Source organism: Hoplias malabaricus, chromosome 13, assembly GCF_029633855.1.
Source record: "Hoplias malabaricus isolate fHopMal1 chromosome 13, fHopMal1.hap1, whole genome shotgun sequence".
In the NCBI taxonomy this organism is placed as follows: domain Eukaryota; kingdom Metazoa; phylum Chordata; class Actinopteri; order Characiformes; family Erythrinidae; genus Hoplias; species Hoplias malabaricus.
Window position 1 is genome coordinate 21,614,200 of NC_089812.1, and position 112,447 is coordinate 21,726,646.

General features: G+C 42.9%; 1 protein-coding gene across 1 annotated transcript; it reads left to right on the plus strand.

The window, feature by feature from the left end:
- The first annotated feature begins 9,556 nt into the window (after positions 1-9,556).
- Positions 9,557-73,824, plus strand: lrrc4ba (leucine rich repeat containing 4Ba). The gene is made up of 4 exons (XM_066642493.1): positions 9,557-9,678; positions 39,184-39,283; positions 66,726-67,265; positions 71,346-73,824. Exons 3-4 carry the CDS (start codon positions 67,020-67,022, stop codon positions 73,293-73,295), a joined length of 2,196 nt encoding a protein of 731 aa, XP_066498590.1. The 5' UTR covers positions 9,557-9,678; positions 39,184-39,283; positions 66,726-67,019; the 3' UTR covers positions 73,296-73,824.
- Positions 73,825-112,447: the final 38,623 nt, after the last annotated feature.

Here is a 112,447-nt window from a genome sequence, read left to right on the forward strand (position 1 = left end):
TAGAACTATATAATGCACTGTTAAGACCTAGATTCAGTGATTTCATGACTTGCACACTCATAATATAGGGAGTATGGAGTGATTTGGGATTAAATCCCTGCTTCTTTCATGTGTCGTGGTGTTTTGAAGCCTCTCTTTAAGCGGTACTAAGGCCCCTACTGACTGGCATGATAATAATTTAAATTGTATAAATTCTCTGTTTCTAAAAATGAAAGGATCTGTGTGGACGAGGCCTAAGCACAAGTGTGAACATGGTGCATCCCACCCTCAAAACAGGGAGCTTGTCCAAGACTCATCAGGCCAACTGTAATGTGTCCTGATGCGTCCTCAACACCAACAAATTACCACAACAGATTTCTTACAGCTACTACAGGGATGTCAGCCATTTTTTTCACTTGGAGTTTAAATAGAAATCACAAGTGTTCATTCTGGAGTGTTCATTCAAACTGCCTGATATTGTGATCGCATCACAGGCAAAAAACTTTGTTTAGAATTTATTTACAATTCAATATTAAGCAAACTAGAGATGTCATTACTTTTTCAGAAAGCTAGCTTAGCACATTTATCCACTGGTTTGTATCCACATTTACCACAGCTGGGTTTGTGGTAGTAATTAATATCTATCTGCTGGAGACACAGTTGGAATTGTCCAAAAAGCCTGCCTTTTTTGATTTCATTGGCTTTTTGGTCATTTTATGCTTCTATTAAATGCTAACTCCTTTGCTAGTTAGCTTACTTGCTGCAGAGGCTAGCATAGAGGCTAATACATTTTTCCTGAGTGAACTCTTTTCAAAGTAATAATTATAAAAATATAAATCTTACAAAGATATACTTCTATGTATGTATATTAGCAATAGATTTGTGCCAAATCCTCACTTGAAAGTTATAAACCTGTTCTGAGTTTGGTTTGTTTTTTGGGCTTTAGCTGTAAGTGTTAGCAAATGCTGAGAAATAAATGTTCAAATAGCAATAAAACACAGTTGAGCAAACTATAAAACGTGTGTTATTCAGAAATTATTTCAGTCATAGATTAAACCGGAAAACTAGAAAAGTTAATGTGTATATATTTGTTCAATTTTCATTCTAACACAGAACACAAAAAGTAGACGTTCATGACTGTAATCAAAGCCAGTCTCAGCTTGGTATGCTAAAACTATGTACCTCAAAAGGTAACTCTCTCTCTCTGTCGCTCTCTCTGTCTCTCTCTCTGTTTCTCTCTCTCTCTCTCTCTCTCTCTCTGCTTATGGCAGAAGCATCTGGAGTTTCTTAGACAATGGAGAGACTCCAAACATTGAAAAACATGAACCAAGATGAGGATGTTGCTCTATTCTTGCTCCTTAGGACTTTTTTTTTTTTCTGTTTCAGATCACTTAAGGTGGAAATGTCCCCAAACTCAGGAGACGGCTAACTGTATTAGCGACAGTGCTACCAAACTTAACACCTCGAGTTACAAATGAGTTTCTGTGGGAATTTAAACAGTGAATAAAAACTTACAGCCAAGTTACAAACAAGAGCCACGTACAAACAAGTCCTTTTTTCCCTCAAACATACCACTCCACCTTAAAAGATACATAGCTTCTAAATATAAGTAACCAGAGAGAACTGTGTTTACCCACAAGGGAGAAGGAAACTGTTCTTTCTTTACCCCACACCCAGTTTTCCTGCTGATGTCAGAGATCAAACCTGCACCCTTTCAGTGCCAGGCCCACCTCTCTTACCTTTTGGCCGAGCTGCCCCACAGGTTACGAACACTTCAAATGTGCTGCCACTGGTTCTGGGGGTTTCTGTTACTGTGCTCCTCTTGGCTTTCAGACCCAGGGTCAAGAGCAGGGGGTATTTCTTGAATATGTACAAAAATCAACAGGACCCAGCGTGGAGATACAAGGTTTTGTTCCAGCATTGACCATATGTAAGAGACAGTGTCCTGTGGTTTCAGCCGGACACTGACCACTTGGCCTTCATCACAGAGCTGCGTTAATCCTGCCTCACTGTTCATTTAATCACCTGCAGTGCTCCAACCATCATTCACACACACACACACACACTCACACAGAGGGGAGAGAGGGGTCAACACATGAACATGAACCACACACATGAATTAAACAATGGCAAAATACACACACACGGACACATGCACACAGAAACAGAGTAACAGAGCTTGTTGAGAGGGGACTGGGAGTTTAATTGGCTTTAAATGGGCAATAACAATAAAAAATAAGACATTTGAGCACCGAGATGGAGACATTCCCCTGTAGAGAGAGAGAGAGATCCAGGCCTGTTACAACATATATGTGGGAGAATAGACGAGGGTTGGATGGAGGAGAGGGGTAAAGAGAGGGAGAGAGAGGAGTGAGGAGGAGGGAGGGAGGGATATCCACTGCACTGTTGTGTGACTGGAAATTTAATAGAGGGAGAGAGGGGGGAGTAGAGAGAGAGAGAAAGAGAGAGAGAGGGAGAGGGAGAGAGAGAGAGAGGAAGGAGGCGGGCAGTGAAAGGACCAGGATGTAAACGCTGAGAGACTGAGTGCATCCACTTCTATAGAACTCAATTCCAATGGAGCGAACAATACAGCTATTGCTACTGCATAGAGGACAGGAGGGGGACGGAGGGATGGAGGGATAGAGGGATGGAGGGAAGGGGGACAGGGGGAAGAGTGAAGACATTCTTGTTAGTTACATTACCATAGACTACATATCCTGCTCTCTTGACCCCTTAGCTCTTATTCTGTCTACTCATTTTCTGTCTGTCCTCTCTTCCTCCTTGTTCTCTCTCTCTCTCTCTCTCTCTCTCTCTCTCTCTCTCTCTTTCTCAAATACTCCTTTTCTGGGCCTTTCCCATCTCATTTAACTTTCACTGCCTGTCTTTCTCTCTGTCTAGTCCTTTCTTTCACTCATTCTCTCTATCTCTCTCTCTCTCTCTCTCTCTCTCTCTCTCTCTCTCTCTAATGTTATAGAAGTGAAGAGAGTGGAGTGAGGGCTCTATTGTGTTCTGTGGAGGAAGCTGGAGGAGGAGAGTAAAAGGTGGAAGCGGGGAGGAGGTTGAGAGACTGATTTGCAGGGGACGAGTGGAGCTTGGCCCCCTGAGGACGCACCAGTCCAACATGAATATCATTTCGGACACAGAAGCACGTCTTCCTCTCCTTTACCTTCAGCACATCCCTGAGTAAACACACAGAGCAGGACAGACAGAACACACTCTCTTTACTGGCATCTATCCCTCACCAGTCTCTCGATCACCTGCCAGTCATCTGGTCATTAATCCTATAGCCACTGTATTTAATATTTTCATAATTGATCAGAACAGATTATAGTGTTTTAAAATGCAGGTTTATCATGAAGTTGTATTACTACCTTTCGTAAAAAGAATTACAAAGCATTTCTGCAACTCCACTAGCAACTCTGTGGTAAAACATTTACCACAGTTCAGTAGAATTGACCAGTTCAATAGAAGCCACATCGCCCCCTAAACTTCCTGTAGTGTATTACAGTTTGTCACCTCTTCTGTTTGAGTTCCAGAGCTTTAAAAGGTGATATATTATTTAAAAAACACACTTGAGAAATAAAACAACACAGTCCAAGTGCAGAGACTTTAGAATCACTCCGCCCCCTCGTCTGAGTCTGTCCAATCACAGGGCTAGACCTATGTTTATGTGAGAGAGCAAACACAAGGTTAAATGCGGCTAAACAGACACAACGAGCGCAGAGAAGTAAGGGCACTGAGTAAAAACGGTCCTGAGGTTTTGGGTTTTAATGAATAGTCTGTGACTTGCTTCGGCTAAAACACAGAATGGGTCAAGCCCCACAGCCACATTCTCCTACTGACTAAAAAGCCCAGCATGCCCACTTTCAGCGCCTGTTCCTTTAAATGATAATGAGCCGCTCGCTGTTCACCCCGATCCCGAGCGCACAGCAGTTTTCAGTTGGTTCTCTGTCTTTCTCCGTTTTTCCGTCTTCTCGTTTTCTCCGTTTTTACTCAGTGCTCTTATTTCTCCGCGCTCTTGTATGTGTTTAACCTCATCTTTGTGCTCCCACATAAATGTGGGTCCAGTGCTGTGATTGGACAGACTCAGACGAGGGGGCGGGCGATTCTAAACAGTCGGCACTCTTCGTGAGTAGCAGCACAGTATTAGAATTACTCGTTTAATCCATTAGTTTCTGCATTAGGCAGCCAACAACAAACAGACTGGGTGGTCTTGTTTCACAGTGTGTGGGTTGGTGGGCTCCAGATTCCCAAATTGATGTACACATACACTGAACAAGTGATATTATTTTTCATTATATGCACTATAGGTTGCTTCCACTTGCATTGAAGCAAAGCATCGACATTCTGCCAGATTCAACGTCGTCGATGACTATTCGTCTTTTTGCGACTAAATGTTGTGGCCTTAACTGATATTAACGGAGCAGATGTCTCATTTCCATGAAGCTCGGTGCCTCCTGAATAGTGTAGAAGTGAGAGAGAATGATCTGGGCTCGGATATGAGGGGTTATCAACTGGGTGATTAGTGCTGAATTGATAACGTTCTATATTCAGACTCTGAGAAAATCAGTCACTTTCTACATCTTTCTCTGTCTCTCTCTCTCTCTCGCTCTCTCTCTGTGTCCCACAGACACACACACACACACACACACATACACACACATGGTCTCTGTATGTTGCTGCTCTGACCCTCATTTGCCCCTCAGTCATGTTCTAGCCTCATCATCCCTCCCAAGAAACTGGGCTCTATCTGCTCGGATGATGCTATGAAACAGCTTTTAACTGCATTTCAATGAAGCTATAGATAATGCGTGTGTGTGTGTGAGTGTGTGAGATGTGTGTGTGGGGGGGGGGGGCAGGCTCTGCGCATTGTGGTTACCAAGGTAACCATACAAGAGAGAGGACAGCCTGCCCCCCTCCATCTCTCTCTCTCTCTCTCTCTCTCGTATACACATACACAACAAGTATGAACCCATAACATCTCCAGAGTGACTGATCTCTCTCGCTCTCTCTCTGGAACCATCGAAGGAAGGATCATCAAAGCCTTGAAGGTGGTATCCATTCTCTCTCTTTTACAGACGTCCATCTTCATCGTGTGTGTGTAAGACGGCCTTCAACAGCACAAGCTCACCTGCGCCATCTCCTACAGACCAGCAGCCCCGAGCGAGCCATGTTTGGGTTGGGGTGGGGGGTGGGTGGGTAGTTGAGTCGTCTTCACTCCTGACATCTCACAAACTGCAGTAAGTTCTCCCCGAGGAGATGCTCTCTCAGTTCTGGGGGGAAGCAGATATGTTCTCAGTGCACTGAGAATGTTTTCCTCTCACTTGCTGCACAGTATCTGTAAGGAAATACTTCACAGCAGAGTTAAAGGGCCCATGTCCGCATTTTTTTAATTCGTAATTTTTTGTGTGTCGTGTTTTTCAAAAGCAATTATGGCATTTTGCGATGTCACAAAATCCAGCTCAGGCTGACAGCCAAATAAGTTGCTTGCACAGTGATATGAGGTCACTGTGAGAACTGTGAGAGAATGGAGGGATAAACATCACTTCCAAGGTCTGTTGTGTTTTTCCTGTAACTTTCTCTTTCTTAAAATCATCTAAACTGACACAATAAAGGCTCCTCGCCTCAGTCTCCTCCACTCTGTTTTTCACTCCCTCCCCTCCATCTTTATTTCGTGAATAATCAGAGCCATGTGACTGAAAACAACAGAACAGAAGTCAAGGTGTTCACACACAGAGAAAACAACTTCTATTTTCTTTACCATTTCCAGGCTCAATACCGTTTCTCGAGCTACTGTGCCTTTAAAACTACATTAAAACTAACTCATGTAAATTAGCTGTTTTCTGATTGGCTGGTAGTTTGAGCTGAATCACCTCTCATATCTCTCTATCTCAGCATGAATGGGCGGAGCTATTATGAGACAGTATGTGTGTTCGTTTTTGTGCCCTCACAAATAAAGTGAAACCAGAACGGAAGCTTTAACCTAGACTGACCAATTAAATATTTACAGAGAAGGTTATCGATCAATAACGGTAGCTCTACAGTCAGACCGTCCAATCAGAAGATTTTAGGCTACTTCACCACGCCCCCTTCTCACTCAAGCGAACCAAACTGAGTAAGGGAGGGCGGGACTAGTTTGTGAATGAAACGCTTCTCGAAGTTCTATGTAAACTGTAGAAAAACAAAATGCCGGATGTTTGTGAAATTGTTTTTTTTAAAAAAACATGTCCCGACATGTTCGGGAAAAAGAGGACGTCTGGTCACCCTATTTAAAAATGTTTATGTAATGTCAAAAAAAAATAAAATAAAATAAGTAGAGTGTTGTCTATCTGAATAAATGCGATTTAAAGGAATAGTTTTATCAAACAACATGATACTGGCAACATTAAATGAAAACTAACCTGTTGTTTTATTTATCTTAATGATAAAGTCCTGCTTGAAGGAACACTATAGCCAAGATGCTAACAATTAGCTTGGTGTCCACATCTAGCTATTTGAGGCATTTTAAGTTAAATTTCTTGTGTTTGCCTGTTTAGTCTTGGACATTGTATGCATGTTACTCTCCAGTTTTAGTCCCGTTCCTCCCCATAAGGACGCCCAGGTATCAATGCTAGCATTAGCTTCCTGGGACATGTGAAGCCGGCCACCATATCTTTTCAAAATAAACACCTGCTTCCTTCTAGTACATATTGTTGTGTATCTATTACATATATAGACTATGTAAGTACATTTCCAAATGATCAGATGGGTCCAAACCAATCCCAGTTTTTGTTCCAAGATTCTATCGCAGTGATCAGTTTTAATCTGAATTTTATCTGAACCAAATTTCTATGAGTATGAGTTTCTATGAAAATCTACACACTTAAAAATGGTTCTACAATGGTTCTTTAGTAAAGATAATAGTTCTATATAGAACCATTTTCTTTAATACAGAACCATTGCAGAACCATACTTTTTAAGTGTGTATGAGAAAGTCCCACAAATGTGAGTGTGTGAAACAGTTTACAGGTGTGTGAGTGATAGGGTGAGTGTGTGAAACAGTTTACAGATGTGAGAGTGTTTGAGTGACTGAGTGAGTGTGTGAAACAGTTAACAGGTGTGAGTGACAGGGTGAGAGTGTGAAACAGTTTACAGGTGTGAGTGACAGGGTGAGTGTGTGAAACAGTTTACAGATGTGAGAGTGTGTGAGTGACTGAGTGAGTGTGTGAAACTGTTAACAGGTGTGAGAGTGTGTGAGTGACAGGGTGAGTGTGTGAAACAGTTTACAGATGTGAGAGTGTGTGAGTGACAGGGTGAGTGTGTGAAACAGTTTACAGATGTGAGAGTGTGTGAGTGACTGAGTGAGTGTGTGAAACAGTTAACAGGTGTGAGTGACAGGGTGAGAGTGTGAAACAGTTTACAGATGTGAGAGTGTGTGAGTGACAGGGTGAGTGTGTGAAACAGTTTACAGATGTGAGAGTGTGTGAGTGACTGAGTGAGTGTGTGAAACAGTTAACAGGTGTGAGTGACAGGGTGAGAGTGTGAAACAGTTTACAGATGTGAGAGTGTGTGAGTGACAGGGTGAGTGTGTGAAACAGTTTACAGATGTGAGAGTGTGTGAGTGACTGAGTGAGTGTGTGAAACAGTTAACAGGTGTGAGTGACAGGGTGAGAGTGTGAAACAGTTTACAGGTGTGAGTGACAGGGTGAGTGTGTGAAACAGTTTACAGATGTGAGAGTGTGTGAGTGACTGAGTGAGTGTGTGAAACTGTTAACAGGTGTGAGAGTGTGTGAGTGACAGGGTGAGTGTGTGAAACAGTTTACAGATGTGAGAGTGTGTGAGTGACAGGGTGAGTGTGTGAAACAGTTTACAGATGTGAGAGTGTGTGAGTGACTGAGTGAGTGTGTGAAACAGTTAACAGGTGTGAGTGACAGGGTGAGAGTGTGAAACAGTTTACAGATGTGAGAGTGTGTGAGTGACAGGGTGAGTGTGTGAAACAGTTTACAGATGTGAGAGTGTGTGAGTGACTGAGTGAGTGTGTGAAACAGTTAACAGGTGTGAGTGACAGGGTGAGAGTGTGAAACAGTTTACAGATGTGAGAGTGTGTGAGTGACAGGGTGAGTGTGTGAAACAGTTTACAGATGTGAGAGTGTGTGAGTGACTGAGTGAGTGTGTGAAACAGTTAACAGGTGTGAGTGACAGGGTGAGAGTGTGAAACAGTTTACAGGTGTGAGTGACAGGGTGAGTGTGTGAAACAGTTTACAGATGTGAGAGTGTGTGAGTGACTGAGTGAGTGTGTGAAACTGTTAACAGGTGTGAGAGTGTGTGAGTGACAGGGTGAGTGTGTGAAACAGTTTACAGATGTGAGAGTGTGTGAGTGACTGAGTGAGTGTGTGAAACAGTTAACAGGTGAGAGTGTGAAACAGTTTACAGATGTGAGAGTGTGTGAGTGACAGGGTGAGTGTGTGAAACAGTTTACAGATGTGAGAGTGTGTGAGTGACTGAGTGAGTGTGTGAAACAGTTAACAGGTGTGAGTGACAGGGTGAGAGTGTGAAACAGTTTACAGATGTGAGAGTGTGTGAGTGACAGGATGAGTGTGTGAAACAGTTTACAGATGTGAGAGTGTGTGAGTGACTGAGTGAGTGTGTGAAACAGTTAACAGGTGTGAGTGACAGGGTGAGAGTGTGAAACAGTTTACAGGTGTGAGTGACAGGGTGAGTGTGTGAAACTTTCCACAGGTGTGTGTGTGTGTTTGAGTGACCGGGTGAGTGTGTGAAACTGTCCACATGTCTGTGTGTGTGTGTGTGTGCGAGAGAGAGAGAAACTGTCCACAGGTGTGAGTGTGTGAGTGACTGGGTGAAACAGTTTACAGGTGTGAGTGTGTGTGAGACTGGGTGAGTGTGTGAAGCTGTCCACAGGTGTGTGTGAGTGAATGACCAGGTGAGTGTGTGAAACTGTCCACAGGTGTGTGTGTGTGCGTGTGTGTGAAACTGTCCACAGGTTTGAGTGTGAGTGAGTGACTGAGTGAATGTGCAGTGCACTGTAATGCACAGTTCCTGCTTCGTGGTCCTGATCAGGATGAGGTGGTTACAGACAATGAATTAATAATTTTTTCCTGTGTCCATCCAAGTGAATCGTCTTCTGTATCTGTGATTTTTATTCCCATTCCATATCATAGCTTTAGACTTCAGATGTATTTCTTCAGATGAGAGTGAAGAAGGTGTCCATATGTGTCCTGGACAGGTTTTGGGCACAGTGTTTATGGGACACCTCTACGCTTCCTTAACCAGTCTCACAGTGCATCTGCTCTCTGACTTTGTGCATATGGTACTGAATGGAAGAGTGAGTCTCATAAAGCTGTAGATTATCAGGATCTCTCTCTCTCTCTCTCTCTCTCTCTGTACCTTCTCTCCATCTCTCTTCAATCCGATCAGATTTGAGTGACAGAGAGGTTTAAAGAGAGTGTGTGAGACTATAGTGTGTGAGGGGGGCTACAGAGATGGAGAGAGTGAAAGATAAAGGGCTATAGAAAGGGAGATTGAGAAAAAAGAGAGAGAGAGCTAAAGAAAGGGAGGGAGAGAGAAGGGGAGGGAAAGAGGGAGGCGAGAGAGAGACAGAGAGAGAGAGGGAGGGAGGGATTGTGAGGCAGCAGTGCAGCGCTGTGAGTGTGAGGAACAGAGACAGTGAGAGTGCGCGGTGGATTTTACTGCTGTGTGAAGGTAAGAGTGACATATTTGTCTCATCTCTGATTCGTTTCTGTTTAATGATTGGAAGAAAAAGAAAAGGAAACATAACAGCATCCTTATCAATGTCATTGATCATATTCATTAATTAATGCAGCATGCTTGAGTGTGTGTCTGTGTGTGGTGTGACACCCACTGCAATGTGCACAGCAAGAGATAAAATTGGCTTCTAATTCGAATTTTTCCGTTCCACCTTAAATGGCGCAGCACCTGAATTGGGCTTCTTATTCGTGTCTTTCATTCCATCTTAAATGATCTGAAACCTCTCAGGCACCTGAACTAAAACAGCCTTCGAATGTAGGGCTGCACCGTTTAAGGTGGAACGGAAAATCCGAACAAGAAGCCCAACTTCAGACGCCAGAACCTTAACTGCTGCGCCATTTAAGGTGGAACGGAAAATTCCAGTAAAAGCCAACTTGTGTAGCTGCGCGAGGATGGCACGTGCACGGGATGTGCATATGTAATACAAACGCTGCTGCACTGCAAATCCCACATGTACCGAATGGAAACCACCTTAATTTGTTTTCCCCGAGGTCTGGAAAAGGCTGGGAGTGATTTGATTGGATTTGATTGTCGTGCTTATGGCGCCTCGTGATGTTCAATGTCAGCTCAGAGCGTTGCAATAGGTTGCACGAGCTTTTTTTTTATTATTATTATTATTATTTTACCTCGGCTATTAGCAAATGTTTTGGTGCGTAATAACCGTGCACGTGCGCGGAGATGGTTTGGCATGAGAACGGCTGGTTGTTGGCGCAGTGCACGCGCTGTTGTGTCCTTGTAGTTTTCTGAACTTAAGTCGAGACACTACAGGTGAACAGGGTGCGCTTTGTTTTTCGACCAGCAGGTCACCACGCACTAGTGTTTATTTTTATTGGCATGGATTGCTTCAGATTTGCAAAGCTTTACTAATCTACATAAATAGGCACATATTTGCATATTTTGTTACATCAAAAAAGCGAGCCTTTGCATGATTTTAGAAGTAGCGTCTGTTTTACACTTCAAATACGAGATTTTTAATCATTCGTTGTTGATTTCAGAAAGCCCCCTTGCACTACCATCGTGTGACATTTATCTAAATCGTGGTACTTGCACAATATTATTTATTCCGTTTTAATGTCTTTTCCAACAGGTTTAGGAATTTTTAGAATTTTATCAAAGGAAATTGATTGTTTGATCTGGAAATCACCATGTCATGTCAAACCTTGGTCAGGCCATTTTGTGGTCTACCACTAATTTAAAACCTGTCATTTGAAATTCCCTTTTGCGGTATCTTTCACGGTAAGGTTGGGGGCAAGCATGTGAAATGTCATGAATGCAAATATTCAAAAAGCTAGGTTACTTTTGATTTTGAGAAAATGTTTGTTAAGAATTGGCCTCAGATCATAGGGAGATTTCATGAAATGTGCGAATGTCGTTTGTAGAGGGACGAGGGGATATTTTATGTTTCTACGGAAACAAGCTTTTCAGTGATGTACGACAAGACATAGTTGTGCCTATTTTAGGGGGAGCCTTCTTAAAAACCTCTCCAGTGTAAATGAAGTGTTTAACCTTGTTAGCATGTGCGTGTGGTGTTATGTGCTAGAAGACGTGTCCTGAGTGAATAAGCAATCAGCGCCATGGCTGAGAAATTCCGCTTTGAAACCTCAGTGTCCTAAAAACATGGATTCAGATAACCAAGGTTGTTTACATCACAAATCTAAGGAACCAATCCTGTCAACTTCCAGCAGTGGCGCTTGACATGGGGACTGATTTTATGTTCATGAAATTTGTGCATACAGACATGCAGAGTCACATCTAAGTCATTTATAATGCATTAGGGGACCTTTATTTCTTGAAAGTAATTTCTATGTCTGTAATTCTGAATAAAGAGGAGGATTTATTGGTTTAATCTGTGGCAGCAGGGGGTCTTAAATAGTTTTTGTAGCATTTGGTAAATTCAGTTAGAGCCAGCAAATCAATCTGGAGCACGATGCACAGGCCCAGTGTTTATCGCCATTCTTGTATGTAGTGATTTGCCTTTAATATTTGAGTGATTGGAAATTATTTTTGGTGGGATCATTTTGGTTGCTTTGCTTCATTGGGCTCCAGTCAGAAAGATGATGCTGAAGAAACAGTGGCTCCATCCAGTGCAGACTGGCTGTGGCAATGGGATTGCATTGCTAATGTGCTGCAGGAGTTCAAAGCTTTGGGCTACGTACCTGTTAACATAAGCGTGGAGGAGCTTAAATCACACTAAAGGAAATGTGTTTTTCCTGCAATTAAGTAATGACTCGTGTAGAAGTAAAATAAGCTGCTGAAAACCAATGTGAATTCAAGAAAAAGCCGCCTCCTGTGCTGAGTTTCCTTAAAGATCCTTGGTGGAATGCCTTACTAGGGGTGAGCAATATGGAAAAACATAGTGTTTTGATACAAGGCCAAACATTTTTGGACACCTGCACATCCAGCATTTCTCCTGAATTAAAGGGTATTGATTGGGAATTTGTTCCTCTTTGCTGCAGTAACAGCGTCTAATCTTGTGGAAAGACTTCAGATTAGACATCAGAACATTGCTGTGAGGATTTAATTGCGTTCTCTGACATAAACATCGGTGAGGTCATGTACCGATATTGGGTGATTAGTTCCGGATCACAAACACAACTCCAGCCCATCCCAGTGATAATGGACTGGACCCTGCCACTTCACTGAACACAGTTCCACTGCTGCACAGCATAGGAACTTAGCCAAAGGTCTGTGTGGCTCTATTCTCCATTTTTTGACCATTTTATTTTAGAATAAAATGCTGAATGTTTAAAGTGAGGGAACTAAATCAGTATCTGAAATTAAATCCTCAAAGAGGAACTTAATGTGATTAATTAATACAGAGGTAGATCAGTTTTATCTCAAATAGACCCTAGTAGGGGATCATTAAAAGGACAGTTCTATTAAATTGTGCTTAAGTACACACAGCTGAGGAGAAATGAGCATTAGCTTAGCTTTAGCCTATGTTAGCTAATAAACAGGGTCCTAAATCATGAAGCTGTGATGCAAGAGAATCTTAAACGATGTCTCATAGGTCACTGTTAGCCAGTGGCTCTGTTTTGGTGGCTAGCATAATGTACAGACAAATGAGCGTAAATCCAATGGTTCTTTCTGTAGTCAGATGTAAACATGTGAGATTATTGGTAATCATGTTTCTGTCTTCACTCTGGAGCCGGTTGAGGGGTTCATGGGTGCAATTTTGCATAGTTAGCTAAAGGCTGCTAACAGGACAGTGGAGCCTATAAACCCAGAGGACCCCAGTTTTCCTCGGCAACTACTAACAGGCTAATGCGGTTGTCCCTTAAAAAAAAAAAAAGGATCAAGAAGGATTTTTTTGTTCTAGAAAATTCAGACAACGTCAAGATTAAAAGGGCTCACTCTAAAGAACGTGTTTGGAAAAGGCTTGATAAAAAGGTCCTTTAGGGACACAAAAATGGTGTTCCAGAATTTGTTTGTGCTCAGAGGGCATGGTTTAAATTAGATTCCTCAGGAAATGGTTCAGTGCTATATGAATTCTGAATTCATTATGTTTATACTGGAAGTGTTATTAATTTTTTAATGTATTGAATGTTGACCTGAAGTAAAATTTTTAATTATTTATTAATTAATTTGGCTAGCTAGCTAGCTGTATATCCGTGTAGCTTGAGAAAAACCAGAGATTAATTTATGATGACCAAATATAAGCACATTAAGTGTTTCCTGGACGTGGTTTAAACATAGGACTGGAAATTTTATTCTAGGAAGCTGGCCCCATGCCTGCAAATACTGAATTTGAATAAACAACCTTCTTAACTTGTTCTTTCCAATGCATTATGTGAACAATATTTGTCAAAATATAATTCTTAACATCAAATGGGGGGGGTAACTTCTTAATAACTTAGTAATACACCACAGCTGCTATCTTGTTAGCATGTTGCAAACAATACACAGTTTTGGAATGTCTCTTACCTTTCCTTGTTCTGGTTTTATTTAACTCTAGGCTAAAGTTATCTGGTTACGTGAGAAATCTTGCTGGAGGGTTGTAGCTAGTTTTTACACACACATGTATATATATATATATGCAGAGAACCTAAATTAGTGTATTCTTAAAAGTAAGTTATCTACATGCCCTTTTATAATAATAATATTCATGAGCTTTATTTGTGTTGCATCTTTTAGAAATATAATGCAGTTCAGAGTGCTTCAAAGAAGGATGAAAGGCTTAAACAACATAAAAGGAGTAAGAATAACAAGAAAAAACATGAAACAATAAAATAATCTGCAATAATTATAGATAAAATGTGCTGCACATAAAAAGCAATAAAGATAGTAGCAATTACAGCAAAAATACATTTAAGTAGTAAGGATTTTGTGAAAAACTATACTTGAAAATGTATATTCAGCTGCTTCTTCAGGTGAGGGATTGATGTCTCCTGCCCAATATCAGATGGTGGATTGCTTCATGGATGAGTAATGTTTGGTTCCCTAAAGAACTCATTTGTTTGAAAGGATTATTAGAAATTCAGAAGGTCTCAAATTTGTCTCATTTGTTTTTAACAGTGAAAAGTTAAGCCTAACCTTGCTGCATTTAATTCATTGTTTGTCCAGGGAAATGGACATCTTTGACCTCAAAACGATTCAATTGATTCTTTAGTAACCGTTTCAATGCATCATGAATTCTTAATGCAGTGCAATTCAGCTGGATTATTTTGGCAGAATTTCAGAATTATATTTAGACTGGAAAATGCTTTGATACATGAATAAAACAGAACATAGACCATAAAATAAGGCACAGAGTCTTGTTTTTTCTTTTTCTTTTTTAATGTTTGCACAGCTTGAGAATAATCAGATTTTGAACTAAACTGCAGTGCCAACAGTGAATCATTGCTGGATTATCATCTTATTCTAGGCTTTGACTAAATCTGGTTCTGGGGAAGTGGCTGTAAATGTTACAAATACATTGTTACAGATGTACATCTCTGCCAACAAATTTTCTGAATAATTGTGGAAATTGGGACTAAATCCATCTGGACAGACATTACACACAAATATTTTGGTATTATTGACAGAGCAGGGTTCAATGCCCTGTACATGTTAGTACACAGAGTCCAAGACTTTCCATTATAATTGCATACCTCTGTGACAAAATTAAAACTGTAATTCACTTCAGGGTGTTTGCCAAATGCTGTCAGGTATTAATATATACTCATACTTTAACAGTGTCATACTATTCATATTGTTACAGAAGATATCATTCCTAAATCAATGCAGTTAAATCTCTTCATGCAGATGGATGCATCACAAAACACATGCATTTCAACACCTGTAGAAATCGTCACTCCTTGTTGGATAAAGGCATCCCAGAGGCAGATCTGGAAGGGGTTAGTGTGTCCTGGTCTTTTAACAGTGGGCTGTATGAGCGGAGGGCAGTGAGCGGGTTTTTAATGTCGTGAGCTTGAGCTCAGACCACCACGGCTCTGAGAGAGCAGGAAAACATGCTTCCTCTGTCATACACGTTCCCTTAGCAACTGAACACTGCACATCACTGAAATATATGCTGGCCTGGACACTGCACTGCAGGTAATGACATAATAGCAAGTGAAATCAGCTTGAATCTGTTTAATGATGCTAACAGTTCTTTTTATTATCATATTAATTTAATACATTGAAGGTTTTAAAAGGCATTTCCCTATTTTTTTCTACATATTTTATGTCTACATGTTTATGTTTATCCTTTTGATGGCATAAGCTTGTGTTAAAATTAGCAGAACCATCTGTCAGTGAAACACACTTGAGGTGAAGGATCAAACTGAGTTTCCCAGAAGCGTCTTAGAACAAAGAAGATTTTTAAATGGTAGAGTGACCATCACGATGAATGCTCCCTGTCCCTGTAAAACTTAACACCAAAATGTTTCTGGAAACTTGGCCCTGCCTTTTAGTCCCTGAACTAGTTTATGCTCCATAGAGCGGGTCCCTCACATGAGCGAGACCATGAGTGTTAAATATATATTATTACAGGATCTGACACCCCCAGGCCACTAGGTGTCAATATAATGCAGATTGCCACATTTGTCTTGTTACATCAAAATGTCACATTGCATTGTTGCACGCCTGCTGAGCACGACTTTACCCCCAACACGCAGATCCAAAAAACAGACGGCGCTTTGTTTGTAAACAGAGTGTTTCCCATCTTCCCCTCCGCAGGAACTGCAGCAATTAGAGCTCGATTTGCTGCGAAGCCCCAGCTAAAGCCGAGTCTATAGGAAAACCCACAGAGCTGATAAGAGCCAGGCACAGTCTCCAGCACTCAGTTCACTACAGCCATGTTCTCTTTACAGCGCATAATAAGCTTCTAATGCCTCGTGAAGGGCTTTAAAGCTGTGGGGTTTTCCAGTCTGAGCTGCTGTCTCTGACTGTACCATAGTGCGGAGGTTTAATGAGCAATTTTGTTAAAGATGTTGTTGTGGGAAATGGGCATCTCGATAATTTATTAATTGTCAATAAAAGACATGACTCAGAAAACCAGGACAGACACAGAACAGGTGCAGTTATTGTGTTGTTTTAAGTTGGCCTAGGACACAACATCTCTGAAAAGGTCTTCAGCTTGTAAACCTTCTTGAGCAGGAGGAGGGTAAACACTTGCCTCCCTCCTGCTCCCCCCAATACATCATTTTTGTTTTTCCTTTTACTTTCCTTCCCCTAATGCCATTATTTGCAAATACTTGACCTTACTGGGCCATCATTTTCAATTCTCGCCATCAGAATTACAGTATTTTCTTGTTAGAGATTCTCCCATTATTTCCAAATCAGGAAGGAATATATTTATTTAAAAACATTGCTAATCCAAGGCCACTAATTCTCCTCAGGGTACGTGCTATCACTTTTTCAAAGACTTATCTGACACAAACTAAAGCCTCCTCTTTCTTTCCCACTAGTTACCAACTTTCCGAATGTCACTGACTAGTAAACTCCGGGTTGCATCCTGTTCTCACAGTGCAGTGTGAGTACACAGAGTCTTTTTGAGTCTTAATCTCTGTTTATTTAAATGATATAATGGTAAGTAATTTAATGGTCCACGTGTTATAACATGTATATCAAGTGTATAAGGAAATTAACTAAATATAATTATAAAAATATAACTAAAAAAAACAAAACAAAAGAATTCTCCCACAAGCTCCTCTCCTCTGTCTGCAGAATTGGGTCATGTTTTTGAGATTTATGAGCTTTATTCTACCAAGTTACACGCTGAGATTCAGTTGTCTCCTGCTACAAGTGATAAGGGCTTGACCTCATTGACATTATAAACTCCCGTACACATTAAAGGGATCATATTCTCCTATTCCGTAAGTGAACACAGTTCTGGGTGTAAATGAAACGTGACCTGCTTTGTTCAAAAACAAAGTAGCAGTGTCTTCCCCCTGTCTAAACAGCCCTGTTCAGAACGCCCGCTTTCAGCACCTGTTCCTTTAAATGATAATGAGCTGCTCGCTGTTCACCCCGACTCCAAGCGCACAGCAGTGAGAAGTGAGCAGCAGAAGCCCTGGTTTTTAGCCGTTTTCGCTCTGTTCTTGTTTTCTCCGTTTTTACTCAGGGCTCTTATCTCTCCACGCTCGTTGTGTCTGTTTTGCTGCATTATTCGTCTTTGCGCTCTCACAAACGCAGGTCTGTGATAAATGCTGTTATTGGTGAGATTTAGGTGAGGAGGGCGGGACAAACCAAAAATCTGTGCATTCTATGGAAGAGCATAAAATCAGAACGCCTCATTTTACCTTATGTTTTCTGGTTTTAGGCAGCCCACAGGATTGGTTGGTGGGCTCCTGCTTCACACGTTAATGTGCAAAAGCACTGAACAAGTTATTTTTAATAATATGGTTCCTTTGAATCTCTAGATCACTGAACATTTATACAATGGAAATGCTGTGAAGAGCGGTTGTACTGCATTGTGTGAGGAACAATGACAAGAAAAAAGTCTACGTACGGCACAGACACAACAATCATAGGTCTAAATACACAGCAGTTTTTCGAATGAACAAACTAACTAGAAGTGATGCCAAAAACACTCTGGAGACAGACTGAGGACATGTTAAATGGTGGGATTGTACACCAGGGGGCACTACAGATTGTTTCATTGGCTTGGGTTTGGCGTAGTGCCCGGTGCTCCACAAATTCAAGCATATTCTGGAATGTTTCTAATATTTCTGTGTCATTTTCTGAGGGGGAAAAAAAATTAATTCTTATTTATTTTTACATTTTCTTTTCATTCTTTTTAAAAAAATGTAAAAGGTGTGGCGTATCTTACAACTTCATTATGATTGGTGCAATAGATATTACAGAAAGTAGGCTTTTTACAGAAATACAACATTATATTAATATCCTCAATCAGAATCATTCAAAATCCAGTTTTTATCTTTGTCCCAAAATGTTCTTCCACTTGTTACAATTACACATTTTCACCAGAGGTGTCTCCATATCCTCCACAGTTACTTGGTGCAGCTTTAATTATACAGATATTTTGGACTTCCCCTGTAAAGGGTTCGCAGGACTGGGTCAGAAGGTGAGGGACTTTAGAGAGGAAAGTTTCCACATGAACATTGCGGAGAAATGAAATGCGTACCATGCACCAACTTACAAATGCCATATCCCACAAGCCCCCCTCCTGAGACTGGTGGGTCCTGGTGGGCTCCTGCCCATAGCTAAATGAGCTGTAAATGATGAGATAATGATTAAAAGAGTGACAGAGATGAAAGTGTGTTGATGCTATGGAGCAGCATGGCTCTGTGAATTAGGGGAAAAAAAGAAAAACAAGATGGAGCTTCAGGCTCAAAGAGAATCGGGAACACACACATGTCCTGTGCTGGTTTATAGGGATTCAAGAGTGTGTGTCTACGGAGACTGGCTGTGTGTGTGAGAGAGAGAGAGACTGTAACCTCATCACAGTGGAACTGTGTTCTCATCTGCCTTCGCTCTCAAAATAACCGCATCAAACACAGACGCACTAAAAAAAGATCAGCAGCAGCATCTCAACTGGACTGAACAGTTCCTTTAACCAGTGACCTGATTGGTTGATTGACAGGCCAATGTGTTTTAGTTTGGAAATGATCCCTACCCTCATCTAAAAGTTACATAGTGCAGTTTCTGCAGTGCTGGGCAATGAATATTAATGGAAGAGGCACTGTGATCCCTATTACAATATAGTGGAGCATCATAGTGATTTTGAAGCTGTATTTTGAAGCTAAAAATACTACCTAGTGTTGCTTTAACATTTAATGGAAAGTTAAGAAACAACAGAGGGGAAATACAGTGACTACATACGCCACTGTTGTCCACTAAAAGAGTCGTAATCTTTTCATAAATCTGACAAAGGCCTTATACATACACCAGGGTTATTTATTTAAAAACATGGCTTTGTGTATGTTTTGGCTTTTCATCTTTACTCAAACTGCACTTATGGCTCTGAAGATTCCTTTTTGAAAAAATGATATTCAGAAACTCTTTTCTCAATGTTGAGAAGACAGGACTGAGTTTTTGACTTGTAATGTCTAGTGTGCGTCGTTATCGTTGTTTATTTGAGGCCATTTTGTGCAGTTGTATACACAGCCAGATTTGTGCTGGTTTAAACATCAAGATGTGACCTGTTTACACATGCACTGATCAGCCATAACGTTACCACCACCTCGTTTCTTCGACTGTGATTGCTGCAAAAGCCTCACGTATCCTGCATCTGTGTGGTGCGTCGGTTGTGCACGGTTGTGATGTGTACGGAAATTAACACTACATGTACACTAGGTGCAGTACACACACGAACACTAGGGGGCATTGCAGATTTGCACACAGAGGAATTTGTTCTCCACATTTAACCCAATCTGTGCAGTGAAACACACATTTACACACACTAATGAACACTAGGGGGCAGTGAGCAGTGCCCGGAGCGGTGAGCAGCCGTAGCCACAGCGCCTGGGGAGCAGTTCGGGGTTAGGTGCTTTGCTTAAGGGCACTTCTGTCATCTTGGGATCGAACCGGCAACCTTCCAGTTACACACTCAGTTCCCTACCCACCAGGCCACAGCAGGAATCCCAGTAGCATTGAAATGCATGGCGAAGAAACCAGAATTGCATTAATAAACAAGCATTGTTACTTAATTTTATTCCAGAATTCCTGCTACAGCTGTTGGTTGTGTTATGCATTGCTTTTTCTGTGACTATAATATTACAAATGATAATTTATTATTGACTATTCATAATAGATGAGTGGGTAGACAATATCTAAAAACAATGTGTCTTTAAAATGCGTTTTGAATGAGTCAATATATTCTAATTAGTTTATAATTTATGAGCGTGTGCAGAGTAATTAGCAAAAACTAATCAACAGTAATAAAGATAGTAATTGATTAGTGTGTGTGATTGAGTTGACTAGTCCTGACACTGCTCCAGAGCTCAGGCTGGTCTTCTACAGACAAAAAAGAAAAAAATGTGATAGTTATTCAATTAATTAATCTGTGTAAGGAGCTACTCACTCCGAGGAGGAGTGTGATTAATACACACACATGCACACACACTCATGCATATGGCTGAGCGCATCTGCACACTGGTGCAATAATGTCAGTACGCAAAAACACTTAAAAAAATCTGCTGAATAATCATGACAAATATTAGTTTCATTAAAATACAAACATATTTACAAAGTACCAGTTTCATAGATTTACACGTTCAAATATTTAAAAAAAATGCCATTATGTCCTACTTATTCCCATATTCATAAAAGCTGCAGCATGTGGATATATGTTGTACAAATGGCGAATTAATAGAAGGATATAGAGAAACTAGAGCAGCTCCAACTGTGTTTTACTGGAAAAAAACTGGTTTTCAGCAGGTTGCGGTTAGTGTGGCTGAAAACCAAACACTGGAACGTTAGTTCCCCTCTCATGGACAGTCTCTTCTGTTTCACTCTGTGGTGGAGTGTGTTTCTACTCCAACTTCCCCAGCGTTCTTTTGCCAGGATTAAAAATATCCGTTTGGATCTTCCTGGGTGCTGTTGTGAGTGAGGTGTTTGTGGTTAATGAGTTACTAAAGTTGGGTTTGTGTAGCCTGTGATCAAGTCTTTTCTGCAGTTAAACAAAGGTGGATGATTAGAGAAGTTGAGGTGGAGCATAAAGTAGAATGAATAAAGAATAATGTATACAGCAATCACCATTTTAAAAAATGATCAAGGCTACTGCACACCTCTTACTTACTCACACACACACACTGATATGGCCTCTCTCCATCATAAGAGAAAGAGAGAGGATAGGTGAGGGAGGACAATGTGAATAAAGAGATGGAAAATAAGAAAAGGGGTGTGAGATAGAATGAGTGATAAGAAACAGAGAAGTTGTGAAGCCAAAATGGAGAGAGGGAGGGAGAATGTGACATAGTGAGGGAGGGAGAGAAACTAATGCAAAGATGGAGAGGTAGGGAGAGAGATAAAGAGAGGGGGAAATTAGAAATATGAGAGAGTGAGAGAGAGAGAGAGAGAGAGAGAGAGAGAGAGAGAGAGAAATGCGAAATAATGAGCGAGTGAGAGAAACCATGGCAGACATGGAAAGGTAGGGAGTGAGAGAATTAGAAATGAGAGATTGAGATGTATAGAGAGAGAGGCATTTAAAAAGCCTGGTAGAGGGAGAGAAACAATAGAGAGAGGGGAGAAATAGTAATGAGAAAACAGAGAAATGAGAGACAAAGTTTATTAAATATGAAGACTAAATTCTGAGCTGATTGTTGTTGCCTGGGCGCTGTGTTGCCTAGGCTGATGGTCTGGGGGAGAACATGGTCTGCACCCCTTTACAAATCCCTAGCTTCCTGGTGAGCTAGTGCTAAAGTTTGCTAGCCTACCCGTAGCTGGATTTAACTACAGCTAATTTAATGTTTATTAACAAAAAAATAAATAAAAATTCTTTGTCACACTTGAGAAACATTCAGGTTTACATTTGGTAACTGATCCCAAATCTAAGGAATCTGAAATGTAATATATATTTATTAAGCTAGCTCATTGTTGAATTGTTGTGTGCTAGTTTAGAGTTGTTTAGCTGCTGCGTGCTAGCTATGTGAACGTTTTGCTAATTGTTATTAGATCCAGTATCTTCAGTGTTTTCACACAGAGAGAGAGAGAGAGAGAGAGAGAGAGAGACCCTGGAGGCTCATGTGTGTGGAGGTTTGTATGCTGAAATGCGCTGCTAGTCGGCGGTTAGTGTTTGGAGATGGTTTGAGCTGTGGCTGATGACATCGTGGGTAACATTGCGGGAGATTATTGCTGATTGGCAGCTGTGGAGCCTGCGGCCAGCCAACCGGCCAGCCTTCTGTCTGATTTAGTCTCTCTCTCTCTTTCTCTCTCTATCTCTCTCTCACCCTGAATCCCTATGGGGTCGGTCGCATCCAGCTGCTTCCTGCTCCAGCTCACACCACGTAATTATACGCTAATGACAGAGTGATACAAAGATTGGCTGATATTAGCAACTTTGAGTATTATCAGTATCAATTGTCATAAGTAATGCCCTGGTAATTTAGGGAACAATTTTAAATTATATGTTAAACTAATAATATAGGTTAAACTAAATAAAATTAACTTTGTTAACGTTCTGTTTATGGCTAGCATAGTTCTAATTATAACCATGATATCTCTCTCCTTCTCCCCTTCCTGTAAATATCCATTAACTAATGTAATAAATAAAAAAAATTGGCAATCTCCTCCAAACGTACTGAACTTCAGTAGCATTCTGGTGGAACTACATTTGTGGAGTAAACCTTTGTTCAATTTTAGTTTACCAGGATAAAATAGAACAGAGCCTCCGCCGTTGCTACTCTGGCCTCAGAACAGCAGACACTGCACTATGTAACTTTTAAAGGAGAGTAGTAAACCACAACCTCCAACTCTCTGGATCTCAGAACAGTGCTGCAAAAGTGAATTAGATTCTGCAATTGTAGGGGGAGCTGCTGAATCTTGCCTAGTGTTCTTTTAATTTTTTTATAATTTCAAATCTGTTTCTCCTATAGAAGTTTACTCCAGATCCTTTGGACTAGGGTTGAAAATGTGATTCAGGATTGGCTTCTCAGCTCTTCTGCTGTGTGCTATAGCATGCTTGAGAACATGTAAAGTGCATGAAACATTTATTGTGGAGTGTTGTACGGCCACTATGGCACTTGTAACAGCTTGGGCTGCCGTGTTATGTTTATTTCCACTGACTTCTGCCTTTGAAAAGCAGTTGTGGAAGCAATCAGCCGACCCAGCTTTGATTAAAAGCTCATTTCCAGTCTATGGTTCAGTTCTGGTGTCGAAGACTGTCTGAATTTCAGCTGTGTGAGTTTTGTACTGCTGTGATATAGCACGACATTTGGTTGGGAGTCCAGCAGAGCTCCCGGGATGTTCAGAGATCCCACAGGAGGCAAAAAAGTGAGAAAAATATACCCTCTCCCGTGGGACAGAACAGGCTGAGAGTTGCAGGATACGAGAGCATTCCGGACAGGAGTGACTTTCTAAGCCTGATGGAGAAAAAGACACAAACCAGCGGTGTGTTTCTGTCACAGATGTTTAAAAATTATTCTGAGTGCCCTTTCCCCCCTGGTTAGTTTAGATTCAATTGGGACCAAATCTAGTTACTGAACCTGATGACTCTTCACATTTGGACCTAGTGTATGTACCCATTTTTTTCATACCGTCATACAATCTCAAAATATTAACAGTTTACAGCATTACGAATCAGGTAGGGTTGTGTCTGGGGTTGTGTGTGGAACGGGCGATGGCAAACTTTAAACAGTTCTGAGCAGCGTAGCCACTATTGAACTCGGCGTACACCAGCCCACATGTTGATGTGACGTAGAGTCACTGGCTCTAGACTAAGAGAAAAGTGAACTAAGATGACAATACAGACCGTGTTCCAATGAAACGAGACTCAAATCACTCACGATTAGAGAATAAAGCCTCATATCTGTGAGCATAAAGTTGGCTGAAGGGCCTTCGGAGTGTGAGTGGAGTGAGTACATTTACAAAAACAGTCGGCTACTGGAGCTTGATGTCACCAGTCGGAGAGCTCCCACAGCACCCCCTCGCTCAACCTGATTCTTGCCATGTTCTAACCAAACAGTCCAAAAACATTTTAATTTTCATCCATATTTTTAAATTCGGGCGGCACGGTGGTGCAGCAGTCACACAGCTCCAGGGACCTGGAGGTTGTGGGTTCGATTCCTGCTCCGGGTGACTGTCTGTGAGGAGTTGGTGTGTTCTCCCTGTGTCTACGTGGGTTTCCTCCGGGTGCTCCGGTTTCCTCCCACAGTCCAAAAACACACGTTGGTAGGTGGATTGGTGACTCAAAAGTGTCCGTAGGGGTGTGTGTGAGTGAATGTGTGTGTGTGTCTGTGTTGCCCTGTGAAGGACTGGCGCCCCCTCCAGGGTGTATTCCCGCCTTCCGTTCAATGGACCCACTGCGACCCTGAACTGGATAAGCGGTTACAGATAATGAATGAATGAATGAATGAAGTTTTAAATTCAGAATTTTACAGTATTACTCTTATACTGCCCAAACGTAATCTACAGTAAAAGGCCCTGTACACAGCTGAAATTAATGGAGAATTCCACTAAAATTTCTGCATAATTCAGTCTTTGAGATGAAAATTCCTTCATAAAGGTTTGATGAGAAGTGGCTGATTATAAGAAATTTTACAGGCTTTGACTTGTTTACAGTGGTTGCGATAGGAACCAAATGTTTTGTGGTTGTTAGGAGTCCAACGATCTCTGTATCTTTTTTTTATATTTGTATGTTTTTCAGAAATATCTCCTGAAAAAAGATAAACAGTCATAGCTTATACTTGACGGATGTTAGGAATGAGTAGAAATGATGTAAACGTACAGTACTCTAGATGCGTGAGAGAGAGAGGGCGTGATTGAATTTGTCTTATTCACTCTGGGTTACTGTGATTATTGTTAGAGCACAGGTCTGTGCTGTTTTTGTAGCTTGCTTTTACAGAAAAGGCGAGCTGGTTTCAGCTTTGAGGATCCCACAGTGAAGCGTGAAATGACTGAAGCAAAGCGGCTGAGGAGAGAAGCTGCAGGACAGTGGAAGAAATGCTTCTGACAGGGAGAGAGCCGTGCCGAAGACAAATCAGGTGTTTTACCAGGATTGGGACGAGACTGGAGAAAGGCAGGCAGGAGTCTCTCCCACCGTCTCTCTGCCCGTCGCGTGGGTCTCTTTTGTATGCGTCTGAGTCCAGATTTGAACTGAAATACAGCCGTCCTGAATCTGGAGCTTTGAGATCGCTCTCTTTGAGGTGGGGATTACAGCTTGTACTCAGGATGAGGCTTAAAGTGGCTCTCGGTCCAGAGTTGCGTTACAGCATGAGGAAAAGACTTTGATTTTAATAGAGAGGACTGGCCTTTTCCATTCTTAATGAAGCTTACAATTATGCTCTAAAAGCCGCCCCATGTTTTTCCCTTTGCTTTGGCTAAGGTTACAGACTCGAGCTGGTATAAAAGGCTTCAGAACCGCAGTTTGTGGTGATGTCTAGGCTCTGTAGATGTCTAAGCTCTGTAGAAACTGACCATTTCACCTGATTTACCTCAGTGTATCAGTCTGTGCTGGTAGACTCCAGAGGTTGAAGTTAAAAATTGCTTCATGTGCTAGAGACACAGACTCGGATTTGTTGTCCCAGATTGGGGTTTAGAAGCAGTCGCAGCATGTCAGTGTGGTTTGATTAACTTCAATCCAAACTGGGATGTGATACAGTCGTGTGATCTAGGGGTGTGCCATATTGTATCATTTTAAAAACAATAAGAAATCTGTATTCAGGTTCAGAAAGTCTTTATTGATCCCAGAGGGAAATTGCTGAATAGTATCATGACAATAGTGATATTTGGACATCATGCTCGCTACACTGCCTCTGCATAGCATCTATGTTCTATTAGTTTTGTTTTATTATAATATTTTATTTTATTTTATAAACTTTGTACTAAAATCAGAAGTGTCCGTAGGTGTGAATGTTTGTCGCCCTGTGAAGGACTGGCGCCCCCTCCAGGGTGTGTTCCTGCCTTGCGCCCAGTGATTCAGGGTAGGCTCCGGACCCACTGCCGCCCTGAACTGGATACGGGTTACAGACAACGAATGAATGAAGGTCTCATTGATATGAAAATTTGATCCTGAAACTGATAAAGGTTATATAAGAGGCCAATACTTCGGATACCCGATGATATCAGCTGTTATTACTTGATATGTTAAAGAAGTAGAAATGTCTGACGACTGTATCTCTGTAATATACTGATCTACTGTCAATGAGGAGTATATTTACTCACAAAAACAAATTATTTTCATGTGTAATTCTGAAATAGTGTTTCTGACTCTGACGCTGAACTGTCCTCGAGATGCAGCCCAGCTGCTGTTGACTTATTGCTACGAGGAGAATAGAAGTGATGGAGTGCAGTAGTTGAGGACGGGCTCCTCTCTACGGCCTCCTCTGAATCTGAGGCCGAGCATCACTGTCGTCACGGCGACGGTGGCTCATAAATCAGTGGCTGGGCCGGCAGAGGTGGGTCCGATGCGCTGAACGGTTTTGTGGGTTCTGGCAGGTCTTCAAGCTCAATAATCCGGCCCCAACCAGCACTGATGCGCTGACCCGTCCGTCCTGCTGATGCTGGACTCCCCACTTAATTAGCACTGACTGCTTTGATTGAGCTCCCTCGCGCAGGAGCTTCAGGGAAAAAATGAACACCGCCTCAACACTGGCGCCTCTTTTAATTATTCAATAACTCTTAGTAAACGATGGCAATGGTTAGCGATATTTGAACTGATACTGTGACCCAGGTCAGACTGCCATGAGAGAGAGCGATGGGACGTGTCAATGTGAACGTAACATAGAACTTACAAAAACGTTTATATTTACGCGTATGAGATTGGAGAGTGTGCTGGTGGCCTGATTCAGTGCAGACAATAAGAGTAATGAGTAACATATGGATTTAAATACCTTATTAAGCACATTGATTCATAATATCCTATTTAAAAATATAGAATAATCTCCCAGGTATGAGTAATGCTACAGTAAACCAACAGTGGTGCACTCAGTAGTGTAGTGTGGAAATAGTACACTATTAAACTGTGTACTTTGTAGTATAATATTAATACTATCAGTAATAGAGCACTCTATAATGTGTGTGTGTGTATTACTTCATCAGGGGTAGCATTCTCGGTAGTGTGGTGTGTAAATCAACAAGAGAATTGAGTAGTTTGAGTAGAATGTATTGTAATACAAGTATTGTACAGTATTGTGGTATGTAATTAGTACAACGCTTGTGTACGTCATACTTACTGTAGTATGCCACAAATATTGGAGCACTCAGGAGTGTACTATGTAGAGTGCCAATAGTGTACTTATTAATGTACTATTATATAACACCGAAGTTACTCAATTGTGTAGTGTATATATACTGCACCACCAGTAGTAGTGCCTTTACTGCCAATAGTGGAGCACCAAGTAGCATTGTATGTAAATAACACGACACCAATAATAGTGTTCTTAGTAGTGTGCTATGTATAGTATACCCCAGTAGTAGAGCACTTAGATTTTTAGGATGTAACTAGTTTTAGGGTATAACTAACTCCCTAACCCTAACCCTAGAAAAATCAATCGGGATGAACCGAATATTGGGGAACTGAAATTATTCAGGCAAAATAAAAAGAAAAAAACACTTTCAGTGCGTGGCCAAATAATTCAAAAGACTGAAAAATGTATTCCGAATAATGATGCTTTAAATGACGCTGTTACGTTTTTGTAGTTCTCGGCCGTAGACAGAAACCAGAGTGAAATTTTACTCCTTAGCCTTACCTTCAGGGCTGGTTGCAACAGCTCCAGGGTAATACCCACTTTAACGTGTTATTTTTCGACAGCGAGTCAAACCCAAACAGGTTGAAGTTTCCCAGCTTTTATTCTGTTTTAAGCATTCGAGGCAAATGTAGCTCCAGAAGGAGTAAACATGTTTTACAAGCGTTACAGCGAGGCACATCGCTTCTCGCACACACATACACACACACACATATATATACATTATATTTTTATATATACATAGAGTACCAATCAAACGTTCTCAGGGAGGGTTTCCATTGTTTTGGGCCATTTTCATATGTTGTGAATGTACAGCACCAGTCAAAAGTTTGTGTATCTTCTCATTTTCATAGTTTTTTTTTATTTTCTACAGTGTAAAAGATTGGGGAATACAATAAAACTACAAAGGAACACATGGAATTAAAAAAATATCTGTGTGTGTGTATATATATATATATATATATATATATAGTGTGTTACTTCTTGTGACATTTTTGTTAGTGGTATACAGAGAGGCGTGTTAAATTATGTTTTACTAATGTATTTATGTGACCTTCCTTCATTCATTCATTGTCTGTAACCCTTATCCAGTTCAGGTGGGCAGTGGGTCCAGAGCCTACCTGGAATCACTGGGCGCAAGGAAGGAACACACCCTGGAGGGGGCGCTAGTCCTTTGCAGGCCACACACACACACACACACACACCTATTGAAACTTTGAGCCACCAATACACCTACCAACGTGAGTTTTTTGACCACACTCCTCACAGACAGTCACCCAGAGCCGGAGCTTTGTGACTGTGATTCTACCCGCTGCACCCCCGCGCTGCCCTTTTTTTACTTTTACTGCGGGGCAAATATTATTTTTGCTCATTTATATTAAATCATATTGTGCTACCTTTTTAAATAATAGTTAAGTAATTTGTTTCTTTCAAAACCAAGACAAAATGACGTTTAAGGTGTAAAATACACTGTGAAAAATCATGTTGGGTATTCTGTGTTTGTCCAAATATTCCATTTTGTTCGGTTTGGGCCAAAAACTTTCATGTGGTGCATCCCTAGCAACAATAGGAGTGTGCTTTCCAGTGTACTATATATAGTGCGCCACCAATAGTAGTGTGCTCCAGTGTAGTATGTTTAATTCCCAATAGTATCCCAATTGTAGCACACTCTTTAGTGCAGAACGTATAGCCAGGTAGAGTTTGGGACACAGCCTGAGATTTACCGCCCGTGCCAAAAGTGGAGTTTGTGTGGAGGTTTTCCTGAGAGAGCCAGTGTTCATGGGATTGGTGTCTCCCTCGGCGGTGTATGTGTGTGTAAGCCCACTGGGGCTGGGAGATGAACTCGTGTGTGTGTGTGTGTGTAAGAGGCTTGGGGGAAGGCGGCAGCAGGCTGAGCTCTGGTCATGTGCGAGGGAAGAGTGGAGCGAGGGATGGCCGTGGACTCAATCGTGTGTCAGTAAAGAGGTTATGGAGACGGTTAGCCAGTGTTAAGGGTTAAGTGAATCGCTCTCGGGGGAATTTGACTAAGCCTGGAACTTTAGTTTAGTAACTTTGCTAAGCCTCGTCTTCTCTGCAGCGTGGTCTTTCAGCGGTCCTGCTAAACTCTGACCTGGATTCACATGGACGGCTTGAGATAGACACCCTGCATGGCCGAAAGTTTGTAGACACTTTCTCTTCCATTTCTGCTGAACTAAAGGGAAGTAGTGGATACATTCTCCTCTCCTCTTCTAGAAAGGCTTGGGAACACTGCTGTAAGGGTTTGTCAGCAGCCACAAACCCATTAGTGAGGACATGTGCTGATGTTGGATGATTAGTTCTGGATCACAAACCCCACTCCAGCTCATAGCAGATGTACTGGATGGTGCTCCGTCACTCCAGAAAACACAGTTCCACTGCTCCTTAGCCCAGTGGGAGGGGACTAATTATCCCTCTAGCCCTCGGTTTCACGTTGAGCATGGTGACCTTATGCTTTAACCTAGATATCACCACTAGCTAACCTCCTGCGTGGGGTTTTAACAGCCTCTACTGACCTCAATACATCATACTACATTTTATAATTGCCATAATACCAGCAAATGTATCATATGAGATCACCCAGATACCGCTGAGTGATGAAGATGAAGCTGATGTTGATGGTGTGATTACAAGTGGCAGATGGGACCAGGAAAGTTGGTAATGAAACTTAAAGGGGAATTAGTGTCCAGTAACTGTCTCACTGCTGGAAAAGGATAAGTTAATGAACAGCATGTGTGTGTGATTCATTCAGGAATACACCCTGGAGGGGGCGCCAGTCCTTCACAGGGCTTGATATATATTACAATATACATTGTTTCAATAACAACTATATGATTTTTAAACATATTTTCAATATTTCAATATACATTATTTACATCATCTGTCACTGACTGATGTTAATTACAAGACACTGCCATCAGTTATTTTTAAAACTTACTTTAACATTAATATTGAAAAAGCCAGTATGTTTATGTTTGACGGTGAAGTCATATTTCTTGTTGTTTCTTGGCAGTTTTTCTGTGGCTTTTATACTGTTCATATCGCTGTCGGAATTATATTGTATTGACCGAAATTAAGAAACATATTGTAATATAAATTTTCACCGTATCGTCCGGCCCTACACTCAACCAGTGTCTCACACACTCACGCTGTGACACACACCTGTGGAATTTCACATACCCACCCAGTCACACACACACACCTGTGGCCAGTTTCAAACAGTCTCACACGTGTGTAAATTTTTACCCACTCACCCCATCAGTGTCAAGTTGGACACAACAATGGACGGTTTCACACACTCACCCGATCGGTCACACGTTCACAACAATGGACGGTTTCACACACTCATACTATATAATGTGGACAGTGAATGACCTACTGTTAACAACAAATACAAACAAAATTCAGACTTCTATACAGCTACTGCTGCTTGCAGCTGCGGGACAGTGGTTTGTCCATCATTATAGATATACAGAGTGCGACATACACGGCCAGGAACCACATATTATAATACCCTGTGATGCAGCCTCATTAATTTGACCCTTGGTTTTGTACCTGTTTTTATTTTCACTCATAAGTGTTCTTTTACTACAATACCCAGCATGCATTACAAAACACATCGTACAAGCAATGGGAGACCTCTCCATGGTCAAGGCTAATAAATACAGGTGATTTTCAACTTCCAAGCAGGATCTTTTATTATCTGGCTTTCGCCTCTTCATGTGTTGACCCTAAAGCAGTTCGATTCCTTTAAAACAGCCCACCTTCTAGCTGCATCATCAGAAGGGGGTTTCCTAGTCTTCAAGCTGGAAACTCTCACTCTAGAGATTATAGCAGCTCTGTTGTAGGAGGTGAGTAGGCATGTTTACCGCAGATGTAACCAAGGGTTAAGCTTTTCCTTTTGACCAGGGTGCCTCTCTAACACCCGACAGGGTTTTGAGGCAAGTGTGTGGTGCTGCTGTACAAACTTCACATTAGTGATACCACTTCACTACAGTAGTGATTAAGCTGTTTGACTTATGTATGCAGTGAAAGGTGGGCGGGTCCTGGTGCTTTATGGTGTGTTTTTACTTGTTGTAAGGTTCCCTCGGTCCAGAATAAAGCAGTAAATTTTCTGTTGTTGTATTTTCGTCCTGGTTCACATGGACTACGCTCACACAGTGAGGAAAAGTGACCCAAATCCTACACTTTTATTCGTATGTCACAAATATGGTGTTTTTGGGGTGGTGTGAACAGTAAATGTGATACGTCTGGCCACTCTTTCATGCTGCTGAGGGGAAGACTGGACCACAACATTAAGGAGCGATCCATGTTCGTCATCCAAAGCCTTTCCTTTTTTATTTATTTATATTATTCTTTTATTTGAAAGTGTTTGGGGAAATGTTAAATGCCTGTGAAAGTTTATCTAAACAAATACTGAAAAAAAATACTGGGAGATGAAAAACTTGTAAAACTCTCAATCTATTTTCCTGCCACACATTTATAGTCATTTATAGCAAACCCATTAGCTATTAGGCATTCTAACAAATTTCTAACATTTCTAACAAAAACAGCTCATTTCTCAACATGTCTGTATTAATTTTATATTTGCAGTGTCTGTGTGAAGGCATTCCTACAGTCATTCATTCATTCATTGTCTGTAAGCGCTTTTCCAGATCAGTATATTACAGAGATACAGTTGTCAGACATTTCTACTTCTTTAACCTATCCTGTAATATCAGCTGATATCATCGGGTATCGGAATTATTACCATGTTATTAACCTTTATCAGTTTCAGAATCAAACTTTCATATCGGTGAGACCTTCATTCATTCATTCATTGTCTGTAACTCTTATCAAGTTCAGGGTCGCGGTGGGTCCAGAGTCTACCCAGAATCACTGGTTGCAAGACGGTAACTCACCCTAAAGGGGGCGCCAGTCTTTCGCAGGGCAACACACGCTCCTATTCTGCCCCTATTCCTACAACCAGCCTGGGGATAATAATTCACTTTGGGAATCTGTTTGTTTTAATGTTCAATTAAGTCTTTACAAAGAAAATCATTTGGAAATACAAAGCAGGTGATTGTGGGGCCATGGTGAAACCCAAGTGTGCTTCAGTGCCTTGCATTCAAAACTATTTCAGCTCAGAAAGTGTGAGACATTATTGTTTTGTGCCAGGCCTTTTTAGAAGTGTGGTGTGGACAGATTAATGTCAGAAATGTTTAAAAAGACAGTGTGAACAGAAAAAATGGGTTTTGGTCAATTTTACCTGCCGTGTGAACGTAGCCTTAGTATTGAGACTTTACTCAATACTCAATATTTATGTAACTTTACCTCGAGGTGTTTTGAAGAGGTTTATGTGCTTCTTGGGTCGGTGGCCGGCGAAAATTTCCAATGAAAACCGAACGTGCAACAAGTAAAACTGATCTGTGAGAACAGGATGCGGAGCCGTGTTCAGTCAAAAAAACAACAGCAGCACGCGAATACACGATGAGTAAACAGCACCTAACTTTACAGCCATCGTTGTGGTTTTCAAAGCCCATGATTTCTGTTAGAGGCTAGGTATTGTGACATCACTGGCTCCATTTCTCGGGGGAGCTGTGCTAGTGGAAAAGCAACAAGCTTTAAGCGAGCCGAGCCGTGCCGAGTCGAGCCGATTAGAGCTGGACCCATGTGGTGAAAAAGCACCATAAGTGGAGATATCTATAACCTCACTAATCCTTGCTCTCTCCTTTTATTTCTTGTGTCTCATGTCTCCCTTTTGTCTCATTCCAGGAGAATTTTAGGAGAATCATCATTATGTCTCCTGAGGCATTACAGAGCAACCTATGAGCAATTTAATTTTCCTCTGAGGTGTATTTGCTGGCAGTAACTGGGGAAATTGTCTCAACTTTGGAACCACGCTGTTGTTTGTTCTGAGCTTGTTTTAGCTGAAAAGCAGAATGTCAAAGAACCTGTACGTTTCCACATGACTTCAATAAAAGATGGAGCAACATCACTGTAACACACAGCCTTTGGTGTGTTACTGCCTGTAGAAAAGATGAAAGGTGCCAAACTAATACAGTATATAACTAATATGTGGTCGTACAGAATGTGGGCAAATGCAAAATACAGCACAATGCTAATATAGGCGTCTGTTTGTTAACGTTAACAGAACTATTAAGCTATTAAGTGTTCTCCTCCAAGCGTGTTGAGCTCCTGTTGTACAGTGTCAGCAGCAGTTTGAAAAGAAGCAGTTCATTTCTCTGTGGAAGCAAACTCTAGACTTTACCCTCCACATCACTGAGTGAGACTTGGCTTAAGGTGGATTTGGCAGTGAATAAAATAGAGGTGAAATTCAGGTAAATTAAAAAAAAAAACAACAACAAACCAAAGCTGCAGGGATGTTGTTTCAGTCGGTGTTGGTCTGGTTTGTGTTCATACTTCAAAGGAACCCCACTAGATTTCTTTGAGATGTTCCAGTTGTGTTTTTGTGACTGGGGTTTGAGTAAACCTGAGTCGCAGTGGTTGTTCGTCTGTCTTTTTGTTCTGCGCTGTGTGTGTGTGTGTGTGTGTGTGAGAGAGAGTGTGTGAGGTAAAAGCAGGGAAGATGTCCGGGTCATATAGCAGATGAAGCCGAAGCTGAGGAAGAAGGAGCGGGATTGAGCTCAGCCAGGCGTGAGTAAGCGTGACTCCGGGTGATGAAGCTAAGTTTAGAGCTCCATGTTTCAACTAGGGCTTGAACAAAAGGCCGCTGGAGCCATGATCCTTACACGTATTGGCAAAAGCACACTAACCGCCCCATGGACACATCACGACTGAAGTGTATATGTTGTTGTTAACGTGATGTAATTCATACAATTGTCCACTATGTCTCAGAAGCTCTCGATGAGCCGAGACATGTTTGTTGTCTGACGCCTGCGTCTGAGGTTTTGTACTGGAGCTCGGAGCTAAGGAAAGGAACTCATGAACTCTAACTGCAGGCCTAAGGGCTTCTCTATTCTTTTGCGAATCTGTGCTCAGACTCACAGGAGGGGGATGTGGGTGGGCGTCACTCCCAGAGATTTGTAGAATTTACAACACAATAGATACTGCTATGTTAAATAATTTTATTAAGTTTAGACCTTAGAAACAAATTAGAAACTTATAAATACATTGGGGTGGGGGTTGTTTATTACTGAATATATGTGTTTACTCTGTGCTCGACAATAAATAAAGTTTAAACAATATTTTTAAAATGTTTTAATGGGTGTTATATTTAATACACATTGTTTAGACGTCATGTATGAAGCTTGGAGCTGTGTAGCAACTGGACATTGTAGATCACTGTCCTGTACAGGATAGAACTCATGTTTAATCTCCTCAAACAGATTTTACACTCACAGAGACTTTTATTCTGGAAAACAAACTAATACAAATATTACCAACATCTCTGAGAGATATAATAATGAGTATGAGTCTGATATAAAATGATTATGATAAAAATAAAGACACTGTGCTGGATTAAAATAAAAAAAAAAAAAGTAAATCTATTTATTAAAGAAAAGAACCTAATGAAGGGAAAAAATGTAAATTGGGTTGTGAATGGAAAAGTGCTCAAATGTGGCATTTTGTCTAAAATTCTGTTTAATCACCAGTGGTCCGCCCAGAAAACGCTGTGTAAAACACTAGTGGCCAACAGTGGCCCCTTCACACCACAGTAATTCTGAAACTGTAGTCAAAATAATTAATTGTGTTCTTTTTAAATTGTCTGAAACAAAAGTCACACATATGTTTGTATAACTAATACTTGTAATTAGCAATAACAATAGTTATATCTTTTTACACTGTTGTGATATCTAGTGACATTTACTCAGGCTCTGTAGCATTTTCAGATAAACGTTTTTTGGACATATTGGTTTGTTTGTTCCTCGGGTTCCATTGGATGGGTGCACATTTTCATGAGCTATGATGGGGTTAGGAATCAGTGGTGTGTGTGTGTGTGTGCGTGTGCGTGTGCATGAGCGAGACAGTGAACTGCTAAAGTAAAAGCTATGCTAGTGTATGGCCTAAATTATTTTTTTATGTTAAACTGCGATGAGGGAAAAGTCAAGATTGCACAAGCCTAGTTAGAGGCCGGTGTGATTTAAGGAACACAGTTTGTGTAGTTTCTAGTTGTTATACATAAGCTTCCATTACCTCTTAGCGACATTAGCTGTGTAGCTCCAGGGGAAAGCTTAAGGCTAAGTGAAAAACAGTAAATCTGAGCCACAGTCAGAATTATTTATCCCTAATAATGTAAAAATTACTGACATAATTCAGCCCATGTTTGTAGTCTTGTTATAAACAAATTGAGCAAATCTGTCAGGGATTAATAAACAACTCAATTAATAATTATTAATAATCAACTCAATTAATAATTATTAATAAACAACTCAAGATGAAGACAGTTTTGATGCTAATTGGTGAACATAAACTTTCATTAGGAACTAGCCAAATTAGCTCCAGTGCAAAACTAAAATAGCAAACTTCAGACAGCAGTTACGTCTTGGTGGATTGAGGGCCAGGACTCGCTATAAAAACAGTATCAATTAAAATGCGCCTCGATGTGTTGTGTGGCCTGTGTAACGCTGTGAGATCTGTGGTTAGGCCATGCTAATGAGCTAACACGTCCAGGCTGTGTGTGGTGGTTATATGTGGGGTAATGGACGCGGTCAAGTCGTCGTTGGCCGTGTAAACAGACGCCGGCCTGTACTCGGCGATGTGTGAGTAACGATGACTCGGGGTAATGGAGACGCTCAGCCTTTGGTTTGGACGCTGTGCTAGGGAGAGGCTGCTGTGTAATGAGAGCAGTCAGGCTCCACTGACCTCCGTGAGCTGGAGATATGGCTCTCCTCCTCCTGCACTCAACTCCAGTAGCTCCGAGCGCTTTGATTCAGGTCAGAGAGAGCGAGAGAGACAGAGGTGAGAGGGAGAGAGAGCTTAGTCTGCCTCAGACAGAAATCTGGAAGGAGGAAAAGGGGCTTTTCCTATTTGAACTGCTTTTAGACCATGAGTGTAGTGTGTGTGCGTGTGTATGTCTTAAAGCTTTCATATTGTATCCTGTGATTAATGGGAGCAGCTGTGGAAGGAAGGAGAAAGTGTTTTTGTACCATTTTACAGGCTTGGAATATTTGTTGTTTTTTCAAAAATTTGTTTCTTAATGTTTACTTTCTGCTGCATATAATAATAACTACCTGTCGAGACCAAAGAGTCTGATTGGATTACAGAGGCATTGGCTGTACTATGATGATGACAACGATGATGATGTTGGTGGTGGCACTGATTTTGTGACAGTAATGATGATTTGGGAGGCGTTGATGTTGATGATACTTGTGACAGTGATGATGTAGCTGGTGGTGTGTTGACACTGATGATGATGATGATGGTGATAACGGAGCTGGTGATGGTTATTATGATGTTACTGATGATAGTTATGTGCCTCTGTATGATTTTGGTGATCGTAATGATCCTGGAGGTGATGACAGTATTGATGCTCTGATGGTGATATTATACAATGTTGATGATTGTATGGTGATGGTGGTGATGATGAAGATGAAGTTGATGATGATGGTGTGATGAAGAAGATAGTTGTGATGAAGGTGATGATAGTTGTGGCTGTGAAGATGGTGGTGGTGATGATGATGATAGTGTGATGATGAATATTGTGGTGGTGAAGGTGATGATAGTTGTAATGAAGGTGATGATGATGAAGGTGATGAGGGTGATAATGGCAGTTGTAATGAAGATGATGAAGGTGATGGTGGTGGTGATTGTGATGGTAGTTGTAATGAAGGTGGTGGTGGTGATGATGATTGTAATGGTAGTTGTAATGAAGTTGGTGATGATGATGAAGGTGGTGGTGGTGGTGATTGTGATGGTAGTTGTAATGAAGGTGGTGGTGGTGGTGATGATGATTGTAATGGTAGTTGTAATGAAGTTGGTGATGATGATGAAGGTGGTGGTGGTGATGATTGTGATGGTAGTTGTAATGAAGGTGGTGGTGGTGATGATGGTAGTTGTAATGAAGTTGGTGATGATGACGAAGGTGGTTGTGGTGATGATTGTGGTGGTAGTTGTAATGAAGGTGGTGGTGGTGATGATGATTGTAATGGTAGTTGTAATGAAGTTGGTGATGATGATGAAGGTGGTGGTGGTGGTGATTGTGATGGTAGTTGTAATGAAGGTGGTGGTGGTGGTGATGATGATTGTAATGGTAGTTGTAATGAAGTTGGTGATGATGATGAAGGTGGTGGTGGTGATGATTGTGATGGTAGTTGTAATGAAGGTGGTGGTGGTGATGATGGTAGTTGTAATGAAGTTGGTGATGATGACGAAGGTGGTTGTGGTGATGATTGTGGTGGTAGTTGTAATGAAGGTGGTGGTGGTGATGATGGTAGTTGTAATGAAGTTGGTGATGATGACGAAGGTGATGATGATGATTGTGGTGATAGTTGTAATGAAGGTGGTGATGGTGGTGATGATGAAGGTGATGCTGGTGGTAGTTGTAATGAAGGTGGTGATGATGAGGATGATGACGGTGATGCTGGTGGTAGTTGTAATGAAGGTGATGGTGGTGATGATGAAGGTGATGATGATGATGATGATGATGATGGTGGTGATAAATGATGATGGTCTGGTTAAATATAATCCGGTTTCTCTGTGGCTCTGGCCGTGTGACCACTCTTCTGAAACGTGTTTCTGTGCGTGGGATGTATACGACTGCTGCCAGCGAGAGAACAGATCTCTGCTGAAGTGCAGTGTGTGTGTGTGTGAGGAGTTGGTGACTTGTTTTAATCACGTCCTCTGGGGCAGAAAGTGGAGAGATACAGGGACTGGAGCTCAGAAGCATCAGGGTGGTACACTGTATATAGGTCTGAGTGATGGAGAGAACTGGGGAAGGAGTGGAGGGAGGGAGGAAAAAAGTGATGGAGATAACTGCAGAAGGAGTGGGAGAGAACTGGGAACAAGTGGAGGGAGGGAGGGAGGAGAGTGATGGAGAGAACCAGAGGAGAGTAGAAGGAGAGAGAAAGAGATTGATAGAGAACAACATGGGAATCAGTGGAGTGAGGGAGAGAGATTGAAGATTGGGATTAAAGAGAGGAGAGAGAGGAGGAAAGACCGGAAGATTTAGATAAGAGAAGAGCGAGAGAGTCACAGTAAAAGAGATTGAGAAACAAAGACGGGGATTAATAGTGAGAATTAATGATGAAAAAGCCAAGATGAAAAATGTGAGGAAAAAAGAATGATAAAAAGAAAGAGGGGAAGATGGAGGGAGGAGAAAATTAGAGGACGGAAAGGGAGAGAATGGAAATAAATTGAGGGGTGAAATAGAGAAAGGTGAAGAGATTGGAAGATGGAATGATGGAGAGATGATGAGGGAAAGAAGAAAAAAGAAAATCACTAGAAATAAAGATGAGGCAGAGAGAGAGAGAGACAGAGAGAGAGAGAGAGGTGCAGAGGGAGAGGGAGAGATTAGGAACCCAAAGTAGGAATGTGAATATTAAGGAAGTGTTAGAAAGTGGGAGCAAGAAATAGAGATGGGCACAGAAAGGATAGAAGAGAGAGAGAGGACGAGAGACACTTGGTCTGAGTGTGTGACGTCAGGGTTATTAGTGCGATAAATCAGAGGCTGTGCTCCGTGGTTAGAATGATTATGCTGAGTGCCATCATGAGAACACGCTGGCTTTTATTCACTCACCCACTCATTTATTTATTTATCTCTCTCTCTCTCTCTCTCTCTGTTTTCCCTCTCGCCTTTTCTCTTTCTCAATGTGTCCTCCCCTGTGTTCTCTCCAATTTTCTTTCTCTCACCCATTTCTCTTTTATTATCCCATGTCTTCCACCCTTCATCTGTCACTGCTCTCTCTCTCTCTCAATATGTGTGTTCTATCTCCTCTGTCTCTCCTCTATCTCCCATTTCCCTGTCTTCATCTTGCCATCCCGCACTTTATTCTTTTTCCGCTTCTCGTTCCCTCTCTCTCTCCCCCCACTCCTTTGGGTGCTTCCGGGTGTCTTCTGAGGCTGAGCTTAGTCACGGCAGTTTATTTATTTCATTATCCGCTCTGTTCGTTAATTATTTGATTGACCTTGTCCTCTCTCTCTCTCTCTCTCTCTCTCTCTCTCTCTCTCTCTCTCTCTCTCTCTCACACCCCCGTAGGCCCAGTCCCCAGCCTCTCCCCATGGAGACAGCCTCCCGAAGCCGCTCCTCTGGGTTATGGACTGCACCGAGCCCCTGGTCCCCGACCACAAGCAAGATGGTGAGTGTGAGGCAGTTACTACGGCAACCAGGGTCTCAGAGAGTGCGCTCCCATCTTCCATTTCACACAGCGTGGGAGAGCGAGAGAGAGAGGGGGGGAGGCTAAGGAGATGAACAAAGGTATATAGAGAGAAAACCAAAGAGTTGGAGAACATGAGAGGGAGAGGAGAGAAAGAGGGGGTGGATAATAGAGAAGAGGAACTTGAAGGAGAGATGGAGAGGAGAGAAAAGAGAGCGTGTGAGAGAAAGTAAGAGATTGTGGTGGTTAAAAGTCAGAGGAGACACGTGAGTGTAAGAGAGGAAGAGACAATGGGAAGGAAGGGAGATGGAGCGTGTGAGAATGGGACTAGCCGAGGGAGAGGTAGTGAGAAGTTGAGACAAGGGCAGAGAGGAGGCAACAAGAGAGGGAGAAGTGGAGATGAGATGGAGATGAGAGAGGAAGAGACAATGAGAAAGAGAGAGAGGACACAAATGGAGAGGGGAAAGATGGAGACAAGGAAGACAGAGGAGTGGAGATGAGAAAGAGGGAGAGAGATGGAGGTAGATGAGACAATAGAGGGATAGAGAAGACAAGGAGGATATAAATGGAGATGAATGATGAGACATAAAGAGATACAGAAGAGACTATGAGAGGGAGAGACAGATGAGAGAAGTGAAGATGAGAAAGGTAGAGAAGGAGGTAGAGAGAGAGATGAGAAACACAGGAAGCGATGGTGAGCAGTGGAGATGAACAGAGAAACGGAGGGAGAGACAGAGAGAAAGAAGTGGGCATCTTCCTGAACTGAACTGACCTGCCCTTTGTCTAGGTTTTCTTTCATAGCAACTGTTGCTAGGTTGGACAAGCTTTACACAACATTGCTCAAAGCCCCGTTGTCCAAGTCACAGTGTCCAGTGCCAATTGTGAGCTAGAACGCTATAAAGCATCGGTATCTGACTTCATTCATGTTCTTGAGGGCGAAAGCAATCAAATCCTCACAGCAGTGTTCATAAATGTAGTGTAAAGCGCTCCTAGAGGAGCAGAAGCTGTTACTGCAGCAAAGTGGTGACATCTGGCTCACTCCTGGCAGAGACAGCGAGGTGCTGGCGGTGCACATTTGGAGACATGTGGCTCTTGTGTGAATGAGTGAATGAATGAATGATACACTTCTGCAGTGCTTTTCTAGACCACGGAAGCACTTTCCACTCTTTGGGACCTTAGGGAGTTGCCTCAACCCCCACCAATGTGCAGCCCCCACACGGACGATGCTCCGGGAGCCGATCCACTCCAGTCCCCTCGCCACACGCCAGCTGTTAGGAAGCGAGGAGTCAAGAGGGTGTGGCTGAGTCTGTTTTCTGAAGATGGGGACAATCGGGAGGACAGAAGTGACCACAGGAGCAGATTTAAGCAGACGTCAGGGAAATACCCAGACAGTACACTTTATTCCTCCACTCCCACTGTGTTTCCTTTTTTCTGAGTTTGTTACAAAAAAGTAAGAAATAACTGGTGTAAAATCTGTGTTTTGTGAATTTTTAACGAAAAAATAAGTGAGAAGAGAAACTTCATTCATTCATTGTCTGTAGCCCTTATCTAGTTCAGGGTCGCAGAGGGTCTGGAGCCTACCCTGAATCACTGGGTGGAAGGCGGGGACACATCCTGGAGGGGGTGTCAGTCCTTCACCGAGCGACACACACTCACACATTCACTCACACCTACGGACACTTGAGTCTCCATTCCACCTACCAACGTGTGTTTTTGGAGCGTGGGAGAAAACTGGACACCCGGAGGAAACCCACACGGAAACAGGGAGAACACACCAAATGCGAGAACCACCTTGACCCTGGAGCTGTGTGAGAGCAACACTACATGCCTTAAGGTGGAAATCAAGGTTTGAATACGATAACTGAGAATAAGAAGCCAACATCTGCTTCTTAAAATGACATTTAAGGTGGAAGGGGAAACAAAATCGATAAGGAAGATAACATCAGCCTCGACTAGTAACAGCTAGACATGTTTGTTGTTGTCATGTTGGTTTTGGTGTGAGAGGGAAGTCAGCGCAGTGCCCAGAGTGGTCAGTCACAGTGGTCTCAGTGGGTCAAAGCAGCGCAATACTTTACTGTTAAGGTGGAAATGAAAATTCAAATATGAAGCTGGAAATTAAGCTCACTTTTCAGTTATTTATTCAGTTACTTTGCTATAGTTCCTAAGGCATTGGGATCCATACAGACCACCTGGAGGGCGTCACCTGTTGGTTCATACCATACCACCCTGAGTAGACACTCAGGCTTCCCTAGAGGTCTCCCATCCAGGTTCTGACCTAGACCTGGTTAGATTCTGTGGGTTTGAATATTCTGGATTTCAAACGATGTGTCAGATGCTGCTAATTGTGGAAATGTGTGTGTGAGGGAGAGAGTGATGGAGAGAGAGAGAGAGAAAGAAACAGACAGGTATGTGTGAGAGAGGCTGTCAGATGAACAGTGGCCTCCCTGCAACCCTTCTGTTCCACACACACACACACACCTCGCTCCCCTGCGCAGATATAGATGGCACCACACCGAGAAACACTGCGTCCATCTCCACGGTGACAGGTTTCCTTGGAGACGTCCATCAGTCAGTATGTGCCGCTGTTTCCATAGCGACAGGGATCAGCGCGATTGCGAGTGTGTTGCATTGCTCTTGCTTATCGTGTTTGTCAGAGCGAATGTTTACTGACCTGTGCATTAACCACTGCGTCACTCACAGGCAGAGTCCGGACCAAACACACACAGACAGACAGCCGGACACACGCATATATGCACGGACGCAGTCCCACTGGTCACTTAATGTACAGTCATCCACCCTCTGCTTAGCCCTTCTGCGCTAATGAACCTTACTGCTGCTACTGAAGAAATGCAGCAGACATTTCAAGCCAACTTTTACAAGTCAAACACAAACTCAAAACTGTTGATCAGCTGATGTTCAAAGTTGAAGGCTCCATGGTTCGTATCTGGTCAACACTGGTCATTTGGTCAGAACCTGGGATGGTGTGTAACCATGTCAACGAATGTGTAACCACTGGATGTGTAACCATGTCAACGGAGCTGAAACAAGGAAGTATGTGAAGTATTTCTGTACACAGAGGGAGTATAAATGAGCCTTAACCCAAACATTCTTTGCTATCCAGGGACTGAATAACAAAGGGATTTGGCCAGTGGCAGAAAATGGGGTGTTTCCAATAAAGTGCCAGCACTCTGAGGCAGTTTTTGAGACTTTTCCATGACACACTTTGTTGCACAAATTGTATATTTATAGCACACACAGCAGATGACAAATACACACACCTGCAACACAGCTACAACAGCAAAATACAGAAAATGTTGAGCACACACACACTCACAGTGGTGTAGCAAAACTAGCCTGAGAATATTAGCCTGCAGTGCACACACTAAAGAGAACACAGGAGCTGGAGATCGCGAGGGAGGGAGGGTGGTAGAGGGAGAAAGAATTGCTGAGGTAAGTTCTCTCAAAAATAGCTGGGAGCAGGGTTGCTGAGAGGGTTTGGCAGCCGCCGTGGTGCCTCTGTGCTGCTGTGATAGTTTACATGCCTCAGTAAAAGAGCCACAATGTCCTGATTAAGGCAGTAGTTCAGTGAATAAACCCCAGCATTTCAGCCCTCAATCCAAGGCTTGCTGGGTGTGTGAAGTTTGCATCTGGAGCTACAAACCTAATGTAGCTAACAAGTGCTGGAAGCGTATAGCTCCCCGATTAGCATGCTAACAGCATGGCTACTGAGTGAATGTGTGATATTGTCCACAGGTGTGAGAGTGAATGTGTGATATTCCACAGGTGTGAGAATGACTGAATGAATGTGATATTGTCCACAGGTGTGAGAATGACTAATTGAATATGATATTGTCCACAGGTGTGAGAGTGACTGAATGAATGTGATATTGTCCACAGGTGAGAGAGTGACTGAGTGAATGTGATATTCCACAGGTGTGAGAGTGACTAAATTAATGTGATATTGTCCACGGGTGTGAGAGTGACTGAGTGAATGTGTGATATTGTCCACAAGTGTGAGAGTGACTGAGTGAATGTGATATTCCACAGGTGTGAGAGTAACTGAATGAATGTGTGATATTGTCCACAGGTGTGAGAGTGACTGAGTGAATGTGTGATATTGTCCACAGGTGTGAGTGTGACTGAGTGAATGTGATATTGCCCCCAGGTGTGAGTGTGACTGAGTGAATGTGTGATATTGTCCACAGGTGTGAGAGTGACTGAGTGAATGTGTGATATTGTCCACAGGTGTGAGAGTGACTGAGTGAATGTGTGATATTGTCCACAGGTGTGAGAGTGACTGAGTGAATGTGATATTGCCCACAGGTGTGAGTGTGACTGAGTGAATGTGTGATATTGTCCACAGGTGTGAGAGTGACTGAGTGAATGTGTGATATTGTCTACAGGTGTGAGTGTGACTGAGTGAATGTGTGATATTGTCCACAGGTGTGAGAGTGACTGAATGAATGTGATATTGTCCACAGGTGTGAGAATGACTGAGTGAATGTGATATTGTCCACGGCTGTGAGTGAATGTGTGATATTGTCCACAGGTGTGAGAGTGACTGAGTGAATGTGTGATATTGTCTACAGGTGTGAGAGTGACTGAGTGAATGTGTGATATTGTCTAAAGGTGTGAGTGTGACTGAGTGAATGTGTGATATTGTCCACAGGTGTGAGAGGGACTGTGTGAATGTGATATTGTCCACAGGTGTGAGAATCACTGAGTGAATGTGATATTGTCCACAGGTGTGAGAGTGACTGAGTGAATGTGTGGTATTGTCCACAGGTGTGAGAGTGACTGAATGAATGTGATATTCCACAGGTGTGAGAGTGACTGAGTGAATGGGTGAATGTGTGGTATTGTCCACAGGTGTTTGTGAGTGAATGGGTGAATATGTGATGAAGCAGTTAGAGAAGATGAATGAATGATTCTTTAAATCACTTCCACTCTATCCACCCTCCCACTCCAGCCACAGGAACACAGTTTGTCATCCTGCATAGTTCTCCAAACTGCTGATTAATTGTTTGTCAGAAGAGTGTGTGTGTGTGTGGGGGGGGGGGGTCTCTCTTAAGACCAGGGGGTGTGTTTTCTTTTGCTCGAACGCTCCTCCAGCCAAAAGCTGCATGGTGTTCTGTGCTGAGTGTGTTGTGTACTGTAGAGGAATGAAGTGTAAACGTGCCTTTAGCGGTGAGCATTTTAAATTGATTGTGAATATAAAATCATAAATCATTTTCTTCATTTCTCATATTCACTGCATGTTCAAAACTTAAAGGTGCAGTCAATCATTTGCCATTGTCCTGGCCTGGATGTGTCTCAAAGGCATGTGAGAGACCCACTCTCTGGGGCATAAACTGGTTCATTAAAGGACTACAAAGCAATTTGATGCTTTGTCTCATGAGTTGCACTTTATATAATATTTGTACAAATCATAAAATTAATTTCATAAATATTTTGCTATATATTTTTGGATTGGGCATCAGAGTGGTGCAGCAGGTAGTGTCTCTGTCACAGCTGGAGGTTGTGGGTTCGAGTCCTGCTCCAGGTGACTGTCTGTGAGGAGTTTGATGTGTTCTCCCTGTGTCCGCGTGGTTTTCCTCCGGGTGCTCCGGTTTCTTCCCACACTCCAAAAACACATTGGTAGGTGGATTGGAGCCTCCAAAGTGTCCAAAGGTATAAGTGTGTGTCGCCTTGTGAAAGACTGGCTCCCCCTCCAGGGTGTGTTCCTGCTAAAAAAGACTGATTCCTCCTTTTAATTGAATTAATCTACCATTGAGCGCACCGGATATGTTCCAACACATCAACATTGATCAGTGTCAGTGTGTGCCAGAGAAATAGAGCTGAAGTGGTGTTTGGGATCTAGATTTAATCATCCACCATCTCACTAGTGGTGTGGCTGAATGCCATCTGATCCTCACAGCAATGTTCCAGCATCTGGTGTAAAGCCTTTTTTAGAAGACTGTAACTCCCCTTTGACCCCCTAGCACCTTGCATTTCAAAAGAAGCACAGGTTTGGACGTAGTGTCCTCAGACACGTGACTCTGAATGTCTCTGAAGAAGCACATTTTCGTTTTAAACAGAAGAATGATAATTATTTGGCTTGTGCCTGAAGATGAAACAGTCAGCAGTTTCTTTTTTTTTCTCTCTTATTTAAATTTCCGAGGTTGAAAGTAGATCTTGTAGCTGGAGGTGCTTCTTAGATATTTCAGTTTAATATATATATATTTTATCTGTTTTAAAGTAATATTTAAGCAAAAAGTGATAATGGAGGGGGCCCTGGCTTATAGGTGCTCTAATAGCTGTTTTACACACACACACACACACACACACATATCTGTGTGAGACAGATCCACTCGCATAAGCATGCAGATCCATGACCCTGAACTGGAAAACGGTTACAGACAATGAATGAACAAATATCTGTAGATGATTCTGACCAATCAGAAACAACCAAACGCTCATGAGTTGTGACATCACAACCATGGCTGACTGGCATATCTGTTGCAGCAAACTCCATGTCTCAGGCTTTAAACACCAAGAGAAATTCTGGCCTTGACCAAAACAGCAGGTGTACGTCACACAGCTCCCCCAGCACTGGAGAGTGAGGGGGACATGCACCTTCTGAGATGTGTGAAGTCAAATGCTGCTTCTTTCCAGTCTTCTGCCTACGCAATGCCACTGGAGCTCAGCACACTTGGAGGAGAACACCAACTGCCCAGATCCATTACTCTGGCTCAAACACCCACATAGGGCCTTCCTCCCAACGCAGACCAAAGAGACCAGTTGTGCTCGCTCTCTGACACCAGGGCTTGGATTACACTGATTTGATTTCAGATATGAATCCGACCCTGGACACACACTCAGAACACAGGGAGCAATGTCTACTTTAATCAGATGACTGCAGACAGATGTTAATGTTTAGTGTGAATATGGGCTTCAGATTCTCTGAACTCTCTCTCTCTCTCTCACACACACACACACACACACACACACACACAAGCAGGTGTTGAGGGCCTGGAGCAGTTGGTAGAGTGGAAGTCTGATTTGCTGGCTTCAGCACTGTCTACTGATAAACCAGAGAGAAGGGAGGGAGGGGAGTGTCGGAGAGAGAGAGAAATGGTTGTGTGAGAGAGAGAGACTCATTAGAGAAGAGAAAATGGAAGATCTTAGCGTGGAATTGAAGTGAGAACTATGTGTTGCTTGCTGTTTTACACTGCACTTGTAATTAAACACTCACTGCAGCTCTGGATTTCATGAAGATCTTTTAAAACCGAGGGAGTAAAGCCGTCTCTGATTGGTCAGTACTATTACGGAAACAGATTTTTCATGTATTTAAGGTGACCATATTTTGGTTTACAAAAAATGAAGACACTTGGAGTATGTTGGCAGCATGAGTCTGGGGCGATGAGAGGGTGTTTAAAGCTGACAAATGCATCCATGAAAGTGTGTTTCTGAACTGTAATACATAAACAGATACTCTTTAAGAAGACAACTAACAAATGCCTTTATGACCAGGTTTTCTTCCATTCAGCATTTGGCTCTAAACAGTAAAAACACATGAACTACAAAAACTTGTTGCCAGTTCATGATCAAGCAACGCCTGTGTTTTTCTGTTCACGCCAAACTACAAACCTCAAAAATCACTGGGTTCAAATGATATTTAAGCGACTCAGTTACAGCAGGAAACTCCTGTGGCTGGTTGCACAAGTTCAAACATAGGCTAATTGTAAAATAAGCCTTTACAAAACTCAGGTTTACGCATAACTAAATCAAAATGGCTTGCACCACCCAAACCAGTTTGTATGTAAGGAGCATGTAACTACTAAACATTTACACCTACCTCTAAGCAGATGTAAGCCGTTACATAAACAACGGCGACCAAAGTATGGCTTGTTCGGTGCGCTTTGAGTGGGACGAATCATTTTCACGAATCATGTTAAGAGACAGGCTACATCCTTTAGATAATTATGATGATGTAGATATTTGTGGTCGATTTCGGTAAAAGCGAGATCTGTATCACCCAAAATGCATAATACTATGGCAGAGATAACGTACATCTGTATATTAAGAAAATGACTGGTTTTATTTGCTGTTGTTTTATTTTCAGCCCAATCCTATATTTAACCGTAATGTGCAGATATCACAAAGTAATTCTAACACCTATTTGTCTAAATAACTCTCACAACACACTAATTTATTATTCATTAAGACAAACCTTTAAGGCTGTGGTGAGGTTTTGTCGACACTCGTCTGATGTTGCCATTATTTTTGAAAAGGCATTACGTGTTCAGATGTTCTGAGGGAATGCCAAGACAAATTATGACAAAAATATACGCAAAGGTATTTAACTTTAAATTGGCTCAGTTTTGAAAATATAAACATAGAGTTTGGTTAATATATATATATTCCTATAAAATGTAAGAAATCAGTGCACGTTGCCCATGACTTTGTGAAAAAGTGCCATTGTTTACCTCAGTGCCTGAATATGCATTAGTTGGTAGATGCTAATTAAGGCACAGTGTATGGACTGGTGGTGCATTCAGATTTTAGTAAAAGTGTTTGTTTGGAACTAACATGTTCATTAAGTACTTTACACACAAACTTAATGAACGTACGTGAGACTGGAGCCACACAGTCCTGATCATGACAGAATCTGACAAGATTACATTTGGACAGTGATGTTTTAAACGTTACTAACAGCAAGCACTACATTTTGCCAACCTGAAGAGAGGTGGCTACCTGATAAAGGGACAGGGCATCGCTGGGAACCAGGCATTCGTATTAATATATTTACATACATTTCATATAAAGGTCTGATCTGCGCTTTGTTATTCACAGCTTCATTCCTTGTGTTCTCACTCTCTTCTCTTCTGACTTTAATAATCTGGAGATTTCACCTGATTCATACAAGGTTAAAGTTAAACCCAAGCTGTGCATCTGTAATTTTGTAGTCAGAAAGTCAGTAACGGTCAGGTGTGTCCGTGTATTCGTGCCGTTACTGGGACACATGAGATGACTCAATTTTTGTAAACTATACAGAGCAGAAAACGAAAGGCTTGTGGGTCAGAGAAACCCCTCCAAACATGAAGATGTGACTATGATAAATTACCTTAACCCCTTTCAACACATTTCTATTTGAGGCTCTTTTAAATACACAGTAAAACGGAGCGGAGATCGGCTGGAAACTAGTGAATTGTGCTTAAGCTGTAGCGATGTAAACACACGAAGTTGTCCCAATTCTGCTTTCAGCTCCCTGACCACTGGGACACTTGAACCCTCGTGGCGATTTTGCTCACCTACAACAGTGTCATCAAATGTCATTAAATTGCACACTTCAAGGAAGGGTGTGGGGCACAAATTGGGGCGGGAAATCCTGCAGACAGCAACATTTTTGGCGATTTACATATCCAGGCAGGACGCTTTTTCAGGTCCCACAAAGAGGACGTGTCCAGCAAAAAGATGACGTATTTATTTCTGTTTTTCATTTTTTCCTTGAAATTTTAAGACAGAGCTCATGGGACAGGGGTCCACCTCCCTGATGAGGAAATGTGCACGGCAAGGAGGAAAACTTCAGCGGGGTGGGGTCCAGAGCTGAGATTAAACCAGATAACTCCTCTCACTCCCTGAACACCTGCCGCTATCGTTGTGATGTGAAACACCTGGTGAAGGATGCACTGGCAGGTGTAAATAAGGGGTTATAGAGATGGAGATGTGCTTTTTGGCCTTAGCCGCTCCACTATCCACTGGATTCAGCTCTGAACCCAACCTCCTGAACCCTTTTCTCTTTTCCCTCTAGGGAGATTGGGTGTGGTGTATTGAGACCCCTCAATCTGGACTTCGGAGGCTCAGGCCACATATGTCTTATCAAATGATCAAAAATGGGAATATTAAAATATATAATACATACAGGATATAATAACACCTGTCTCGTGTGACAGACTCGTGTGTGCAGAGAGAGTGAGTGTCTCTTCACCCCCCAGCTCAGCTCTAAAACTTCATGAGACAAGTTGAGTAGATTATTATTATATATATTTTTTTTAAAAACCACTGTCGCCTCATTATACCCAATCACAGCAATCAGAAGCAGCCCACTCTATTACCACACACACACACACACACACCCCACGTCCTTGGCAGACGGCAGCATCTCTGCAGTGTGTAAAAATTAAGTGTGAAGTGAAAATAGGGGTGATATCGGGAGGAGATCAATAAAACACTGTGATATTCATATCTTTAGCTGTCACTGAGATAGACTGAGCTCGCACGAACACACACACACAGGTTTGGTTTTATACTGTGCCAGGATATATGGGCTCATATAAATAGTGTTTATACCGAGATCGCCCTTCATTTATTTAATTTCCAGTCAAAACACCCATTATGTTCAAGTTGTTCGTTTTTATTTCTGAGTAGATTAGATACAAGATCATCCACTCTCCACAGGAAGTAAGGAGTAGGACTCCCCTCCTCCCCTCAGAACCGCACAAGACCTGCTCCCACGCCAGAAGTCTCCCTATCAGGTAGCACTTAAAGGGAACGTCTACGATGGTGGGGAAATGCAACTCTAAGCTCCGTGTCTTTTAAGGTGGAATGGTGTGATTGAGGGAGACTTGTTGTTTGTACGCGGCTGAAGTGTAACTCTTCTGTAAGTCTTTATTCACTGTTTGAATTTCCACAGAAACTCATTTGTAACAAGGTGTTAAGTTTTGTAGCACTGTCGCTAATGCAGTTAGCCGTCTCCTGAGTTTAGAGACATTTCCACTTTAAGTGATCTGAAACAGCAAGAATATGTCAATATTACCCACCTATGGAGCAGAAATAGAGCGACATTCTCATCTCAGTTTGTACTTTTCAACATTTAGAGTTTTCACCGTTGTCTGAGAAACTCCAAATGCCTCTGCCGTGAGCAGAGTGAGAGATTCGCATCACACTTTTTAAACTTATTTACTGACTAGAGAGCAGCAAATGGTGGGGAAACATCATCTGAATTTTATAAAGCTGGTGCTGGTGAGAATAATCCTGCACTGAGAAAAGGAAATTGACACAAAAGAGGACAGTCAAACAAAGAATCTGCTGGTGTTTCTCAGAACAGAACATACCAGATGTACCAGAGCCCAGACCTCAGCATCGCTGGATGTGAGCTGAATACGGAGAAGCCGAACGTGCAGCCAGCTTCTGAGATTGAACTTTAGAGGCGGGGCTGCAGATTTCTTTGAGAAAACAGGTCTCTGTTGAGAAAGGAACCTGGTATAAAGTGAGCCCTGATTTTGTTTTTCCAGTTGCTGGTGAAGGGAACCAGGCATCTCCAGGTCTTCAGTCCACATCCAGCCACTTATTTCCTCTCCAACACTAGCAGTGACCTCTATCGAATAGAAAGATGATGATGGGCAATAGTGGGAAATCATTTCTTTATGCCTTATAAAAACTGGCATGTACCCCTCCAACAGGAATGGTTTCAAAACATTCTGGCAAAAACCTCACTAGTCAAGTGTGTTCAGAAACATTTCATCTTATAACTTTCTGTAAGGAGCTTTTAAAGGCGTTTCATTAACCACCACTGTGAAGAATTCTTTTTTTCAGTGGCGTAATCACATATATTTTGATTTTAGAAACAAAATATGGTAGAAGTATGTTGTAACAGCAGCACTGGCATCTGTTTTTTCGCTTTCCTCTAAAAACTGGAGGAGAAACCTCATTTGTCCTCATGGAAAGCAGCAAAATAAATGTCCCCCGAACGTCAAAATGTTCTGCAGGCGTTTGGTCCGTACAAACAGCTAAACACCCACACACCCACATACTCAGCTCCCGTAGCCATGGGTAGGGTATCGACTGGCGTCATTGATTTACCTGTACAAACATTCAGCCTCGAACCCGTGCAGAATATTTCAATAACCTGGGGGCTCCTCTCCCTGGAGCCCCTCATAAATCACCAATTACACGCAGCGCACAAAGCAGGAGAGTTAGCACACTATTAGTCACGCTTCCTAACAGCCGGCCGGACACGCTGAGCAGTGTGTGGAGGGACTGGACCATCCGGGGGAAATGGCTAGTTGTGATTTTTCTGTGCAGTGTTTTGACTGTGATATTGATATTTTTTATGTTTTATTATTTGGACCATGGAGTAAGACCTATTTTACGTTTGTATTATTTAATTTCGACCCTTGGCTGCATGGGGACGACCCCACAGAAGCTCCTCGTACGGTAAAAGGGTGGGTGATACAGGGAAATAAATTACATCATGGTACTTGATACTCACATATTGTCACTGTCCAATTGCAAACATTCATTCATTCATTATCATTCATATTCATTATTCATTATTCATTCATAACCGCTTATCCATTTCAGGGTCATGGTATGTCCAGGGCCTACCTGGAATCATTGGGCGCAAGGCAGGAATATACCCTGGAGGGGGCGCCAGTCCTTCACAGGGCAACACAGAAACACACACACACACATTCACTCACACCTACGGACACTTTTGAGTCGCCAATCCACCTACCAACGTGTGTTTTTGGACTGTGGGAGGAAACCGGAGCACCCGGAGGAAACCCACACTGACACAGGGAGAACACACCAACTCCTCACAGACAGACATAATCACTCACTCATATACCTATACACTCGTGTACCGTTAACCAAGAATGCCCCAGAAGGTGGTGTCACTCACTCACGCTCAGGAACTGCTCCACAAGGAGGTGCTATTCAGTACTTTTAGTCAAAGACACTGTATCCTTGTTTGACTCTCTGGTGTGTGATCTCCCCAGTTCAGTCTTTCCTGTTTCCCCTTTAGTGAAAACTCCTCCAATTTCACACAGCGCTTATTTTCCATCTGCTCTAGTGAACAGCTCAGCACGCTTGAAGGAGGACATTAACTGTATCTTAGGCAATAGACACCTTCGGGGGCTAGCATCATGCTGAATACTGGGGGGCAGGAAGGCTGTCCATCACACCCAGAAAAAGAGATTGTAAGTAAAAAAAAAGTTTTGTTAAGATGGAGGAATTTATTGGGCGCTGCAGTCGTTATGAGCTCCATCAGGAAAAAGTGCTGCAGAAAACTGATGAATGTGTTCTGTTCTTGGGCATAATATTGTGTCCAAAATTGTGTGAATTTGGGTTCAGAAGATTTACTGATGGGAATCTCAGTGTTAATGACTGTGAACATAGTGTGTTAATACTTCATTTTTAGGTTTTTAATACTGTCCAACAGTTACAATTAGAACGGGAGAATGTATATTTTTAATCAAAATAAAAGTTACAGGAAAAAAGGCTTTTAAACGTATTTGTACACCTAATACACACAGACTGCAACATTTTGATTAAAAAATTGGTCATTGAACATAAAGTGAGCAGAAGTCTGAGATGTCAGTGCTGTTATCTTTAAAGAGTGTGTATTTGAAGCTTGATAAATGCTAGTAGGTCCCGTCCTGGTGCGGGGATCCCTTAGAAGTCCCTGCCCTGAAGAGAAGCGTCTTCCTGTTCTGTGGTTTCAGAAGAAAGAGGCAGTGTTTGGGATTTTGCGCTGCGTTTTTCTATGTTCGTTTAAATGGCCAAGTGTGGTGACGTCGCACAATGGTGCCTTTCACCTCCGTCAAAGCCCCGGCTCTGTGACGAGTCGAGGCCGTTGCTTTTGGCTCAGGCTCAGCTGGTTTAAATGCTGGCTTTTGCCTGGCACTAATACACACTGAGGGTCTGATTATTCCTCCACAAGACGAGGTAATATGAACAAGGTTAAAGCCAATTTCACTTGCCAAGACATCTTTTAGTGCAGGTTATATGTCAAAGGTTGTTCTTTTTGAGAGTAGTAACATTATAAGACGCCATATCCATATCCATCCCTCAGTCCACAGGACCAGGGGTCCAAGAGAAGACATTCAGCCTCGCTGTCTCTGGGTGAGTCCTTCTCTCCCAATTACAACCACAACTGTAGCCAATGCGGGTGTCTATTAGCAGGCGCAACACAGCAATCTCTGCACGTTAACTCCAGTGGCATTTAGTTACCTGCAGTTCAAAAAGTATTAAATTGTTTTCACACAACGCAGGGGAGTACTCACCCCAGCTGCTGCTGTAATAACTTCAGGGTGAATCCCAATTTTTATTTTAGCCCCTAACCCCTTGTTTTTGAGTGTCATACCTGGAACAGGGTGATAGGGCCTACACTATCAAAAGAGGACAACCCTTCAAGAGCCCGATACGTCATCAGAACACGAAACAGCGCTTCATTCACATTCAGAAGTGTTCCACAATCATTTATTACAACCCATTATCAGTCAGCAGCTTTTTGTTCAAACCCTCCAGTTCCACCTTAAATGTAACAGTAATGTCAGGCGCTATAATTGATTGGAAATTAATTAGCTACCTACCGAGACATCACTACTAGTGATATTTTATGTTTGTTACGAAGAAAAGAGTCATAATGCACTGAAACTACTTTACACTAAAATAATATAACGGTTAACATACTGACATTTCTGAGTTTATTGCCCAACAAGGACTGAGACCCCTGGGCAAAACAATGGGATTCACCCTAAATATTGATTAATAACGGTGTGGAGAAACAAATGGACAATTTCCGTTATATTCATTTTATAATGTAGTAAATGTTCAGAGTTTGTGTTGCCTCGGTCACAATACAAATCAATGCACAAAATGTGGGTCACTTGAAAGAAGTTTGAAAAACCCCACATTGAGTTGGAATAAATTTTTTTACAATGGCTTCCATTGAAAATTAAGGTTTTTTCCCCTCTCCTGTAAAAATCACTATTTTGTAGACGCATATTTATTTTTTTCCAGATAGCGACGATGTCCTCGTCACCCTCCCGGTTTGATGTCGTTTTGTGTTATTGGGGGAGTCCTCTCTAACAGCGCAAACTGTTGGTGACTGCATTGGAGGTGGGGAATATAAATAATCCTAGATTGTAGTTGATTTCCCTCGCCAAGACATTATTTCTGGCAGTGAAGAAGATTTTACAGACGAGAGCTGCAGGACCTCCACTGTCTTGTCTGAGAACATCAAATACAGAGATGACGATGATGATGGGAGAAGTGGGAATGCGCAGAAATAAGCCTAATTATGGCACAGCTTGTTTTTGATGTGCGGTAATGAAGGATCTGTTGGTAGTGTGCAGCAAAATGTAGAAGAAAAAAAAAACACCACGCCATCCTCTTTCCCCATGTGACTCACTAAAAATAAAGAGAGATCACTACATGTCAAATTTCATCAGTAAAGTTGAGCTTCCTCCTTCCTGAAGAAGACATGCTTCAAACATGGGGAAGATGATTTATTTACCAACATTATGCAGAGATAGACAGTAAGACTTAACCCAGAGGCTAGGAAGATGGTGATGATGATGATGATCCATGATTATGTGAGGCTTGACATGAGCCTAAATGATCCTTTTTAACATAGTAAACGTATTCATCTTTTAGAAGTCATATTGCACTGTTCGAAACTTAAAAAAATGTATTTAAATTGGAGAAGGTTACAGGAGAAGTCAATTAATGTCTTAAATTTAAATAGAAATGAGTGTAAATAGGTTTTAATTTTTCAGATAACTTGGAAAAAAAAAGAGGTAGAATAAAGCAATAAGTCACGAGAGGCTGTGCGTTACTGCGATTTTATCACAGGGAAGTCTCTAGTAGCTTAGAGACTTTATAAAACGGCAGTCAACATAAAATACAGTGTAATACACAAATGTTCAATTCATAAACGTATTTATACATAAACATTCACAATGAAGTATTCTTCCACCACACAATGTAGTCCATTAACAGCAAGCACTGTTGCTAAGCAACATGAGGGCGATGCATAGCCACTCCGTTAAACAATATATGTTCACGTATATTCAGGGACTTTTAGTTGCATAGAAATACTTACATTTCTGTCCTCTTTCTGAAGTTACTCTTACTCTAGAGGAGAAGCTGCAGGAAGAATAGAGCTAGCTTTGGGCTGTGTTTTTTAGCTTTAGCTCAAGAAACTGGCTGAGTAGCATTAGCTTAACCAAGCACTGTACTGTGTCCTGATATTAAGCTGTTATTGGTAAATTGAATAAAACAGTGACAGTGAATTTCAGTATTCAATTCATAAATCACGTATGTGAGTAGTGTTTGTAATAACCGTCCCTTCACTAATGTCAACTCTGGTAGCTAAGAAGTCTACACATGAAACACCCACTTAATGATTAGGACTGCAATTTATATTAATCTGGAATTTAATGACTATTATATTAATCTGTACGATTTTTTACTCCCAAGGTTTAAGACAGTGGCGTATTAATATGGAATTCAGATGTTGTGAGGTGGTTATAGCGTATATCGAGTATTTTAAAAATGGCTTCAAGCGCAGCTCATCCAATCAGATTTTAGGATCAGAACTAACTGTATAATAAACATTTTGAGATATTAATATTTTATTGCACATAGAGAAGGGACTATATTTACACATGTATTAAGGGCAAGTAATTGTTACTATTGTGCCACCACAAAAACATACCCATGTGAAACAAAGTGTTAAGAAAAGTGTTGAGGTTTTTCTTTTATTCATAAAGTGTTTTTTTTTTCTTTTTTTTCCATTTGTTGCATCAAGCTAATCACTTTGTGACTTGATGGTTTTGAAGAAATCATTTATAAAGCTTCAGTTTTAATAGATTCCATGCATTGAATCGCTGCTTTAAGACCACGTTGGCCATGTACAACCAGGATGTCCAGGATAGACTCTAAATTGAACTTCACTGAAGGACACTGGACACAAACTCTGGAGGTCCATCTGAAAATTCAGTCTCCAGAGACTCCCAGAGCCCTCTCTCTTATAATTTACTCTGGAAATTGACCTGCTGATCAATATCAAAGATATGTGGGATTTACTGGACCTCTGTGTGCTCTCCACTCAGACGTCCAACACAAACCCCTCCTGGCTTTTCAGAGGCCCATCAGAACTTGCTTTTGGTGTATTTTTAACCTTTTGTTTTCCAAAAGCTGCGTTAAAATATTTCCCAATATTTAACATAAAGGAATAGTTTGGCGATAGATTCAACGTTCCTGATTTTACACTTCCCCAGATCAGCCAAGGCTGTTTTCTGAGTCCAAGTTTTGCCTTTTTAGTTTAGCGCTAAAAGCTACGATGGCAGAAAACACCACAACTCAATATCAACCCAAATAACTTCAGTAAATACTTGCCAAAATGATCATATATTTAGTTAAATATGATAGTGTGCCTGGCAAACATGTTATTACCACACTTTTTCCACCTTCTGTGGCAGGCTGGGGTGCAGGGTAGTGAATGACTCTAGACTCAAGCTGATGCATTTTTCCCTGTGTATATTTCAGACATATACAACCAGGGGTGTAGCACTATATTTTGAGCCGCGGGCCCCACACCTGTTATATTCCAGAATCCTCTACAAATATAAATATAAAAACTCATATTAGCTATTAATCCTGGCATTATAGTGTAACATCTAACTTACTCCTTCCAGGTTACACACATCCTGTGACAGAGCTGTTTCTGTTGCAGGATCAAAAATCTGGAACCCTATCTTTTACTGATGTCCTTCTCCTACATGTATTTTAATTCTGGTTTTATTTTCATATTGTTATTGTTTTAGCTTATTTTCAATCATTTTTTTTCTCTGTGATTGTGTCCTTGGGTATTTTGAAAGGCACTTTATAAATAAAATATTCTAAATATATTATGGTTTCTTGGGAAGGGAAACACCTGTTAACCATCTCCTTTGGGGAGCTCTTTTTGCTTCATGTGTCCCGCTGCATCAGAGGTGTCTGCTCTTTCTTCCTCAGGGCATTTTACAAGTTAGTTGCTGAGTTGAGGCTAACTTTGTTGTAGAGATGAGCGCAAATGGAGACTGTTAGCTGCTAGCTTTTTTTTTTTACTACAATATTGTTATAGTTCGGGCCACTTCACGCTCACCTTTTTTCTGAGGGAAATGTGTCAGAAGTTTCTCTCTCTCTCTCTCTCTCTCTCTCTCTCTCTCTTACCATGTCTGAAAACCTAATTTCATTTTAAATTTAGACAGTTTTTTTTACTTCTTTACTTATTTAGATTTACTTACAGGAGGGTCAAACCCCTTTCGTTTTTGAGGCAGGGTGTGAGACACAATGTGGGTGGAGAAATTATAAACAGCATTTTTTCCTATAGTAAAAGAGAGCATAAAAGTTAGAAACAAAAATACATTTATTTCTGAGGGTGATGAAGAGCCGGCGGCACAGTGATGCAACAGGTGGTGTCTCTGTCACAGCTCCAGGGTCCTGGATGTTGTGGGTTCGAGCCCCGCTCCGGGTGACTGTCTGTGAGGGGTGTGGTGTGTTTTCTCCGTGTCTGCGTGGGTTTCCTCCAGTTGCTTCCTCCCACGCTCCAAAAACACACGTTGGTAGGTGGATTGGAGACTTAAAAGTGTCCGTAGGTATGAGTGAATGTGAGTGTGTGTGTCGCCCTGTGAAGGACTGGGTGGAGGCAGGTCCAGTATTACCCACAGCTACTCTGCCGTCTTGAGGCTGGAGGTACTGTGGGGGGTGGGGAGAAAGTCTGGCAAAAACTGGAGTAAATAAATTCATAAATAATTAAATAAAGGTCTAGCTCAGTCATGCTGTTTATTAAAGAAATACATTAATGGCATTGTTGAAGTAATGTATAATTTAAGGGCCTTTTTGGTTTTGTTTTTTATATATATTCACACTCATAGACTAATTTTTCATTAAACATTTGCATTTACACGACCTGGTTGCCGCTGAGTTGAAGTGTTATGTAGTGTCCATTTAACACGCTGTGGCGAATATTAAAAATGTGCTTGTCATAAGGCGTTACACTCGAGTCTCTGCAGCCTCCTGATATCCTCACTCTCTGTCACATTTAATAAAGCCTTTAGTTTATTTACGAGCCATTTCAGGTCCGACATGTCTTCTTAATTAAAATTTCACAGTAAAACTGCCTTCAAATCAGTGTGTTCACAGAGGCGACTTTACACACACTTTATTTCCACACCCTGGAATCAAAATTGTGAGGTTGCTTCTTTAAGTTAATGCCTTTTTTGTGTGATTTTAATATTTCTCTTTATAACATGGATAATGAGTAGGAATGGCACACAAACGTGGTACATTGCAGTGTGATTTATTTGTTCTTTATTCATTATTAAGTTTTGTTGCAATTAGAGCAGAGAAAGAACACAGCCACAAGTGCAGTACACACTGTGTACGATACGGATAATTAAAAGAGGAAAAAATAGGACAAACATACAGAGAAACGACAGCAACATCCAAGATCCTGCGTAAGAATATAAAGAGGTTTCTTCCAAGACAAAGGAATTATACCACCGTGATGTTTTTTTTTTTTTTCATATTTCGTATACACTATACACTGTAGTTCAACAATTGCTCTGCATACTTTGCTAGCCCCCTTGTCACCCTGCTCATCAGCACTCAGGACCCCCACAGAGCAGGTGTGATGTGGTGGTGGATCATTCTCAGCGCTGCAGTGACACTGACGTGGTGGTGGGGTGTTAGTGTGTGTTGTGCTGGTGCGAGTGGATCAGACACAGTCTGTGTCACTGCTGGACTGAGAACAGTCCACTGACCAAAAACATCCAGCCGACAGCGTCCTGTGTCACAGATGAAGGACTAGAGGACGACCGACACACACTGTGCAGCTACAGATGAGTTACTGTCTCTGATTTTACATCTACAAGGTGGACCAACGACGGAGGAGTGTCTCACAGAGTGGACACAGACTCTGTCACGTCTTAGTCTTTAACCCAGCTTTTATTCTTGTCAGAGACTCGCTTTCGTTTTTTTAATGAACACAGCAGCTGTGCCTCCAAAGTTCAGTCTTAGACATTGGTTGGACCCTGTAGACATTTAGGGTCTGTCCCAAAACCTGTCCAACCAGAGAGCATAGTGTGTGTGCTCCCGACACGTAGGCTGTCCCAATTCTTAGACACCTCATTATGCTGCCTACTGAGGTACATTAATCTGGACGAATTTTAAGGCACTTCCTCAACCATGAAGGCAATCCCATGATGCAACGCAAGCACAACTCCTGTCTATGTCGCTCTTCTCCCAGAGCAAAAATAAATAAAATCGCGATAAAAATGGGAAGAGCAGAATCCATTGGCCTGAAACACTGAGGCAACACTAGTAGCTGAGGGAAGTAAACACCTATTGTGAGAACAAGCCGTGACACAATCGCTCTCTAAGTACAGCATTTTAATAATCTGCTTCATGAGGATAGAAGATTGTTAGAACACAGCCGACTTAAACAGCTGTCTATGGAGTCGTTGCCTCCCTAGGGAGCTCGGTAGGTTTAGGGACAGACCTTCAGTGAGGTGAAAAGTCAGTCATTCTGAGAACATCATCACTTTACTTTGATTGTCTTCTTTTGTGTCTATTTCCTATTCCCAATGTAGGCTTCTTCTTTCCAGCTCCACATCCTTTCAGACCCACAGAGTGGAGTTGAGTAGAGTGAAAGGATGAACACAAACAGCTTGATGAAGCTTGATCTCTGAGAGATGAAACCTTTTAAGTGCTGTGTATCTCACTGGGACAGTTTTGGTGTGGAGTTGTTTCTCTGTGAAGAGTTCTGAGTGTTGTTTTTATTTTATTTTACTTATTTATTTATTTTTTCCCTCAGCACATGTGGCTTATCTTAGATTTTAGATGTATTTTATATCTTGTATCTAATCTCTTCAGACACATCTCCTGAAAATGAATAGCTTGTACTTAAGACTGGAACTTAAATGAAAGGTGATCTCTGACAGTACCTTGACAAAAAAGTACTTTCAGAATGGCTCAGTCTGCAGCTTCGGCTCTTATATAAGGTGGTGTACCTCCCCATGTTGTCTTTTTTGTAGAGCATGGTGTACTCAGTGTGTGAGCTTTTTAGATGCTGTGCTTGAAAGGAGAAGATGTGAAGGTTCTTCTGTTAAAAACCTGCTTTTTTCCTGCCCAGAAAAACACACTTGCTGTGAAGAGGCCTTTAGAGAGGTGGAAATCAGCTGCTCTGGGAATAACACCAGTAACAGCCCGAATCCACTGGGCAGCTGATGGACTTGTATGCAGTGATTTATTTATTATTTTTTTTTCTTTTTAAAGCTCATGTACATTAGTCTGGACCCCATCCGAGGAGACGATAAGGGCCTTAGCTAAGTGTTGAGTCAGGGGAGAGTACATGGCCTTGTTATCGATTCTTTATTTACATTTAAAACACATTATTCCTGCACTAGGGCACATCCATCCCATTCCTGCGGTTTGCTGTGGTTTGTTGCCCTCCGTTTCGTACCTACAGGATATTTATTGACTTCTCATTTCTTCAGACAGCTTTTTTTCCGATTCGGAATCCCTTCTCTTTTCCTTTCATATTCTTCAGCTATGACGGCCTACGGAGGAACCTTCAAGAGTACGGTTCAAATGAATCGTTATGGCTTTATTACAGTAAGAAAGAGAGAAGTGGGGAAAAAAACAATAACAATGAGATATTTGCTCTGACACGAAGCCAGAGCATCTGGCAGCAGCGAACAGTCTGGACGGCGATCATTACTTTCGTGATGGATTTGCGTTGGGTTCGCTGCTTTTCAGGAGATTTGTTTTATTCACGCCGCTTTTGCTTACGTTGCAGGATTCTTTATTTGAGTACAGCCTGGGCCTCGTCTGCAGTGCGTTACCTTAAAGAGCGGAGTGAAAACACGGCCAACTACCTGAACTCCAGAGTGCCAGAGCAAAAATAGAAACACCATTCCTCCTGCGCATCCAGCCAGCGCCTTCGACTTCAGCACAGCATTCCTTAAAGATTTTGTGTGTGTGTGCGCCTGTGTTTCTCTTTCGCTGCCTTGAATGTTCTGTCCCACACGGAAGCCTGAAAGCGCTTCCGTTTCTGTTACGGAGGATTTTAAGGGATTTTATTTATTTATTTATTTTTACTCGAAAACGGGTACTGCCGCACTGGTAACTTATTCCGCAACACAGACTTCCCCTGGAGGAGCCTGATCCCTGCATCTCATGCAAAGGCTGGAGCAGCTGGCACTACAAGTGATACATGCTTGTGTTTCCTCGCCTCGGAATGCGTCTCGTCCTCGGTGTGCGCTGCATGGGCGAGAGGGGCTTTGGTGCACTCGCCGCTGCTCTGTGGCTCTGGATGCTTCGAGGACTCTTGCAGTCTCGTTTGCGATACTGCTTATGTACGTGCATGTGTTTGCGTGAGGAGACGTGTCCCTGCGTGTTAATGAGCGGCTGATGGAGGAAGGAGAGAGAGAGGGAGCAAGAGGGGGATGGTAGAACAGGGTGGGGAGGGTTGTACAGCTGGAGAGAGAGAGAGAAAGAGGGAGAGAAAGATTGAGTTTGGTGAAAAGGTAACCATGGTAACTCCCTTCGCTAAGGTTTGCATTGAGGGAGAGAGACGAAAGAGGGAGGGGGTGGATGGCTGGAGCAAACAGGCAAGAGAGAGAGGAAGAAAGGTGTATGTGGGGGGGGGGGGGGGGGGGGGGGGGGGGTAGAAAGCTGATGTAGAGCCCAGGCTAAAGGGTTAATATGTGTCAGAGCAGCAGGTTAATCTTTCATCAAACGTAGAGGGCAGTGCAGTATTTACACACTAGCCGGACCTTGCAGGACACGCATGGATGGAGAACGGAAGGAGGATGTAGATATGCTCAGGGATGGGAAGAACTAAGATGGGGACAACTGAGGGACAAAGGCATTTGGAGAGCAGTGAAGGCAAAGCCAGTGGCCATAGAAGGGCCCCAGAGTCGTAGATGCATGGCTCAGTTTGCATGGATGACTCTGAGCACACAAGCAACTACATTTCCCAGCAGGCCCACAGCTGACTCAGTTCCCATCAAGCGCCGTCATTTACGAACTGTATTTCCCATCAGCGCCATCGCAGCAGATGTCATCTTCCATTACGGTCACTTAACGTGGCAGTTCACACTCGGAGCTAATTGTGTCTCTTGTCAGTCATGCGTGAAGATGACACAACGCGGATAAATAAAATAAGGTGACGGTAATTTCAAGCACGATGTTTTAATAATCGTTTTTTATGGCGAGGGCGTCCGTCCTTTCGCCTGGCAAGCTGGCCTGCGGCATTCCACACAGATGCAGAGAGGAGGGGGAGAGGGAGGGGGGTTGTACAGAGGCTGAGGCTGGAGCAGGTGCAGATGCAGATTGGGGTTGACCGAAACCTGCTGGAGACCCCGAGTCTCCCAGTCCTGCTGTTTTTGTTCAGCAGAGCCTAGAGGTCCTGCTTTTGGGGTTTGGACCTAGGGATTTACACATTTATCTCAGGATGTTGTGTCTCTGGGGATTGGGGTTCCTGGGGTTCAGAACCTGGGCTTGTACTGACAGGATTTGGGTTTGGGGATTAAGATTTGTACATGGTTTCTGGGAGTCTGGCTCATGGATTTTGGGTTCCTGATGTTTGAAATACAAAGTTTACATAGTCCTGAGCTATATACTTCTTTCAATGAAAATCACAATTGAAAAAACTGTGTAGTCCAGGACTAGGCCTAATCACTGTCTGAGAAGCCACCCCTTGTGTTTTAGCCAATGGGGTTTGTATCCTGGATTTGGCCTCTGGGGTTTGCTTGATGCCCAGTGTCTGGAGTGCCTGTCTAATGTGCTTGGTGAACATGGTTATTAGATTTAAGTTCTGGAATTTGTGATAGACTCATGTCTGATAGTCTGACAGTAGTGATCAGACTCATGACACAAACAAAAGTTTGACTTCTAGCGGTTCAGGCTTTTAGGATTCAGAATTCTGACAGTCAGACTTGGACATTGAACCCATTGACTTTGACTTCTATAGTTCAGTCTCATGAGATTAAAGGTTAGGACTATAAGGTTTGGTTTCTGAGGGTAAGGCTCTCAGGTTAAAACTCAAGGGTTCAGATCCAGGGTTTCAGATTCTGAGGGTAAGACTCTCGGGTTAAGACTCAAGGGTTCAGACTCTGAGGATAAGACTCAGGTTAAGACTTGAGGTTTCACATTCTGGGTTCAGACTCTGGGATTCAGATTCTAAGGGTAAGACTCTCAGGTTAAGACTCAAGGGTTCAGACTCTCAGGTTCAGACTCTGAGATTCAAATTCTGAGGGTAAGACTCTCAGGTTAAGACTCAAGGGTTCAGATTCTGAGAGTAAGACTCCCAGGTTAAGACTCAAGGGTTCAGACTCTGAGATTCAGATTCTGAGGGTAAGACTCTCAGGTTAAGACTCAAGGGTTCAGACTCTGGGTTTCAGATACCGAGGTAAGAATCTCAGGTTAGGACTAGAGGGTTCAGACTCTGGGATTCAGATTCTGAGGGTAAGACTCAAGGGTTCAGACTCTGGGATTCAGATTCTGAGCGTAAGGCTCTCAGGTTAAGACTCAAGGGTTCAGACTCTGGGATTCAGATTCTGAGGGTAAGACTCTCAGGTTAAGACTCAAGGGTTCAGACTCTGGGATTCAGATTCTGAGGGTAAGACTCTCAGGTTAAGACTCAAGGGTTCAGACTCTGGGTTTCAGATACTGAGGTAAGAATCTCAGGTTAGGACTAGAAGGTTCAGACTCCGGGATTCAGATTCTGAGGGTAAGACTCCCAGGTTAAGACTCAAGGGTTCAGACTCTGGGATTCAGATTCTGAGGGTAAGGCTCTCAGGTTAAGACTCAAGGGTTCAGACTCTGGGATTCAGATTCTGAGGGTAAGACTCTCATGTTAAGACTCAAGGGTTCAGACTCTGGGTTTCAGATACTGAGGTAAGAATCTCAGGTTAGGACTAGAGGATTCAGATTCTGAGGGTAAGACTCCCAGGTTAAGACTCAAGGGTTCAGACTCTGGGATTCAGATTCTGAGGGTAAGACTCCCAGGTTAAGACTCAAGGGTTCAGACTCTGGGATTCAGATTCTGAGGGTAAGACTCTCAGGTTAAGACTTTAGGTTTCACATTCTGGGTTCAGACTCTGGTGTTAAGTTCCCTGGGTTAAGAATCAAGGGTTCACATTCTCGGGATTTAGACCCTGAGGTTAGGACTGTGAGGTTGGGGTGAATTTTCAGAGTTCAGACTTCAGTCTTTTGGGTGTAGTCTTACTACATAGCTGCTGTGTGGCAGCATTGCAAATGGCATTTGTTAACACAACATAACCTAGATCAAGGCTGTCATGGAGCTTGACTCCTCTCTGCAGTCTGTCTTCCCTCGCCTGAGTGTTGGTCTTAATGTCATTACACACTGTATGCGCAGTATTGATTAATCTAACCAGGCTCATAGCCTTGCTCCCTGACTCTCTCTCCCCCTCCTCTACACCTCTCTGCCCATGTACTACAGCTCAACCTCCCTCTCCACTCCTCTCTTCTCCACTCAGCCCATCTCTGCCTGCTTGATATTCATTCGCCTGTATTGTCTTTCTTTCACATCTCTCCATCTCCCACCTCTTTTACTTACTCTGCCCCTCTCTGCTTTATATGCACCTCTGTGTTGTCGTTGCCCTCCCTCCATCTCTGTGTTTCATATTCATTTCTTTCTGTTGAGCCATCCCCCCCTCCCTCCATTCCGTTCTCTCGCTGTTCTCTCTATCTCCTGCTCTCTCTTTCTCTGGGAGAGATTATTAATATTAATGTCTCTGTCTGTACTTCTCCTTCTATATCTTCTCTCCCTTTTGCCTTCCATATCTCTCCTTTCCTCTGCCCTCAATCTCTCTAATATTATTTCCCTGTTCTAAAACTGCCTTGTCTGTGTCTCTCCCTCTCGTTCTGTCTTGACTCTCTCTCTCTCTCTCTCTCTCTCTCTCTCTCTCTCTCTCTCTCTCTCTCTCTCTCTCTCTCTCTCTCTCTCCCTCCTTCCCACTTCTCTCTTTATCTTCATATCGCTCTTAGACTCGTCCCCCTCTCTGTAGCTGTTCAGTATTCATCTATTAGTGTTGATAATTCCCTTCTCTCCCTGCGGCTGTACAGTCATCTATCAGTTTAATAATCCCTCGTTCTTCCTCACCCCCAGAATCCCCCCTCCCCACCCCCCAACAGAGCCTGGCTTTAACTGCGAAGACTCCTTGTGTCAAATGAGTTGGCGTGTCGGCGCCCCATCATTAGGACGATCATCATTAATAAAGGCCCCCGTTTTGGCAGATTTGCCCTTATATGAGGTTAGCCGGGTCTAAATAACCCGCAGTGAGATCAGAACTCTGCTGCCCAGGGTCTGTGCTGAATTAACCATCCATCAAAGTAAACGCACTGCGCCATTGCACGCCCTCGCCGTGGCCCCTGGAGCTTACAGGCTCCTGCAGATGCGAGGATTAGCACAATGACCCGCAGCAGCTACACTGCGCTGCCACACACCTGAGGATTAGATGTGGAACTCTGACGCTAATGAGCTGTGAATGCGGACTTGAGTATGTTGTCTTCTATCTGTGTTACAAGCAACGGACGAGGCCAGTGTAACCTTTCAAGACCTTGAGGCCTAAAGGTGATGCTGGGTAGCGCTCCGAATTTGACAAGCTGTGATATTGAGCTTCAGTGAGCTGCTGCAGTTTAAAGGTACCAGGAATGGCTTGCAAAAAATCACTTTCTTGACTGGAAACTACATAAGGGGGGTATCTCTGACACTTGCATACTGTTGCACCTTGCGCCCAATGATTTCAGGTAGACTCCAGGCCCAGACTGACCCTCAACAAAATGAAGCAGTGGATTAATTTATTAATTTAAAGAGTGCATGTAATGTCTGGATCTGGAGCTCACCCACCCACACACTGGGACACAAGACACCCCAGTCAGTTTTCTATGTGCTGCCTATGTCAGAAAACATGGGATTGAGCCACTCTAATTCTACACCGCTTCTGAGGTCATGTGTAGAGATTTCAGAATCGCCCCGTCCCCTTGTCAGAGTCTGTCAAATCACAGAGCTGGACCAGCATTTATGACGAGGCTAAACTGAGCAAAACTGTCCCAAGTGCGGAGAAATAAGAGCAATGAGAAAAACTGAGAGAAAGAGAACTGGGCAAAAACAGCTAAAAACCAGAGATTCTGCTCCTCACTGCTGTGCGCTCAGGGTCGAGCTGAACAGCGAGCGGCTCATTATTATTTAAAGGAACATGCGCTGAAAGTGGGCATTTTAAACAGGGCTGTTTAGACGGGGGGAGAATGCTGCTGTGGGGTTTGATCCTCGTGGTGTTTTGACCCAAGCAGGTCACATGCGTTTTTCATTAATACCCAGAACTGTGTTCCCTTGTGGAGAAGGGGGAGAATACGGCTCTTTAATATGTATTATTCAGGTAATCGTAGAAAATGTTACTAAGCACTAATGTGTAGGTTTTATTTATGAGAGTTAGATGATGATGAGATTGTGGAAGTGACTTAGAGTTTACTCTGTGTAACAGGATTTATTTCCATGTTTTTATGTTCTAGAGCTGGCGACAAAATGAAGATGCGCAGTCTTGACATCTCCTCTGTTTCTCTCTCTCTTTTTTTCCAGTAACGCTCACACACGTTTGACGCAGAGAGGCTTCTCCGATTCCCAGAGGACGCTTTAAGGGAAAAGGAGACACAACATATGTAAATGTGTCACATCTTCTTAAAACTAAACAAGGAAGGAAGGAAGGAACAAACAAGCTCACGAGGAGACGGTGGAGTGTTTCAGCTTAAAGGAACAAAAGGAAACAATGCAGGACTGAAGTGAACTGCAAGTGTAGGAGCACTACGGATATTTATTTCTCGGATCCGGAATCGTACACCCTTGGATTACGGGAAGGGTCATGACCCAGTTGCCATGCGTATCGCCACGGTGACCGGCCTCCCTAGCCCCTCCCCCCTCCTCCTCCTATTGGCCCAGGTGCCACTGTGGCTCCTCCTCTTCGGCCAAGAGGCAGCAGGAGCCTCGTCGACCTGCCCGACGTCCTGCAGCTGCTCCAACCAGGCAAGCCGAGTGATCTGCACCAGACAGAACCTGGACGAGGTGCCGGACAACATTTCAAACAACACGCGATACCTCAACTTACAGGAGAACTCCATACAGGTAAACACTGACCTTGCTGCTTCCCTGCATCCCTGGTCTATGCGAGTGGCTGATTTTGTGTGTGTGTGAACACTCTTGAAGCTTTAACTACAGAAGCATACAGAACCCATAGCACAAGCACTGCTTAAAGAGCCAGTGAAGGCAAGTCGCTGCTGAATCAGGTGTTAGGAAGTGACCTAATTTCAAAGCAAGCTCTACATGCAAGGGTTTAAAGGGGAATTCTAACTTTTTAAAGGGGGATTTTAACCGCCTGCGTAGTGGAAAATAGAAGCCACTGAGTCTGTTGTGCAATGCTCTGTCCTGCTGAATCAGACTTGTTCACAGCAGTGGTGATGGGAACCTGACATCTGAGTTGTAATATAATACAGAAAGTCTTAAACAGATTTGTTATATGCACACTACCCAAGAACAAACAGTTTTCAGATATTTTAATATATTGGATTAAACACGTGTTTTAAAAAAGTATCTTTTTCCACCAAGGCCACAGATCATGCATTGGTAGATCTGGAATTCCAACCCTGGTGATGCCCCAACCCTCTCTAACCAGGATTATTAAGAGTGCACACTAGTTTTTGCTCTCTCTGGATGGGTCTGATAGCCTTGTTTCTCATCCCACACCTCAGCATGATTCTGTGCAGTGAGGATGTCTGTTAACCAGCATAAACACCTGGGCATTTACGGTTCTACTCAAAGCAAATTGAGCTCAGATTTGTTTCATATTGTTTTAGTAGCATTTAGAAAAGAAGTGGTGGCTGGTTTGATATGTCCCAGAGGAAGTTTGTGCTGCCTTCCCCATCCCAGGTTGGTATAACTGTGGGTCATTTGTCTTATTGCCAGTAATGGTGGACTACCCAGGGCCCACTTTTGATGAAGGGCCCTCTACTAGCCTCAGAAGTAAACTTAGTTTGGATGTTAATTTTTATATACTTTGTTATTTTAAAGAAAAATATAATCAGACAGTGTCTTCGAGAACAAATTCTGAAGAAAATCACCCTTCCAGAATAAATTCTGAACCAGATTTGCATGTTGATTCCTTTAATTTATCCCCCTCCACCCCCACAACAGCACAACAAAAACAAAAGTGTTTTGATCTGCCTGTGCGTAGGTATATCATGCAACTGCTGTTTTGTTGACTAGACAGCAGTGAGTGATTCAAACCTGCTTAAAATGAAACCAAATTCAGGATTTCTGAAGCAAAATATTGGAAAGAGAAGCCAGGAAGGGCAAAAGAAGACAACTTCTGACCTATTTTTTTTACAGAAAACCTCAAGTGTAACAGTAAATATGTTAGAGCACCATTAGATACTAGAGATTTGCTATATTAGATGTTTTTATAAAAAGTAAAGCTGATAAAGACGCACAGAGATTTCATAGAGTGGAGCAAGTAATAATTTTTTTTTGTAAAGTGAATGTTACCATGTTTCTACTGGTAATCTGGCAAAGTTAGCAAGCCCAGCTGCTAATTTGTAAAGGCTGGTTTATATATCTGCGAAGGTCCATATCTGAATCAAAGAAGGGATGTGGAATTAGACCACAGTTAATTCAGTTAACACTCTCCGAGTGTTACTCCACCACATACACAAGTAAGCTAGCAACAATGCTAAGTTAAAACAGACAGCAGCTCTCTCTCTGGATAGCACAGAGGTTTCTGATTCCTGAACAGAACCAGTTTACGGTCCAGCGATCACGTTGGAAAAGGGCTGTGATATAATGGAACTATTTTATCTTGCAGTATGTTGATATAACAAACAAATAGTTTTATTCTGTCCGCTCTGTTTTAAAACCTGCAAATAAAGAGAGATAAAGGTGCTGTGGTGTAATTGCAGTAAGACACTCTAGGTTCCTGCTGTAAGGTGAGATATTAGCACTGCTTTGCTGATCTTCAGAACTCTTCCTGCGGCCTCGAGCTTACGACTGCAGTACACCGGTGCAAATATCTCATGTTATAGCACAAACCTTGAGAGTATTATTGATTATTTGTAGCATGCAGCGGCTCTCAGATGTGCTCGTGTGTTTCACACACCTCTGTGTTTCAGCTAACCAGAGATGGGCTCTCCAACCTCACAGATCCAAATTGTACGCGACCCAAGCTAGTGCCAAATAAAAACAGCAGGTTTCCAGGAGGGTTACAGTGTAAAACATTGAAAAATCAGCAGTGTCTTTGGGATCAGTGAAGTCGTCTGGGGATCTAATGAAGACTAAATCATTCTCGCTTTGATTGATTTTGTAAAACAGCATGAGACATTTGTCTTCTTTGCTCATGTTTATATAGTCTGATTTGGATGCTGCCCTCTAGTGCATACATTCATATTATATTAAAAATATATTTTGCCTGAAATCTATGCAAAGTCTGTGTGTCACATACATGTTTTTGTCTATCTTTGCAGTATAAACCAGATATAAATCAGCCTTTAAACACAGACCTGTTAGTTCCAGAATCAGCCACAGTCACTGAGGGAGAAAGAGCCAACACCTCTTCCTTTTCCGATGGATCTAAAGATTGTCAGCTGCTTATACAGTACTTTTTAATTTGTATAAAACCAATCTATAGAACAGCAGGTTTGATGATTCAAAGCACATTTATAGATTGTCACCTTATTGATTTGTAAACTGTTTAACCCTTAAATGCATACAGACACATAACTCATTAAGAAGTACAACATTATAAACATTTTGTTCTATTCATATATTTTCTTGGGAGGAGAAGTTAAGTGGTTCAGTGGAGATGGAGCTATGGGGAGGGAAGGAAGCAGCTCCAGGCAAACTGCAATGACCTGGATCCAAACCTTGGTCCTACGCCCCTGATTGGAGGAGACTAGCAAATTGGTGGATGTAGCAGTGAATAAAATTTGGGAGAAAACTGATTTGGAGAATACTGTAAATGTAGAGATGTTGAAAACTTGCTGGAATTCCCCTTTAAACTGTGAGCAAATGTAGAGTGTTAATCCCATCTGCTTGGGTCTGAAAGGGTTAACAGCAAGCATCCCCTTTTAAAAATAGAAAAAATAATACTCATCACGTCTTCCTCTTAGCGTAAAAATTCTGATTTGGTTTGTTGTGTCCTGGAGCCCCACTTGAAATGATTAAAAATCTAAAAATGTTTTAACACCTGAAGGCATCCTAGATTTTTTTTTTTTGCTTCTCTCTCTCTCTTTGCTGTGTGCCCTGAGAGTAGAGATTTGACAGTTCCCTGCACCGTCCTCTCTCTGAAACACCCCCAGCCCACTGTGTTTCACACCCACCTCCCCTCCCCTCTTGTGGTTTAGAGAGAGAGCTGTGGCGGCAGGCCAGGACTAGGCTTCACTCTCTGCTCAAGGAAAGCAGCTCAGGCTGTCACTAATGTGCCGATCCTCTGCGTAACGCCGCGCACTGCATCTTCAATGTGTGAAATTGCAGTAGCGTTTGAAACCCTACATCTTGTCAAGAGGAATTTCAGCCATCTCTAATGAGAGAGGCCTTGGTTGTGCTCGCTGGTTAAGCAAAGATACTTCTATAAAATACATTTCTTTGACACGTGCCACAAGCAGACCGTCTCTACAGTTGGAGATGAGCCCCTTCTGTGGTTTTCTTTGAGGTTTTATCAGGCAACACTGTCAAACAGATGAGCTAACTCTCCTTAGCTAAATGCCTCAACTTCTGACTGCCCTTCTTACATGGGGATGTTTCATGCGCATTCACTTCTGAGACTACAATACATGGCAAATATAGAACAAACAAAGCGAGGTTTCTGACTGGCTGCAAACAATGGCTCTGTGCTCAGTAGTAATTTGTACAATGTCTTTTTTTTTGTGCCTAGATCTTTGACTGCACCATTTGTCTCAAGTTTTTGAAGCAGACAGTCATATCCAACTCAGACGCAAGCAAATCGGGGAGGACATTCTGTGTCACATAACTGACAGTTCTATTTATGAAGCAGTAAAGGGAAATGCAATCTAAAATAGCCATCAGTTAAACTTCAGGAACTTCTCAATTATTGAATATATATATATATATATATATATATATATATATATATATATAAAGGCTGTCCAGTCGATGAAGTCTTGATCTTTAACTTGCCCTTGAACTTCTCTCTCCCAGGTGATTAGGTCAGACACCTTCAAACACTTGCGGCACCTGGAGATCCTTCAGCTTTCCAAGAACCACATCCGTCAGATCGAGGTTGGAGCGTTCAATGGCCTTCCTAACCTCAACACACTGGAACTGTTTGACAACCGCCTCACGCTGGTACCATCGCAGGCATTCGAGTACCTCAGCAAGCTACGCGAGCTCTGGCTTCGCAACAATCCCATCGAGACTCTGCCTGGCTATGCCTTCCATCGGGTGCCCTCCCTTCGTCGTCTTGACCTGGGTGAGCTCAAGAAGCTGGACTATATTTCAGACGCTGCCTTTGTGGGTCTTATCAATCTGCGCTACTTAAACCTGGGTATGTGCGGTCTGAAGGACATCCCTAACTTGACGCCTTTGGTCCGACTTGAGGAGCTGGAGCTCTCTGGAAACAGACTGGAGATCATAAGGCCTGGCTCGTTCCAAGGCCTGGAGTCTTTACGGAAACTGTGGCTGATGCATTCTCAGATGTCCGTCATCGAGCGCAATGCATTTGATGATCTTAAAAGCCTGGAAGAGCTGAACTTGTCACACAATTCCCTCCACTCTTTGCCCCATGATCTCTTTACACCCTTGCAGAAACTGGAGAGAGTGCACCTCAACCACAATCCCTGGGTGTGTAACTGTGATGTTCTGTGGCTAAGCTGGTGGCTGAAAGAAACAGTGCCCAGTAACACCACCTGTTGTGCGCGGTGTCATGCGCCTCCGTATCTTAAGGGCAAGTATATTGGTGAACTTGACCAGAGCCATTTTACCTGCTATGCTCCTGTCATCGTAGAGCCTCCTACTGACCTCAATGTGACTGAAGGCATGGCTGCTGAGCTCAAGTGCCGCACTGGGACCTCCATGACCTCCGTCAACTGGATCACTCCCAATGGTACCCTGATGACCCATGGATCATACCGTGTCCGAATCTCCGTGCTGCATGACGGGACGCTGAACTTCACCAATGTTACCCTGCGAGATACTGGTCAGTACACATGCATGGTGACCAATTCTGCTGGAAACACTACAGCAACAGCTGTCCTGAATGTCACCGCAGCAGACGCCATTGTAAACTACACCTACTTCACCACCGTGACCGTGGAAACTACTGGGGACGAGGATTCTGCCCTACGCTCTATTAATGAGACCATCATCCACATCCCTGGAACGACACCGTCTGGGCATCTTTGGCACGATGTGATCCCAACTACTGCTTCATCTCTGTCCGTTTTTGGCTCTTCGTCTTCTCCTCGGGCAACTAAACCCACATTTACTGTCCCAGTTACTGACCCCAGTTACCCTTCCGGCCTGGATGACGTAATGAAAACCACCAAGATCATCATTGGCTGCTTTGTGGCTATTACCTTTATGGCTGCTGTGATGCTAGTGGTTTTCTACAAGCTTCGGAAGCAGCACCAGCTCCACAAGCACCATGGACCAGCACGGGCCATCGAGATCATCAACGTGGAGGACGAGATCGGAGCTGGTGCCAGTGTCCGAGGCAGCGGGATCAGTGGAGGTGCAACTGTGCCCCAAGTTGGATCTGGAGGAGGAAGTCAAAGCTTGCGGCTGCACCACCCAGAGATCGTCAACTTGCCAAACCTTGCTCGGGCGGAGCATCTCAACCACTACTACAAGCCCCACCACTTCAACAACAACATGATGGGCCTTGGCCTCTCCGGAGGTTCTGGGGTCGGCCTCAACAATAACAACAACCCTTCTCCTTGCTCCCAGGCTCAACCCACGCCCATCTCTTGCACCCAGGTGCCTGTTTCTGTGGGCAGTGCACCTTGCTCTATTCCCACACCTATGCCCCTGCCAACCCTTGGCATTCATGGGTCGCTTAAAGGCCTCATAGGTAAAGGGCAGAACCCTCAGATCGAGCCCCTTCTTTTCAAGAGTGGCTCGAAGGAGAACGTCCAAGAGACTCAGATCTGAAACAGGTAGTGAGTGAGTGAGAGCGTGAGTGAAGGAGAGAGACAGGATGAAGCATAGGGAGAAGGGAAATATGGAAAGACAGCACCAAGAAGACAGTAACAGATGAAGGGCACTAGCTGTTCAGCCCCTGTGGGTATGTTCTCAGGAGTAATGAGCGAGGTAGACCGAGCATTGTATGACACATTACCTACAGGAGAATAAGACGTAGCCGTGAACCCCAACAAAGTCGGCACTGAAATGACACAAAGGTTGGGGAGAAAGAAAGACCACACCGCAGTTAGAATAACACTATTTTTAGCTACAGCCGCATTGGTCAGTATCAGTGAAGCGATAAATGTCTTGACACATTTCGAATACAAGCTCAGTGCCAAGTGCCAAACTTGAACAGATCTGTGCCAAAGCAGACATCTTTGTGCATTAGCTTCACTAAGCATGTCCACAGACAAGGGTCAGAACATTGTCAGCGTTTGTTCGCGCTACGCTGAGATACTCAAAGATGCACAGTATGATGCATATTCAAGATATGAATTTGTGAGCAAATTTTATATATATATATATATATATATATATATATATATATATATATATAATAGAACACAAGCAAAGGAAAGTAACTAAAGTTGTGCGTGAGAATTTTAGAGTGCCGACTGGAGACTAAGACGAGGCAATGATTCGGATTTGGAGTACAGATTCACGGTTGTGTTCAGGGTGATCAGTTGGTGGATTAGACAGACCAGCACTGTGCACAGGGCTTGTGTTTTCATTCTGATGGACTTCGATGCCATATTCTCGCTTTTTCCTCCCTTTTAACACCTTGAGGTGAAAGTAGGAGCGAGGGAGAGGGAGAAAAACTCCAAAAAAAAAAAGAAATGTTGAAAAAACAACAACAACAAAAAAAAGAACCTAAAAGGGCAAAAGACAATGATCCTTAAAGAAATAAAACCTAAGGAGAAACAAAAACAACAGACTGTGAAAGTCAACGATATATAAATATATTTTCATTCAAGAGAAATAAATTATGATGAAGAATCTTTAACAGGATTTTTTTTTTTTTTTTTTTTTTTTTTTTTTTTTTTTGCAGTTGTTGTTTTCTGACTGAAAGCCACGGCTTTTGAAGAATTGAGCAGCTGCGGTGGTAGCGCTTTGACACTGGGAAAAACCTTTCGTCTGCTTACAAAACCGACAACACTGGGAGGGTGGGGGGTGGGGTCAGTGAGGGGTGGGGAGAGTATTTTACAATTCAGGACATTGTGTCTGACTCTGGCTTATTTTTAGTCTTTAAATCCTCTTGGGTTTTTTTTTTGTTGTTGTTGTTTTTTTTTTCTTGTCACGTTCTTACTAACAGGGTCGCAGAAGAAGTGTAACTTTTGTTTGTTCATTGCTCTTGGGATTACGACAGATTGCAAACGTTTTAGTGTACGGAACCCGGGGGTGAAATAAACAGTGACCAACACCAAGAAACTATGCTAACCATAACGCTAATACAGTAATAGGTAATTACAGTAATGTAATGAGAGCAAAATGTGAATTTTTATCTCAGTGCTGCTATACAGAGAGAAATATTTGATGTGCAGAAAATGAAATGATTTAATCTGTCCCTCTATATTGAATAATAAAATATTATTGATACTGCAATTATTATAATTAATAATATTATTTTAAATATACCTATAGAAATGCTTAATGTCAGCTGTTTATTTTTGAATCATTATTATAATAATTATTATTATTGATTTCCTTTTGTATACAGAAGTGATGTTTGTATTTCATTGTGCTAGTGATTGTCACTACAGAGCATATATTCCCAGAGGAATTACAATACAATGCAGCGGCAGGAGCTACTACTACCACAGATTTCACTTGAAATGCAGCAACATACCACCCCTCTCCACAAAAAAAATAAAAAATTATGGAAAATCAAGGCTCTTCGGAATGGGCTCTCCGGCTCCATCCTCCTGTTTTTTACGAGATGAAACTCAACCAGGAGCCTGCTATTTTTTCTTTTTCTTTTTCCTATGTGATCGAACACGTTTCCAAACTGAACTGGTGAGGGGAAATGGCAGGAATCGCAGTGGATTACAGTGAAATCACTGTGCTCTCGAACAGAAGAACAGAGATATGAGCAAAGACTCTGAGGGCTAAAGAAGGACAGCATTAAGAAGCGTTTGAAAGGTAAGAGACACGAGAGACCACGCTACACTGGAATATGTTTTTTGTTTGTTTGTTTTTTGGGTTTTGTTTCATTTTTAAAACTGAACAAAAAGGACAAGTCGAAAAAAAATGATAGAAACTCATAGAGCTCTTTTAAAAACAAAAGCCTATTATGATAAATGTGTCTTTCATTATTTGCTTTGATTATCTAGTTTGAATTTTCTTTTCTGTTTGTTTCCATTTTTTTAAAAGTGTTATCTTAATTGTAATATTGTTATTGTTATTATTATAATTAGCTAAGGTTACACTCATTATGAGAAATATTCTGTTAGCGGAAGTCACATCGAAAATTAAAAAAGAACATGGCACACGAAATATGGCAAGTGGAACAAGCTGAAACTTGATGCCGTTGGTTTCTTTTTTTGCTTTTGTGCCTGTTTGGGTTTCTATCTCCCATTAAAGGAGCTGTCAGTCTTCTCCAGAGTCTCTTCCACTGAGCTCCTAGTGGCCTGGATGTAGAGATTATGTACTAAACCTGTTTTCAAAATGGCCGCTCCATGTGGGAGACCTACTCTATGGATCATAACTAGGTTCTTTGAGGGACAACAAAGCAGTTTGATTCTTCATCTCCTGTTGAGTTGCGCTTTATGGGATAAATGTAAAAATAAATAAATACTATCAGTTATGTTTATATATTTTCTGGTCAAAATGACTGACTGCTCCTTTAAGCCGTGGAGACTTAGGCATGACTGTGTGCAGCGGGGTCCCTATTATAATTATAACACTCATTCCGACCTGGAGAGAGGCTGGTGTTGGGGTCACTGTGTGCGGATGGAGGGATGAGAAAGAGAGAGAGAGAGGGGTCTGTGCCTGTTCTCGGAATGACACCCATTATCAGTGACAAGAAGTGCGACTGCGCCATGTCAACACCCTGTTGCCTCAGCAACATGCCTTCGAATTAATGAGCCACACTGCATCAGAGCTGTGGTGCCATCTCTTCTGCGCTGGTGCTCATCGAGAGTGAAAAACACACACGGGTCATACGTCTCCAACATGTGCAGATTAGGTAGCAACTCATACAGAGGTGTATGTTCATGTCTTTGTTGATGGGACATTTTCATTTTTGTGGGGTTTATTATTATTTTTTTTTTTTAGACAACTGCTTTTACATGATATGTACAAATTCCAGATGAACTTACCTATAGAAATGCTCCAAAAGAGCTTGGGTATAAATGTTTTATATTAACCTCTATTCAAATTTAAGGATGGTTATCCTTCCCTTGTAAAATCACCATAGTCTCTCTCTCTCTTCTCTCTCTCTCTCTCTCTCTCTCTCTCTCTCGCTCTCTCTCTTCTCTCTCTCTCTCTCTCTCTCTCTCTCGCTCTCTCTCTTCTCTCTCTCTCTCTCTCTCTCGCTCTCTCTATCACACACACATATATTTATCGATCAGCCATAATATTAAAAAGCATCTGCCTAACATTGTTTAGGTATGACATTCATCTCCACAAGCCTTCTGAAGGTGTCCTGTGGTTTCTGGCAGATCCTAGAATTCCTGTAAACTGTGAGCTGATGCCTCCTTAGATCAGACATGTTTTTCCAGCTCAACCAATAGATGCTTCCGAATTGAGATCTGGGGGATTTGAAGGCCAAGTCAACACCTTGAAACCTTGTCACGTTCCTTTAACTGTTCCTAAACAGTGTTAGCGGTGTGGCTGGGAGCATTATCGTGCTGAAAGAAGCCAATGTGGTTAGGGTATACCGTTGCAGTTAAGGGGGGGAAGTTTAGGAAGGTGTTATGTGTCAAAACAGCATCCACATGTACATCAGGACCCAGGGTTACCCAGCAGGACACTGCAACATCACACTGCCTCCGGCGACTTGCCTTCTTCCCATAGTTCATCCGGGTGCCATCTGCTCTTCAGGTAAGCAACATACACCCTCCATATGATGAAAATGGAAATGTGATTCATCCATACTGGCCATTTGCCCAAGGTCCAGTTCTGACTGACAGGAGGCATTCTTACCAGATCATCAGTGTTATTCACTACACATATCAGTATATATACGAGACCAGGCACATAGAGGTAAATACTAGTCCACAATGAACCTTTTTACATTCTGAACTCTGAAGACATGTTGTCCTCAAAATGACAAAGCACAGACACGAACACAAAACACACACACTGACGCGCTGCCTGCAACATGTCGCTGCTTTGCGTCCTCCGAGAGCTGGAGTGGCCCAGCATCTCCTCAGGTTCCTACGGTGAGGTTTCCGTGGCAACAGTTGCTGCTGCGACGACGGTCCCCCATCACCCAGCAGTGCTCGGGGCTCGGATGCAAATGTGAGGACGGAGGCATTGCAGGACGGCGCATTTCTGAGTAATCCTTCTCTTAGGGCTCAGCAATGGGGACAAAGCATAATATGCGAAATATACTAACAACAGTGAAAACATTGATTAATGTGGTTAAGGGCTTCAAATAATGGGCCGAGGGATGCTCAGGCTGGACCTGACCATGTTAATGGAAACTGAATTTGAGAGCTATTATTTGAACAGAATAGTCTTCTAAAATGGAGGACACCCGTCAGAGGTGTGTCCCCCTTTGCCGCAGTGACAGCCTCTAGTCTGTCTTCAAGATGCCTGAACATTGCAGTGAGGGTCTGATGGCAGTCACACTGGTGGTTGATGATTAGTTCTCGATCACAAACACCACTTGACTCACATCAAAGGTATTGGATGAAGCTCAGAGGGTCCCAGGGCCGAGATGTTTTACACCCCGCTGGCTGTCGCTTGGCATTGGGCAAGGTGACCTTAGGCTCCATGATTGTTATTGCTTGGTTATGAATTCTGCGTATTCATTTGCCGAATATTTAGACTTTCTCTGATGCTATGCGTCCATGCACCACAGACTTATTCTCTCTCTCTCTCTCTTTCCCTTTCTCTTTCTCTTTTCATACACACACACACACTTAGGGCGGTCATTCACATTCATGATACTCTCTAAACTAATCCAGCATTAATCTGCCACATACACACATCCACAGCTTTCAGCCACTGGATTAGTCCCGCCTCTAACCTGCTCATTTACATATTCATATGCTCCCCATGCTCATCTGCATACACACAAATGCTGTGCTCCTGTGTTCTCAACAGCTCTTTTTCTGTGTGTGTGTCAGCAGCCTATTTTGCGAGACAACTGTGTGTGATGACACACACTCTGCTGTCAGTCTGTTTATGCAACTTATCTGCTATGAAGCTTCTTAAAGCCTCCATAAAGCACAGTGATGGTGATTCACAGACAGAGATGTCTCTTTTTATTCGTTCTCTCATCCCCCTCTCATCTCTCAAATTCAAATTCCCTTTTTCCTCTTTCCTTTGTTTCACTTTCTTTAGATTTTCTTTTTCAGTATCTCCCTTTTTCTTTTTCGTCTTGCTCTTCTCCTCTTTTCATCTCTCTCTCTCTCATGCTTTTTCCTGCTTTCCCTCTCCCTTTTAGATTTAGTTTCCATATCACCCTACTGTTTCGCTTTTTCCTTCACTTCTCTTCCTTTCTCTCTCTCTCGTGTGTGTGTGTGCTTGTATGTTTTTCTGTGTGAGAGAGACAGTTGAGTGTTCTCATGTGTAGCTATGGTGAGATGATCTGCTCTCGTTCAGCATGGCATTGCTCGCTGAAGTCCACTCAGAGAACACAGTTCTACTGCTCCACAGCCCCTTTATCCCCCTCTGACTGACACAGAGCATGGGGGAGGTGACCTTAGGCTTGTGCACTGCTTCTGTACAGTGTGTAATTTTACTGGTCAGTGCTTTTCTATGGAGATTGTACAGGATGTCAGTAATGGATGCAGCTTAACGTAGCAGAAGTCACTCCTCAGAAGAAGGGTCTGACAGTCTTCGCCCACCGCTCTGAGGGAAGTATAAAATAGCATCTGTGAGGGGATTCTTCTTCATGCCGCCTCACTTACTGTCTAATCCCATGCTCTGATTGGTTGGAGGGGCGAGAGGTCATGCTCTCTCACAGGCCGTGGTGTGTGTGTGTGTGTGTGTGTGTGTGTGTGCTGCTCTGAGCAGTCCATGATGGACAAATCTGGGCCATCTCTCGCTTTTAGGGATGAAAAAGAAGGAAGAGGAAAGAGAAAGTGTTTTCTTCAGGCTTTCGCTCACATTTGTTTAACCGAAGGCCTGAGATGGATAAACAACAGTGATATGCTTCCAGTCTTGTCTTACATGTAACTGCTGTGAGGATTTGATGGCCCTCATCTGAGTCTGTCCAATCTCCAGCGCTGGACCCACGTTTGTAAGAGCGCAAAGACAAAATTAAGTGGTGAAAACAGTGAAGAGAACCGAGCGAAAACAGCTAAAAACCAAAGCTTCTGCTCCTCACTCCTCACTGCTGTACGCTCAGGGTCTGAGTGAACAGTGAGCGGCTCAATATCATTTAAAGGAACAGGCGCTGGAAGCAAGTGTTCTGAACAGGGCTGTTTAGACAGTGGGAGAACACTGCTGTGGGGTTTTGACCAAAGCAGGTCACAGACGTTTCATTAAAAAACAGAACTGTGTTCAGTTGTGGAAAAAGTACATAATACATGGCGTTCAAAGTGCAATCCAGAGGTGTTCAAACTGTGCTGTCAAGGAGTTGTGGGGGTAGGGAGCGGATGAGACGATTGGTTGGTATATATTTAAAGACATTTAAATAACTCTCATGCCTGTTTTTATTTTCATTCTCTGACATTTTCTCATTTGTCACTAATTCAGATATGCAGGTTTACTTTATTTTCATAATAAAGAGCCAGGTGGGAAAGGCATCATCATGGAGTTTGGGCTGCTGACTGTCCCCCTAAATGAGAAGAGAAAAGCCCCCCAGGGTGGTAGAGAGGGAGTGTTCTGTTCATATGAGGAGAAATGCTTCATGTGCTGCTTTTATTTTATTGTTCATATTTTGTAGGCAGTTAATTGTACACAATAAAAGTCCTAGACAAAGGGGCTGAGTTGAGGTGACTGTTTTATACAGACCCTGTGGTAATTTCCATATTGAAAAATGTTGTTTTATTTGGGGGGGTGGGGCCAAGCGTTTGATTACGTCTGTTGTAATGCATAAAGACCCCTCCCTCCCTTTTAAATGGGTGCTCTCTTCCACACTCGTGTTATTGATGTGTTTGGTCATGTTTCATGGCGGTGAGGCGCCCACTCTAATTACATTATTTTTTTTATTATTGTGATGGGGCCAAATATGCCAAACTTGTAATTTATCTGTGTTATTATTGTGATCAGTAATATTTTACTGCTGTCCACACGCCTGCCACTGATGAGAGAGAGAGAGAGTGAGAGTGAGAGGATGCGAATATCGTTTGGCCCCAGACAGCTTATTTAACCACAGAGTTAGAGTGTGTGTGACAGGTTTGGAATTGAGCATTAAGCCTGTGTGTGTGTGTGTGTGTGTGTGTGTGTAAGCAGACACACACAGCTGATTTATTTATTGTATTCATGTATAGTGTGTTGTGGGTTCTGAGTGAGATCGCAACAGATAATTTAATTTAATAATTTAAATGTAAACAAATTATAATAATAGGGTTTAACACAAAATGAACGCAAAATGTATGAAACAATAGAACAGAGAATTAATAACAACAACTAATACTTCAAGTGTGGTTGTGCCAAGTAGCTAGGGTGCTGCTAGTTGGTTGCTATAGCGTTGCTTGTGGTTGCTAGGATGCTGCAAGTTGGTTGCTGTGGTATCCCATAATTGCTAAAGTACTGTTAATAGGTTAGTTAGTAGTTTGTTGCTATATTATCCCATGTTGCCATTATTTTACTGCTTGTTTCTTGCTCTGGTATCACAGGTGATTGGTAGGTCTGTTGCTATGTCATCTGGTTGCTATGGTGGTTGATATCGGTATCCCTTGTTGTTGCTATGGTGCTGTTAGTTGGCTGCAGAGGTATCCCATGTGGTTACTAGGATGCTGTGATTTATTTGCTATGGTGTCTCCTTTGGTTACTAGGGTGTAGTAGAGGGCTCAAAAACAGCAGATGGAAAATATAAACCTCTACGATTTAACATTTCACATGTGTCCCACTCACAAGTGCAAATTTGAAGCGCTCGCACTGATCACAGAAACCTTTGACTACAGTGTCCTGTCATTCATTGCATGTGTGTGTGTGTGTCTGAGTGTGTGTGAGTGGGTAGGTGGTGTGTGTTTTAGGAGCTGAATGAGATCAGTTGTTGACTGTGGCCCTTTGCGTCATCACGCTGATCTGTACAAGAGCCTGAGGCAGCTCCTCAAACACCGATTACCCTCCACACACACACACACACACACAAATGCAAACATTCAACCTGCCCTCACCTGAATCTCTCTCACTCGTGCGCACGCACACACACACACACACACTAAAGATTGTATCTGATGGATTATTGTAAAGAATAATGTGCTCTCTGTATCTTATTTGATTTATTCAAGCTCTAGCTGAGAATTCTCTCTCCCTCTGTGTGTGTGCTTTTGTGTAGTGTGTGTGTTTCTTGGTACTTAGTTTATTCAGTTTAATTTCATCTGCAGGGATGTTTATCCCATATTTTTCAGTTCTAGATGTTGGTTGCATTTCTACTCCTCACTGTCCCCAGTACAGTCCCCCACACACCCCTGTGTCACAGCAGCAGCTTTTTCCTGTGTTCTTCTTTCGTGTCTATTTTCTTTCCTCTGTGAGGTCTTCTTGACAGCTACACATTCTTTCAGACCCATACTGTTGAGTGTTCGTCTGCCAGTGGAAGGAAGGATGGACACGGACAGCTGTGGATTTGTTCGGATCTGAAGCCAGACTCATCTTTCTCAAAGATGAAAGCTTTAAGTGTTTTTTATCTGATGGGGACACGTCCGGTGCGGGACCAGCTCTTGTCTGTTAGGGGTCCCATTTTATCTAGAACTTGGGAACCCACTTTCATTTTCCATCAACTTTTCCCTTTATAAAAGACATGGAATATACTTTGTGTGAATTGTACTTAGTGGTTGTTTTGGCTGGATATTAATCAGGGAAGAGTGCCCTCTGACTTTTGCACAGTACAGCACTCTGTGTGTGTGTGTGTGTGTGTGTGTGTGTATGAACGTCTCTATTTTGCACTTGAATCATGCTCGCCTCTCCCTGAGCGCGGCCACAGTCCTGGCTGTGTGGACATGAATGTCTGAATGAATATCCATCTTGTGCGTGTGTGTGTGTGTGTGTGTGTTTGACATGGCCCTGATTCACACCCCGGAGTTGGTCGGAGCGTAGCCACTCTGTCTCCGCTAACACGGCCATCTCAGAAGGACTTTTGTAGAGGGATGAGAGATGTCAGTCACCGTCGTCATAGTGATGATGTTATTGAGAGAATGTGAGGTCATGGAGTCAGTTAAGGGCATCTGGTTTTCAAAAATAAATAAATAAATCACATTTTCAGGAATGGGGCATAAACCTAAAAACGAGGCACTAATTAGCAGCATGTTTGGTGGTTGCTGACTTCATGCCTCCAGCCTTCACCCTCCGTGCTTGAACATGTAACATGAAAACAGGCCAACTGGCAGTAAGTCTGCTGCCTCTGAAGGAGCTCTAGAATGTTATACAGTAATTCTGAGCTGCCTCTGAAGCAGGCGCTAATACAACGTGGAATAGCACATGATTGCTGCCTCTGAGGCAGTTGTTGTATGTTGTTCTGCAGCTTTTTCAGAGGCAACAATCATTAACCAAGTGCAAAATGTAGTTCTTTAGGATCTGCCTCGGAGGCAGCTGAAAAGCATATTATTCCGGAGCTTCTGGTGTGGTAGGAGGGAGCCATTTCCCTCACAGCTATGTGTTTTACCATAAACATGTCTTCACTGGGATGGCTGACGTCTGCCCTTGCTTTGCTGAGTGGTCAGCCGTGTCCTCTCTGGCCGTGAAGTCTCAGAGAGTTTGTGAGGTCACAGATCCTGGGGGCTGGACTTTTCCCTGAACCCTTCTCACTGATTTGAGCAGATTGAATGTGACTGGAAGCTGGAGCTGAACTATTTGCATGGTTTTCTTATGACCCCTGATGCAGTCAATTGGCAGAGACGTGTTTGGAGTCCAAATAATGCTTCTTTTATTTTAGAGCTACGAGGCTAATGTTGCTAACAAACACTGGAAGCCAATAGTCACCCAGTTAGCTCTCCCGTGTAAGATGAAAATGAGGGTGAGAATGAGAGTGAGTTACACGAGCAATAAGTAACAGAGAGGGGAAGAAGAAAGGAGGAAATGGGGACAGAGGAAGGGAGAACGTGAGTGAAGAAAAGAAAGGAGTGAGGGAGTGAGAGGATGAGGCAGTGGACTTTCCTCTATTACAGTTACTCCTCTTCTGCTGTCACTCTCTGTAACGTCCAGAATCTTTCCCTCTCTCCCTCTTTCCCTCTCAATCTCTCTCAAACACTCTGTCCCACTTTCTTCATGCTCATTTCTAACTTTTAATTTTCTGCACTTTTTTCTTTCTCTCCCCCTTTCCTTTCATTTCTCTCTGTATTTCTCTTGCTTTATGACACTTTTTTCATGTTTTTTTTTTTGCTTTTTCTTTACATTATTTTCCCATTTTCTATTTTCTTCTGCGTTTTATTCTCCTTCTTTTCCTCTCTCCCACGTCCTGTCACTCTCTTCCAGATCTTTCTCCTCTCTCGCTTTTTCTGTTTTCTTGTATTTATCCTATCTTTTCTTGCTCTCTCAGTCTCACACACACATACACACACACACACACACACACACACACACACTCACACACACATACACAAACAAAGAGAGAAAGTGCTGAAGCAGATATTGTTTTAAACAGCAGATGTGTTCAGATGGCCCCTGGCCTGAAGCCTTTCCACAAACACAGAGAGAGAGAGAGAGAGAGCAGGATCATGAGAAAGAAGAGAAATACAGTGAATGATGGAGGGAGTGAGAGCAGAGTAGGAGAAGAGAAAGAGGAGAGAGTGAGGGATGAGGTTGGCTGTCAGAGGGCACTCTGAGATATCATGTCTCATCTAATCTCATCTCCACGTGTGTGTGTTTAATTATGGGCGACTCGAGGAGAGGGCCTGACCCAGCATGCTGAGAAAAATGAATGAAAATTATTATCCACCAATCATCATGCATCTCATTTGCATAATGCTAGTGACTATTTTCAATCAGTAGATTGAGAATGAGTGACTGGACCTGCCCTAATGTGAGGTACCACTTCATCCTTTCCTCCCTCTCTGTCTCTCTCTCACACACACACACACACACTATTGTTATTTCTCTCTCCCTCCTTTTATTCACTTTCTTTTCTATCTGCATTCTTTTTTAACTCTCTCCATTCTTCTATCCCTCTCTCTTCATTCATTTTTCACTCTCATCCTCTATCCTCCCTATTCTCTCCATCATGTTCTCGGGGCAGGCGTACACACACATTTTTCCATGGGGGTGAATGTGTAATCACTGCTTCTCTCTTCTGAATGAGTGTTTATGTGTGGGGAAAGAACACACACACAACACATATCTCCCATCAACAGCCACAGAACAAACCTCCTCCATATCCCCTGACTACAGTCTGTGTGTGTGTGTTTATAGAGGTCAGTGTTGATGTATGAGTGTGTGTGTGTGTGTGTTTATATGTCACACAGTGCTAGAGGGTGTGATGACCTCACTGCTACTGACCCTCAGGAGCAAAACAAACAGCACCCCCCCACCTCTCTATTTCTCTCTCTCTCTCTCTCACTCTCATCTTGTTTTAACTCCTCCCTTCCTTTTTCCTTTCACCCTCTGCTCACTCTCACTTCACTCTACACTTCACCCTTCCTTCTTTTTATCTTCCTGGTCTTCTTTATCTTCTTTCTTTATCCTTTATTCCTTCACACTTTTATCTCTCTCTCTCTCTCTCTCCTTCCCTCGTCCTCACAATCACTTTGTTTCCTTCACTTCTCTCTCTTTATTTTTTTCACTTCATGGCTTCACTTTATTACTTCACTTGTTCTCTCTCTTCCTCTCTCTCTCTTTCATTGTTTAGTTAAGTGTGTAAGTGGTGGAGAAGAAGAAGAGAAGGATAAATAACTGTCAAAAGGGGAGCATCCACTCGATGTAACCTCGATTTGGGGGGAAAAAACTAAATGAGAGGATCCCTCTTTCCTTCCTTCTGTTTAATTAAACATGGTCCATCTGCTGCTCGCGCCTCAGCCTCCTCCAACCACCGCTCCAACCATTACACTCGTGCCCAGACACTCCCAAACACACTGGACCTGCAAACACACTCAGGCTGCCCTTCTACTAATGAGGGACACGCTGGAATCACTTTGTCTGATGCCCCGTGTTGGTTAGAGAGGTGTAAAGCCCCCAGCGCTGGACTGTGAAGCGGTGGAGCCATGTTCTCTGAATGGTGGAGCTCCATCCAGAGCCATCAGAATGAGCTGAAGTGGAGTCTGGTCCAGAATCATTAGCTTCAGTAGCTTCACTAATATTCAAGCAGCTGAATGCCATCAAATCCTCACAGCCATGTTCCATTGGAAGCCTCCCCAGAGAGGGAAAAAGGGACAAACTCCTGATTTCAGAAGAACGCTGCAGTGTCTTGAATTTGCCTTTGAGCGAAGGGCAGTTTCATCATATTTTCAAATTCTCCATGGGTTTGGTTCAGTGTGGAAATGAGTCAGAATCGATCACAGAGTTGGTGAATGGAACCAGACGTCCGCCTCTAAAATCTCTCCTCAGAAAGATGTTACAGTACATGATACTGAGCCCATCTCCTGGTGGAAATGTATGTTTAACCCTTTCAGACCTGAGAGATGTGTGCAGAAAAAGCCAAACAGTCCACAATTTAAAAAAAGGTGTTGGGGGGGGTCAGAGTTCAGAGTTCCATCATCATCATCATCACTCCATACAAAGCTCTGTAGATGGGTGGAGGTCACTGCTTGTGAGAGGGAGGAAATAAAATGCTGGATCTGTATTGTGATATAAACAACAGAAAGGGAATAAAATCAGAGCCCACAAGTTTCACCCCTAAACACACCCCATCACGCTGCTTACACCTCAGCACCTCACACATAGGGTTATGGGGGAATTTTGAAAGATAGGTGGAACTGCCCTTTATGTATAACATGTGTTTGATTCTGTTTGGAGTCTGCTGTGTGTGTGTGTGTGTGTGTGTGGGAGGGAAATTGGTTCTGCAGTAAAGGTTCTGGTGCCAGACAGTGTTAATGTTCTCTGTTGCTCGCTGGGCTCTGTTCGTGTGCCATGCTGACAGAGTTATAGAATAAAAGTCTTCACAGTGCTGATCAGCAGTGGGCGGATATTTTGGATGTGTTTGATGTCAGGGGGGTGGTGTGTGTGTGTGTATGCACGTGCGTATGTGCTTTTGTGCGTGTCTGTATTAGGGTTAGGGTGTTGGAATTATACAGTGACAACTGGGTGTGTGTGTGTGTGTTGGGGGGGGTCAACAAGTTCAGTGTGTTTCAGTGAACTGAAATCTTACAATCCTGACAATACAGCACTTACTTAGAGTAAACCAGCTGATGTTAGCATTCATCCATATGCAGTTGAAATAATCTAATCCTGAAGGCAATAAAGTGTATTAAACACACCACACAGTTGCATACTTATTGTGTTTTTCCACTGCATTTCATGCACTCAAGTTTACTTGGCTTTGTCTTTGCTCTACCACCAGGTGAATCAGGTTCTGGTTCTGGAAGCAGGTTACAGTTTAGTCGCTGTTCTCTCATGGTTCAGAGCCGAGTAGGGACTAAACCGTGGTGTGTAAACCTTGCAGAGCGCTGATTGTCCAGAGAGAGTCGTCACTCTACGCCACACAACGCAGACGACCAGCACCAACTCTCCAACTGTAAAATCTCCAGCTGCAGCAAAGATCACATTTGTTTTTATTCGACTCACAAATGACAGCTCATAAAATTATGCCGTGGTCTTTTGAAGAGGTTCAAACGCTCCTTGGATCGGTGGCCGACAAAAGAATCCAGCGAGAGCTGGACGCTGCAACAAGGAAGGAACAAACTCTACTGATCTGTCTGAACTGATGACAGAGCTGTGTTCAGTCCCAAACAACAACAACAACAAACACGCCAATACACCATGAGTAAACACCGCTTACTGTTACCTCCGCCATTGTTGTGGTCTTCAAAACCTGTGGTTCATGTTAAAGATGGGGTTTTGAGACGGCACTGGATGCATTTCAGAGTGGAGCTGTGATTGTGGAAAAGCGAACAGGAACTGATAGAGTGTATAACCGTGCCGAGTGCCGAGTACGTACCATGCAATGAAAAAGTGGCATTGCATTAACATCCCTGGTCTTCTCTGAGGCAGGCGGGCGAGATGAGGCTCCACTTTAGGGGCGTCTGAAAACGTATTATAAAGATCTTTGGTGTAAGTTAGGGTTGGGGCTATGGTTAAGGTGGAAGTAGTCATTCATTTATTCATTGAGCCTACACAGAATCACTGGGCACAAGGTGGGAACACACCCTGTAGGGGACAACACACACTCACACACGCACTCCTGTCACCATCTCTAATATTTAATTATTTAGGTTTTTATATATTTGTGAGGACCAGATGGTGTTTGTGGTATCAATTTCTTGTGTGTGTATGTGGGGTGTGTGTGTGTGGGGGGGGGGTAGTATTAATTGTAGTTTTTCATACAAATGCTGGTACTTTCATGTGAAAAACTAAAAGAGTTATGATTAAATTTAGTGTTTTAAATTAGTGTACTGAGTTCAGGGTTCGAGTTTTGTGTAAATTGTGTGTACAGTTGAATGGTCATCGCAGTAGAGTAGAACCTGTGTGTGTACACATATGCACCAAATATAAGGTAGGGACAGGGTCATTGGTGCTGGGGGGTGTTTTTGAATGTGGCTCCTGCTCTGTGATCTGCCCCTGCTGCAGTGCTAGTTCCTAGTTTTTTTGTGTGTTTGTGTGTGTGTGTTCTTCATAACACCAATCTGATACACACCTCTAACACCCTGTGCCAAGGTGCTGCACTAACACTGAATATATTAGATTATGCAAACTGCTTAACAATTCTCATTCCCACCTCATTATATACACACACACACACACCTCAGTATACACGTGTGTGTGTGTGTGAGTGTGCATTGTGGGGACATTACATTGACCTACATTCATTTTATGGTATAGAGATATTAAACATAATTTGGTCCCTGCAACCAGTGAAACCTGGTACACACACACACTTTTTAACACTGCTCATCACAGATATACTGACCGTCCAGAGCCTGAGATCTCAAACACACACACACACACACACACACACGTCTAACAGCCCAGGACCAAACTGCTGATTACAGCACAGAAGGGTGGGCTGCATTGTGGCATTAAAATAAATACCGGTCTGTCTTCGTCCCATTACAAAGCAATAAAGGCTTTTATTAAACAGCAGCAAAATACAACATGATAAATGACACCTTTGTCCAGTTCTTTATTCCAGCTCCGCAGAACTGACCCCATCAGCAGAGAGAGACTTTACACTTGGATTATATCGGTGTTTATCTTAAACTTTTTAAATCAATCCTCTCATTGTTTTCAGCCTGGGGTTTTTGCAGTTTTACTGTAAACATAAAGATTACTTTCTCCTTGCTTCTAAACCTCAAGAGTGAAGGTAATTAAAATTTACATCGTGTTTAAGCGTCTGACCTATCCTCAAGAGTCTGTGAGTTTGATCCCAGGTGATGCCTCAACCATCTGAGTCTGGGAGTCCTACAGAGCACAACGGTGTGGAATAGCCCCAAATCTCCCCCATGTAGCAGGCATGCTAGATCTGGGCATTTTGCATTCTCCTCCAGTGTGTTACGCTGTTCAGTGTTTCATTAGCAGTTCAGAAAGAGGTGGTAGCTTCCCAGTAAACATTTAGCCGTTGATTCAACGTTGAAATAACTTAATGACTGCCGTCTAATCAATGTTCTCTTAAGGTTGAAAATGAAAGTTGAAAAGACGTCCAAACACAGACATTGAAAAGACGACTATTAGACATATTTTCGACGTCCATTGACGTTATTAATTGGTCCCGAAATAAATGACTTGTATAAAACGCATTTTGGACGTCCACTAACGTTATCGATTGGTCACCACTTAACTCACTTATTAACATGGATTTTGGATGTCCATTGACGTTTAAAATATGTCCTTGACGGACAAACTACATTTAGACCTATTTTGAACGTCCAGGGACGTTCCTTGTTTACTGGGTTGGCCTCACATACCTTTGAGGAAGCACATGTTCATCCCCACCCTGAGTCTGGCAGTACTTTTTACCTGCACAGGACCCCCACAGAGCAGGTATGATGTGGTGGTGGATCATTCTCAGCACTGCAGTGACACTTGTGCTGGTGCGAGTGGATCAGACACAGCAGTGCTGCTGGAGTTTCTAAACCCCTCAGTGTCACTGCTGGACTGAGGATAGTCCACCGACCAAAAACATCCAGCCGACAGCGTCCTGTGTCACTGATGAAGGACTAGAGGGCGACCGACACACACTGTGCAGCGACAGATGAGCTACTGTCTCTGACTTTACATCTACAAGGTGGACCAATGAGGGAGGAGTGTCTCAGAGAGTGGACAGTGAGTGGACGCTCTGAAAGAAAAAGAACTGAGGGAAAATGGCTAAAAACAGAGCTACTACTCTTCGCTTCTTTGCTGGGTCGGGGTGAACAGCAAGTGGCTCATTATCATTTAAAGGAACAGGCGCTGAAAGCGGGCGCTCTGAACAGGGCTGTTTAGACAGGGGGAGAAAGCTGCTGTGGGGTTTGATTCTTGTGGGTTTTTGACCAAAGCAAGTCACAGAAGTATCATTAAGACCAAGAACCCCAGAGGGGAGAGTTTCTGTGTTCAATGTGTCTGCGCAGTTCTGTCAGAAAGCACTATGCGCGAGGCACACATACTAAAATCTGATTGGCTGGTTGTTACTATGCAGATTCTGAGCTGGTGTTAGTTTTGGAGAAATATTAGAGCAGACCTACTGTAACTCCGCCTGCCTTCCCTCCACCCTCCTCCCACTCCACGCTCCTCCATCACTCATTTGTTCCACTTGAAAAATTACAACCCCTGCCTTTGTCCCCTCACATGGAGTTACGCTGAATCTTATCGCCATAGTGTGGAGCTCCTGTCTGAGCTGGGACTCGAAACCCAGTGTACCATGAGACCCACAGAGCTGACCCACCAATCCAACTCCTCTTTTCTTTTCTCTCTTTTTTGAATCTTCTCCACTGTTTCTCGCTTCTCCTCTCATCTGTGTTCACACCTTTGCCTCTGCTCCTCTCCTCCATTTGTCTCCCACCCCCTCTTCACTCCTGTCCTCTTCCACCCCTCTCTATGTTTCTCTTCTAATCTCTCCTCTTCTTTCTCCTTCTCTCCTTTGCTTCACTCTTCTCGTAAAGTCTAAACACACAGAGAATGCCAATCACTTTCACTACTCTCTCTCTCTCTCTCTCTCTCTCTCTCTCTCTCTCTCACACACACACACACACAGTCTCTTTCTTTCTCTCTCTCTCTCTCTCACACACACAGTCTCTCTTTCTCTTTATCCTTGATGACAGGATGTTTTTCTTCACAATACAATTTAAAAGTCTACCATCATTTCCCAATAACAGAGCAATTCCTGTAAATCCCTTGTTATCTCTCTCTCTCTCTCTCTCTCTCTTTCTCTCTCTCTCTCTCTCTCTCTCTCTCTCTCTCTCTGTGTCTCTGTCTCTCTCTCTCTCTCTGTGTGTCTGTCTCTCTCTTTCTCTCTCTGTGTCTCTGTCTCTCTCTCTCTCTCTCTGTGTGTGTGTCTCTGTCTGTCTCTCTCTCTCTCTTTCTCTCTGTGTCTCTCTCTCTCTCTCTCTCTCTCTCTCTGTGTGTCTATCACTCTCTGTGTCTCTGTCTCTCTCTCTCTCTGTCTCTCTCTCTCTCTCTCTCTCGGCAGTGGAGGAATGTCGGCCACTGTTTTGAATCCTTTATCAATGTTCCCACCTCTCTCTGTGTTTCCAGTAAAAGTCCCTCCAGGTAAACACACAGGACCTTGATATGTGTGTTTAGCCCAGCCGACGATGCTGACGACTGGTGCGCAAAAGTCACATGAGTCATATTTCACATATTTAATACCAAGGGAACCAAGGGAAATGAACAACACGTCTGAACACACTCTAAGTCGCCTCTAGGTCACTGATCATTCCTAATACAATGGAAATACTGTCAATAGCTGTACTGTATTGTTTAGGGAATAAATACAAGAACAAGCAGTGTGTAAAGGATCAGTACAGACACAACCATCACAGCCCGACTACACAGCACATGTCCAACAGTCGAACGAATGAGCACAATGCTCAGGCAGTGAGAGCCAGAGAGAGACGGAGGGGTGTTGAGTCAGAGAAAAGGATGCCACAAATTCAGAATTTGCTTTTTGGAACTTTCTTTGACCCACGGTTGGTTGAATCCTCTGCTGCAGAACCTGCGGCTATGGAGAGCAGATTGTACTTGGAGCTGCTGGGTGGAATTGGTAAAGATGAAACACTGGGGGTAAAAAAAAAAAAAAAAAAAAAAAAGGAAAAATGCTGAAACAGATCAGAGCTGGAGCTTTTGTAAGTTTAGTTTTTTCTTTGGAAAGTTCTTGCGAATACAGACCTGAGAGAAACAGCTTGAAAAAACTGCAAAAACTTCAGAACAATTATTCAGAGAGACTGTAAGTAAAGGGAACCGAACGTCCTCTCAGGTTTTTACCGTCAGGTTAAATGTGTTCGAGTTGCATCCACAAATTTACACTGCTTTTACAGCCAGAGTGTCATTAATAAGAGTGCTAAAGAGACAGAGCCCTAACAGATGCAAGTGTGTGTATGTGTTAACAGATAATCACACACACACACACATGTTTGAATCTATGCATTGTGGGGACATTGATTACAAGGTGGCATTCTCCCTCGTCTCCACAGTGGAACACAGCTCTGGTTTTTAATGAAACATCTGTGACTTGCTTTAGTCAAAGCCCCACAGCAGTGTTCTCCCCCTGTATAAACAGCACTGTTCAGAACGCCCACTTTCAGCGCCTGTTCCTTTAAATGATAATGAGCCGCTCACTGTTCACCCCGACCCCAAGCGCACGGCAGTGAAGAGCGAGGAGCAGAAGCTCTGGTTTTTAGCTGTTTTCGCTTGATTCTCTTTCTTCTCTGTTCTCGTTTTCTCCACTTTACTCAGTGCTTATTTCTCTGTGCTCGTTGAGTCAGTTCTGCTGCGTTTAACCTCATCTTTGCGCTCTCACATAAACGTGGGTCCAGCGCTGTGATTGGACAGACTCAGACGATGGGTGGGGCAATTCAAAAGTCTCTGCACTTGATGTCAGAAGGCGAGCAGATTCAGAACAGCCCACAGAGAACTGACTGGGGGAGTCTAGATTCACATTGTGTTTGCTGGTGATCTCCAAATACTTACATTCATGAAGTATATATAGAGTTCTGCTATATAATTCATAATAGGTCCTCTTTCAATTAATTTCATGGAGACTAACCTAACCTCAACCATAACTAGCACCATAAAAATGTCATGATATATATCTAGACCACACACAAAGTGGAGCCAGTGAAGAGATCAGTGAATCGTCATTGACTCTGCTGCAGTGTGTATCGATCGTTGGACACATAAACACAAACTGAGTTCAATCAGCACACAGAGGTGTGATGCACTTAGTCTGTGTAGCTGACACTGACACACTCCATAATCCTAATCCTCCACACTGCAACACTCTATACAACTAAATATTCTGGGCCCTCACCAACTCCGAGTTACTACCTTAAAAGGCTCTGTAACCCAAGGGTTAGCAATACTTTCAGACACAGCTTAAGAGCAGTGAATCTGATTGGTGACGTTCACCACAAAACCCACCTTTCCACTTGTTGCTACGCTGTGATTGGCCAAACGGAATCATCTGGTTTGTGTCAGGTTTTTTTTTTTTTTCCAGTTCAGTGATGCAGCACATCTCAGTGATAACATCAACAGCACAGTAAAGACCCAAGGGAAGAGAAGACTGCCTTCGAGAACGCCTTCCGGTGGACATGTAAATACAGGAGATGCCTGCTGAGCCCAACACACACACACAAACACACGCACACACCATGTGCTTCTATGCACTGTGTGGATGTTACCTTGATGTACAATAATTCCAGTAAGATTTAACCTAACCTTAACCATCACTCCTAGTTACCCACCTGCACTAGTCCTAACCCTACTGTATACATCAGCAGTTTGAGTCACTTTAGTTTACAGCATAGTTATTGCGTAATCATATATAAAATATTATCAACAAATACATTCATGGTTTATATACAGTGTTAAAAGGAGCCCACCAACCCACACACTGTGAAACAAGGACACAGTCAATTGTGTATGAGACTAAAATTTCCCTTCCCCCCCTTGTCTGAGTCTGTCCAATCACAGCACTGGACCTGCCTTTACGGGAGAGTGCAAAGTCGAGGTTAAATGCACCAAAACAGGAACCACAACAATTCAGCAGAGAACCAAGCCATACAAAAGTTTATAGAGAAAAGAAAACACACAAACACACATCAAACTGAGCTACAGCAGCTAAAACAAGAGCATGTGTGAGTCTCCCTTCACACAGCTGCTCACACAGGGGTGACCTGTGTTTGGCTCACATTCATTAAATGATGATACTGCTGTTGTGTTTGATCCTTGGGATGTTTTGACCAAAGCAGGTCACAGAGGTTTCATTAAGACCCCAGAACTAGGAATATGTCTCCTTTAAAGTATTTGGGAAAAATAAACCATTCTGACACAGCTGAATATTTAGGTTATTAAACTATATATATATATATATATAGTAATTAATGGTATTTCTTATAAAATGTATTTCTTGACATAAAACTATTCGATCAGAGAGATTATGGGGCCTATTGTATATTAATATTATTTTACGCTGATCCTTGAAGCTCTACAGCTTTTTTATTAAGTTATTATTTTTGCTGCATTCCAGCATCTTACTTTATAGTATTTTATTAAACAGTAAAAAAAAAACCTCATACAATATTTAACTGCTTTTACTATAACCATGAGAAGATGCACGTGTGTGTGTGTGTGTGTGTGTGTGTGTGTGTGTGTGTGTGTGTGTGTGTGAGAGAGAGAGCGAGAGAGAGGGAGAGAGAGAGTGTGTAGTACCTGTCAGAGCAGGTTGAACTGGCTGAGTTAATTCTGCAGGTTCGTTAATGATTCAGGTGCTGGGCTGAGTGAGTGAGAGAGTGTGTGTGAGAATGTGCTCAGGTGTTCAGCTTCTAGTTCAACATACACACACACACACGTCGCCACGGGCTCGTACCTATTCTACACGGTGACGCAGTGGTTCATGGAGCCACAGGTAAATCTCCTTGCGCAGGACACTGAATTAGCCGACATGCTAAACTGTATGTTTTTGTAAGATGCTCTGGATGAGAGCAGCAGCCCAGTACCATCAACGTAAATATAAAATACAGCTGGTCTTAGGCCTTATCCACACACACATTTACTCAGCCACAGAAAAGCCCTCCATATGGAAGCATATCTGTAACAAAAATTGAAGAGATTTAGATATTAATGTTTGTCGTTATTTAAATTGAAATATATTTCCTGATATTAATGAACTGCCTTCGTGTGATTTAGCAACAATGTGGCTACAAGTTAACAACATGAAAATGAAAGGAAGAGAACATGAAAAAGAGGAGTAAAGTGAGGAAGCAGAGAGGCGAGAGAGTTTGTGAACATTGTGGGGAGGAGTTGATGGCAGCCTCGAGAGCATTAGTGAGGTGCTGATGTTTGAGGATGTCAGTGATGTACAGGTGAGTCTCAGCTCACACCCATAACGACTCGTCTGGATATTGATAAACACACACACACACACACACTCACTCGTCCGGATTTGTATTCCTCCGCAGAACCAATGTTCCCTTGTCCCCTGTGTTACCTTGGAAACCAGGCATCCGTTAAATGACTCAACAGTAATGAAGATAACAATGAGCGGAGATATTAAAAAAAGAGTGAGGCTTTAGACAAGGAGCTTTAACACTGACTTCTCTGGAAGGAGAGAGAGAGAGGGAGGGAGGGATGTAGAGGGGTAGTGGATTGGTGATGAGTAGAGGAGCATTATGATTGTTCCCACAGCCCTGGCCTCCACTCCCCCCATCCCTCTCTTCTGTGGTCTCTCTTTCTTCCTTGCTGCAGCGTTGCCATGACAACCGAGAAATGTGGGAATACCTCTGTCCTTCAGAGAGAGAGAGAGAGAGAGAGGAGTGCTGAGGGGGGAAAGAGAGATATATTGACAAGGGATGGATGGACAGAGACAAAATGAGAGAGAAATTAAAAGCTGAATAAAAACAGGGGAGGAAAGGTGAAGGGAGAAAGAATGAAAGCAAGGGTATGAAAGGATGAGTGAAAGGGTAAGAGGGGGAGATTGAAGGAGACATGGAGTGAGGGATGGTTAAGAAAACAATACAAACAGAAGAGAAAGGGGAGGGGTTAAGAACTAGGGATAAAGGATAGATAGAGGAAAAGAAAAGAAAGAAAGGAGAGGAAAGAGAAGAAAGGACAGAGAGACAGACTTGTTGACTGCCTGTATAAAGATGAAAAGGTCTCGTTTCAAACACGGGGAAAAAACAGCTTAGACACGGAGAGTGAGAGAGAGAGAGAGAGAGAGAGAGAGAGAGAGAGATCTGGGCCTCAGAACGTGTATGTTTTTAGTCGTAGATAAAGCTAAAAGTGTGAGGGTTGCTGCAGTAACAGCCGCTCTTCTGGGACAGGATTACACCAGATGTCTGAATATTGCTGTGAGGATTTGATGGCTCCCTCAGAGTATTCCTGAGGCCTGTAGCTGAAAAAAACTCTGTAGCGCACATTTGGCCCAGGGCGTGGTGACCCGAGGCTCATGTGCAGCTGCTCCAGAGCGTACAGGCTGAGAGATGTGGGCTGTGTGTTTGGAGAAGGCTGGAGACTGGGGAGAAAGCTGGGTTAAAGGCTCTGGTCGTAATCCAGTCCCAGTGCGTTGTGGGAGGTCCACGTGTGGGGGTCTGTGAGGCTGTGAGGGGTGTGGGGTTGGTGTCTCTGCTGTAGGCCCATTTCTTCCGGACGCTGTGTGTTTGTCTCGTTTTCTCCCTCCACGTCTCTCCTCTCCTTCAGAGCGTAGTGAGGCTGCTGTTACTATGACAACGGTCGGCCGAAAATAGTCAGCTTTCCCCTGCATTCAACAACACACACTCGCCCACACACATACACACACACAGTCACACCCACAAACACACCCCTAAAACCTCCACAAACACCCAAACACACCCAGACATTCAATATGCATCCACAAACACACACGGACCCTCAATACACACACACGGACCCTCAATACACACACACCTGGACCCTCTATACACACCCACAAACACACACTCGACCCTCTATACACACACACCCGGACCCTCTATACACACACACCCGGACCCTCAATACACACCCACAAATACACACCGGACCCTCAATACACACACACCCGGACCCTCATTACACACCCACACGGACCCACAATACACACCCACACACACACGGACCCTCATTACACACCCACACGGACCCACAATACACACCCACACACACCCGGACCCTCAATACACACCCACAAACATACAGTCAGGTCCTCAATACACACACACACGGACCCACAAACGCACAGTCACACCCACAAACACACACCCAGATCCACTATACACACACACCCGGACCCTCTATACACACACACCCGGACCCTCAATACACACCCACAAATACACACCCGACCCTCAATACACACACACCCGGACCCTCATTACACACCCACACGGACCCACAATACACACCCACACACACACGGACCCTCATTACACACCCACACGGACCCACAATACACACCCACACACACCCGGACCCTCAATACACACCCACAAACATACAGTCAGGTCCTCAATACACACACACACGGACCCACAAACGCACAGTCACACCCACAAACACACACCCAGATCCACTATACACACACACCCGGACCCTCTATACACACACACTCAGACCCTCAATACACACCCACACGGACCCTCAATACACACCCACAAACACACAGTCAGACCCTCTATACACACACACCCGGACCCTCAATACACACCCACAAACACACACCAGGACTCTCAATAAACACCTATATATCAACACACAGCACACACACATATGATGACACCCTAAAACACCCTGGCCCACACACACAGCTGCACTGGTGAGAGCACTGAGGGAGGTTACTGTTGTAGTTTGGCCGTAATTCAGCGACAGCTCTCACAGAAAACATTCCACTTCATTATTTAACAAAGCAGCGTCATAAATAATCCGCTCTGATCAGGCTCACTGCGGCCTGGACCTGCCCTCAGCACCATCCTGACACACACTCACACCTTCATCACACTGTCAACAACAGCCCTGTCAAACCTCAACACACACACACACACACACACTGCTCACTTTACTGCAGGACGTCATCCAGAGGGACACAGAGTGCTGAGCTAGCCTAATGTAGTCTCTCTCTCTCTCTCTCTCTCTCTCTCTCTCTCTCTCTCTCTCTCTCTCTTTCTCTCTCTCTCTCTCTCTCTCTCTCTTTCCCTTCGTCTCTCGACCGCCTCAGTCCAGATTCAGTTTATTGATACTTACATTTCCATAGCAACATCTTGAAACCATGGCAACTGTTTGAACTGAGCCAAACGTTTTTCAGAAATGCTGCATTTGTTCCCTATCCCTCTCCCTCCCTCTTCCTCTACACCACTTCACCTGTGTGTGTGTGTGTGTGTGTGTGTGTGTGTGTGTGTGTGTGTGTGTGTGTGTGTGCCCCCACTCAGCCCTGGTCAAAATCAGAGCCTGCCCTCTGTTTACTTCATTTCCAGTCAAAACTGTCATTAATCCTATGTCACTCTCCACTCTTGGTCTTTGTTACAACTCCCTTTGATTTCAGGAGACTTCACTTTCAGACTCTCAAACAAATCTGCAGCTACGCCTCCAAATTTCAGTCTCAGAAATGGGTTCTTTCGAGCCGATTCAAATCCAAACACTCAGCAATGACAAATATAGCCACTTTATTTACTATCCACGACCACTATCCACATAAGACTTCTGGGTCTTAAACCATGGTCACACTAGACATCTGCAGGGTCTAGCTAACACACCACAGTTTATTTTCCCTACATTTTGGATCTACAGTACTGTGCAGGATGCCCCTTTAGGTCACTGCAGCCTTGGAGCTTCTCTGTTGGTTGAGGATGCGAATGCCACTGTCAAACTTCAAACTTGAAGTTGACATGAGGTTTTGCTTGAAAAACATTCACGCTGGATGTCTGAGGTGAGAAATCTATCATCACTGTGAATTCCACTCAATGAATGGGATTTTACTCATGACATTTCTGTGCAGCTTTATGTGGAATGACGACATTGACAGTGATGATGGAAAATAATGGACAACCTGAAAGAATAATGAGTTACTCCTCTTACGAAAAATTCTGAAACTCCCTGCCAAGAATAGACTTTAAAAAGGGTCATAATCCTATCTCAAAAGTGGCGTTAAAATAATATCTCACGTATTCATAACTTTTTCATGTAATGCCTTTCTGAGAGGAGTTTTTAGAGGCGGATTTCTGGTTCCATTCACCGACACTGAGAACAATTCTCAAGAACGGAGAATTTCACATCGAAACCAAACCCACACTTCATCGCTTAGTTTATAGTTGAACCATTAATTTATGCAGGGGTTTATGGGAATTTCTGTCTTAACACTTGAAGGTCTTAACCCTCGATGTGCGAATTTGCTGTGAGGACTTGATGGCAACTGCAAAGACAGTAGTGAGGTTAGACCTTTTGATTCTTCTTGAAGGTAAACTCACCAATTAATTTCGTGACTTGTATAATGAACACACTGCAGCTTCACTCGGTTATAAAGGGTCCCTACACATACTCCGATAAGTACAGTGTCTGTGGGCTGCAAATGTTCACTACTCCCAGCTGAGCCGGAAACGGCAGCAGACGGCACAGCACTGTCTGTCTATTCTGAGCCGGTCTTCACACCCAGCCGATGTAAACAAGGCAGAGCCCGTGCCGAGAGATTCAGTGAGTGTTATTTCACAAAAGCACATTTCATAACTATGACGCGTCCCAATCTGTTTCTCTCCAAACTCGCCGCCAATCTCCTCAGAGAGGGGGCAGCAGATTTGCACCTCTCATTGCTTTGATTAATCACTCGCACGCTACATATAGCCTGGCCCTGATTAATCATACATAACATCGTACAGTTTGAGTCAGATACATCTCTCATATTGTCTCCGTCCAAAGAATAGCACATATCTTTATGTCTTTTTTTCCAGTTCTAATTTTTACACATCATTTGAGAACATCAGCTAGTTTTCACACTGTGGAAATGTCACTGTGGATGGAGGGTTGGACGGATGGTGTAATGCCCTACATTTAGCAGACTGGGGTTCAATTCCCTGTTCTGGCAGTAACACTTCACTACACCAGTAGAAAATCTTGGGCAGGACTCCAAACTAAACACTGACCTGTATCTGTGACATAATGAACATCAGAACAGCCATCAAATGCTGCTATTAAGGACCAATAGGAATGCTCCACAATCATATGGCCTTGTCACCAGGTGAAGGGAGCCTTTCGGCGGTTTTCCACTGCAGGGTACCTACACTATTCAGCTGTACTCAGCTCTGCTCTCTGTTTGGTCTCTGGTTGGTTTTCCACTACCACAGCTGCCCCCTGAAATGTATCGGGTGTCATCTCAAAACCCCATCTCTAAGGGGAACAGCTGTCTTTGGAAACCACAACAACGGCGACGGTAACGTTAAGCGGTGTTTACTCATGGTGTATTGGCGTGTTGTTGTTATTGTTTGGGACTGAACACAATTCCGTTCAGACAGATCAGTAGAGATTGTTCCTTCCTTGTTGCAGTGTCCAGTTCTCACTGGATTCTTTTGTCGGCCACCGATCCAAGGAGCATTTGAACCTCTTCAAAAGACCACAGCGTAATTTTACGAGCTGCCGTCGCGAATCGGATAAAAACAAATGTGATCTCTGCTGCAGCTGGAGATTATACAGATGGAGAGTTGGTGCTGGTCGTCTGCGCTGCGTGGCGTAGTGTGACAACTCTCTCTGGACAATCAGCGCTCTGCAAGGTTTACACACCACGGTTTAGTACAGAGTTCCAGATATCAGGAACCAGATTTACCAAATGGAAAAGCAAAAAACAGTGTCAAATCGAGTAAAATAATGGAGGTACCATGCATTGGAACATTGCCACTCAAAGGCAAAGTTGGCCTCAAACTGTGTGGGTGTGTAGCCTGCGGGGCTGTCAGCTGATGTGACAGATCTAGGCAGTTTGCTTTCACCGCTGATGTGCTCAACTCTTCAGTAGTGCATATAGACCTCCACCCTCTTGAGGCAAGACTTGGGAATGAAAAAAGAGTGTTTTTCCACCTATGATTATTGACATTATACATGATTTTTCTCAGACAGTGATTATATACTTTATACATAGCCTGGCCACTTTTGGGGACAGCTGTGGTCTTGTGGTTAGAGACGCGAGCTTGAGGACAGAAGGGTTCAGGTCCTGGGACTGGCAGGAGAAAATGCATTCATGGCTGAAGTGCCCTTGAGCAAGGCACCAGCTCCTTGGGCCTTGAGGTGGTCACAGCCCCCCGCTCCGACTGTGTGTGTGTTCACTGTCTCTAGTGTGTGTGAAGTATTGCTCACTAGTGTGTGTGTGTTCACTGCCCCTAATATGACAATCATATACAGTTCCTATCCGGTCAACTTATGTCATATAACTCCGCCCTCGTTTTCCTCTAGTCCCACTCTCCCACTGTGACTGAGAAGATGAAGGACAGTCATCCAGTGAGCATGAATATAATTTGAATTTTTTTGTGTGGAAATCAGACCAGATCAGTATCTGGAGGCAGAGGCTGTGTTTGAAAATGTCAAGTGTAACACGCTGTGTCCTGATTGGACGACGATCCGATCTCCATGATCAGATAAAAGGATGTTAATATCAAGTGTTTACAGGGCCTCAGTCTTGTTTGACCTCTGCTGAATACTAGAAAATATGTTTAGCCTGTTGCTCTGCATACTTTGAGTACTACTTACTTATGCCCCCTATTACATTGTGCTTCAATGGTCAGGACCCCCACAGAGCAAGTGTGATGTGGTGGTGGATCATTCTCAGCGCTGCAGTGACACTGACGTGGTGGTGGTGTGTTACTGTGTGTTGTGCTGGTGCGAGTGGATCAGACACAGCAGTGCTGCTGGAGTTTTTAAACCCCTCAGTGTCCAAAAACATCCATCTGTCAACGTCCTGTGTCACTGAAGAAGGACTAGAGGACGACCGACACACACTGTGTGGACACAGGGTTTAAATTCCAGCAGCACTGCTGTGTCTGATCCACCCGCACCAGCACAACACACACTAACACACCACCACCACGTCAGTGTCAATGCAGCGCTGAGAATGATCGACTACCACATCACACCTGCTCTGTGGCGCTTTGAGTTGATTTAGACTTCTCAAGCCAATAGCCAGAATAGCACTATGCCTCCTAAAGGCCACAAGCAGTACTGCAACAAGACTGACCCAGCTCAAGTGTAGGGGCGCCTGCTGTTCATCTGCAGTTCGTCTGTCGTGCGCCTGCACTCCGCAGCAGCCTTGCTTTGAGCATGAAAGCGAGAAGTGAGAGAGGAATTCCTCCTGAGACTCCTTGAGTGCTGATGAAAAGACATCAGCGTCTGCCGAACACAAGAAAATTCCTGTAAAGCTCCTCAAGAACGGTGTCATGAGCACAAGCTGCTGAGCGGAATTCCCAGAACCGTCACACCATTCCTTAATTCTGCTTTCCGGGGCTGATTTTGATGCTCAAATCGCATCAAACACACCACTATCACTCAAGGGACAAACCTGCCAAACGCATACGCATTAACACGTCCAAATAAGAGGCCACTTTCCTGGTTCTGGGAACTCACTGGAGTTTTCCCTCTGCCTCAGTCTCGAGCCCTGAGAACAGTTATATCCACATTCGAGCAGGCAGGGAACTTTCTGAAGACGTTTTTGTGAAAGATGTTTATCCCATCGCTCCCTAACCTGTGTTTCTCTGAATATCATTACAACACAGTTATGGAGAGTTCCTAGAACGGCCAGCTAGCTCTAATCTCACAGAGATAGTGTGAAACTGGAAATGCCTGAACCAAGCCTGGGACACTGCCACATCAACACACTATTTATAGGAATCACCAAGAGAGCTCTGACCTCCTTCTAAAGCAAACTTAACACCTTCCCCTTAACTGGCTCCTCTAGTTAATGTTTTATGTTTACATTTATGGCATTTGGAGCAATATCTTCATGTGAGGTCAGAGCTCAGAGTAGGGGGTGCTAGTGAGCTCAGGCCTATTGTTAGCCCTTTGAACTTGTGTATAAGCTCACTGATATACACACAATGAAACATTTATTTACACATAATGTAATGCACTTTAACACTTTAGTCCAGTTAAATCAAACTCATTTTCACCCTTGGTGCGGTTTGCTTGGGCAGTTGTTAAAGAAGTGATCACACTAGTATACGGACCAAAACAATCGCACGAGTCCCTTGAGAGGAGGTGGTCTCGGTCCAGTCCCAAACGAACCCTGGTGTGGTTTGTTTCTGGCGACAACATGGTCCGACCTTGATCCAACCCAGTACACAATAAGGTGTACGCCGCAGGTTGGTGCTAAATGGCATTCATAGGCTGGGTGGGCTTTGCATATTGGACGCAGTAGGCACGTGAACAGAGAACTGGTTAAAGTTTAGCTGCTAATCGGAGTAATGGATCAGAAACACACTTGTCCATAACACAGGACCTTCTTCCTGTGTTTACGTTGCTCCCGCCTCAGTCAGGTCTGACCAATCAGCAGTGAGAACATTCTCATGTGGTTTGCGGTGACATATTTTGGTGTGATTGGTTTATTCAGTGTGTGGAAACAAACCAAACCAAGGTTACATTCACTCATACAGCAGGTCAAGGTGATTTGCTTTCAGGATCAAATCTGGTTTATTTTGTTCTGCTGTACACACTGTCTATATAATGTGACGTATATCTGGCATCAGTCTGAACAGATCACGCTCCTAAACTGAAATGAATGCACAAAAAACACCAGAAGGTAATGTTGGCTCCATCAAAAAACCTCCCTTTTCTTTTTTCCAGATTATTTCTATTAAAGAAAAAAAGCACAGTATAAATTAAAGAAATAACTGATAATTCTTTCAATCTAAGCACAAATTTGCTGGGTATTTCACAACCAAGGTGTCTCCAAAGAGAAGTGCTGACCAAATGAGTTATTTCCGTGAGCGTCCTTCATACAGTCATGAAAAATATCAAAATGATAAAAAAAAAAAAAGAAAGAAAGAAGTTCTCCTCGTGATTTATAAAATCTGTAAATACCAAGTTGTATTTAAAATAAGTGACAGGAACCTGGATTATGAAGCTTCAAATATTTTTAATTTCACAATATATATATATATATATATATATATATATATATATATATAGATATATATATATATATATTTATTTTTTAAAGCATACAAATAATCAAACTCAAAAAGCTATGGCCAGTCTGATTCCATTTTCTAAACACCTCAAAATTAAAACAAAATCTACGGATCATTCTCAATAGTGTTCACACAGAGTCACATTGCCACAGATCGGATATAGATTTCATGCAAAAGTGGCCGAAATCTGATCTAAAAAATCTGACTCAATGCAATATTTGCTGCTCACACAGGCACTCAAACATCACATCTGTAATTTAAAGGTAATACGATGCAGATATGAAACAGATCTCCGACAGCACATAGTCACACACTCACCTGTGAAGATGTTGGAGGTTTTAATGTTGTGGTTAATTACAGAATGACTAGAGAACTTTGTTGAAGCAGATTTGTTTCCTCTTTACCTTCTGCAGCTTCTCTTTGGACTCAACTGCGTCTGGTACCTCTCTCTCTCTCTGTCTGTGTCTCTCGTCCTTCAGAAATAAAAGCTTTATCTGTTTTTCCCACCGCCACTAAAGCGTAATTAGCGTAAGTGTTTTAATTAAAAGGCCTCCAAGCATTTTCAGACAGTCTGCTACAGCAGATTGAGTCCAAACACCTACAGCAGGAGCGTCGCTAACAATTAGCCGAGCGGGCCGGAAGCGCTCAGCCTTGCAGAGTCAGAAACTGATTTTATTGGCCACTTACGAGACTTACGCTGTAATATCCTGCACATAAACTCAGGGCTTATATACGGAGCTTTACAGAGCCGTGAACCTGGCTGGGGAGACAGGAGTAAACATGAGGCCCGGACTACATCTGTTAGCATATGTTAGCATGGACATTTGTGTTTGGTAAATTAGTGTTTCATACTGATCTGAGGCAGACTGAGCTAAAATGTTTGTAAAAGCGTAAGCTGGGTTTTTAGAGTTGCTTTTTAGAGTTGATGTATTTGAGCTGAGTTGCTTGAGAGAGATCGAGAGAAGAGAGAGAAAACATCCACTGGGTTTTTGCTAATTTTGAGAATGTGCATACATGTTTTTTTTTTTGTTTTTTTTTTGAACCTGGATGGAAAAAGCAGGCGGCACGGTGGAGCAGCAGGTAGTGTCGCAGTCATACAGCTCCAGGGACTTGTAGGTTGTGGATTCAAGTCCCACTCTGAGTGACTGTCTGTGAGGAGTTTGGTGTGTTCTCTCTGTGTCTGTGTGGGTTTCCTCCCACGCTCCAAAAGCACACGTTGGTAGGTGGATTGGAGACTCAAAAGTGTCCGTAGGTGTGAGTGTGTGTCACCCTGTGAAGGACTGGCGCCCCCTCCATGTTGTGTTCCTGCCATGCGCCCCGTGATTCCGGTTAGGCTCCGGACCCATGCTGCAAATCTCACGCCGGACCCCCAGACTGACCATCAGCCTTTAACACCCCGAGCCTCCTTCCTCTTCTCTTCTCTCCAGCCTTCTTATTTTAGTGCATGTCTGGATTATTGTACACTTTTTCTATATGTTGCTATAATTAAATCACAATTTCTATATGATGAACATGTCACAGGAACCCCAACAAATAAATATTAAAATCAATATTTTCTTTTTTAAAGAGTGCATTTGATATAAATTGCAGGAAAAACTATTCTGACCAAAGCAAAAGCCCTTGATTCGATGCTGCCCCAGATCACGGGAACCTACGTCATCTGAATTTTATTCGCAAAAGTGCAGTGGGTGGAAACAAGACTCATTTTGCTTTTTATTTTCTGCTGATATTTTTTATTGCACCTAACATTTATAAAATGCTAGAGACAGAATAAATGAGGTAATAAATAAATAAATAAATAAATAAATAATAAAAGGTTGGAGATATTGAAAGGGGACATAGAACATACAGGAGAGAAACAGAGAGAAAAGGAAGGAGTGAGAAGGAAAAGAATTAGAGCAAAAACTGAAACAGAAGAGTGTAATACAGAGAGAGGGAGAGTGATTAATAAGATAAAAAGAAAAGAAAGAAAGACAGGACAGAGAAATCGAAGGGATGAAAAAGGAAAATGATAGACAAAGTGAGAAAAAAATACTAAAGACGAGGGAGACAGGAAACGAAGAGAGAAAGGAAAAGATAGGCGGCAGAGGGAAATAGGTAGAGAAGGAAGGAGAGAGATACAGGATGTGAGAAAAAAGAAAGTAGGAGAGAGAGAGAGAGAGAGAGAGAGAGAGAGAGAGAGAGAGAGTGTTTAAAGCTGGATGAGATGAGCTGTGTGCCGTTTCTGTTTCTTCCTTCTCTGTGTCTCATTTGGTTTCTATACTGTAATTACACGCCTCACAATCCTGTCTCTCTCTCTCTCTCTCTCTCTCTCTCTCTCTCTCTCTCTCTCTCTCTTTCTCTCTCTCTCTCTCGCTCTCTCTCTGAATTCATGTATAATTACTTACATAATTACAGTTCTCTCCATCCCACTGTTACAGGACTTTCTGTCTTTGTCTTACAAGAGCTCTTTCTCTGTCTCTCGCTCTGTCTTTTTTGTCCAAGGGCGTGCGAGACGTTCTCTGCCATCATTTATTGAAAGGGTCCCAATAGTTCTGCTTAATGTGGATCAAATGTGCCTGGACGCCAAAGAAGGGGGCTGCGGTGCAGGGGCTCTAAGTGCCTCTGGGCCTTTGCTGTGTGTTTCTCTACGTCTCTGGTGGTAGGTTGGAGGGATGCACGTGTCAACTTCTCTATTTCTTTTCTCTCCTCCATGTAGGACTTTACAAATGGCATCCAAGCAGGTGAATACCTGGCATCCTGACATCACTTTATCAGGAATATACCACTAGAAGCCTGGGACGTTAAAGCCAGAGATCATCTACAACTGCATGACGAGGTCTTATGGTCATTAATGAGGTCACTACACAGATCAGCCATAACATCTCTGACTTTACATCTACAAGGTGGACCAACGAGGGAGGAGTTTCTCACAGAGTGGAAAGTGAGCGAACACAGGGTTTAAAAACTCCAGCAGCACTGCTGTGTCTGATCCACAACAGGTCAATGGAGAGGGACTTGAACGTCTTGATGCACTCATGAGTGTATAAAGAGTCACTTTAAAGAGTAACTACAAGGTCATTTTTCTCACCAAACCTCATGAACAGCATGTGTGTGAAATATTCCCACATTATTTTGTATACTTCTTCCTTCTTGTTAAGATGCTAATCCATAGACTTTATGTATGTGGTCGAGAAAAATAACCCTTAAGTCAACACAGAGTTTCTGGAGGGTTAGGAGTGGAAGCTAGTGGTGTTTAACCATGAGCCCGAGCAGGGAAACTCTATAATGTGGAGCAGGACTGGGACATGTTGCCCTAGAGCCATACACATGCCTCCTACTAAGCTTTTCATGTGTAGCTGAGGAGCCTGGCTGCGATCCTGGAGGAGTGGAGTCCGGCAGTTTGGTGATTTTCTCTTGCTCATACACACCACGTTCAACTCAGAGCTTTTGTTACCTGCTTTAGCTAAGAGCAGCCAAACTGGACTGGACTAATGCTGCACAAGGACAGACAAATATGTTTCACCCTCATGTTCAAAAGTCACATACAGCGCTTTTCCATTGCATGGTAATGACTTGAATCTGCTCGACTCTGCTCTACGCGCTTTTGGGGACCTGGTCTTTGGTCGCTTCTCCATTAGCACAGCTCTCCCCCTGAAATGTAGCCGGTGTCATCTCAAAACCCGTCTCTAACGGGAACAGTGGACTGAACCACAACAAAGATGGCACTAACGTTGTGTTGTTTGCTCATCGTATTGTTGTTGTTTGGAATTGAACACAGCTCCGTCATCAGTTCAGACAGATCAGTAGAGTTTGTTCCTTTCTTGTTGCAGCGTTCAGCTCTCGCTGGATTCTTTCGTTGGGCACCAATCCAAAGGACCATGGTGTAATTTTACAAGCTGCCGTCGTGAGTCAGATAAAAACGTGATCTCTGCTGCAGCTGGAGATTTTCCAGATGGGGAGTTGGTGCTGGATGTCTGCATGGACATCACCATTTAGTCCCTACTTGGCTCACTTGGAACCATGAGGGAGCAAGTACTAAGAAAGAACCTGGCTCCAGGTACCAACTATATGGAAAAGCAAAAAAGAGTCGAGCCGGTACCATGAAGTGGAAATGTGCCAACAGAGTAGCTTTGCTTTGACCTCCTTTATGGGTTTTATTGAATACTGACATGTAACTGTTTGAATGAATCAGTATCACAGGATAGGGGGTGCTGTTACTGCATACAAGTGTGGTTGAATACTGAAAATACTGCCTTATCTCAGTCTTGTGCTTTGTTTGGTCCGTGCCATGTGATGGATGTTTTTATCTGCCATGTGCTCTGTGTGTTTAATCGGGTGATCTTGTCTCTTCATGGGAGCTCTTGCCATGCCCCCATTGTTCCCTGTTTGTAGCCCGGTTGTTCCTTTTTGTAGTTGTGGGTCATGTTTCTTATTCTCATGAAAACCACATGGACATGGGGAGAACACACCACACTCCTCACAGACAGTCACCCAGAGCAGGACTCGAACCCACAACCTCCAGGCCCCTGGAGCCATGACAGAGACACTACCTGCTGCACCACCGTGCTGTCCTCTGTCCTGCATTCCTTTCATTATGTCTCTCTTTCCTGACTTTACTCTGTTTCTTTGTGTGGTCAGTGACTTAGTTGTCTTTAATTTAGTCACTTCCCTCGTCAGCTTTGACTTTATTTTATCTTATCATCTGTTATGCTGTGTCTCCTATTCTTTCTCATGTTCTGTTCCATAACTGCTTTGTTTCTTTTCTGTTGTTCTCTTGCTTAATAAATCCATGTCTGCAGCTACATCTTGGTGAACAGTGATAAACGACGTGTTTGTTAAACAGATAATTCAGCTCAGCCCACACAAACGGTTCCTTGAGTGGACTGTGGCAAAGCAACACGTTGTTCTGCACACTAGTGTGGTACTTTGTGTAGGTTTGGTACTGCAGGCAGCTGCTTTGTATCACATACGTTAATGTGTATACGGCTGCATTCAGACAGCTGAGAGTATGCCACAATAATCCACCAGAAACCACAAGCAATCAGTCTGTGGCAACATTGACCAACAGAAAAAGACAGAACAGATGTTTATGGGCTTTCCTGCTCAATTTGACCATATTTAAACTCGAACCGTGAGGATCCTCAGCAAAGAAAATCACACTACGGCAGAATTAATGGAGACAGTGTATTCCGCATCATGCCACAGATATAATGAAGTTAACAGAACCCTCTCACTGTCTGAACGCAGTGTAATGGTTTAAATCCAAGCCCAAGATCACTGCTGCAACATTAGAGACCCTCTTTAAGACCCTCTTCTCATGTAAACACACCTGTAAAGCAGAGTTATACGTGTAGAGTGAAAAGTCCCATTGCTGTTCTACTCAGGCTGTTACATCAGCGCTCTTGTCCAATCAGATTACATGGTCAGAAATTATATATTTATATTATATATAACTGGAGAGTAGTAGGTAGGTCGCAGTCACACAGCCCCAGGGGCCTGGAGGTTGTGGGTTCAATTCCCGCTTCGGGTGACTGTCTGTGAGGAGTTGGTGTGTTCTCCCCGTGTCCGTGTGGGTTTCCTCCAGGTGCTCCGGTTTCCTCCCACAGTCCAAAAACACACGTTGGTAGGTTGATTGGCGACTCAAACTTGTCCGTAGGTGTGAGTGAATGTGTGTGTGTGTCTGTGTTGCCTTGTGAAGGACTGGCGCCCCCTCCAGGGTGTATTCCCGCCTTGCGCCCAATGATTCCAGGTAGGCTCTGTACCCACCGCCGCCCTGAACTGGATAAGCACTTACAGATAATGAATGAATGAATATTATATATAACTGGATAAATGTAAATATTAGACATTATGTGAATTAATGAATTATTTGAAGTTGTTCCAATTATTCACTCACTCCTTTTCTCAAATCCATAAAGAAAGGAATGTGAAAGTCACAAGTCGGCCAGATCACGTTGCATCAACAAATTCAGTGTACCCGACTTCATCATCCAACTCTGCAGCGTTCATGTGGTGCCTGCTAGTGGGAAGCTTGTTTTTCCAATAAAACCGAGACCACCTGATAGCAGAGTAAGACCCTCCAGGAATGGAGCTGGGCTTCTCTGGTTAAAATTTTACTGCACTTTCACGTTGCTTCAACAACTATGCCATGTTTTTATATCAGATCACACAGAATCATTGTGAAACTGCACTATGTAACTTTAGGAGGAGAGGAGGAAAACAACCTCCTCCCTCTCGCCACTGATCTCAGTATAGTGCTGTAAAAATTAATTCTGTTAAGGGTCACAATCTATGATTGTGGGAAAACACAGCTATAAGCTAATTGTCTTTTAAGGTGGAACTGCGTGTTTGAGGAGAATAATGAGTGTTGTTTGTACGCAGCTGAAGTGTAAATTCTTTAAGATTTTATTCACTGTTTGAATTCCCACAGAAACTCATTTGTAACTCGAGTTGTTTAGTTTTGTAGCATTGTCGCTAATGCAGTTAGCCGTTTCCAGAGTTTGGAGACATTTCCACCTTAAGTGATTTGAAACTTAGAAAAAATAAGTCAATATTACACACCTAATAAGCAGGAGCAGGAGTAGAGCAATAACCTCATCTTGGTTCATGCTTTTCAACATTCTGGAGTTCCGTCCTTTGTGAAAAACACTCAAAATGCCTCTAACATAAGCAAAAAAAAAAAACATCTTTTAATCTTAACTTCTGTACTCTGTAAAGGGGTCAACCAACTCCATAGCTCTCGTTTATATCTTTATATCCACTCCTCTCTGCTCCCTGTGCACTTTTATAGTTCTTTCCATTCTCTCCTCTTTCTTAGAATTGGGTTGTGGAGACTGTGCCTATTTTTTTTTTTTACATCACCAGTTAACACAGGGGTTGTCAATGTTTCACACCCTTAGTGTGTTTAAAATTAATCCCTACTCACTATTCCCTTCAACACTCACTATATAGTGCACTATTCTAGGGAAATGAATTTGAACCGAATGTCACAAGGTATCTGCTATCCACTAGGGAACATCATTTGTACACTATTCATTATGGTGGATTGTGGGATTGTTCAAGTGTACGGACAATTATACCCTGTTATACACAGACATAACCCCAAAATAGTGCACTATGTAGTGAATATGGCACAGTTTTGTGCACAACATAAGATACACACCCTAACAATGGTACTCACTGTCACTACCTGTGCTTTCTGCTGCAGTCCTCCATGCATTTTTACTTTTAGTTTAATCTCTGTATTTTTATACTCTGTGTGTTGTTACCTTGGTGAAACGGTTCTGATTGGTCAGTGTGTGTTTTAAAAACATTCGTCAACACCAAAAATCGAGCAGGCTATAATTAAAATAGAGAGACACCGACAAAGGCCAGTTATGATTTCTTGGATTCCTGGACCCTGGCCTGTGATGCCTGGGGTTTCACCGGGGGGGTTAACTCCTGGTGACAGAGCCAACACTTACCCAGTTATGCCACTTGATAGACCCCCAAGTTGCTTGTTAATGAAGTAGATGGTTAATTAGTATCAGAATCAGTAGACCCAGGTGTGCTGGATTAGAGGAGGAGTGGGAAGCCCTGACGTAGGCCTTTTTAAGCAGCAGCACACACAGAATAAGACAGAGTTCCAGACCTGAAAACACTGCACGTCTCCTCCAACCCATAAACTGTTCATTCAGATCAGTTTATAGACCATAAATCTCCATAACCTCCATATTACAGCCTTGTTTAGGCCTGTACACCCAGGTCCTGTTAGAGACTCTCGCTCTCTGGTGGCCGATTTGTGTCTTTGCACTCAGCAGGAACTGGGTTAGTCTCAAATATTAATTGCTGCTTTTCACAGCGTTTCACACCACGTAATTTTTTCATGGTGGGCTGCTTATATTAAAACACCCGGAGGTTATTTTGAGAGCAAACGTCTGCAGCTTCTATTTTAGTCCCAGGAGGTTTTTATTTGTATACTGTTCTATTTTTTTATGCCCATGTTCATTCTCTTTTGGCTGAATCTATAAAAATAACTTTGCTTTCAGTCAGTCCTTTGGTGTACTGTGTTTTTTATATCTATAAAGGCAGTGTAGATGTACTACAGACATAACCCCAGCTTGACCTCTTGGAAAGTCCAAGTCCAAGTCACTGAGCCACAGCAGAGAAGGACACATTAGGACCCCTCCCCTTGCTGGGGTCGGTGCTCTGTTTGTTTTCTGCTGTGTAAATTAGCACTAAATCATTTGCTCTGTAATGACGTTAGAAGCTAATTAGTGCTGTTGGGGGAGAGGGGGGGTTAATTAGGCTCTAGTGGGTTATGCTAATGAGACCCTGATTCTCCCTCTACACCTCTGTCTCTCTCGCTCCTCTGCTCAGTCACTTTGAAATATATCTTTTTGGGTCCTACTTCCTCCATGAAATTTCCCTCTCTTCTTTACCTCTCTCCCTCCC

Bases quoted from the DNA above. Each gene is read 5' to 3' on its own strand.
- lrrc4ba (XM_066642493.1), top strand. From the start codon at position 67,020: ATGCGTATCGCCACGGTGACCGGCCTCCCTAGCCCCTCCCCCCTCCTC. The intron at 67,266-71,345 runs GTAAACACTGAC...TCTCTCTCCCAG, and splicing joins TACAGGAGAACTCCATACAG to GTGATTAGGTCAGACACCTT.